At 39.8% G+C, this 112,588-nt stretch overlaps 2 protein-coding genes across 4 annotated transcripts; both read right to left on the bottom strand.

Annotated features, from left to right (window-relative positions):
- Window positions 1–33,184: 33,184 nt before the first annotated feature.
- On the bottom strand, window positions 33,185–84,426 carry HSD11B1 (hydroxysteroid 11-beta dehydrogenase 1). Of its 3 annotated transcripts, none has more exons than XM_021713339.1 (7): window positions 83,835–84,426; window positions 66,993–67,106; window positions 66,091–66,221; window positions 65,233–65,344; window positions 64,923–65,108; window positions 35,283–35,426; window positions 33,185–33,834 (listed from the first exon to the last, which is right to left on the bottom strand). In XM_021713339.1, exons 2-7 carry the CDS (start codon window positions 67,078–67,080, stop codon window positions 33,617–33,619), a joined length of 879 nt encoding a protein of 292 aa, XP_021569014.1. In that variant the 5' UTR covers window positions 67,081–67,106; window positions 83,835–84,426; the 3' UTR covers window positions 33,185–33,616. The 3 variants fall into 3 exon arrangements, with proteins under 3 accessions (XP_021569014.1, XP_021569013.1, XP_008058183.1); XM_021713338.1 differs by having other exon boundaries at window positions 66,993–67,147; window positions 83,850–84,426; XM_008059992.2 differs by lacking the exon at window positions 83,835–84,426 and having other exon boundaries at window positions 66,993–67,232.
- Window positions 84,427–94,441: 10,015 nt separating this feature from the next.
- G0S2 (G0/G1 switch 2) lies at window positions 94,442–95,503 on the bottom strand. The gene is made up of 2 exons (XM_008059991.2): window positions 95,302–95,503; window positions 94,442–95,120 (listed from the first exon to the last, which is right to left on the bottom strand). Exon 2 carries the CDS (start codon window positions 95,083–95,085, stop codon window positions 94,774–94,776), a length of 312 nt encoding a protein of 103 aa, XP_008058182.1. The 5' UTR covers window positions 95,086–95,120; window positions 95,302–95,503; the 3' UTR covers window positions 94,442–94,773.
- Window positions 95,504–112,588: the final 17,085 nt, after the last annotated feature.

The following is a 112,588-nucleotide window of genomic DNA, read 5'->3' as shown; positions in this document are numbered from 1 at the left end:
TGCCCAGGCGGGTCTCGAACCCGCGGGCTCAGGCAATCCACTCACCTCAGCCTCCCAAAGTGCTGGGATTACAGGCTGAGCCACCAAGCCTGGCTGCCACTTTCTTTACTTAAAAACTTGGGGAAGGCTCTGAGAGATCCATCTGTGTTAAGTTATAAATGACAGAATGATGGAGACGTGCGATCAGGTGCCATGTCTATGTCTAGAAGTCCATGTCTAGAACCTACACTGTGGCATCCCGAAGTCATAACCCTTGGCTATTCTGACATAGCTAGCAGAGGAGAGCCCTGGCTCTGGGGTCAGACTGTGTGGACTAATACCATGGCTCTGGGGTCAGCTCTGTGTGAACTCATACAATGGCATGTATTTTTGGATAAGGTAGTAAACATCTTTAAGCCCCAGTTTCCTCATTTATAAAATGGGGCCAGAACCTACAAAGTGCACACTATGCACCTGGCACATAGCACACAATAAATGTTAGCCTTTTATAATAAAAAAAACTTAGACTGGGATTGGTGGCTCAGCCTGTAAGCCCAGCACTTTGGGAGGCCGAGGCGAGTGGATTGCCTGAGCCCGAGTGTTCAAAACTAGCCCGGGCAACTTGGCAAGACCTTGTCTCTACAAAAAATAAAAATAAAAAATTAGCTGGGCATGGTAGTGCACGCCTGTAGTTCCGGTTACTTGGAAGGCTGAGGCGGAAGGATTGCCGGAGACCAGCAGGTTGACACTGGGGTGGCCGTGAGTGTGCCACTGCCCTTCAGCCTGGGAGATGGAGTGAGACTCCAATTCAAAAAAATAATAAAAATAAAATAAAAATAAAAAACATAAAATATTATTATTATCCTTGTCATACTGATGTTGGAAATTAAAGACTTGGTGCTGTAAGACAAAGGCCTTAAGCTAAACTAGTACTCCTAGAACCAAGAATGCCTTATCTCACCCTTTCAACCTTCTCTCTCTTTGAAGTATATTATGTACCAGATTAACAAGATACTGATCCCAGGTTGAAATCACATTTACTGCTCTCATTCATCTGACCTCTGGGTTTGGGCTATAAGGAGAAAAGACTTCTCCTTGGTCTAGACACAGTCACTGTTCCAATTTCTTCACCAAGCAGAAAGGCAACGAAGAGGCGGAGCCTTTGTGCACTGCACCATTAAAACGTAAGGTCTGAGGTTCCCTCCCTGTTTGGCTCCAGGTTACTTGCAGGCTCTGTAATAGAGGCAGATCCTTGATCATTTAGACACCTTCCTACCATCTTGCTGTGAAGAGGAAATGGCTATGGGGAAGAAGATGGGGCCTGATATGAGGTCTCTTTGGGCTCTCTCCCAGGCCATCCACCCTTAGTCCACGGAGACACATGGCTGCTGTGCTCTCTGCTTCCTCAGGTGCAGACACTGGGACTTCTTACTCAAGAGGGGAGCAGTAGCAATAGCTCCTTAGAGAGGGGAGTGTTCCCAGATCCTCAGGCTACCATACCCACTAGGATTTGGTACAGCACAGCTGGGTGGAACTGTACCTAGGTTTCTAGGATGTCATGACCGCACTGACCTGTTTAAAAACAAGAAGCCATGTGGAATGGCTGACTGACAGGGATGGGTTATGGAAGAAAAGGGAACTGGTCTCTGTAGGGTTCAAAGAAAGATCACTGGGCCACTGTTCAGGCTTTATGGAATTTCTGGGGTGCCCCTGGCAGCATGACAGGGCTCAGTTGGAGCTTGGAGGAAGAGGTGCTGCTGGTTGGGGAGACTTTCCTCATGGCCACAGAGGAAGATCAGGGCACTGCCTTTCACCTGACTGTGGCTTGTCACTGCCTATCCAAGTCTCGGCTCCTACTTCCTGACCATGTATGTGTAACAGAGATGATAAATGACTTCCTGCCTAGGCTGGTCTTCCTGCTCCATAGCTCTCAGTGTGAGCTGAGGGGAGAAGGGCCTACATCTAAGCTGCTGGAAAGGCAGTTTTGTGTTGTGGGGATCCCTGCTTTGAAGGGAACCGTAAAAGGTCATTTAATTCATGCCCCTATCACTAGGTAGCCTGAACCCTAAATCATTAGAATCACCACTAATCTAATCTACTGGATTGAGCCGAGGAGCCGTGGAAGCTATACCCTGTGCCGTGACTAGTGCCCCAGGAAACCAACACAAGACGTTTTCTGGTTACCAAACATTCAGCACGCTTAAACAGCACCACCCGCTCCCTGTGCCTCCCTGCTCTGCCCCACCCCAAAGTTGGAGGTCCCAAACCTGGACACAAAAGCATCCTCCTTCTCAGTTACCTCCGAGTCCCAGGCTCCAACCCAAGCCACTCAGGAAAGCATTCCAGCTCCTGGGCAGATCTTGGCTCTGGTCTCAGATGGAGCAAAACAGCAGCTGGGTAAAGCACAAGCTCTCAATCCGTGGCTCTGGGCCCCACTAGCATTTCCCTTCTTCGTGCTGTCTTTCTTTTTGCACAGTGGCCTTGCTGAAACAGGAAACAGACAAAGCCACAATGCTCGCAAGCTCCAGTTCCTCTCTCTTGCTCTCTGGCATGATCTGAGTGGGCCCCCTGAACCCTGTGGCCTCCAGGGCTGAGCTCAGGAGCTCCTCCCATCAGCGGGCACCAGTCACCCTCTCTTTACTACTAGATTGGTCTGAGCACTTAGACAGTTTCAAGTCAAGATAACGTTCCAGGATTAAACTAGGATGGGTCTCTGGGTCGGATTCAAACATTTGCAGTTTCTCTGAGTGGGGGAAACATGTCTTTTTGGTGGCAATACCCAGAAAAGATGTTCTCAGTGTAGGTTTTCAGGTAGTACTCTGTAAAGATTTTCTCTTTTCTTTAGTCACCTCTTTCCAATTGCAGTGTTGTAAACAGTTCTGTTCTTCTGGAGTGGCTGGCATTTTTTCCAAATTTCTAGAATGAGGACAGCTCTGGATTTGTTCCTTTCTGAAGCAATGAAGAAGGGTGAAAAGGTGGGTAGTTGGGGGATGAAGGGAATAGCATACAGAGTCTTGTAAAAAATAATTTCCCACTCAGTTGGCCTAAGGAATTTTGGCGGAAACTAAAGGGAACTGATGTGCATGCATTAAAAAGAATCTATAACAAATGATATATTCAGGAAATTCCCAAGAAATTCAGGATAAAATAGTAGGGTGGAAACTGGATTGGTACAAGTTAACCAAGAAACTTTGTAAACTTGTGTAATTCACCTTGTCTGGATGATCCACTCAATAAGGTGGTTGAACAATGTATGTGGCTCCTATTAATTCTAAATTTTGACACATAGGGCAGGTAATTAGACTTAAAAAGCTGTGATAAGATAACTTTTATTAACATCCGAGGAGCTTGTCACAATCTCTGTTGCTGCCACTTTCTCTATTCTCTGAGGAGAAAAAGAACAAGGAATAGGTATAATAAAGCACAGAGGATGAATTCTCAAGTGCTAGAATTGAAGACAAATGACATTCCTTCAGCATGAGAGACTCATAATGGCTTGAGGCCTTGTGTCTGGAACTTGGCATACGAATATGGGAATGAGTAGAAGACGAAGGGCTTGGGGAATCCAAGATGGTAGAATAAGATAATTTTATTGGCATAGAAGAGTGAGAAGATTCAGGGGGTTTAGGGCACTAGAGTATAGTAGAGGACCGAAAATTATAATAGGAATTCCTACAGACCAACTCTTTAGAGTCCATTAAAAATCAGAAGGAAATGTGTGCAAAGATCTAAATCCCTTTTACTGCTATGCATTCACTGGGTTATTATTACACTTGTGTTAACTGAGGTTTGGAGAGGTTAATAATGTCCTCAGGATCACACAACAAGTGTTGGACCCAGGTTTGCTTGACATCAGAGCCTGAGTTCAGCATTATGTTCTGAGAACAATGAATGTCATACCTATTTATCTATCTGTATCAAGAGAAAGAGAGAATAAGACACACACACGTACACATACACACATACAGAAATATAGAGGGAGAGGAAGAGGGAAAAGGGAGAGGGAGAGAGACAGGGAGAGGGAGAGGAAGAGGCAGGAAGAGAGATAGAGAGAAAGAGAGAGAGAGAGAGAACATTAAAAAATCGATCATATTGATCAAAAAGCAACCCTCCGTACATTTTTTGAAAATTTATCTATCACAATAGGATTTTCTGACCATAGTACAATAAAAGTTGAATAAATTACAAAAGTGAAGAAATAAACACTTCAACTTCTTAGAAAAACTTATCGCAGTTTATTCTTGAATAGAGAAAATCAAATCTGCTATTAAGAATGTCCTGAAGCCGGACTCAGTGGCTCAGCATGTAATCCCAGTGCTTTGGGAGGCCGAGGTAAGTGGATTGCCTGAGCCCGCGGGTTCAAGACCTGCCTGGGCAACTTGGCGAGACCTCATTTCTACAATAAATCAAAAATTAGCCAGGTGTGGTAGCACGTGCCTGTAGTTCCAGTTACTTGGAAGGCTGAGATGGAAGGATCGCTGGAGCCCAGCAGGTCGAGGCTGCGGTGGCCGGGAGCGTGCCACTGCACTCCAGTCTGGGCAACAGAGTGAGACTCCAACTCAAAAAAAAAAAAAAGGAGGTGAGAATTTAAAAAAGATAAAAGAAGAAAACAACATAATAAATTAGAATCCTGAGTAGAATTAATAAAGTCATGAGTTTTTTCATGCATGCATGCATGGGTGCATAGAAATATCAACAGGAAACAAAATAAAATATATTACCAACTAATCACATCAATTAAAATAAGAGAAAGACTATACAAATTTAGAAATGATACATGAAAAGTTACCACGTTCCAGTGGAAATTAAAATAATATCAGAGAGTCATTTGTATAACTCTGTTAATGATTTTGAAAATCTAAATAAAATAGATTTAAGAAAACTCATGTAGAGATATATAGTCTAATCATCAGCCAACCTCTTCCTCAAGTCCCCTTCCCCAGTATGGGTTAGTAAAGGGAGAGTTTAAATCAGGCTGCTCTTGAACTGGGTTCCTGGCATTGGCTGCCATCATTCTGTGCTTCTCCTCATCATTTTCAGATTAATTGGGAACCTCAGCTCCCTTTGTTGATGGCCATGTCCTGGAACTTCTGAACATAGTCTCCTTGATAGATGCTGGACCTTGTATGAGCTCCTATGAAGAGAGAAATGTAGAGTAAGCTAAACTTTGTTGTATAGCCGAGTTGCTTTACTCTCCACAGGGCCACACAACCATGTATGGGACTATTTTATTGTAGAGGTGGGGGTAACTAAAGGAAATATCAATTTTTGTAAAAGGCAAAAGGTTTATACAATCTGAAGAGAAACCAGAGTATGAAATATCAATTTTGGAAGAAAAAATTTTTAAATGGTATGCTAATATGACTTCTATCAAGAGGCAGCACTAAGAAGTTAAACCCTCAATGGGGGTGGGGCTCATGGATGCTACTAGTTCTAATGTTGCTCCTCTCTCTACTCTACTGGTTGACTCCCTAGTTACCTTTTAGGGAAATGACAACCTAACCCATAAGAGGTGTTCTTGCCTTAGAATCCACCCTTCCATTCCTGACAGTGTTTTTTCAGAGATATTCACTCTAGAATAATGCCACAGTCACTCTTAATAGGATAGTCCACAGTGGTCCTGGCACCCCAAGTTTTGCAGAGCAGCTCAGGTGGGCATACTTAAGTCTGTTCTCATTCAAGCTCTCCCCATTGGGTGACTTGCAGACTATCCTCCTTGGTCTTCCAAGTGTCTAGATGGTAACTGTTTAACCAGATGTCCACACAAACATCCCAAGGACAAATATTCATTCTCAGAGCTGATACAGTCTAAATTCACCAGGAGGAAGATAAATACTTTCTTAACTTCTACATTTGCAAGGTTGCCTCTCTACAGTGGGGTTATGACTTCACATTTGTGGCAGGACAGACTTCTCAGTTCTTTTCTTGTATTTGGTAACTTTGCATCATCATTGTTGATAGAGGGCATTTAGCATAATAAAATCTCAAAGTTATGATGTAAGAGATGTTCAATATTAGCATATATCTGTTGCTAAGATGCTAAGAGATATATCTGTTGCTAAGATGCTAAGTATCTGGAAGGGCTAACCATAAAGCACAAATCAGATGCTAAGAATCTGGAAAGATGCTAAGAATCTGGAAGGGCTAACCATAAAGCACAAATCAGTTGCTAAGAATCTGGAAGGGCTAACCATAAAGCACAAATAATAGTGAATCTATTCTTGTGGGTCCAGCATTGAGCAGGAAACAAGTTACTTTTTGTCCTAGGCTCCTGAAAAGGATGGTCCTGACAACATGTTTCTGTCTCTATGTATTTGCCTCTTCTGGATATTTCATATAAATTGAATCACACAGTATATGGCTTTTTGGGTCTGGCTTCTTTTACTTAGCATGATTTTTTAGGGTTCATCCACACTGTAGTATATATCAGTATTTAATTACCTTTTATGGCAATACCCATTTCTAAATTCGAAAAGTTATTACTTTTTGGGGCTCAGTTGAAACACCACCCTCCTCTTCCCAGTGTATGTGTGAGATGTCTAATAATTAGTATTTCGAGAACTCCTGGTTTGTGTTTAAAAAAAACACATTATTTATTTAAAGGTATACTTACATAAATTACTGAGTTACCAAAAATCATCATTCAACAGCAACAACAAAAAAATGAAGTTTTTGTTGATTGAAATATGCTTCTACTGACTTTCCTTCGTGTATGTTGAAGACTAAACTGACCTTTTCTCTCTCTCTCTCTCTCTCTCTCTCTCTCTCTCTCTCTCTCTCTCTCTCTGTGTGTGTGTGTGTGTCCAAATTCCTTGCTGAGAGGCCCAGGGAGTCATGCCCTACAAATACTCTTCAGATGGGTCTTTTATTAACCCTATATAATGAGGCTTGCTTTTTAACCTGACTCTGGCATAACATCACATAATGGATAAAACAAGAAATCAAAGTATTCTATGACCCTGTAAAGCTGTCTTTTGGGGACCCCAGACTCCAGGCACCTTTTAAGATACCACCTGTTCCCCCCAAAGTTTGCCAACTATGACACTTCACCTACATATCAAGAAACTTGATTCCCTCAACATTCCTCAAGCCTCCTATTTCCTTTACCGCTTTCCTTATGATTCTTGTTAGTAATTGCCAGTCAGGAAATCTTTGAATCTACCTACAACCTGCAAGCTCCACTTGGAGATGTTCTATCTTCCTGGACTGAACCAATGTAAATTCTACCCTGGGCACATGTTCTCAGGACCTCCTGGATGGCTGTCATGGACCTAGTGTCATTCACATTTGGCTCAGAATAAACCATCTTAAATATTTTACAGAGTTTGGCATCTTTCATCAAGAAATCAGCATCCAAAGGTGGGGCCTCAGAGAAGAACCAGGACACCCAAAGAAGCTGCCTGAACTCCAGAACTAAGGTACAAGTAGGGGTCTATTAAAGCCACTGACTTTAAGGTCCTCCTGGGGTGTGAACTTGGTAAGTCCTACTGAGCCCTGGATCTCCCCACCCCTGCATTTTAGTTGGTGGTGGTCCTTTTGGTTTATTCTGAGCTAGTCTTTTCCTAGGAAACTATTTGTGGATCCTAATTTTGATTTGTGAGGTGCATTCTAAAGGGGCTTCTCCATTGCTTTTTTTCTCCAAATTAATCTCAATTGGCTTATCTGTGCTATCCTATAAGAATGACAAAGGACAAGAAGAACAACCCCCTTTGTGCATCCCTGTTGGTTCTTTGGTATCGCTTTACTTGCAAGTATTTGTGTAAATGAAAAAATTCAAGGGCATGCCCTGCTTTCTAGTACTTCAGCTGGAGTACTATTATGGTCTATTCTAGTGCACATATTTAAACTACTGGGCCATGTGTGGTGGCTCATGGCTGTAATCCCAGGATTTGGGGAGGTGGAGACTAAAGGATTGCCTGAGCACAGGGTTCAAGACTAGCCTGGACAACTTGAGACTCCATCTCTAGAAAAAAAAAAATTAGCCAGGCATTGTGGTGTGCTCCTGTAGTTCTGTCTACTTGGAAGGCTAAGGCAGAAGGATCACTTGAGCCCAGCAGGTTGAGGCTGCGGTGGCCATGATTGTGCCACTGCACTCCAGCCTGGGCGACAGAGTAAGACTCTGATGAATACAATAAAATAAAATAGGCAAATTATACCAAGAACAGTCAGAGCTCAACAATTGAACTGTAACTATAGAGTTTAAATTTTGTCTCCCAAGTTCTCTATTTCTTTATTTTTGTTGCCTGTTGTAAAGCTACTGCTACTTTGCTATTGGTGTTGAGGTAAAACCCACTGTTTTAATCTGATCAGTTTTTCGTAGACTAATGAGTTTGTATTGCTAGCTAATGGCTAGAGTTCCAAAGTAAATCCATAGGCCTTTAATTTATGTATATGTATGTGACAAGAAGTCACACAAAAGAGAACCAGGAACCTGTTCTACCGGCAAAGGAATAAAAGTTTTTTTTTTTACCAGTCAGGCTCCCAGCTTCTCTCTCTGTGTACTCTGGTAAGAGGATGGTAAAAATCACTGCTTGTCTCATCTACAAAGTTTTGATTAATGGGGGAAAAAAAGATTTGTGTGACTGGTCTTGGTGTCTAACGACTCTGGTGTAATTTTGGTACTTTGTAATATGAATACTTATATTGTTTGATCCCTTTTTCTCAGAAATAACTTCTTGCTGCCTTTTTTTGGTCTTTGTCTTTCATTCTATCATAAGGTAGAACATGGACCTGGAACTACTATGAGCCCACCGTGTGAGCTGGCCCTACAGACTAGTCAGTTCTGCGGTTTTGTCTAGACTGGTGTCTGTTAAAACAAACTATGCTATGAGTCTCTGAGACAAAAAACAGATGAGGTTTCCTCTTGTCTCGTCCCTATGTCCATAAGAGCTTGACTTTATGAACATGAGAGGATGTTCTCTCTTGGTCTCCACCATCTAGAGAGTGTAAATTTCCAGGTTCATGTCAGGTGGTCGTCTAAAAAAACTGGGAGCGTGAGACACATAAGATTTTCAGCGGCACATGTTTCATTCCAAATGTGTCAAACTTTTAGGGGCGTTTTGTCTTAAAGAATCCCATCCCTATGGGGCTTTTGCTGTCTTTTGCTATCTTAAGTCTACTTCTGAGGGTGAATTTTTGGGAATCATGGGGATTGTTTTCTCTACACCCTCTCCAGGAACACCCTTTGCTTAAATGGTAAGAACTTGGACAATTACCATTTGGGCTTTAAAGAGCCTTTTTTGAATGGAATCATTATTAGAACTAAGTACACCATTGAAAATAAAAAAAGATTTTAGGCTCTCTCATTCTAAACAATTGATAGAAAGGTTAAGTTAAAGACATAATAGTGTCACAGCTAGCCTTAAGAATTCTCTCCTTTCAGGTTTGATATTGTGTTCACCCTGTGTGTCTGTGATTTTTGCCATTTAACCCTAGTTAAGGCAGTTGGAAGGAGACTTTGGTAAAAAAAGTTTAAAAACCAGAAATAAAGAAGCTGCTTATTCCAGCTAAAATCTAGTAATAAGAGATGTGAAAGAATTAAAAAAATATATCTCTATAGTTAACACACAGCTTAATTAAAAGCTAATATATACAAATGTATATGTCTATATACGTTCACAAATGTATATATAAAGGCCTTTATCCTTTTTTGATTCTTTTTCTAGAAATTTTTTTAGTTGACTAAATTTTGTCTATTTCTCCATTTGCTTCTGTCTGTCCTTTCTCCCTCTTGCCACCCTTATTGCCCACATGAGAGGACTGAAGGTAATTTCTGACAACCTGGGATCCCTTAAGGAAAACAGAAACGATGCCACAGACTCCTATTTTGGGCGAAACCTCTGTTTTTCCTTATAAAGCCCCAAGCAGACAGATTCTTCTTGAGTCTAAAGCTCTTCTCTCTTGTACATTGTTTTAAATTAATAAGTAATACCTTTGTTTAGAGTGCTTTTCCTGACTGTCTTAACTGAACATTTACTTACATTATTTTTCTAGTTTAAGCAAATGGGGATATAATAGTCAAGCCTGACGTCTTAACTCTGTGCCTTTAAAATATAAATTATCAGCCGGGCTCGGTGGCTCAGCCTGTAATCCCGCGCCTTTGGGAGGCTGAGGTGAGTGGATTGCCTGAGCCCGCGGGTTCGAGACCCGCCTGGGCAGCGAGACCTCATCTCTACAATAAATCAAAAAATCAGCCGGGTGTGGTAGCGCATGCCTGTAATTCCAGCTACTCGGAAGGCTGAGGTGGAAGGATCGCTGGAGTCCAGCAGGCGAGGCTGCGGTGGCCGGGAGCGGCCACTGCACTCCAGTCTGGGTGACCGAGTGAGACTCCAACTCAAAAAAAATAAAATAAATAAAATATAAATTATCTATCTTGTTTTACCTAAGAATTATCACTTTAGAAATGCAAACTTAAGCCATAAAACAGACAATTGAAAAAGATAGTCTAAATTCGGATAAAGGAGCTTTGAAATGGGCAAATGAAGAATCTTTTAAATCTATAACATTTACTTCTGTCTATGTGTCTGTATGTCTATGTCATATGTATATATAATTATTTCACTAACAAAGCTATGAAAGAGCTCTAAGTAATTGGCTTAAAGGAAAAGTAAGCACTTAAAATATTTTATCAGGAAAATAAAAATTTTAACTCGTTTTTTAGTCACATGACTTTAGTAATCTTTAGTAAATAAAGATAATCTTAAAATTATTAATAAAATAGAATGCCTTCAGAATTTGATTTGGACATTTTATCTAAGTCTATTGGTGTATTGGTCCCATACTATTTCTACTAGATGTTTTAAGATTTAAAACTTTACTTCTGAAATACTTTTTTGTATTTGCTTAGCTTGTCTATAAAATTATGTCTTTAGATTTAGGTTGTTAAAATATAATAGAGCCTAGACCTAGACATTGGCCTTTGTGCTAGACTCTGCATCTGGTACAAAACTAAAATTGCTTGCCTCTTAGGTTTTTCACTAAAAATAAGAGTCACTAAGAGTTAACATTATAATTGATGCATGCAATTAAAACTGCTAGATACAAGAAAAGCAATTTTACATGCAATATATATATGCATATATATGATATATTTTTGGTATAAAGTTATAAGAAAGCATGGGAATGTGTTTCTTGTTAAAGAGAAAGTTACTTTGTCTAGTTTAGAGGTTTTTAAGTTGATTTAAAATTGCAGGAATATGAATGATGGCTAAAACTAAAAAGATATAAAGAGCTGGGAAAGAAAATAAGTTTTTGTCCTAAAGTAAAAATTTTAAGATCAAAATGAAGATTTAAACAAGTTCTTAATGTTTATGGCAGATTAATCTTATAAAAAGAAGGAAGAATTTTATGTCTGATCAAATTGACTGAAAGGTATTAGTTTTTCTATAAATTAAACATCAGTATGATGGTGGACCTGAATCTAGGTCCCTGTGTCAGAATAACAGAGTTTTCTTGGAGCATTGATTTACTCTTTAATATAAAAAAATTGTAAAGGGTATAAAAGTTTTATGAAAATCTTACCTTATGGCCAAAGTGAATATAAGTAGATAGATTTATTTATAAGACTTTATTAAAATTAGCTTTAACATTAGTAATATACTAATGCAAAGATAAAATCTGATTCACTCTTTTGAATAAGATTTTCATGTCATTTCAAAAGATAATAAAATATTTTTGTTACCTTTTGAGTAAACTGCACAGAAATAAGGGAGAGAGACAGATTCTACTGGTTCCATGCTTTTGTCTTCAGTCTTATTTAAGAAAATGAGTCTCGCCGGGCTCGGTGGCTCAGCCTGTAATCCCGCGCCTTTGGGAGGCTGAGGTGAGTAGATTGCCTGAGCCCGCGGGTTCGAGACCCGCCTGGGCAGCGAGACCTCATCTCTACAATAAATCAAAAATCAGCCGGGCGTGGTAGCGCATGCCTGTAATCCCGGCTACTCGGAAGGCTGAGGCGGAAGGATCGCCGGAGCCCAGCAGGTCGAGGCTGCGGTGGCCGGAAGCGGCCACTGCACTCCAGTCTGGGCGACAGAGTGAGACTCCAACTCAAAAAAAAAAAAAAAAAAAAAAGAAAATGAGTCTCCTCTATCAAAGGATAAAGATTTTTGCTTTTTAAAATCTTTAAATTATCATTTTGGCTAAATAAATTACTTTACACTGATTTGTGATCCTGTGTTGTGATACAAAATATTTTGAAATCTAATATATTTGACAAACTTTCCAGAATCAAAATTTTCAGTTCTGAACTCGATCTTTTTGACATCATTAGCTTTTAGATAGAAGGTTTCCTTAAGAGACATATTTGGCTTATTTGGAATGTTAAACTCATACAAGAAGCATTGTCTAATATGAAAGGATGTTTATGTGTCCTTGGATTATATTTATGTGTTATTAGTATGTATTCCAAAATTTTATGACATCTAATATGTGTTAGTATATGTTATCAATAATAATAATTACTATGTTGTCAAATAACCACATTTTCTTGTTAACTGTGTCTTTGACCAAATTTAAGAACCTTGCCATCGACAATTATTGTTTTGAACTTTTTAAAAAAGCAGTTTATAATCAGCTATCACACTCCGAGAGGTGCTCTTTGATATAGGTTTCTGATTACTTTGGAAATTGTGCCATTGAACTAGAAAAAAAAATTCCAGGGCTCTTATTGGAGAGCTTATGTGTTCATGAGGATTACTGACCCAATATGGAACAGAATAAGAGTTAATTGCATAGACTGAAATAATAGAAGATGGAAATAATTTTTATGACCTTTTAGTCTGAAGCATTGCTGATTCTTTTTTTGTTTATTTTTTGAGTCTGGATCTTACTCTATCACCTAGGCTGGAGTGCAGTGGCAGATCATGGCTCATGTGGGTTCAAGAGATCCTCCCACTTCAGCCTCCCGAGTAGCTGGGACTACAGGCATGAGCCACCAGGTCCAGCTAATTTTTTAATTTTTTGTGGAGATGGGAGTCTTGATATGTTGCTTAGGCTGGTCTCAAACTCCTTGGTTCAATCAATCCTCCTACTTCAGCATCCCAAAGGTGCTGAGATTATAGAGTTGAGCCACCATGCCTGGCCCCATTGCTGATTCTTTTTGTTTTGTTTTTCAGAGTCAAGAAAACTTTTTCCTATTCACAGCTTTTAAAAATTGAGTAAAGTTTGTGCTTGTTAACAAAATTTAAAACATATTTCTTTCTCTCTACCTGATTTCTCCAGAATTTAGAAACTATTTGTGAGTATTGATTTATGACAATATAGTTATTTGCATAAAATCAGAAAGAATCTGATTTCTTTTGTAACTACATGATTGGAGAGACCAGTAACTTTGCCAAGGAATGACACTGGAATGACGTTTTCAGATATGAGCAGACAGCCTTGAGGAATTGAAATCTAGATCTATAAATAATTGATAAAAAGCCTCTTGGAAAGGCTAGTCTCATGCCTTGTCAGCTCCTTTGCAAGGCTCCTGATCAGTGGTGGGCAAAGAAGGTCACTCTGATAAGCCCAGGAACTCTAAGCCATTTTGGGACCCTGAAGAGAGGAATTCACCTGGTTCATACAGGTATTTTCAGGCTAAGATACATCCTTGGCTAGGCTTGAGAGGCTTTAAAAAATCTAATCTGAGATTCCTTATGAAAAAATGTTATATCAATGCCAATCTCAAATGTGCAAATAATTATTCTTGCTGTACTTTGTGCACATAATCAGGTCAAATTTAATAAGACTAAAACTTATTTTGCAAATAAATTGGCCTGGCTATGATTTGTCTTTAGTAGAAATGAAGGACTACAAATAAATAAATAAGTGAAGGACTGGAGAGAGAGAGAACTATATATCAGATGAGATGAGATCACACAAGTTCAGGGTGGTATGGCTGTAGACAAAAAATGTTTTAAAAGAAACTAAGAGTACACCTGTTATTAAATTCTCTTTTTCATTATTTTTAAGTTTTTATTATTTTCTACAATTTGGACTGAATCCTGAATTCTTTCCTGACTACAAGTCTCCAAACCAACATTTTCAAATTTTTCTGACTTGGATTCAATGAAGTTTTATCTTCTTTTTCTTCTTCTCCCCCCCCCCCCCCCTTTTTTTTTTTTTAAGAGACATAAGGTCTTGCTATGTTGCCTAGGCTGATCTTGAACTACTGGGCTCAAGCAACCCTCCCACCTTGGCCTCCCAAAGTGCTGGGATTACAGACTTGAGCCACCATGCTTGGCCAGAAATTGCTATTACCTTTTTCCTGGACCCTGCAAACTGAAGCTTACATTTTGTGATACAAGTGAGAAAAACCTGTCAGATTACCCCTGCGCTCTTTCCCTTGAACCAAACATGCCTTGAATCTTAACATCTGGACACCTCAAGTGACTGTCCCCTGTCCCCCAGACTCTTAAGGAAACCACTTTATAGATTACTTCAGATATTAACCTTTGTTTTACGTGTCATCACAGAAATATCTCTTATTAAGGAACTGTTTACCTACATCATCTATAGAGGCCTAGCCCATTCACAATGCCATCTTCTAAAATGAGACACAGTTGTATAATGGGACTAGCCCATATGGAATCCTTTACTACTCAGTTTTTGACTCAATATTTCTCTTCCACAGCCACCAATTCAGCTTTTAATATGCTAAACTCTCTAGGGATATTCCAGACAGGGGAAATAAAAGAATACAAGGAAATTCATCCCCAAATATGATAATACATACAGGAGATTTTTGACTGTTTCAATTATTTACTGCCTTCTGATTCTAACTGTAACATTTTTAGATGCTATGTTATCATTATATGACATTAGCTTCTAATTAAGATGACGTTTGACTATAGAGCTCTAAAAAAAACCCTTTCAGATCTCATTACCAGATTTTAGGCAGAACAAACAGCTGATATTTTCTCACTTTTAAACTTTTTCCCCCTTTCTTTCTTTCTCTAGAATTGTCCTCCCAAGTGCCTTCCAAGGTTATGTCTTAACCATGATGCACCTCCAAAGAGATAGCAAGCGGTTTTGCAAGATCAGAATCACCCCAAAGACAACTTATAGAAAGGAAAATTCTGCTAGCCATAAACAAGGTGCAACCTACATTCTTCTTTGGCCATATTCTGTAGAGTTCTCAGTGTCTTGACTGATTGCCTATGGACAATGACCAAACCCCCCTGTATCCTTATAGATGGGATACAGGAAATCAGAAGCTGTTCATGGAAAGGGAAACAACTGAAGACCAAAGTCACATAAGTATCAAACCAGAAAAGACTCGTTTCAAGGCCAGAATTTGAACCCAGGCCCCTGTGGAAAAGGGCAGAATGTTACCAACTAAACTACATGGTGGGAGAGCCTCTTGGGCTTATTCCAGAAGGAATCTAGAACAGGCAGTTTTGAGTTTGCAGAGGATTTTAACTTTAATTTTGCTCTTTAATTAAGTCAAGAGAATTTATAAGGTTAGCCAGGGAATTATTATAGAGATATTTTCTCTCACTGATCTTAAATTTGGCAAGGAAAAAAGATTTTTACCTTCTGCTCAGCTGGAGTCTACAGAGAGAAACTGGGAGACTGACTGGTAAGAAATTCTTACCCTTCAGTCAGCTTCCCAGACTGCTGTGTTCCCCTCCCTGCTGCTTTCAGAGTAGCAGAATGACTTTGGTGATCCCACTCACTATGCCATAGCTAGGGGGAGGATGCCAAGCAACGTTATAAAAGAAAATCATCCTTTCCCATTTCCCGGGATTATAGGCAAAAAGCCTCCTAATTTTACAAGATGCAGCCTCAAGATGCCTGCTTGGGGAACTGAATTAGGATGTCCATTATGCCCAGAGAAACAACATAGTTATTAGTCACTCTGCTCAGTACCTAAACCTGCATCCCATTTGTTCCTGTCATCTTTGATCCACTCAAGGTAGTGGGGAATGACCTCTAACAGAGGATTCATCAAGTGGTCTTCTGACAAGATGGAAGAGCAGTTGGTCACCCTGCATTAGATCTCCTGAGCTTCTATCAGTTGCTCCTTAGAGCTCACCAAGTGCGACTGACCAAACTATATTTATACATTTTATATAGGCAGTTTCAATATTACCTTCTAGTTTTTGTCCATATACATATTTTTAAAACATATTTTAAGCATAGTGAACTTACATTACATTTTTATAATATGTAATTATATGTGTTTGTAGTTTCACTTGGTACTATATTATACATATTTTTCCTGTTTTTAACTTTTTTTTTAACCTTTTAGTATTGACCTTGAGGTCTTTTATAATGTTAGCTTACCACAATCTGTTTAATAATTTCCTTATTATTAAACAGTAGCTGTGCGACCTAGCATTTCTCAGGATAATTATTAACTACTGGCAAATACATGGAAAATGCAATTTAATACACATAATAGAAATGAATATGTTATAATAATTTTTTGTAATTGCAATAATTTATTCAGAGGTGAGATAATCTTCAACTTTGTAACAAAGTCACTTCATCCGTCACATCTCGCTGCCTACTACCCAAGTCTGTTGCTCACCCTGAAGCTGCCCTGAGTGGCAGCCAGGGGCAGTAGATGAGCAGGGGCACCGGAAATCGAACTTTCTGGGTTTGACGCCTGGCTTTACCCCTGACTGCCTGTTTAAGCTTAGTAAACTGTTTATTCTCTTTTTATCTCAGTTTCCTCCTCTGTAAAATGGCTGTAGCAGATCATACCTACTCTGCAGGATTATTTTAGAACTGCATAACCTAAACCATTCATAAATGTTAGTTGTCACTATTATTATAACAACATCTGTAATTTGGAGCCTCTGCCTTGTGATTTATTAATGGATATGATGAAATCGACTCTCACTTGAAACTGCTATGAAAATGGAATAGTTTCAATGAATCAGTGCATTTTGTCTGATATAATTTTATGAGTTTTTAAAACTCACTCAATTAGCCAAGTTCTTTTGAGAATATGTGTTACACTACTCTATATGGAGAAAAACATTTGAAATGACTCATAATGTTCTCCATAGTAAGTGTCTTGTATTCATTTAACTTCTATTTTAAGTCAGACCAAAACAAATATGTTCTGGGATATTAATGGGAATCAGAATAGCACCTATTTGATTTGGTTTCTTTGAGAATTTTAATGAGTTAAGGTTCATACAGTAGAATAGTTCCTAAACATAGTAAGTACCATGGAAATATTTGCTAATAAAATTAAGTTGAAAAAAATTCCAATATAGTGATACTCTTTCTAGTTTGCATATGATTGGGAATTTTATTCATGCAGGGATTATTGAAGGAATTTAATTTTATTTATATGGAGATTTTTGTCATTTCTCTTTTAACTTTTACAGATAACGCTGCTAATGAGCATCTTCATGCATACATTTATTTGTTTTTCTTGTTTTAAGATATTTCACTTAGGATAAAACCCTAGAGTGGGTTTGCTGTAGCAGTTTAGTGAAGAAGCAGTTTAGTTCTGACAAGAATGTTTTGCAGGAAGTGGGTGGGAAGGAATCAATCTGGGTTTTGGGGCATTGTAGAAATGGAAAGGTCAGGAGAGCTGCCCAGAGCTGAGGGGCTCTCTCAATAGCTTGAGGGCTCAGTGCTGCCTGGTAAAACAGGGTGGTGTGGAGCAGAGGGCAATGGCTGGCCAGGGAGATGATTTTAGATTCATCTGCACCTTTCCCTTGAAATGCAAAATTGTTTTGTCCCTATGGGTCTCCATTTCCTCTAAAGCATTTCCCAGTGTTAGGGTCTATGAATTCTTTATTTCTCAAATATTAAATACCTTATATATGCTGAAAATTACATTCAGTACTAGAGATGCAGCACTAAGTAAAATACAGCAAATATTTTCCCTTTGTTACAGACACGTAAGACAATTTTAAGGAAAATTTAACATGTGATAAATTCAAATGATAGGCATATACAGAAAATTATCGAGGCATGAGATAGGGGTAGAGGATCACACACCCCAGCCTTGAGAGGTGGGTACTGGTGGAAGAGACGTTTTTCTGGAGGAGAGAATAGTTGAGCTGAGCCTCAGAAGATGCACAGGAAGTTAACCAGGCAATGGAGAGTGAAGAGTGCTCTGGGCAGAGGAGGTAGCATGGCCAATGCACAGTGGAAATGGCAGGGAGCTTCAGAGGATCAGCAATTCTGTGTCCTTGGGGAATCAACCGCAGGACAGGGGCCCGAGACGTTGCTGGAGAGGTAACCAGAGTTTGGATTTTGTACAGATCATTTTACCCCCAAATGGCTTTGGATATGTGTCAACTTCCACTCAAAACCAAGAATCTGTCCTAATTTCCCCTTATCTTGACACTTCTTTCCCATGAGGCTCAGAACACCTTGTTTTTGAGGGTGACCACTAGCTGTCGCTATTGAACAGGTCTGGCTGCCCACAGTACAATGCCAAGTGTATCCTCGGCTGCTGGGGCCGGGTGCAGTTACCTGATGCCTGAGACCAGCCTGCCTCCTCTAGATCTGCTCGTGGGCTGTAAGCGGTGACTCACTTGTAGGCACGCTGGTGAGGAGGTGGTGGCAGCCCCGAAGCAGAACCTGGTCATCAATTGGGCAAAACAATTGTATGAAGTGCGATACGCCATCACATTCAGCCACAGGGTGGCGCTGCTACTTCTGACGGCAAAAAAAGGGGTCAAAAAAAGGGGTTACTCTTTGTGTGTGTGTGTGTGTGTGTGTGTGTGTGTGTGTGTGTGTCTTTGTCGTCCAGACTGGAGTGCAGTGGCATGCTCAAGGCTCACTGCAGCCTTTAATTCCTGGACTCAAGCAATCCTCCCTCCTTGGCCCCCTGGCTAAGTTTTAAATTTTTTTGTAGAGATGTGGTCTTGCTATGTTGCCCAGACCAGTCTTGAACTCTTGGGCTCCCTTCCCAGAGTACTGGGATTACAGCCATGAGTTACCATGCCAAGTCCAGGCTTGCTCTTTAGATGTGGGTCAGGGTGACCTTTTTGACCCCTCTGTTATCTGAAGTTCAGAGTGCCACAGGACTCTTCAAGGACAGTGTGAGGGATCTTCCAAAACATACCATCCGAACAGTCCTGGGTCAGCCAATTGCTTGGCAGAGAGACAATTAAATGCCCTGCTGTTTCCCATCCAAGTATTAACCAGGCCCAACCCTGCTTAGCTTCTGAGATCAGATGAGATCAGGTGCATCCAGGGTAGTATGGCCATAGACTGCTCTGTTGTTTCTTGTTTCTCTTAGGCCTCAGCCCTCATGGTTATGGATCCTTTTGGCCTGTCCCCAGTTTCCACCCTCTGATTCCAGGTTATGCAACGTACCAATGTGTCCACCCCCATTCCTTCCTTCCCAGAATCTCTATCTTCAAAGTCTCCCCAACTCAGCCAGTGTTTATCTGGCACTTTTCTATTTTTTTAGTCCATTTTTTAATATGTAGTCATGTGCTGCATAATGACATTTCAGTCAATGAAAGACTGTAATCCCATAAGTATATATGTTTTTTGTATTTTTACTGTACCTTTTTATTTTTAGATGTACAAGTACTTGCCATTGTGTTACAATTGCCTACAGTATTCAGTACAATAACATGCTGTGCAAGTTTGTAGCCTAGGAACAATAGGCAGTACCATACAGTCTAGTTGAGCAGTAGGCTATACCACCTAGGTTTGTGTAAGTACACAGTATAAAGTTCACACAATGATGAAATTGCCTAATGACACATTTCCCAGAATGTATCCCTGTCATTAAGCGATGAATGGCTGTACATATATATTTAGTGAAATGATTGCAACAGTCAAACAAAACATTATCTCACATAGTTCCTTTTTTGTGTGGTAAAAGTACCTAAAATCTACTCTGTTGTCAAATTTTCAGTGTACAGTGCTGTACTATTAACTCATGCTGTTTAAGGAGTTAAAAATGTGCCATTCTGATATATTGATGACTTAAGTTAAAGATACTTAAAAAACAGAAGTGCAAGAAGATCACTCTGACCTTCATTCAAGCTGTTTCTTAAGAGCTCGTGATGAAATTCCTATGTGAACGATGTCTTTCCTGTATTAGATAAAAAAGTAACACTCTTGCCATCAAGGATAGGAAGTTGAGATCAAGAGAAATCTGTACAGAAAGTGTTGTTTAACTAACTCGTATCTTTCTGGTTGTTTCTCTACCCAGTTAAATACGCTAGTGAAGCCCCTTGCCTTGTCACATCCACAGTTACAATTCTTCGTTAAATTCAATATAAAATCAACTGACTCTACTTTTCTGGGTCTTTGTTTTCTTATGAGGGCACCTGTATCACATAACATTTCGAGTAAATAAATTTATTGCTTTTTTTCTGTTTTCTGTCAATTTAATTCCTGGGCCCAGCTGGGACCCTCAGAAGATGAAGGTGGAATTTTGCTGCCCCTATACTGTACATTAGATCTCTAGGCTTATTTATCCTCCATCACTGAAACTTTATGCTCTTTGACTTTTATCTCCCCATCCCTCTCAATCAACTTTCTACTTTCTGTTTTAAAAAACTGAAGATTCCACATGTGAGATCATACAATATTTTTCTTTCTGTGTCTGGCTTATTTCACTTAGCATAATGTTTTTTAGTTTTTCTCATGTTATTGCAAATGGCAAGATCTCCATTTGACTGAATGATATTCACATATATATTACAATTTTCTTCATCCATCAATGAACACTTTGGTTATTTCTGTATCTTGGCTATTGTAAATAATAAGATAAACATGGGTGTGTAGATATCCTGATGGGATAGTGATTTCATTTCCTCTTGGTATATACCCGAAAGTTGAACTGCTGGGTCCTATTATGGTTCTATTTTAAATTTCTTCAGGAATCTTCATATTTCTTGTTTTTCACAATGACTACACCAGGCTGCATTCCCACTAACAGTGTACAAGTGTTCCCTTTACTCCATACCCTGGTCCATGCTTCTTGTTGCTTGTCTTATGGATGATAGTAATTATAACCACTGTGAGATGATATGTCATTGTGGTTTTGATTTGCATTTCTCTGATAATTAGTGATGTTGAGCAACTTTTCATATCCCTGTTAGCCATTTTTTATGTCTTTTATGTCTGAAATGTCTATTCAGATTCTTTGTCCATATTTTCGATCTGATTATTTGCTTTTTTTTGCTACTGAGTTGTGGAGTTCCTTATACATTTTGGGTATTAACCTGATATATGGTTATTAAACTGATATTAATCTGATATATGGTTTCCAAATATTTTCTCCTCATCCGTTGGCAGACTGGTTATTTTATTGATTTCTTTGTTTCTTCTGACTGTGCTTTTCTTGACTTTTGGCATTTCTTGATATTTTTCTTTTTCTTGTCTATATTTGAGGCATACGACATGAGGAAACAATCAACAAAATAATAAGACACATATATTGGAGTTATCAGGCAGGAAATTTAACATAATTATGATTACTACGTTAAAGACTCTAAAAGAAAAACTAGAATGTACACAAGACCAGATAGATAATGTCAGCATAGAGACGGAAACTCAAAGAAGGAATCAAAATGAAATATTAGCTATCAAAAGCACAGTAACATAATGAATGCTTTTGATGAGATCATCGGTACGTCCAACAGTGCTGCAGAAAGAATCAGTGAAAAAGAAGATTAGTAAATTACCCAAAGTGAACACAAAGAGACAAGGAGGGGGAATGGAAAAACCACAGCAGAACATCCAAGTACTGTGGTAAAATAATCAAGCAATTTAGCATACACTTAATTGGAATACCAAGAGGAAATGAAAGAAAGAACAGGGCAGAAGGATTATTTGAAAAAATAACAAAGGAGAAAGGATCAGTGGTTGCCAGGGGTTAGGAGGGAGGGACGGATGAATAGGCAGAACATGGAGGATTTTAAGGGTAGTGAAACTCCTCTGCATGACTCTATAATAATGGATACATGTCACTATATATTTGTCCAAAGCTATAGAATGTGCAATACCAAGAGTGAACCCTAATGTAAACTATGGATTTTGAGTGTGTTAACTTAAAAAAAAAAATCACAAGATTTATATATTTAGAAACAGAAACTTTTTTTTTTTGGAATTTTTTTGGAATTTTTTTTTTGGAAATTTTGGAATTTCACTCCATCGCCCAGGCTGAAGTGCAGTGGCACACTCACAGCCACCCCAGCGTCAACCTGCTGGGCTCCAGCGATCCTTCCACCTCAGCTTTCCAAGTAGCTGGAACTACAGGCGCGTGCTACCATGCTTGGCTAATTTTTTAATTTATTGTAGAGATGAGGTCTCACCAAGTTGCCCAGGCTATTCTCGAACCCTTGGGTTCAGGCAATCCTCTTACTTTGGCCTCCCAAAGTACTGGGATTCAGTCTTGAGCCACTGTGCCTGGCTGAAAAAGAGACTTTATTTAATTATTTTTTAAAATTTTTGAGTCTGGGTCTCCCTCTGTCACCTAGGTTGGAGTGTGGAGGCATGATCACAGCTCAACACAACTTCAACCACCTGGGTTCAATTGATCCTCCCATCTCAACCTCCTGAGTAGCCGGGACTACAGGCATGTGCCACCATGTCTGGCTAGTTTTTTAAAAATAGAGACAGGGTGTTGCTATGTTGCCCAGGCTGGTCTTGAATTCCTGGGCCCAATCAGTTCTCTTGCCTTGGTCTCCCTAAGTGCTGTGATTACAGGCATGAATTACCATGCCTGGCCGACTTTATTTCTTGAAAAGGGTTACAACCTGCAAGGTACCCATTTTGCAGGATGGGAAACGTGCTTCTCACCCTGTTAACAGGCACTTTGAAGGAGGAGGGGTTAGGGTAGGAGCTTTATGCTGAACAGGCTGGCTAAACATACATATTCAACAGGTTACAGGAAGAGTTATGAGTATTCATGAAGACAGTCCTGATGCATGCATATTGAACAAATGTACACCTTGGGGTGGAGAATTAACATTTAAATGTATTACAATTAAGCGCTACATGTCAAAAGGTTTTTTTCAGGATGTGAAGTCACATAAGTGGACAACCTCTATAAACCAGCCAGAATCAGTTTATGATTGATGGTCTCATCTGGAGAAAGTTACAGAAATCAGTCTCTTGTCCAATCAACATTGTAGTTATGACTGGTGGAAGAGGAGGTAAAATTTTTAATTTTAAATATGTGGGGTACAATTCAAGTTTAGGAATACAAATGTTCATTAGACTTTATTTTATTTTTATTTTTTTAAATTTTTTTGAGTTGGAGTCTCACTCTGTCGCCCAGACTGGAGTGCAGTGGCCGCTCCCAGCCACCGCAGCCTCACCTGCTGGGCTCCGGCGATCCTTCCGCCTCAGCCTTCCGAGTAGCCGGAATTACAGGCATGCGCTACCACGCCCGGCTGATTTTTTGATTTATTGTAGAGATGAGGTCTCGCTGCCCAGGCGGGTCTCGAACCCGCGGGCTCAGGCAATCTACTCACCTCAGCCTCCCAAAGTGCTGGGATTACAGGCTGAGCCACCAAGCCCGGCTTAGACTTTATTTTTTTAGGTTTTATTTTTATTTCTCCTAATATGTACACATGGTTATATAATTTTACTTAGTAAAATTTTCATAGATGTTAGTTAGCATCTATGAGCTGGATGAGTTGTAATTGATTTAATTCCATATCTTGAGGCCAGTGCTTGTTTAGCTGCTAGAGAAAGAAAAACCGGTGACAGAACATAGTTTATTTTTTAAGTGCATGGGTGCGTGACTTAACCCTTGCCTGGCATGACCTTAGGTCCTGTGCATAATTTGGTATCTTATTGCCACAAAGCGTCAGTTCTGTCAGTCTTATGATCTCTATTTTAACATTAATGCTGGTCAGTTGTGTCTAAACCTTACAAGGGCGAGGGGGTATAATGAAGTGTGTCTGATCTTCCATCCTGTTATGGCCAGGGCCTCCGTTTTAAGGTTCTCTTGGGGTCCCCTTGGCTACAAGGGGTTAGTCAGTAGGGAGGAGGGTTAGGATTTTACTTTTAGTTTACAGATGATAGTCATGTGTCAATGTAAGTTCATCAGTTGTAACAAATATACAACGTTGATGGAGGATGTTGATAGTGTGGGAAGCTGCACATGTGTAGGGGCAGAGTTTATATGGGAACTCTGTACATTCTGCTCAATTTTGTTGTGAACTTAAAACTGCTCTAAAAAATGGTCTGTTAAAGATAAAGAATCCATTTTTACCCCTCTCCTTTCTACCTTGGTGTTATTTTTTGTTCTAGGTCCATTTCCTTATCCTGTGTGTTCTGGATCTGTGTAGATTTATTTCTGCTTCTCCTGGATTTTCGACCTATAACCATTGGGAGTCTAAGTCCTGTTTTGCCTTTTAAAAAATTCTCTCTTTTCTCATCTGCCTTTTCTTTCCACATTTGTCCTGATCCCATCTCTACCCCCTGCCCCAACCCCTTTTAAAAACTAGAGAACTTAGAAAGGTTAATAATTGCCAAGAAGGAATTGAATCTCGAATGTTAGGGATAACTTGAGGTTTGGGTTTTTTTGTTTTTTGAGGTTTTTTTTGGCATTCTTCATGAACCGGGGTAGGGTGGAGATATCCAGTCAGAGTTGCTGGAGACATTGTGAAACTTCACAAACACCACTTGGGGGTGGCCATGTGTTTTTCTTTTCCTTTAATATGCAGATTGGTTTGGTTTGCACACCTCTCTTGAGATATTGAGTGATGCTTCTTGGACTTGATTAGCGTATGTCTCTCTGAGCTTGGTATGAATGAAGAAAAATGTGGGTCCTTAGAAAATTCCCTCGACAACAGGCAATGCCAGAAGAGATGGTGGGCTCTACCTGACAGCACTGTGAGAGGGGGATGGGAGCTCATCATGAACCAAGGGAAGGTTTGTCCCATAACTCAGATCCCAAAGGACAGGTGAGAAGCTTAACATGTATGGACTTCTTTCGGTAACACAACTTTAGAGCCATGGGTTTCCAAAGGAAACCTGTAAGAGGAACTACTAGAGTATATGAAGAAAATACTAGACTTTAAAGAAAATTTTTAATTTTAAATATGTGAGGTACAATTCAAGGTTAGGTTTACAAATGTTCATTAGACTTTATTTTTAAGTTTTATTTTTATTTCACCTAATATACACACATAGTTATATAATTTTACTTAATACAATTTTCATGCTTTAGGTTCCAAGAACTTGGCCAAACTTGAACTTGGGAGAGAAGCAAAATTCACCACCTAGCTCTAGAAGGGGGAATTTGGTAGAGGAGAGATCCCATTTCCCCGCTTTCTTTTCCTAGGGTAGTTTTCTGTACACAGAATAGAATGGAGCTTAAAATTGTTATGTGATGATAATTCTACTTAAGAATTTATGAGACTATCATTTCCTTAAATTAATATGGCAGTTTCTCGATTGAAGAATTACACTTTTAATTTTTCTGACTGCCTATCTCGGAACAAATATACATTTTTAGTACAGTCAACTTTTATATTTCCATTGCCTCTAAGTTAAAAAATATTTGCATTATAATAGTTCACACTGTTTCACAGAAAAATAGTTTCAGTCATTTTCTACCATAAATGAAGCAGACTCTAAAACAAAGCAAAGCAAAACAGTCATGTGGAATTCATTCAAGCTGTTAGCGTCACACAGTAAGAATAGAACACAGCTGAATAGAACCATAAATATATGTGTCAACCATTGGAGGCTACTAATAACATGTAAATATTAGCTAGACATGTGGTAACTCCAGGGAAATGATCAAGAGTCAGCCCATGTGCTTGTGAGGTGTAGCTATCTTTTACAAGGAGAATCAGTCAGTCATGTCCTTTGTTCATTGTGAATTTGTTTTTCTCCTCAGTGAGACCAGAGTCTAGGTGTCATAGGCCCATACTGAGAGCAGATCTTGTCCCGACTTGCCCATTCTTGCTCTTGACATCAGTCTCGCAGAGAATACACCCATAGATGATTTTGTGAAAAGTATAGCAGAAGTCTTCATTCCGGTTGGCATAGTTAATGGGATTGACAACTACATTGGCATATGACAGGTGAATGGCCATATTTATTGCCCATTTGGGTTTATTTTTAGCCTGAACTGGCTGAAAAAGAGTGACACAGGTGATGGCATGTACTGGTAGCACAGAGCAAACGTTCCAGATCACTGCCAATGACTTGGCTATGTATATCTCCTGCTGGAGGATGATCCTTGAGTGGTCCATCAACTCCATACACTGAAGCTGCCTGCAGGCTGTCATGAAGATCTTGATGGGTAACAACAGCATTATGAGCAGTGGGGGAAGGGGACACCCAAGTAAATGGAAATATACCATGTAGCTCATGGAGATCATGTTCTCAAAGGGACACTTCACAAGGCAACAGCTTTCATTCCTGGTTCCATCCCAGGGCTCCGTGCACTTGGTGGCACTGTCTTTATTGCTCATGGAATTAATCTGGTGAAAGGCAAAGACCTGAGTACAGCAATGACTTCTCTTGCTTGGGCCCTAGTGACCAAACTTTTATGTGTTAGTGGGAGGCAGATAGTCATGTACCTGTTAGTGGGAGGCAGATAGTCATGTGTTAGTGGGAGGCAGATAGTCATGTACCATGGTCAGGAGGCTGAAGATAGAGCTCTGTGTGAGCAAGATCATGAAGCAGGTGAAGAAGAGGCAACTGTAGAAGTTAGTGCAGAACCCAGGTTTATAGTGATGGCAAAGGGAAAGGCGAACAATTCCACAGCCATGGCAGCAACACCAGGAAGTAGTTGGTGGACATCCGCAGTGTGCTTGACAAACCCACTACAGAGCGCACCAGAAAGTCATCTACCACAACAGCACAGTCATGGCCAATTTTAGAGCCAATACGGTGTGCTCTGTGCCTCCAGCATCCTGACTGAGCTGGCTCCAGGTCCTGCCTACTGGGACTGTGCTGCTGGGTCCAGAACACCTACACAATACCTCTACCACCTGAATTTTCTATTTTTAGCTTATCCTTTTAAGATTTTTATTTCTGCATATGTTTTATATTAGAAAACATTATATGCATACAATATATACATAGTAACTATATATTTATTAAAAGTATATATGCTTATCATTTTTTTTCCATTCTGGGGATCGTTTGAATTCCTTAAGCTTAGCTTTTTTTTTGAATCAGGGTCTCATTCTGTCATTCAGACTGAGTTCAGTGGCATAATCACGGCTCACTGCAGTCTTGAATTCCTGGGCTCAGGTGATCCTCCCGCCTCAGCCTCCCAAGTACTGGAACTATGGGCCCACACCATCTTGCCTTACTAATTTTTTTGATTTTTTTGTAGAGATGAGGTCTCACTATGTTGCCTAGACTAGGCTCAAGCACATGGGCTCAAGCAGTCCTCCAACCTTGGCCTCTTAGAATGTTGGGATTGCAGGCACAAGCCACCTCATCTGGCCTGATCATTTTTAAATAATGAAATATGTGATCAAAAGTTTTGGAGATGTCTGCTCTGGAGAATCTTTGGCCTAGTCCTTTGAAATTTGCCATGATCTGTCCTCTGGAGTAGGCTGACCCAAGGAGAAAGTTCTGGTCAGTATAGAAAGTGGTAGCACAGAAATTCTGGAGAGAGGCTTGGTGGTAAGGGGGGATTTAACTGTCCCTGAGAAGGAACTCTCTGGGAACAGCAGCTGAGATGTCTGTCCCCTGTGCCAATGTGAGTATCTCCTCATTGCTCCCTCCTACAGATATTCATTTTCATTTTCATTTCACATTCATTTCATTTCATGCTTTGCTGAGGAGAGGGAAGAAGTTTCTTAAAGGGAAATTTGTAGATGCGGGAAGTCTAGGAGTTCTTCCAGCATGGGTAGAGCCGAGACTAATTAGGACCCTGCAAATTGTCAGTGGGAATGGATGCTGTCAACATGATTAGGAGTCTGCCATCTAAGCACCTGTGCTCTTCAGCTCTGACTGTATGTCCTTGCTTCTGTGGTTATGTATACTTATGATAAACACTACTGGTTGCCTCACAGACTCCAATTTTGTTTGGACTGGCAATGTGCTCTGTTGAAAGTTCTATTTCTCAACCTCTCCTGAAGGAAAGTGTGGACACATGATGTATCTCTGCCATGAGATGTGAGATGAAATCTTCAGATGGGGCTTCCCAGTTCTTTTTTGGGGGGATGGATTCAGCTGGTGTGCATCCTTTGCCCTTTACCTTCCTCTTTTTCTTGCTGGAAACACAGAAAGATGCTGAGAGCAGAGCAGCTATCTTGTGACCACACAGCAACAAGGAGGAGGACGGATAGTTGAGTGGCAAGAAAGAAGAAACCTAGGTCCCTGAAGGCCTTGATCTGCCCCACTCAGACTTTTTGTTATGAGAAGAAAATAAATCTCTACTTGATCCAGTCACTGTCAGACAGCTGTATTTTCTGTTACTTTCAGGGGAAAGCAGTGTTAACAAACATGAAAGTCATGACTGCAGGGCTCTCTGACACTTTGGTTGAGGCTGTTGACTTTATGTAAGGTGCTGATACCTTTAGAATTGAAAAGTGAATATCCGGTGTTATGTCTTCAGCAGCTTGAGTTTCCATTCCTTCTTGGGTAATGGTAGAAAGAAGGTATCATGTCACTCTGCTAGTCAGATTGGCCATGCTTGCTGACAAAAAAAATTTGTTAATTGAATTCATGTTATTAGAGTTTGACTTTAGGAATGTGGAAAGTGAAAGTCAGGGTGATTTGCTGGAGCTGGTTACAAGGCTTGAGAGAGCAGATGGTGCCTATTTTTTTCTAATCCACATGCAGTGTTACCTGTTTTACCTTGAAAATTGACCATGGTAAGAATATTTGCATCATGAATATAGATGAATGCTACAAATCAGCAAATCAAGGTTTTTCCTTTTCTGGAGAGCTAGTTGTTAAACATTTATCACCACTTACCTGGAAAAGAAGGTTTTTAGTTTAATATTTACTAATAGATACTTGTTCATAGTTTTATTTACTTTTCTCTTCCTTTCTTTTTTTTTTGAATTGGGTCTTACTCTGTTGCCCAGGCTGGAGTGCAATGGCATGATCACAGCTCACCACAGCCTTGACTTCCTGGGCTCAGGTCATCCTCCCAAGTAGCTGGGGCTACAGGCATGTGCCACCATGCCTGACTTATTTTTTCATTTTTTGTAGTGCAGAGGACTCGGTATTTTTCCTAGGCAGGTCTTGAACTCCCGGACTCAAGCAATCCTTCTACCTCAGCCTCCCAACGTGTTGGGATTATAGGCATGAACCACCATGTCTGACCATGGTTCATAGTTTTTATATCTTCTCTTGCTCTCTCATGCCATTGAATAAGTACCAAGTGAGCAGAATCAGGGAAAGGCTGTTTTATAGTACTGAACACAGGCTGAAATTTTACTATGTCTTTGGGCCTAAGGAGAACTCTTAAACATTCAGACTGAAAGCAAAAACTAATTTTAACTTTGACTCTTGCTATAAATTTGTAATCTCATCATACTCCTGTCTTGACACTTATCTCTCTTTCTTCTTATCAGCCCTCCTGTCCCCATCCTGTTGACAATCTGCAGGACCTTCGCTCCTGCAAACCTGTCTTACTCTGTTTGTGTCACCTTTAGAAATCCTTGACTCTAGGTCTGGCCCAACAGTTTATAGTTTGCATCTAGATACCTCATGGTCTTCTCTGGATCACCTCTATGTGCCAAGTGCTTCTCTAGGTGCCGAATTTATATTGAACTTAACAGACAAAGCTCCTGCCCTCATGAAGCTAAAATTCTAGCAGGGAGACTGGCAGATATTTTCTAAAGATGGCTACACCAATGTGTAGTCCATCAATCCCCCATGCTCTTCTTATGATGTGACATTGACATTCTACCATCAAGGAGTGAGTCTGTATTGCCTTTCCTTGAAATGAGGTGGGTCCTCAGAATTACTTTAACCAAAAATGTATGGTCAGTTCTAAAAGGCAATATAACTTTTTTCCTCTTCGGAAACTTGTGTTTGGACCTCTGAGGCCCTCTAAGAAGTCCAGCAACCCTGAAGCTGCCATTCTAAGAGACCATGGGGAGAGACCATACAGAGATAGAGAGAGATGCCCATGGGGTCCTACCTGTTACAGGCACTCCAAGAGTCCTACCTGTTTCAGGTCCCAGCTGTTGAGATCCTTCTGGCACAAGCATAGTTGAGCTTTCAGATGATTCTATCTCCTAGCCTTTGAGCCACTCCAACCTCAGTGAGTGGAACAGAAATTAACTATCTCTACTGAGCCCTGCTCAGACTACAGATTTGTGAGTGAAGCAAATGTTGTCTTGTTTTAAGCTACAAAATTTTGAAATGGTTTGTTATGTAGCCATAGTAACTGGCACAGGGACAGACAATAAACAAAATAAATGAGCAACACTATAGATAATGATAAGTGCTAAGGAGAAAAAAAAACCAAGAAGAGAAAAATAACATTTCAGGGTGGATTTGAAATTTTATTTAGGAAGCTAAGGAAGGCTTCACTGAAAAGGCAACTTCTGAGTAAAGATCTAAAGGAAGTAAGGCAGCTGTCCATGTGGGCCGTTCCAGGCCTAGAGAAGAGGAAGCACGTCTGGTGTGCTCCAGGAATAGTAGGAGTCTAATGTAGCTAGAGAGAGAGCAGGAGAAGAATAGGAGATGAGGTCTGAGAGCTAATGAGGACCCATGTCATGTAGGATATGGAAGTCTCTGTAAGAACTTTGGCTTTTACTCTGAGTGAACGGGGATCATTATGGGTTTTGTTGGAGGCATGACATGATTGTTTTAATCAGATTACATTTGTGCATCAGGATTCCTAGAAGTGAAATTCTGAGTTAAAAGATTTGTGCCCCTTGACCTGTCTTTGTTGGTAGCCCAAGATTATGTTATTACTCCCTGTATCAGTTTTCTAGGGCTTCCATAACAAGTTGCCACAAATGCGGTAGCTTAAACAGTAGCAATTGGGCCGGGCACGGTGGCTCAAGCCTGTAATCCCAGCACTTTGGGAGGCTGGGGCAAGAGGATTGCCTGAGCCCAGGAGTTCAAGACTAGCCTGGGCAACCTGGTGAGACTTCGTCTCTACAATAAATCAAAAAATTAGCTGGTGATGGTGGTGCACATCTGTAGTTCCAGTTACTTGGAAGGCTGAGGTGGAAGGACTGCCTGACCCCAGCAGGTAGATGTTGTGGTGACCGTGAGCATACCACTGCACTCCAGCCTGGGCCAGAGAGTGAGACTCCCAATCAAAAAAAAAAAAAATGATCACAAGTCTGTTCCTCAGAAGAAAGTCTTTCCTAATTTTGTCAGGTCTTAGAAAAGTGCTTTATGCTAGTTAGCCTCCTCATTTCATACACATATATATCTCCGCATTCCTTATGTATAGATATAACTTATTAACATAAATGGAATTATATTATACATTTTTGTAAGCAATTTGCTTTATGCCTTGGACCACTGAAACAACCTGTTGATAAGATAAAGTTGGAGTCTTAATAGAGTCTTGATGGAGCTGTAGTAGCCTCTCAGAGTAGGGAGGGCAAAGTCAGGGTATTTATGAGGTATTGGAATCTAGTTTAAGGTGGGGCTTCAGTGTGGTGACTTGATTAGAATTGGGTAAGGATCACGATGCCATAGTTTGAGATTGCTGAGCACAGTGAAGCCCGGACTTGGAAGTGAGGGTTTCGAAGAGCCTTAAAGAGTAACAGTCATTTGATGCTATCTATTGAAAAGTTGAGCACTTTAAAATGGGTTTGCAATATTTATCTGCTCAGACAAGAGTTTCTCAGAATAGTTTCTCGGAATATTCATACTGATAGAGAGAATGGAATTTTAATGTCATGGTTAGTGAAGATAATAAACTATGTGGGTGTGGATGGTTTCAGTTCTCAGACCTACTTTTTGAGATCTTCTCCTATGGGTTCTGAGGAAAGCCTCATTTAGAAAGAGGTTTAACCTCTCCCCAAATGAATTCTAACTCAGTTTTAGTATTGCCTCCATTCTTCAGTAAAGGATTTACTGCCCTTCATCTCCTCACTGGGAAGGGGGAACTTCATTTCTACCGGAGACTGAGCGGTGTTCATTTCATTGATCAGAAACTAAGACATCTATTAGACCATATTTTACTAGTGTGAGTGCATGCCAGGTCAGAAAACAGACTTTATGTTTTTGACCTCTTTTCTCCCACACAGATGCAGTCATGTCTCTCCTGCTCCCTTGTACTGATTATAGCCAGGGAAAGACGTTTTTCTAAGAAAAGTCCAGCCATATTCACACTCTCAGATCTAGCCCCTTGTCTGTGTGGCTGGCAGGCTCAATAGACTTCAGTCTCTTTTACTGCCCAGCCATTTAGATTCAGTGGCAGGAAAAAGAAATTTCCCCTGCATTTCCAGGCTCACATGTAATGTCCAAGCATCACTTACCATGGAAGCCCCACATCTGGGAGTGTGGCGTGCCTGCTGGAGATCCTCCTTCCACAGCCCCAGAACTCTTTTCCGTATGTTCTGTGTATGAGGAAGTTGACCTGTGGTCTATGCCAATCTGCTCGCTTGACTCTGTTCAACTAGTGTGAAGCACTGGCTAGAAATCAGAGGAAGGGAAGAGAGTGAGGCTGGAGTCTCCTGCCATGTGGCATTCTCCAGACAGGTCTTTCTATCTCTGGGTTTTTGTAACAGGTCTCTCTTCTTGTCCCTGTGGGCCTCAGGGTAGAAATAACTGCAACTAGTCCTGAGATACTGCACTGTCTGTTGTGATTTTCCTCTGCCTTGCCCACACTTTGTAAATAGTCCTCTTTTTATTCAGTTCTACCAAAATTACTCAAGTTGAGGGTGCCATCGCTTACCTGATGGGCTCTGACCAACATAGGGCTTTGCTGAATTGTTAATCCAGCTGATGTTTTGTTTCCCATTTGATCATAGTCAATTGATGCCTAGTAAGTGTTTGCCAAATATTTGTTGAGTGAGCAAGTGTTTAAATGAGTGAGTGGTAGGATTTGAACTCCAACTCCTCCTCTCCAAACTTCCAATATACTGTTCAGTATTCATATGTGAAGTACAGATGCTTGATATACTCTGATATACTCTGAGAGCAATAAATGGTCATAGGTTCTGTGGTTCTAGTTTCCAGGGATCTCCATGTCCCTGAGTTGACCCTAGCGACTCATGCCCAGGTGTCTTCCTTCCCAGAGGAGCAAGGTACAGTAATATAAAGAATATCTGAAATATGCAGAAATGATAAAGACATGATGTCCCCCATCAAATGAAGAGTAGGTTGATTTCTTCAACTCAGGAACAGTCAATAGGTTAGGACCACCAAATAAGAAAGAAGTATTGAAAAATTTCATTTGTGTAGTTTATGGTTTTAAAGAAACCTTTTACTAAAGTTATAGCTACCAGTTATGAATTTACAAAGTGTATGTGATCTTTATTATAATTACTATTGTATTAAGCATCACATATTATTATATGTCAGAGATAAATTTGATATAACTACCTTGTAATTATACCTATGGTTACTATCAGTTTTATAACTGCAGGCTTCAGTGGTTCATGACATTCATTATAATTACATTTCCACTGTGCAAGTGTTAGAGGAACTTCTTCCAATTGTCAAGTGTGACCCATGACCTGCTTCTCTCTGGGGGCATTCTAGTTATCCCTCTGGAAAGAGGCTTTCATGGAGAGAGCTCAGATAAATATCAGACAGAACAGTCCCAAATCCCTCAGTGTGCTCAGCCCTACAGGGGTTCCTAGTAGCTTATCAATTTGTCCACAGTGTATCTTCTTGGGAAGATAAATTCCAGAATCTTCCTCCCTGGATTTTCTAGCAGGAGAGAGGTCCACAGTGAGCTGTCATAATATACTTCCTCTTGGCGCAGAACTCCCCCTTTGATGATCTCCAGTGCACATTCCTCCTTTGGAGCTGCATGAGAATCGAGTATCCCAGAAACTGCCTTTATAGCTGTGTCTGTAGAATAAGGAAAAATCAGAGTTATCCAACACTAATAGAAGCTACATGATGGAAATCTGTAGACACCATAGCTTAGCTGTCAGGGGTTGTTTGTCAGTGTTTGCAAGCCTTACAGACTCTAAGGAATACATAGAGGGAATGGGTATGTTTAGAATCTATTGGGCAAAGAGAGACTTTAGTGTTTAATAGGGACGCTGCCTTCCTGGATGGAGATTTGTGGGGTCAGTTAGAGGTGCTTAACTGGGACATCCGACTCATGCTTCTTGAATCATGCTTCTCTCTTGGGTGTTTTGGTTGGGGTGGGGAAGTAAAATGGGGGAGCAGAATGAGAACAGAACTCTCAGGATGACCCAGCAGCTAGTGGGAAGTGCCAGTGGGCAAAAACTGAGTGCTGTATGACTTACTGTCTTTGTGAAAGGAAGAGACAGTGAGAACCCAGGCTTTTGCTCCCTTGTCAACACTAACCATTTTCACTTCTCTTCCAAGTTTTCATGTCTTTCTTACACATCTCTCTCTCTCTCTCTCTCCAACCCTTTCTTGCTTCTCTCCGTGCCTCTCTTTTCTCCCTTGTTGTGTAACTACTACTCATTACTCTATAAAGAAAACCTTTTTATAATACCTGAAGCACGTTTTAGATAAACTTGTATTTGGACTTACAGAAAGTTGTAAAAATTGTACAAGGTGCCCCCTTATATTCTGCACCCTGGTTCCCCTAATATAACATCACACATAAATGTTATGCAATGATCCAGAACAGGTATAATAATAGAATTGGTATAATATTATTAATAAACTATATACCTTATTTTTTCAATGTCCTTTTTTTCTTCCTGGATTTTGTTAAGGCCTCTACTTAGTGGTAATTTCTTATTTTTCTTCTACTCTGTGACATTCTTCAGTCTTTTCTTATCTTTCATGGCCTTGAAACTTTTGAAGAGTACTGATCAATTGCTTTGTAAAATGTCACTTGATTTGGATTTTTCAATTGTTCTCTTATGATTGGAGTGGGATTATACATTTTTGGCACAATACTAAAAAATAATGTTGTGTTCTTCTTGGTGTGTCTCAGCAAAGACTTCATGAGATGAATATTTAGTACCAATATGTCATATTACTGGGGATGTAATGAAGAAAAACAAACTTGTATTTGATAAGTCTCATATAAAAAACTAAAGGCCATTGAGTGTCCATAAGGACATAAGGTGCTCATAAAAGGGTTATTAGGTGATGAATTCAGTGATGCCTCACAAACTTGGTGGTCAATATGGAAAGGAGGGCCAGAGGCTCCACTAGTGACAGAAATGATTATTAAATGAGAGGGTTATCTATTGCTTTTTGTCACTAGTTCTTAGGGCATTATGCATGAGTCAGGGAGTTCAGCACCCTTATTTATTCACAATGGTACATCCATCTGCAGGACATTTATTCCAATGTCTTGACCTTACCTGTGTTTATGAGACCCAGAACACAGAGAGTGATTGATACATTGACCTTGGCTAGTGAGTATTCCTTCCTGATGGAGGAGAAGAACCCATCCAGAGCAAACTTGCTTGCAGAATAGGGAGCGAGCAATGGGTGAGCTATTTTTCCTAAACGATAAAGAAATGGGTTAACAAGGTAGCCCATTTCCTCTTCTGACAAAGTCAATCTTTATCTATAGCAGTTTTTGTAATCCCTGTGGGGTTCTTTCACCCTCTTGAGTTTTAGTTTCTTTCTATTCCATGCAGGAAATTTCCTGCTGTACTGAATTCTGAAAATAAAAACATTAAGGTATGGAAGGTATAGGGTGGGGGTGGGCTGCAGGACAGCCTTCACTGAAAAGGAATTGGTTAGGTTTTTAGTAAGGGTGGTAAATAAGCTGGACAACAAAAGAGCTATATAATTCCACAGCTGCTAATTCTTCTACCTCTAACTCAAGAGTGGGGATCCAATAGTTTGACAAGAATGCTCTGTTAACTCAGTGACCTGTCATTGATAAGGATATGTTTTACTGTCTTCAAAAAGGGGATAAAAACACTCTTTGCTTTTTTACCCCAAACTACTTTTTAAAAAAAGCATATATGAATATATGCCTAACAGGATAACTTATTTTTTGTATACTCCTTCTGAGCGTTGTTATAACAACTACTTTAAAAATCTTGTCTGCTAATTCTAGAATCGATATTTTGTCAAAAGTCTATAGTTGTTATCTGGGAAAGGATGGTCTTTTAGGTTTCACTCTGCCATTCCTGGAGTTGGAACTTCTATATGTTTTTAAATGTAATGTAGTAGTGTGCCAAATCAACAAGAAAGAATAGTTTTTTCAATAACGATGCTAAGAAAGTTGGTTAACTAACTGGAAAAAATTAATTCCTTGTTTTATATTATATAGTGAAAAATACTCTACATGAAAATTATGGTAGATAGTGTTGTCTATCCAATATCATTTTCCTTTCTTAAATAATAATAGAATCTTATTTTGTTCCAGTGTACTCATATTAAAACACTCATCTCCCCCAAATTTTCCTGCTCTAATTGGCCATGTAATATAAATCTGACCAATGAGAAATCTAACAGATGAGATTTCTAGGAAACATAATAATTTCCAGAAAAAATAGGTGGATTTAGGTGGTATGCAGCTTTTTGTCCTTCCCCTTTTCTCCAACTTCAGATGTGATGGCTAGAAATGTGGCAGTCATGTTGTGAGTCATTTCAGATTTTGTCCTTCCCCTTTTCTCCAAACTTCAGATGTGATGGCTAGAAATGTGGCAGTCATTTTGTGAGCTTTAGGAAAAACTAAATGTTAATCATAGAGAAACAGAAATGTGGAATGAACTTGGATTCTTGAAGGCATCATAAGTCCACCAAACCATCCATGGAATTACCATTTGAGAAAAGGGACCTTTATCTGTTCAGCTGCTGTAAGTGAGGTTTTTTGTTACATATGTAGCAGAATGTAATTTCTGACTGACAAAAAAATAATTCCACGAGTAAAAGAAGATAATTAATATAAGTGAATATTTATTAGAGCCTTGGTTATAGAAGACCATTCGAACAGAAAAGTAAAAGAAAATACAGGCAAAGAATATTTGATTTTTAGGGCAAATTTTCTATATATCAAAACAATAACTATAATACCATCACTATAAAGATAGAGGGGAAATGGAAAACTAGAAAATCATTTGCAACATAGTAGATAGACAAAAACTTACTATTTTCAATCCTCAATAAGTAAAGAGCTCTTACAAATAAAAACAAAAAAAATATCTTTAGGGAACCAATCCAACTCTATCCTCAATCATGAATTTTGAGTTGGGATGACTCCACAGCCAAGGTCCAGAAATCACTGGACCTTGGACACCACAGAGTGTCCAATCAGAGTATCTGATACCACCAGGTTTACTGGCTGGTTCAATGACTGAAGTAAGGCCACAAGCCACACTGGTGGTTGCCTAACCATCATTTAGTTATTTTTTCTTACTCTCCAACAGAGTCCCAATTGAGTCCATGTTTCTACCTGTTGCAGAGACTACTAGTATTTTTTCAATATATCTTCTGCTCTTTTCCCTTAGTAGTGAAACCCCTGATTTGTAGCTGGGTTCATAGTTATCTAGAATAAAGTTCACATTTCACAGCTTCTCTCAGCCAGATGTTGCCAAATGACCAAATTCTTTCCAATGGTATGTAAGCAGAAGTGTGTCATGTAACTTCTGGGACATGTCTTTTTTTGTATTTTTTACTGATATATCATAGTTTTTATATATCTTGGGGAGGAACATGTGATATTTTGATACATGTATAAAATGGGTAATAATCAAGCCAGGGTAACTGGAGATGTCGATTACTTCAAATTGTTTTTTTCTTTTGGGGAATATTAGAATTCTTCTCTTCTAGCTATTTTGAAATATACAGTAAATTATTGTTAACTATGATTTTTCTACTGTACTACAGAATATTAGAACTTATTCCTTCTATCTATATTTTTGTACCCATGAACCAACTCAACACTCCCTCCTTCCACTGCTTCATGGCTCCTGGTAACCACTACTTTCTACCTCCATGAGATCCACTTTTTTAGCTCCCATATATGAGAATATGTGATATTCTGTGAATATCTGTGAATAGTCTGTGCCTGGCTTATTTGTCTCTACATAATGACCCCCCAGTTCCATTTATGGTGCTGAAAATGACAGAATTTCATTATTTTTGTGACTGACTAATATTCCAGTGTGTATAATTATACATCTTTTTTGTTCATTTATCTATTGATGAACATTTAGCCTGATTCCATTCCATTCTATTTGGCTATTATGAATAGTGCTGTGACAAACATAAAAGTGCAGATATCTCTTTGACATAATGTTTTCCTTTATTTTAGATATATAGCCAGCACTGGGATTGCTGGGTCATATAATACTATTGCATATTTAGTTTTTGGAGGATCCTCTGTACTGTTACTCCATAATTGCTGTACTACTTTACATTCCCACCAACAGTGTGCAAGCGTTCTTCTTCTTTTTTTCAATCCTCACTAACACTTACCTTTCATCTTTTTTATAATAGCCATTCTAACTGGGTAAGATTATATCTGATAATTAGTGATGTTGAACATTTTTTTCATATATCTTGGCCATTTGTATGTCTTCTTTTAAAAAATGCCTATTCAAGGTCTTTTGCCCACTTTAAAATCAGATTGCATGTGTGTGTGTGTGTGTGTGTGTGTGTGTGTGTGTGTGTGTGTGTGTGTTTGCTATTGAGTTGAGTTTCTTATATATTCTGGTTACTAATCCCTTGTTAAATGGCTAATCTGCAATATTTTTTTTCATTCTATAGGTTGCTTCTTCACTTTGTTAATGTTTCCTTTTTTAGTTTGATATAATCCCATTTGTCTGTTCTTGTTGTGTGTGTTTTTGAGATCTTACCCCCCAAAAAATCTTTGCTCAGATCAATGTCCTATAGCATTTCTACAATGTTTTCTTCCAGTAATTTTATAATTTTGGGTCTTATCTTTAAGTCTTTAATACATTTTGAGTTGATTTTTGTAAGTGGTGAAAAATGGGGATCAAGTTTCATTCTTCTGCATGTGGATATCCAGTTTTCTCAGGGCCATTTATTAAAGAGATTGTCCTTTTCCCAGTGTATGTTCTTGGTGTCTTTGGTGAAAATCAGTTGGCTATAACTATGTGGGTGTATTTCTGGATCCTTTATTCAATTTCATTGGTGATGTGTCTATTTTAATGGCAGCACTATGATGTTTTGGTTACTATAGCTTTGTTATATAATTTGAAATCAGATAGTGTGATACCTCCAGCTTTGTTCTTTTTGCTAAGAATTGCTTTAGCTATTTGGGTTTTTTTTTTTTTTTTTGGTTCCATGCAAATTTTAGGATTGTGTTTTCTATGAAGAATAAAGAATGTCATTGGTAATTTGATAGGGATTGAGTTTAAATCTATATATTGCTTGGGGTGGTATGATCAATTTGACAATATTAATTCTTTCAGTTCATAAGCATAGGCTATTTTTCTATTTTTTGTGTTTTATATTTTTCTTTGTAGAGATCTTTAACTTATTTGGTTAAATTTATTTCTGGGTGTTATTTTTTTGGTAGCTATTGTAAATGGGATTGGTTTCTTGATTTCTTTTTCAGACATTACTGTTAGCATATAGAAATGCTACTGATTTTTGCATGTCTTTGTCTGGTTTTCATATCAGGGTTGAGACACATTGTTAAAGGAAAACGTCAGTTTCTCCCTTCCCACTTCTTTTTCCTTCCTGGTGCCTGAAGGTGGATATGATGGTTGTGACTCCAGAGCTATCTTGGACCACGAGGCAGAAGTCACAGATTAAGGATGGCTGAGCACTGAGATAGAAGGAGGGAACCTGGGTGACCATGGAACTGTCATTCTAGCCTATACTGTCTACTTTCAGACTTAATTTATTTTCTAACTTGTTGAATTCATTGTTATTTTAGGTTTTCTGCATCTGGGAGCTCAACTTAGTCCTGGTTGATTGTCTGCTTCACTTCTATGTAGTCTATGTGCCAAAGGAAAGCTGACTTCATCTTTTACTCTAGGGGTGAGTTTGTGTAATTTATTTAATCTCATCCTTTTCACTCACGATTCAGAAATGTCCACGTGGCCCATTCTGGACCAATGAGACTTGAGGAGAATTTTGTTGGAGTATCTCAGAAAGTTCTTTGTTCTTCTAGCAGGGTTTCTGATAGTAACAATTCTCTTTTTCTTCTTGTGTGCATGGATATGAGGGCTGGAATTGCTGCAGCTATCTCACTGTCAGCCTGAGGATGAAGCCACACAGGGAAGAGAGCAGAGCCAAGAGAATCACGGGGACACTGAGCTTGAGCCAAGTCAACTGTGAAGCTCGCCCTACATCTGGACTTTCAGTTATGTCAATAATTTTCCTTATTGTTTACCACAAAAATATATCCAAATTACTTATAAGAATAGCATAGTAGTTAAAAGAATGAGTTCTAGAGTCAAATGACCTGGGTATGAATCCCAAGTATGCCATCTGTTAGCTAAAATATGTAGATAATAATACAACCAAGCTGGAATAAACCATGTAATATCCTTAGCACAAATTAAGCACATAGAAAGCATTTAGAAATTGTTATTATTGTTAGCAGTATTAGTATTCAAATTGGTGAGAAAAGTATGTGCTATTAAAAAAATCATATTGGGACAAATAACTAGTTACTTGAAGAAAAGAAAAATGCTGTCTTAATAAATAAATTCAAATTCGATCAGGCAGTATATATGAAATGCAAAATAATAAAATAAGCTAGGGGTGAATTTCTAATCTCAGAGTAAGACCTGCTTTTTAAAACATGAATTTGAAGACGTACATTACAAAAGAAGGGATAAATAGGTATGAATATATATAATTTGAAAAGCTACAGTGTACTAGAAATACTTGTTATGGCCATCCTGCACCCACACCCTCAAAGAGACATTGTCTCTCTAACCACAGACGGCTGACCCAGTGATAGCTAATGTGCACACTGGCTTGAACACACATCACAGTCTCTCTTTCAAGAAACTGAAATAAGTGACCTAAACATTCTGATCGCTGCTGTTGGATTTTGAACTAACAGGTCATGCAAGTTTAGGACTGGGATCACCATTTCCAGCCTTGGAAGGGGATAAACAAGCAGACACAAGTTTCTTGCAGAAAAAAGCAGGCATATGGAGCAGCCGAAATAACCACAAAATTTGGAACTAAATAAAAGCTAACATTTATTTAACTCTTATCTGCCAGTTTAAAGTCTAAATAACTGCCCAAAGTTGCAAGGATAAGAGGAAGAAAACCAGGATTCAAATGTGACTCTATCGGCCCATACCTTCAGCACAAGGCGGTCTTTCTTCTACAGAAGCTACTGTTCTTTATATGAGTGTTTTCTAGGAACCATGTGTCAAAGCCAGCTTTTCCTATGCTGGTAAGGATTCTCTCTGCTTTGACAATCAAAGGAAATAGAAAATATTTATGAATAGCAGTATTATTTTTACTTCTAAATTTATAAATGAAGGTAAGCAGAAATAGGAAAGACTAGGCACTCCAAGTCCCTTTGTATTCATTTCCTAAGGCTGCAGTAACAAATTACCACAAACTTTGGAGTTTAAGACAATGGAAATGTGTTCCCTCCCAGTTCTGAAAACCGAAAGTTCAAAACCAAAGTATCGGCATAGCCATGTTTTCTGCAGTTTCTTGAGAATTCTTCCTAGCCTCTTTCAGCTTCTCACGTCTGCTGGCAGTCCTTCATGTTCTTTGGCTTGTAGACACAAGCATCTCTTCAATCTCTGGCTCCATCTTCAAGTCACTTCCTCCTCTGTGTGTTCTCCTCTTCTGTCTGTGTCTTTTACGCTTCTTATAAAGTCTTTTGACATTGGATTTAAAGGCCCCCTTAGATTTTATCTTAAGATCTTAACTTGGTTACATCTTCAAAGACCTTATATTTGTCCATATAAGGTCACATTCACAGGTTCCAGGTGGACATATCTTTTGATAGGGCACAACCATTCAGCCCACTGCACACTTCTAGATGATGATACTGATGGTGGCATTTAGTGTATTTGTTCAGGTGGCAACAGAAGTGCAGAAGCAAGAGACCATGCAAAGCCATAGTTTGAGTTTCTGTAGCAATTATTTTTGTACCACTCATAGAGCTCAGTGCATCACATTTCCTATCTTTGCCTGAGCTTATGCTCAAGGTACAAAGAAGAATCCTAAATGGGTTTTCAGGAGAAAGGAGAGAAAGTAAGCGAAAAGAGAAAGGAAAAGCAGAAGGTGAGAGCTAGGGAAAGAACCAGGCATGGCAGAATACTATCTGAGAAATTCATGACATAGATGCATAGTTTAAAAAATGTTTTTAAATAGTGGAAACTGCCAGGGGAAGTGGGGGACACACCTCATCAACAAGGGTATATGCATAATGAACATTTTTATACCTATCCTTGAATTATACCCCACATCTTTAAAATAAAAAAAATTTAAAAAAAGAAACTGGAATGGGGTACAAAAAGAAAGAAAAAAAGAAAAAATGCTGAATTATTAGAAAAGGGTCAAGATTGGACAAAGACTATTGAAAATTATTAGTCTTTTTTTTTTTTGAGTTGGCGTCTCACTCTGTCGTCCAGACTGGAGCGCAGTGGCTGCTCCCAGCCACTGCAGCCTCGACCCCCTGGGCTCTGGCGATCCTTCCGGCTCAGCCTTCCGAGTAGTCAGAATTACAGGTACACGCTACCATGCCTGGCTGATTTTTTGATTTATTGTAGAGACGAGGTCTCACCAAGTTGACCAGGCGGGTCTTGAACCCGCGGGCTCAGGAAATTCACTCACCTCAGCCTCCCAAAGCACAGGATTACAGGCTGAGCCACCGAACCCGGCTAAAATTATTAGTCTTTATTATAAAGACTATGCATGCTGTTGCTGACATTCATTATAACCACATTTCATCTCTAAGTTTGTGACCTGCCATTGATATATTAACATAAACCTTTAAGCCAGTAGTTCTTGAATTCAGTGTACATATGGATCATGTGCTAACCTGCATATTTGAGCCCCCCTGCCTCTACCACTAATTCTTCTAGTCTGTGTTCTATATCAGATGACTGTGCTGAGGGGTTCAGTAGGAAACAATGTTTATGGTAGCTTTTCAGAGTGAGTGTGGGGGCAAGAAAGGTATGGAGCCATAAGCTTGTTGAACTTCATCTAGGAACTCCTGGGATAAATGAGGAGAGAAGGTCTTTGCAAGAGGCTGAAATGATAGCTGGGGGAGCAGCCACTGAATTATGAGTTATTAAGTCTCTTTAAAGTTCAAGCTGTTATGACATGGAAAAACATGTGTTCCAAATCTAAACTGGATATTCAGGTGAAGAAGGACATTGGAATATCAGAAAACTCCACATGGAAGAGGTAAGTTCTGAATTGTGCTTTGATGAAAGGAAGTTTGTGAAGGGGGAGGGGGTAGGGGAATGTCTTGTACAAAGACAAGAGGCAGTGAAAAGCTAGTAGGACAATGAAAAGTTAGTAGGACAAGAAAAATAATGTTAAAGTTTAGTATCTTTTCTCCTCTGGATAAGTACAGACTTAAAAGCATTTGTCAAAAACTCTTAGAGCCAGTTGTGTTATGGAATTCAAAATTATTTTTGGATTTTAGATGGTGGTATAGGGCACATAATGTATATTATATCACAATTCCAGTAGGGACTAGGGAGGCATTTTTATAAGAAATCTTGTTATTATATCTGCACTAAAACATTTGAAAGTTCACACTGAGATAAAGGAAGTCTTTAAGTAGCTCACTTTAGTTATGTTAAGTTCATCTTGTAGAACTATTTATGAAAAGAAAATTTTTAGTTTTTGAAGTTTTATTTTTTTTCTCCATTTTTTCTCCCATAGCTTTTTGGATTTTGGAATTGCACAGAAAGATTGTGAATCAGTCTAGGCTCACTGAAGGAAAGCTGGACTTACCAAAAAAACAGAAAAAAAAAAAAAGAAGAGAAAACAGAAAAATCTCCCAGGTCTTACCATTCCCAAACAACCTTGGTTCACTGAAGTGAAGTCTGTTTCCAAAAAACTGAATACTGCATGTTCTCACTGATAAGCGGGCCCTGATCACTGGACACATGAGCACAAAGGTGGGAACAACAGATGCTGGACACTGCTAAAGGCGGGAGAGAGGGAGAAAGGATAAGGGCCACACAACCACACACTGGGTCCCAGGTTCACTGCCATAGGGATAGAGAGCTCGCTGGAAGCCCAAACCTCACCTGCATGCAATTTACTTATGTAGCAAATTCTCACATGTACCCCACAACTCTAAAATAAAATAAAATAGTCTGTTTCCTGTTCACAGGTACTGTAGTTTTCCCACATAATGCTAATTAGTTTGTGTGAGGAAACCTCTGCATTTGTCCCATGTGAAATATATTTAGAAGTTTCACAAAGATAAAAAAGGCAAAGTCCTTCTAAAACTCTAGGTTTTTATTTTTATAAAAAGATTCTGTGGTTAAAAGATTTTTTTAAAAGGACAAAAAGAATAATAACAAAAAAGACACGAAAAAAAAAGGACCAGGTCAAAGTGGAATAAACAACATGGGACAGGATGCTAAAATCTAACTTTTCCTGCTTTAGTCTTAGCTGAGGTTCGAAGGCTGAGAACACCACAGTAGTTGGCAAATGCCTCCATATTGTGAAGGAAGGGTCCAGACTATCTGTGCATTTACATGGAATGTAATAACAAACAAAACAAAACAAAAAAGTAACACCTAGGGGCTGAAGTTGAGAAGACTAGAGAGCATGGAGTTAGGGAGAAGAAATTAGCAGTGTCTTATTGATCATCTGAGAGGAAGGGGCTCCTTCCAGTCAGTCCAAGAATAACTTCAAAGCGACCTCTCAGAGAGATTGTGTCCAGGTGTTTGGGAAGTACTGAGGTAGACTGGGGTCTGACCGAATCGGTAGACTGGGGTCTGACCAAATCTGAGAGTCTGTGGCTATGGGTAAGGCCATTGCATAGAAAATGCAAATACACAAGGGAACTCTCGCTTGTAGGTGAACCTGAAATCCAGTTCACACTCTGCTCACCACCTTATGGGCCTTGTCTAAGGGTTCAGTCCTTCTTCCCTGGAGCCATTTTAAATTCTGCCCAAAAGGATAGCCTGAAATGATAGTGTGCTCCCCTGTGTTCCTAGGGCCCCAAGAAAAATTACATAAGCAACTGCTGCCCACATCACAGGAGGAACTATTCATATTTCAGAAGGGGCTTCCAAAGAATCCACAAAAGCATCCAAGGAGAGAGTCAGATTTGATTATCTACCACATGATCAGAGAGGATGAGCATTGAATGTTTGCTGGGGCCAGAGGAGAACAAGGCTGGATGTTAGTCAAGGAAGACCTTCTTTCCTACTCCTAACTTATCTTCTTCCCTGAATTCTCTCCTTTTCTTTAATCCAAGAGAAGCTAGAAGGAATCCAGTAAGTGAGGAGGAGGTGGAGAGGGGAAGAATGGGAGAACACATTTCCTACCAACAACAGGTTCCGGCTTGATGAGGGAAGAAGCTTTAGTGATGGCTTCCTTCTCCTACATAAGCCAAACCTTAACCTTGGGCAAAAGCACTCAGACTTCTGATCCCCTCGCTTTCATGATTGCTTCATGTATATTAGGCATCTTAATGCTTCTGAAGTGAGCTCTTCTTGAGCCTGGAGACAGCCACAGGATTTTTTATAACTTGGAGTGACCAGAAAAGTGTTTCCATCTGCCCTAGCTCACATCCAGACTCAGGGAAGAACTGCCCATTGAACAGGTTTGAATGGGGAGTGGGAGAAAAACGTCAAGTTGTTTTCCATTTGCACCCTCTGAGATCTACTTGTTCAACTAAGAAACATGCTGGAGTAGGAGCATAATTAAGTAAAATTAATAAGTACGTAAATGTATTTTCTAATATACATGAAGCAATCATGAAAGCGAGGGGATCAGAAGTCTGAGTGCTTTTGCCCAAGGTTAAGGTTTGGCTTATGTAGGAGAAGGAAGCCATCACAGCAGGATAGATAGATGGCAGCTAGATTTCTCTTCTGGGAAGTTTTAGAACACAGAGAAGCAAAATATTTTTCTGAAGCCAAATATGGGACATGGAGTCTGACAAGGGTGAGTGCAGACATGGTGATAAATGGGACAGAATGTTTGCAATTAGTTCTGTCCCAGAAATGCTGGGACTTAGCCACTGTTGAAACAGCAAGAGCCAGAGAGCTAGCAGAGAAATTATGCATTGGGGCTTGTTAACTGAACAGAAGAGGTCAAAAGGAGGCCTCCGTGCTTTTGTTCATCTCCTCTCCACCAACTGCCTTGATGAGAATTTGAAATGATTACCATTTCAAAGGCAGATTTTAGACTGCTTTAATTGAGAGCTCAGAAGAAAGTGTACAGGATTGAAAAGCTTCATTCCTGCCTGCCTTCACATATTTAGAGCAACCCCAGGCAAATGAGCCACAGGCAAGCCCCAATGTGAAGTTCACCATGTCTAAATAACTCCAAGGCTAAAACTCATCCTGGATCCTGGTCCTTTTTTCTCCCTAGCTCTTTGTAAAAAATCTTTCCTCAGCTGGAACACTCATGGTCTAAATACTTTGTTTGGGTTGAGCAGGTTTCTAAAGATAAATCCACCTATTTTCTCTAGACCCTGGAAGACCTAAGGCGTCATCATAAGTGTCGAGACAATCTGCAATGCAGCCATAATAGAAGCAATGGAAATGGATGGGAATTGCCCAGGGAGAGTGTGTTGAGTGAAAAGACAAGAGGGTTTAGGATGGAAGAATCCTAAGGAAACCAACAATTAAGGTTGAGGAACAATGACAAAGAACCCAAGAAAAGCTAGAAGGAGTCCAGTGAGTGAGAAGGAGGTGGGGAAGGAGAAGAACCAGAGAACATGTTTCCTACCAACAGCAGGTTCCCTTGATGAGGGAAGAAGCTTTAGTGAAGTTACACATGACTAGACATCTTAATTCTTCTGAAGTGAGGCTGTTCTTGAGTCTGGAGACAGCCATAGGATTTTTTATAAGCTGGAGTGACCAGAAAAATGTTTCCATCTGCCTTAGCTTACATCCAGACTCAGGGAAGAACTGTCCATTGAACAGGTGAGCATTAATCTTTTAAGATTAACAACGGACAGTTAGAGCAGCCAGGGGAATGTTTTGGCTAATGACAAGGGAGGAGTGTATGATATTGAAACAGTACAAAATGGCGCAGAGATAAACAAGATAAAACTTGTTACTAAATTTCACTTTGGCAAGAATATTTCCATGCAGATATGGGGCCTGTTGACAGAATGTGAAATGTGGTTCCTCCTATTGTCTCAGAGTACCAGCATATCTGGTGCTGAATAAAAGAATAAAAGGCAAGAATAAAAGAACAGATTTGAAGAACCCTGTAGTTGAAGAGTGGGCCCAGACTAGTTCTGCCAGCATTGCCTAATCATCCACATCGAGCCTAAAGAGTTGTCAGTGTCCTGTATGTTTATCCACCAAGGCTCAGGGACTGCCGTTACAACCCCCTCACTTAAGCCATATGAGAGGCATCTCAAAAGCATTATTTGAAGAACTTTACAAGGGTGCCTTGGAGTTCAAGGACTGGTATTTGACTCACACCTAAAGTCTAAAGGAAAGAGGTAAGTCTCAAAGTGCACTTGCCTGGAAACAGAACCAAATGCATTGTGGCGATCACCCATGTCATCTAATGGCAGGCTTCTCAGAGGCCCAATGTGGATCCCGTGGAAGGGGGCTGACCCGGGGTCACCTGCCTAGGAATGGTGGAGTAGATTGAAGTCCTGGAGCTGAGGGGGAAGCTGAACTGAAAGTAGTGAGCTAGAGAAGACACGGCTCACACACAGGGAACTGCTGGGGAGGAGGGGATGGTGGTGGTGGTAGTGTCTCTTGCAGGAGATCTCCAAAGAATCCACAAAAAAAGTCCCACAAAATCCACTCTCCTGCCTCTTCCAAGTCACTAGACTTCTAAGATACAGATGTTTCTCTTTCGAAATAATTTTAAACTTATAGAAAAATTGCAAGAATAGCACATACAACTTATCTTTTCCCCCGGAGTCATTTTAGATAATAGCTGTAATTGAGATCATTGCTGACCTAATAATGCCCCATCACTTCCAAATACCTTAAGTTTTTTAGACACCCACCTATATAACTATAAGGCAACCAACAAAATGAGCAAAGTGATTCATTAGTTCCCTAGGGCTGCCATAACAAATTACCACAAACGGGGTGGCTTAAGACAACAGAAATGTATTTTCTCACAGTTCTGGAGTCAAGAAGTCTGAAATCAAAGTGTTGACTGGGCTGTGCACCCTCTTAAGGCTCTAGGGGAAAATTACTCCTTGCCTCTTCCAGATTCTGGTGGTTGCTGGCATTCCTTGTGGCTGTGTCACCTCAATCTCTGTGTTCTACCTTTACATGGCTTTCTCTTCTCTCCCTCTGTGTCTTCTCCTCCTTTGACTCTTATAAAGATATTTAACATTGGATTTAAAACCCACATGAATAATTCGGAATGATCTCATCATAAAATCCTTAACTTAATTACGTCTGCAAGGACCCTTTTCCCAAATAAGGTCACATTCACAGGCTCAGGCAGTTAGGATGTGGTTATATCTTTTTCAGGACCACCATTCAACCCACTACAGTAACACTGATGTACCCCTGTTGTCTAATCCATAGACCCTGTTCAAATCTTGACACTTGTCCTGATAATATTCTTTATAACAATAAGATCCAATTGAGGATCACATCTTGCATTTAGTTGTCATGACCCTTCACTCTCTTTTGGTCTAAAACAATCCCTGGTTTTCCCTTGATTTTTCATGAACTTGACACCATTGAAGAGTACAGCCAGTTATTCTGTAAAAGCTGTTACGCTGGAGCTTGCTCACTCTAGATTATGAGGGTTGATCATTAAATGTCCACGAATTTTGCAAGCAAATTGACGTCATGTGGATGTGATCATCATGAAAATATTTACACCATGGAAAGTTTACAAGTCAGGTTTTTAAATTTTCTCCTTCTGGAGAGCTAGTTGTTAAACACTTAACAGTTACTGTTGATGAATACCTCTTACTTTGGATTTGTCTAATGTTTCCCCATGATTTGATTCAGGCTATCCATTTTTGGAAGGCTCACAGAAGTAATTTTTGTTTGTCACATGGCATTCCACTAGGTGGTACAGGATTTCAATTTTTTTCCATTCCTGATCAAGGATTTTAATTAACCTTGATCATTTGATTCAGGTGGTATCTGTCAGATTGATAGATACCATTGCAGTCAATGAGTATTTTTATAGGTGGTACTTAAAGAAAAGTCTTAACCATTTTTAAGTGCACAGTTCAGTGGCATTAAGTACATTCATGCTGTGCAACTATCACCCCCCCCATCTCCAAAACTCTTTTTATGTTGCAAAACAACATAACTCCTTTTGCAAAACAAACTCCTTATTCTCTCAGCTCATAGTCCCTGGCAACCATCATTTTACTTTCTATGAATATGACTATTTTAAGTACTTCATATAAGTGGAATCACAGTCTTTGTCTTTTTGTGACTGACTTATTTCCCTTCGCATGATGTCTGGTCTCAAGTTTCATCCAGGTTGTGGCATGTGTCAGAATTTTTCTACTTTTAAAGATTGAAAAATATTCCATTTTATATATGTACTTCATTTTACTTATCCATTAGTCTGCTGATAGATTCTTGGGTTACTTCCATGTTTTAGCTATTGTGAATAATGCTCCTGTGAATGTGGTTATACAAATCTCTTTGAGACCCTTTTTCAATATTTTTTGAGTATATATCCAGAAATAGAGTTGCTGGATCATATGGTAATTCTATTTCTAATTTTTTGGACAACTGCCATACTGTTTTCACAGTTTCTGCACTATTTTACATTCTCATCAATAGTGCACAGGGTTCTGATGTCTCCACATTCTTGCCAACACTTGTTACTTCTGTTTTTTTTTTTTCCAGAGAGGATTCTAGTACCCACTCTAATGGGTGTGGGGTTTTAATCTCATTTTAGTTTTGATCTACATTTTTCTGATTGTTAGTGATGTTAAGCATCTTTTCGTGTGCTTATTGGCCACTGGTGTGTTCTCTGGTAAGATGTCTATTCAAGTCCTTTGTCCATTAATTAAAAAAATACTGATACATAAAATTTGTACATATTTATGGGGTATTTGTTACATGTGATATTTTGTCACATGCAGAAATGTGTGATTATTAAGGCAGGGTATTTAGCATATTCATCATCATACACATTTATTGTTTCTATGTGTTGAGAACATTTCAAGTCCTCATTTATAGCTATTTTTAAATATATAATACATTGTGGTTAACTATAGCCACCCTTTGTGACTATCAAAAATTAGAACTTGTTTCGTCTATCTAACTGTATGTTTGTATTCATTAACCAACAACATCTTTTCACCTCCCTTCCCCAAACCCACATCCTTCTCAGCCTCTGTAAATGATCATTTCACCCTCTGCCTCCATGAGATCAACTTTTTTGGTTCCCATATATGAGTGAGTACATGCACTATTTGTCTTTCCATGTCTGGCTTATTTTACTTAACATAATAACTTCAGTTCCATACATGTTACTAAAAATGACAGGATTTTTTCTATGGCCTAATAGTATTCCATTGTGTAAATATGCCACATTTTCTTTATCAATTCACTCATTGACAGATATTTAGGTTGATTCCGTATCTTGGCTATTGTGACTAGTGCTGCAATATACATGGAGTTACATGTATCTCTTTATATACTGATTTTCTTTCCTTTGGATAAATACCCAATATTGAGATTGCTGGATCATTTGATAGTTCTATTTTTAGTTTGTAAGAACTCTCCATACTGTTTTCCATAATGGTTGTACTAACTTATATTCCTGCCAACAGTGTACAAGAGTTCCTTTTTTTTTTTTTTTTTGTGTTGGAGTCTCACTCGGTTGCCCAGACTGGAGTGCAGTGGCCGCTCCCGGCCACCGCAGCCTTGCCTGCTGGGCTCCAGCGATCCTTCTGCCTCAGCCTTCCGAGTAGCCGGAATTACAGGCACGCGCTACCATGCCCGGCTGATTTTTTGATTTATTGTAGAGATGAGGTCTCGTTGCCCAGGCAGGTCTTGAACCCGAGGGCTCAGGCAATCCACTCACCTCAGCCTCCCAAAGGCGCGGGATTACAGGCTGAGCCACCGAGCCGGCAAGAGTTCCTTTTTTTTACATCCACACCAGCAGTTCTTATCTTTTGTCTTTTTGATAATAGCCATTCCAACAGGGGTAAGATGATATCTCACTGTGGTTTTGATTAGCATTTCCTTCATGAGTAGTGACATTTAGCATTTTTTCATATACATGTTGGCCATCTGTGTGACTTCTTTTGAGAAATGTGTATTTAGATCCTTTGCCCACTTTTTAATGGATTGTTTTTTTCTGTTGAGTTGTTTGAATTCCTTAGCTAGTCTGGATGTTAGTTCCTTCTTAGATAAATATTTTGCAAATATTTTCTCCCAATCAACAGATTGTCTTTTCATTCTGTTGATGATTTCTTTTGCTGTGCAGAAGCTTTTTAGTTTAATATAGTTTCATTTGTCTATTTTTGTTTTTGTTGCCTGTGCTTTTGGGGTTATAGTCATGAAATCTTTTTCCAGATCACTGTCATGAAGGGTTTCTCCTATGTTTTCTTCTAGTAGTTTTATAGTTTTGGGCCTTCCATTTAAGTCTTTAATCCATTTTGATTTGATTTTTGTATATAGTGAGAGATAGGGGTCTAGTTTCGTTTTTCTGCATATGGATATTCCATTTTCCTTGCACAATTCATTGAAGAGGTTATCCTTTTCCTAATGTATGTTCTTGGTGCCTTTGTTGAAAATCAGTTGGCTGTAAATATGTGGGCTTATTTTTGGGTTCTCTATTATGTTTCCTTGGTCATTGTGTCTGTTTTTATGCCAATACTATGCTGTTTTGATTGCTATAGCCTTGTAAAATATTTTGATGTCAGGTAATGTGATATCTCCACATTTGTTTTTTTACTTGGCATTGTTTTGGCTATTTGGGATCTTTTCTGGTTCTGTACAAATTTTAGGATTGTGTTTCCTATGTCTGTGAAAAATGTTATTGATATTTTGTTAGGAATTACACTGAATCTGTAGATTGCTTTTGGTATCATGGTCATTTTAATACTATTAATTCTTCTGATCCATGAGCATGGAGTCTACTTGTTTTGTGTCCTCTTCAATTTTTTCATCAGTGTATTGTATTTTCCTTATAGAAACTCGTCACCTCCTTTGTTAAATTTATTTCTAGGGTTTTTTTGGGGGGGTTAGCTATTGTAAATGGGATTTCTTTCTTCATTTCTTTTTCAGATTGATTACTGTTCATGTAGAAATGCCTCTAATTCTTGTATGTTGATTCTTTTTGTTTTAAAAATTTAGATTTTAAAATTTTAGATTCTATTTTAGATGTGCAGGTTTGTTACATAGTTATATTGCACGTTGGGAGGTTTGGGCTTGTCATTCAGGTGGTAGGCATGGTACACAGTGGATAGTTTTTTACCCCTTGCCCTTCTCTTTAGGAGTCCCCAGTGTCTTTTGTTTCCATCCCTATGTCCATGTATTCCCAGTGTTTCCATCCTTATGCCCATGTAAGTGAGAACATGTGGTATTCAGTTTTCTGTTTCTGTGATAACTCACTTAGAATGATGGGTTCCATCTGCATCTATGTTGCTGCAAAGATATGATTCCATTATTTTTAACATTTGTATAATGTTTTGTGGTGTATATGTGCCATATTTTCCTTATCCAGTTCACCATTGATGGGCATCTAGGTTGGTTCCATGTTCTTGCTATTGTGAATAGTGCTGCGATAAATATTTGAATGCAAGTGTCTTTTTGAGTTGGGGTCTCACTCTGTTGCCCAGGCTGGAATGCAGTGGCACACTCACAGCCACCACAGCATTGACCTCCTGGGCTCAGGTGATACTTCTACCTCAGTTTTTCAAGAAGCTGGAACTACAGGTGCATGCTACCATGTCCGGCTAATTTTTTTGATTTATTGTAGAGATGAGGTCTTTCCAAATTGCCCAGGCTGGTCTCGAGTCCTGGGCTCAGGCAATCTTCTTGCCTCTGCCTCCCAAAGTGCTGGGATTACAGGCATGAACTACCGTGCCTGCCGCGTCTTTTTGGAAGCATGATTTCTGTTCCTTTGGGTATATACCCAGTAGTGGAATTTTTGGATTGAATGGTAAGATCTGTTTTTAGTTTTCTGAGAAATCTCCAAACTGCTTTCCACAGGGGCTGAACTAGCTTACATTCCCACCAACAGTGTATGAGTGCCCCCTTTTCTCTGCAACTTCAACATTTTTTAAAAAACTTTTTGATAATAACCATTCTGACTGATGTGATAGGTATCTCTCTCTGGTTTTGATATGTATTTCTCTGATTAATAGTATTGCTAAGCATTTTTTCATGTTTTTTGATTGCTTGTCTATCTGTTCCCATCCTTTGACCACTTTTTAATGAGATTATTTGTTTTTTTCCTATTGATTCCTTTGAGTTCCTTATAGATTCTGGATATTAGGCTTTTGTCTGGTGCACAATTTGCAAATATTTTCTCCCATTCTGTAGGTTGTCTGTTTACTCTGTTGATGGTTTATTTTGCTGTCTAAAAGCTCTTTAGTTTAATTAGATTCCATTTGTCAATTTTGGTTTTTAATGCATTTGCTTTCGAGGACTTGGCCATGAATTCATTTCCTAAGTTGATGTCCAGAAAAGTGTGTCCTAGACTTTCTTGTAGAATTTTTATAGTTTGAGGCCTTATGTTTAAGTCATTAATCCATTTTGAGTTAATTTTTGTATGGTGAGAGGTAAGAGTCCAGGTTAATTCTTCTACATATGGTTAGCCAGTTTTCCCTGCACCATTTGTTAGTAAAGTATCTTTTCCCCAATGTTTGTTTTTGTTGACATTGTCAAAGATGAGTTGACATCTCATCAGTGGTTTTTATAGGTTTCAGTGGTCAGTGGTTTTATTTCTGGGTTCTCCATTTTGTTCCATTGGTCTATGTGTTTATTTTTGTACAAGGACCATGCTGTTTTAATTACTATAAGCATTGTAGTAATGTGAGTCTCCAGGTTTGTTCTTTTTACTGAGGATTACTTTGGCTATTCAGGCTCTTTTTTTGCCTCCACATGAATTTAAGTATTATTTTTTATAGATTTGTAAAAACTGCTGCTGGTAGTTTGATAGGGGTTGTACTGAATCTGTAGATTGTTTTGGGTAGCATGGGCATTTTAGCAATATTGATTCTTATAATCCATGAGCATGGAATGTTTTCCATTTGTTTGTGTCATCTTTGACTTCTTTCAGCAGTGTTTTGTAATTCTTGTAGAGATCTTTAACCTCTTTTGTTAGATGTATTGTGTATTTTATTTTTTTTTGGTGACTTTTTTTGGTGACTTCTTTTTTGGTGACTATTGTAAATGGGATTGTGTTCTTGATTTGGTTCTTATTTTGAACATTGTTGGTCTACGGGGGAATGCAACTAATTTTTGAGTGTTGGTTTTGTATCTCGAGATGTTACTGAAGACGTTTATCAGTGCTAGGAATTTTTTGATGGGATCTTTAGGGTTTTCTAGATACAGAATCCATAAAGAGAGATAACTTAACTTCTTCTTTTCATATTTGGATACCTTTTACTTCTTTCTGTTGCCTGATTTCTCTGAGTAGGACTTCCAGTACTATGTTAAATAGGAGTGGCTGTATGTTGATTTTGTGTCTGGCAACTTTACTGAGCTTGTTTATCAGATCTAAGAGTTATTTGGTGGAGTCTTTATATTTTTCTGATTATAAGATCATGCCATCTTCAGTGAGGTACAATTTGACTTTCTCTTTTCCAATTTAGGTGCCTTTTATTTCTTTCTTTTATCTAATTTCTCTGGCTAGGACTTCCAATACTAAGTTGAATAAGAATGATGAAAGTGACATCCTTGTTTAGCACCAGAGGAAAGGTTTTCAGCTTTTCCTCATTCAGCATATTATCTGTGGGTTTGTCATATATCATTTGCCCATTTTTAATTCAGGCTTGTTGTTGTTGTTGAATAGGGTAGTACTTTGAGACTATGTAAATATCCTCTTTCTCATTTAACTTTCACCCACTAGTTTGAGCAACAAAGGATGCTTCCTGGCTGAGTTATTACTACGATGGTTGCCAAATGGTGATTTTAACAATTTAATCGTTGTTTCTATATTTATCAGTTGTCTTTCCATTTCATAGAAAAGACCTCTCTCAATTTATTTATTCATGTTTTTATTTACATATTCCTGAACTTGTTTCCTAATGTTTGTTATGGGTTATAATCTGTTATTATCATTTATTCTTATAGTTTGGTGGTCCTAAATTTGGCTAGTGGGATTCTTTTAAAGTTGGCCTCTATGTCCTATTAATATGTAACTATTATTCTTTGAGCAGCTTTCTACTTACTGGCAAAACAAGACTTTCAGGTTCATCTTGTACCTTTCCTTTCACCACCCTAGAATCAATAATTTCTCCAAGAAGCCTTGGTTTCTTTTAGTAGAGAATGACATTTAAATAACAAGATCTGGGCGCTTAAGTGTGCTCCCAAGTCCTGTTAGTGGACAGAATAGGGGGATATATGCATGTATATATAGACACTCACATCTTTATTTCTATATCTACCATGTATATTAAAAACTATTAATTCATACCCATACCTCCAATTTCAACCAACACCAGAGGGATCATTCTAATTTTATTCCTTTTCATATTTGCAGCACTGACAGTGAGAATCTGGCTTTCACTATCCTCAATGTATATTACTTATGTAATTAATGCCCACGGTTTGTGATCATTCTTTATCTGTCTCTGCATCCTCATTCCACCTGTGCCAGGCTACATCAATGCCCTCTTTACCTCAAGTTGGGCTGTCCATGGAAGTCCCCCTTGCAGATGACCTCATCACCTTTCTTAGTTCTGACAACATGTGCTTAGTGCCATACGAACACCCTCCTCAGACCATTTGAGCTCTGAAACTTCACAGCAGGCCACCATTGCTGCCCCTTGTGAGGATGTCCTTCTCATCTCTCTGTCTCCAATATCCCATATCTACTCTGTGACACAAACCTGTCTCATCCTGCTCAAGTTTGTTAACTTCCTCCCCTACGACATTGCCTACCTTGCTCAGCCCTTCTGAATGGCTTTTAGACTGAATTGTTCAGAGCCAAGAATGCTGAATATTCTACCATGCATCAGACAGTCCCATGCAATGAATTGTTCCACCTCAAAGGCTAATAGGGTCCCATTAAGAAGCCTTGACATGAAAGCCTAGAAACAGAAAGGAAACAGGAAGGGGAAATATGGCCATGGGTCTTCAACATAGTCTAAGGAAAGACATGAAATCAGGAACCCAGGTACTAGTAAGCCATTTTACTATTTATTCATTCAAGAAGAATATGTTGATTATTTGCCAGATTTGTGCATGCTACCATTAAGGAGTGCACATCTAATCACTGTGGATGAAATGCTGTATTTCATCAGCTCTGAGAAGCAAGTGATTGTAAGACATAGTATTATTTTGTGTACCAAGAAACATAAAGCCTGCCAGTAGACCTATAACATGATTCTTATCCCTTGGAATTTGTATTTCATACTTGTTGATACTTAGTTGCTTCTAGGGTTTTTTTTTTTGTTTTTTGTTTTTTTTTTAGCAACGATAAACAATGCAGTAACGAATTGGCTTACACTAGAATGTAGCACCATGGCAGGTATCTTGTCTTGGCACACTTGCTCCCTGCCATAGTTCTGGTATCTGGCATAGTGCCTAGCTCAGAGTGGACTCTTAATACACATTTTTTAAAAAGTGAAATGAGTGAATATATTTAGGAAGCACTTGTTCATCTGTAGAATAAGTTTCACAGACGTGAAGTTATGTTTCCTCTCTCCAGTCATTTCTATTCTTGAAGTACTTTAGATGAACGTCTATTCATTGAAATCAACACAGCCCTCCGTAATTGTAAGTACTGCATCTATTTCTATGATATAAAAATTACATACACACACACACACACACACACACACACACACACACACACACACACACACAGAAAATTTGGAAAATGAAGAAAAGTATGAAGCTAAAAGTAAAAACAATTACTTATTGTTATTTAGTCTAGATATAATTCTACTACTATTTTGGAAAAGTTCCTTTTAGTAATCGTAAGTACTGCATCTGTGGATTCAACCAACCACGGATAGAAAATATTTGGGAAAAAATTGTGTCTAAACTTAACATGTACAGACTTTGTTCCTTGTTATTATTCCTTAAACAATATAGTATAACAACTATTTACATAGCATTTTCATTGTATTAGGTGTCATAAATAATCTAAAAATGATTTAAATTATCTGGGAGGATGTGCATAGGTTGTATGCAAATACTATGCTATTTTATATAAGGGACTTAAGCATCTGCAGATATTGGTATCTGTGGGAGATTCTGGAACCAACCCATTGAGGATCCTGAGAGACTATAAATAAGATTATATTCAAAGAAGGAAGCACAACAAGAAGCAGATAACTTCTGAAATAAATTTATCTAAAAGATTGTAATAGAAGGTACAAAGTAATGGAAAAAACAGTGACCCCAACAACTTTAAAAAATGCTTCATGGCCAAGTGCAATGACTCATGCCTGTAATCCCAGCACTTTGGGAGGCTGAGGTGGGAGTATTGCTTGAAACTGGGATTGCTTGAAGCTTAAGACCAGCCTAGACAATATAGTGAGACTTTGTCTTTACAAAATAAAATTTAAAAATTAACTGAGTGTGGTGGTGCACGTCTGTAGTCCCAGCTACTCGGGAGGCTGAGGCAGAAGGATTGCCTGAACCTAGGAGGTCAACTCTGTGGTGAGCTGTGATTGTGCCACTGCACTCCAGTCTGGGTGACAGAGTGAGACCCAGACTCAAACAAATGAATAAAATATTTCTTTTTTTCTTTTTTTTGAGTTGGAGTCTCACTCTGTCACGCAGACTGGAGTGTAGTGGCTGCTCCCGGCCACCACAGCCTCAACCTGCTAGGCTCCAGCGATCTTTCCGCCTCAGTCTTCCAAGTAGCTGGAACTATAGGCGCGCACTACCACGCCCAGCTAATTTTTGATTTATTGTAGAGATGAGGTCTTGTCAAGTTGCCCAGGCGGGTCTCGAACCCACAGGCTCAGGCAATCCACTGACCTCAGTCTCCCAAAGGCGCGGGATTACAGGCTGAGCCACCGAGCCTGGCTCAAAATATTTCTATGATATAAAAATTACACACACACACAGCAAAATTTGGAAAATGAAGAAAAGTATGAAGCTAAAAGTAAAAAAAATTACTTATTGTTATTTAGTCTAGATATAATTCTGCTACTATTTTGGAAAAGTTCCTTTTAGAGTCATAGGTACTGATACAAATATAGATATAAATACAGATATATATATAGTACAATTAATTATTTTCCTACTGCTAGACATTGAGGTTATTACCATTGTTTTGCTCTTTTAAAAATCCTACAGCAAATGTTCTTGTATCTAAATCTGTGACTAATTTGATGACTATTTTATTGGTAGATTTTTTTTTTTATCACTGAACTGGGTGAAATGAAGAAAACATTTTAAAGGCTATTGATATATATTTACAAATATATATGAATATATATAGACAAATAAAGAACTAGACTTTAAAAATATACAAAAATAAATCAACCAAAATTAATATAAGAATCATGTCCTTGTCCCACTGTGAGTATGGTTATCCCTCCGTATTTGAGGGGAATTGGTTGCAAGATTACTTGTGGATACCAGAATCTGGGGAGTCCCTTGTATAAAATGGTGGAGTATTTGCATGTAACTTATACACATCCTCTTGTATATTTTAAATCATCTCTGGATTACTTATAATACTTAATTTACTACATGCTACTTCATGTGAATTTAACATTGTACTCAGTGCATGGCAAATTCAAATTTTGCTCTTTGAAACTTTGTGGGTTTATTTTTCACCCCCATTTTTTTGGATCTGCAGTTGGTTGAATCCATTCATGTGGCAGTTATAGATATGGAGAGGCCATTGTATAGTGATTCCATTCTTTTTCTATTATTGTTTAAAAAATTCAAGAGCCATGACATGGGTGTAATGGCTTACATCTGTAATTCCAGCACTTTGGGAGGCCAAAGTGGGAGGATTGCATAAGGTCAGGAGTTTGAGATCAGTCTGGGCAACATAGTGAGACCTTTGTCTCTAAAAATTAAAAAAAAGAAAGAAAGAAAAAATTCAGGACCCAAATTGGAAACTTAAGCATAGCACATACACTGAGTCTAATTTTGGCAATTAATTCTTCTTTCTTTAAGACCTAGTTTTCTATTTGTACATTTCCAAATAGACTGTATTTGTTGTAAGCCTTCTCAAACTTTTTTTTTTTTTTGAGTTGGATTCTCACTCTGTCACCTAGGCTGAGTGCAGTGGCACGCTCACAGCCACCCCAGCGTTGACCAGCTGGGCTCCAGCAATCCTTCCGCCTCAACCTTCCAAGTAACTGGGACTACAGGTGCATGCTACCAAACCCAGCTAATTTTATGATTTATTGTAGAGATGCGGTCTCATCAAGTTGTTCTTGAAGCCGTGGGCTCAGGCAATCCCCTCACCTTTGCCTCCCAAAGTGCTGAGATTACAGGCCCTTCTCAAACTTTTTGGTAAGCAAACATAAAGACATGAATAATGGCAAAACATTGCTTTTCTCATCCTCAAGTGCACTTGAATAAAAGCCACAGTCTAGCAGGAATAAGTAGCCTTGACTACTTAAGCTTAGCCTAGTCTTTCAAGAAGAGATTATGGAGCAACAATGATCGTGGATAGATCGTGGATAGCATTATATTGCTCTCAACTGGCGCTAAATTGTTGCTGTCTCTGTCAGAAAGTCTTCCTCCCTTTCAAATCTTCCCTAACTCCTTCTTTTTAGGGCAGATGCAAAATTGAACCCCCAGAGAAATCCAGCAGGTTCTGTCTCAATCTTTCAGGTTTTGCCCAAACATAATCTCTTAAATTTAGGCAACAATGACTTCTGCAATTTTTATGCCTGTGTTATTAATTCTTACTCCGATTTCCTTCTTGGCATTCTTCTAGGCCCTATAGACCAGGGGTCTCTAACCCTGGGGTTGTGGACCATACCCATTCGTGGCCTGTTAGGAACTAGGGCATGCAGCAGGAGGTGAGCAGCAGGGTGAGCTGAGCTCTGCCTTCTGTCAGATCAGCAGTGGCATTAGATTCTCATAGAAGCACGAACCCTTTTGTGAACTGTGCATGCGAGGGATCTAGATTGCACTCTCCTGATGATGTCCTTCTCCTTCCAACCCTGCAGGTGGAAAAATTGTCTTCCACAAAACTAGTCCCCGATGCCAAAAATGTTGGGGACCGCTGCTATAGATGACACATCTACAAACACTCATATCTCACCTGTGCATATTTCTACCCATCTTCCACAAGCAGTTCAACCGGGCAGCCAGCCGTCCCCACTCTCTGCCCCTCACATACATACTTTTTTTCTTTTTAGAAACAGGGTCTTGCTATGTTTTCCAGGCTGTGGTACAGTGGTGCGATCATAGCTCACTATAGCCTTGAACTTCTGAGCATAAGCCATCATCCCACCTCAGCCTCTGGAGTAGATGGGACTGCAGGCATGTGCCACCATGCCCAGCTAATTTTTTAGAGATAGGAACTTGTGATGTTACCCAGGCTGGTCTTGAACTCCTGGTCTCAATCCTCCCACCTTGACCTAAAGCACTGGGATTTCAGGTCTGAGTCACTGCGCCAGGCCCACTCATGTAAATACTTATGCGTAAACACTTGCATAAACACATGCATAAATACTTCCGTTCACCTAGGAAATTATGGTTCCTGAAGATTATTCCTGAGTTAATTGGATTGAAGGGTAAAATGCATCTTTTCTTAGAAAATATAGAACAGTTATGGCAAAGGATAAATTGCCCCTATCCACTTAAGTTCTGAGGCCTGTTCACATACTAGACTTGGGATTCCCTGCTTCCAACACTCCAAGACATTTCTGTACACTGAGACATTGGCCCATCTTTTAGGAAGGAGTGGGTATGCTAGAACTGAAGGCAGGGATGAGATTAAAATCTGTGTTTTCTCATCTGTATGCAAAACATCATTATGGATATTCCAAATCCTGTTAGTTGATACATGTAGTTGAAAAATCTGGTTTTTTCCCCCCTCTCTTTCTCTTTATAATGTTGAATTTTTGAAATAGGTTTAGACCACACAGGCAGCCCTCAACTGACAAATGTGTTAAGGTTCAACAAGGGCCTTCATTTGAGTTTTCCCACAGAAATATTGTCTTATAAAATGTTTGTCCCTGGCTAGTCAATTCAATGTGCCTAAAATACTATACAATTACATTTAAAAAACAGTATGAAACAATGCTATGAATGAGCAAACCAGAAAAGGAATACATTTGAATAAGGCAAGTATATATGTATGTACACACACACACACACACACACACACACACACACACACACACACACACACACTACACAATACACATATACACACATATCTGTTAAAAGCTCATCTATTTAAAAGAAGATTTACTTGGAGAAGAGTGGATATTTAACTAAAGACACTTATGGAGCTTCCAAAGAGAGGTCTGTGCATTTAAAGATTATTGGCAAGGTTCTTTTATTCCTTCCAATGTATTTTCATTTTGAATATTTAAAGAAATCCAGTCTGTTATCTTGTCTAATGTCACTTCAAAATATGCCTTTCATTTTCCTTGATACAGTGTATTCCTACACTTATGCTTGCCCAGTGTAACTTGTAGCATTCATGTTATTAGTAGTATTATTTTAGTAGTAGTATTTGGATTACCAATGAAGCTAAAAAAGGGAAATGGAGAAGAAGTAGGATTTCTAAAGATAACTTACCAAAATGTAGTAGACGAACGCAAGAGACTTTTAAATGGTTCTGGTGAGTACCAAAAAAAGACTTCATATAAGGTGGGGGGCTAAATAGATATTGAAAGGAGAAAGGAGCAGAGGATGACAGGATTTGTCCATGATGACTCAGAGGGGCACAGAGGCAGGTGGAGAAGTGGTATCATATACTTGGTTCTAGTTGACATGTGTAACTGGCATGGCACACCACAGTGATGGGGTTCCCAAAGCCAAAGGGTTTATAAATGGAATCAACTTTACTTTTCTAAAACTGAACCTACCTACTTTGACTAATGGCAGATAAACTTTTTCCTGGTGCTTTCAAATGTTCTTTGCCCAATCCAGTGATTTTTTTCAGTTAAATTCAAATATCATTATATCTGTTTCAGTTTGTTTCATAAACACTATTTAGGCATTCTCTTTCCATTCTTTCTCCTGCCCCACTGTCCCCTGATGTACTGTCTAATGAAAAGGTTTTTAGTTTGGTGATGGACTTTGAATGGTGGTGGGGGGAATCTGGAGAGAGTGTGTGTGTGTGTGTGTGTGTGTGTGTGTGTGTGTGTGTGTGTGTGTGCATAAGCACGCATGTGCATGTGCTGTGGGTTCACACATGGGATGGCCTGGAGTGTATTCTTCCTTCTAGTCTTATATTTTCTTTTGGCATGGGTAATGTGGGAGAGAATTTTAGTTTATCAATATCAATGTCTTTTATAGAAACAGAACCCTTGATTTTTAGTTGGACACATGTCCACTTTCAATAAAGATAGTAATTTCAGTCAGCTGTGGCAGAAGAGAAGTATACAACTTTTAAGTAATACTTTTCTTTTTCATTTTCTTGAGTTAAAATTCAGACATAACAGTAAGTCATCTCAGACATACAGATATAGATAACACCCTTGGGATGGTGGTCTGAGATAGAAGGGTTATTGGATAACCAGATGGGGCAGAACTACCATGCCAGCCCTGGAATGCCTGCCCAAGTCTGTTCTGTGAAAGAGAAATAAATTTAGATTTGCTTAAGACATTGTAAATTTGGGTCTTTCTTATATCCAAACTAGTGCATGGTGGGAAAGGGAAAGGCTAATCAATGTAACTTGATGTTACATATACAAGAAACTTGATCTGTAGGTGCCAAAAAGATGTTGAATGGTGGATGGATATGTACTGTAAGGACGTTCCCAGAAGCAGGAATACTGTCTCTGCTAATGTTAACAAAGTAACTAAGCCTTCAAAGTACATATTAAAAATATAGGATTTCCATGTAATGCAGTGCTTGGAAATGCATTGGGATGAAAACTGTGTATTACTGTAGTTCAATAACCATCTTACTGCATTCCCTAGAAGAAATGATTAAAACTCCATCCCAGTACTCTTTGGCTGACCTTAGGATCAACTTGATGTTTAGCATCCCATGTTTGTGGGATTCAGATTTTAAGAAGGCAGGATTAATGAACATGTTTACTAACTGTTTAAAAGAATACATCATAGAACAGAGAATATTCTTCAGTTAAGGAGAAAAAGCAATGTGTCATACTTTACAAGTTCATAGACATGCTTTAAAGCAAAAAAAGCTGAACTCTTTTGGCTATACTAAATAATAGACACAAGGGATAGTTGTCCAACTAGATTTCTACCTCCCAGAGTTGTTAGAAATTATCAAGTGTCATTCAGTAGATGTAGGAGATATGTAAAAATAGAGGTTATAAGAATTTTATCATGTCCTTGGGCTTCAAAAGTAATTCTTATTCCTTCTGAGCACATTTAGATTGTGTGTACATTATAGAACACATCCTTTGCCTAGAGTGAATGTATTATTTAATCAACTGAAATCATTAAAGCCACCTACACCATGACTGATGTGAGGGTTTTGGTCAATGCCCTGGGATGGACTGGGGATGTGCCCAGCACCGTCTCACTCAGTATGCATCTGGAAGCTCTCCCCTCCTTTCAGCCCAGAGAGCGTCGTGTCTGGGGAGGGGTGGGGAGTCTGTGTTGTCTGGGAAGCACAAGGATGCATATCAATCACTGTTTGGTGGGTAGCACAGACACATTGCCCCTTTATCCAATCACTATGCAGGGCTTTCCTGAGCCAAAAGGAGAGATCTCTAAAATATAGATGGTGTTATTTGTTTCAATAAGTTTGTGAAGTACTTCACAGTGTAGAGCCCTCTAGGTTATTTGTTTTTACATTGCCAGGAACTATATTTAGTTGGCTGATTTTTATTCTGGTGTTAGGACTTTCCAGTCATATCCTTTTAACTGATTCATCAACAGACACATATGAAACTTCTTTGCTGGATCTATGATGAAATGGGCCTACAGAAATCCCCCAAGCTGGAAACGCTCTGGATTTTACTGGTGATGGCCACTGCCATCATCTAAAGCATCGGGGACCTCTCTCGATCCCACAGCGATCTCTTCATGAATATTTCTCTGCACACATTTCCTTCCTATCCAGCTTGTTGTTTAAGTTGACATTTCAATGTAACAAATTCATATTTTGAAAAGTACCCCCAATATAGGCAAGTTTGTAAATTTGTTTTTGTTGTTTATTTAGTCTTAGCTTAACCCATTCATCAGACAACTGTTATTTTACTTCTCAGTTCTTCCTTTGCATCAACTAACTTCACCAACCTACAGTTTTTGGTCTGGAGGAGGTAAAGTTCTATTCATTGTGGCCAGATCTCCCCCTGAGGGCCAGAACCTTCTACTTATACATCACAAACCAGGTTTCCAATGAACACTCTGCTTTTTCTCTGTCATTTTCCAGGATTTTGTAGCCCACCCACCTACCCTGACCCATCCTTCATTTTTTATTGTCCCACTAGTTCTTAATAGTCTTTTTTACTCAGCATGCATGCCTCTCATTGAGTTTAAATACTCCAAGTTCTTATTAATATATCTGCTTGTCCCACATACGGGCAAGCTGTTGGTCAGATTTCGCTTAAGATCATTGTGAGCATTTCAAGAAACTGATCAAAATTCATGTTTGCTACAGATCCTAACACCATCTCCGGCATTGTTTTCCACACTGGTCCCTGTCCCACTCACCAGCAAGCGAGGAGACGACAACAATGCTTCCGTTGCTCTGCTTCAGCATGGGCAAGGCGGCTACACTCAGGACCACATAACTGAGGAAGTTGACCTCCATGCTTTTGCGCACAAAGTGAATGTCATTATGAAAAAAACTCAAAGAAGTTTTGGTGATGTGGTTGAGAATGAGCATGTCTAGTCCTCCTGCAAGAGAGGACTGTGTTGAGAGAAACCATCTGGGGTTGATACCTTCCCCTGTCCCCTCCCAAAAGTTCTTTGGTGAACCCTAAGGCAAAGTTCAGAGGAGGAGTGGAAGGAGCAGCCTCACCCATGAGTTTTCCTGCTTTGGCAACAAATTGCTCTGCGAAGGTCATGTCTTCCATGGTGCCAGCAACATAGTGTGCTGAAGCTGCACCAAGCTCCAGACAGCGGGATACCACCTGCAGTGACAGAGCAGAAATGGCATCAGTCTTAGCTGCTGACTTTAAGTGGGTAGCCTCTGAAATAATGGGGGCTTAAATGAGAGGTTGCTCAGAGTCCTGTTTAGATACGAAATGGTGTGTATGTTTGTGTATTTATTGCTAAATACAACCTCATGATCATCATTTTCTCTCTGAAATATTTTCTGGAAGACGGTGGGGTTGAAAAGGATAAAACATCACTGTGCTGAGGTTTAAGTCCATGATTTATGCTCTTGGGTTTCTGTGAAAAGATGTTTGTGAATGCACTATGGGCATAGATGCTGGTTACTGTGTGGGTAGCTCTGGGTTTGTGAATGTTTGTATTTCCTCGGGTTTGTGAGTCTATGAGAGGGCATGTGTCTGGGAGTATGCATGAGTATGAGCACATAATGCATATGAAGATATGTATTCATGAGCAAGTATTGGGATTTTGGTATCTGGAAACATCCCTGTGTATCTGTGTTTCCATGTGCAAATGTGCATGACTAGGCATGTCTATAAGCATATATAGACCAAGGACTTTGTGGCTAAATATTTTATATATATATAAAACATTCCAGTGGGTATTTGAACCTGTATATGAGAGTATAAAATTAAGTGTGTGTATGTGTGTGCACATCTGTGTATGGATGTGCTAGCTTCTAGCTTTTGTGTATATGTGAGTATATATAAGAACACATCTGGGCATCTGAGGGTACATGTGTCTGTGGACACAGAACCCTCACCTTCTGTAGATTTTCTTTTGACCTCGCTGTTACCACCACATGGGCTCCCATCTTCGCCAGATGATAAGCCATCTCTTCTCCGATTCCTCTGCTGGCCCCTGTGACAATTACTTTCTTGCCTTGGAGCATCTCTGGGGAACCCCAAAAAGGAAGTGAGGATCATACATAACTTGACAGCAACATTCCTTCTCCCTCTCTGAATATGGGCAGGCCTTATCTCAATTTCGAACTTTAAAGGTTAGGGGTTCTGATCAATTTGCCTCAAACTGCGTCAGTTACTGAGGGAACAGTTCAAGTCTTTCTGAAACATGCTCTGAAGTTGGAGTTTGGCCTGGTTGCTCAAAACCAAGACTCCCTGTTGTCATTTTTAAAAACCTCCATGGACAGAGATCATACAACGAGGCCAGAAAAGGCATTGCTTAGCTAAAACGTTGGAGTTCCAGACATTTCTGGACTCATCCAATTTTGCTCAATTGAAAGAAAAATTTAAAAAGAATCAGAACACATGTGTTTGTAGTGATTCCAGGGATTTTCCCTCACTTCTATGTAGTCGTCAACTCCAGAGTTTCTTTTTGCCTCCCACCTATCAGTCTCTCCATCGAGCCCAATTAGCTGACTGAGCTGTGAATTTAGGTATTACCCTCCTTTTTGTGGTGAAGATTTGAAATTACTTTCCGATAAGAGTGCCAAATAAAGCATGGCCTATTTGGCAAGCTTTTGGCTGCACAGTTATCCCTCCCCACACCCCTGCCCACAGCCTGGAGGACACAAAAATACTGTCCCACCTCAGGATTCCCTTTTTTCCAGCAACTCTGGGGATCAAGAACACAATTTGATCCTCAGAAACACTCTAGCACCCCTGCTTTTTCCTTTTCTCCAAAATGAGATACACTGGGGCTTACCTGGTCTGAATTCTTCTTTGACAGAATAGTAGTAGTAGGCCAAGAAGAGCCCCAGAATGGGGAGGAGATACTTTTTCATAAAAGCCATCAGATGTGGACCTGGCCCGAAGATCCCTGTAGGACACACAGAGAAAACCTACAGAGCTTTCGACAACCTCCTAGGCAGGCAGCAGCCTCTGAATTGTGACATCAGGGACGGGGGAGGCTGGAGTAGTCTCAGGCAGTGCTAGCCAATTTCCCTGTCAGAGCAGCGATTGGCTTTGGGTGGGATCCCATTCGTCCCTGGCAGCCTGCATGGTGGATTTCATAATGGACAATGTTTACTCCATTTCATTGAGCAAGAGGAGACTTCCAGATGGCCAAGCTCATGACTGTACAGGACTGGATTCCTGAGCATCCCTGCCCCGAGTCCATCTTCCTCTTAACACCATTTACGCCAGGGATCAATGGTCTTTCAAAAGTGGTTTGTCAAAGACGCAGCGAGAGGAGTGTATATGGGACTTCTGGGAGAAATGTGAGTAATAGCAAAGAGAGCCAAATGCAAGCCAAATCTTATTCTCGGTCCCACCCCCTAGTCAGAAGCAATTAAAAAATAATAGCACAAACAGCAAAATAAGCTTAAGAAAAAAATGTGCACATCTTGAGGAAAAAAAAAAAAGCAAACAAGCCCCATAAGCCCCACACTCAAGTTCAATGAAAAAGTATTACAACATCAAAGGGGATATTGCAAGCCAGCCAGAACCCAGATGGCGGGAAACCCAAGACCAGTTCAAGCCTCTCAAGCAAGTGCAATGGAACGTACACTTATTACTTTAACAGAGAATAAAGAAGAAATAATGAGCTATTAAACTGGGTCTTGTAAAAACTACAGAGGAGCAAGAACTATGGAGAGGATGCTAGGAGGAGGCGACCTGATGTGAAAGAAAAAAGAACGAGCACTATGCAAGTGAAACTAGCTGGGCACGCCCACGTCTCAGTTAAAAATAGATATAATAACAATAAAAGGACCAGAGGGGAGGAACTCTGAGCAACTCAGAATTTATTATCAGGGAAATGGATAAACAATCACCTCAGTATGTCTTAGCAAGAATTCATTAAGAAGTAATCCTCAAAGAAAGAATTTAAGACGTTTCATTGTTAAGTTTTTCAACTAAAAGCCAACGAACCAAATCAAGAAAATCACCCAAACACAAAGTAATCCTGAGTTCTGCAAGTTACCAATAGGGCAAGGAAATAAATTGAAATTTGATAATGAGTATGAATGTTTTGGAGATGGGATAGGAGTTGGGGTCGGGGGACAGAACTTACACTAGGTTAAGGGAAATTTAGTAACGATTCCAAGTACAGTATCTGGAAATACTCAGTGAATTTTCACTTCAGAGTAAGAGAAAATAATTTAAGACCCAGAGGAGATGAAACAATTTGTCAACAAAGGTCCACAGCTGTGAAAGTCACTTACAGGAAACAATGGAGATTTGAAAACAGTTGAGGGCTAGAAAAAGCTCAAGGTCTATGGAGGACAAAAATAGAAAGAAGAGAAAATTCAAGTGAAAATTAGATTACATAACTTTAGAACTTCAAGATATATTTGTATAATCTTATAAAGGTCTTTATGTTACCAAAATATGTTACAGATTAAATTCAATTTTCATCCTTAGAGAAAAGGAAGTATAAAATTAATTTTCTTAATCCTATACAATCAATAGTAAAATTATAGGCAACAATGAAAGGTTGTTTTAAGATATGATGATGCTGAGAGGATAGAAAGATGGACAGACTAAGGATGTTTATTGTCTGACAAAAAAGAAATAAAGAATTTTAAAGTCCATTAAGAAAACATAAATTTAAAGAAAGCAAAAATAACAATGAGCAAGATAAACTGCAGGGTAATAGAACACAGAACAAATGCATCAACAATTGCTGATTGTTTGGCTCCATTAAAAAATGAAGTCCAACATTGTGTGGCCTCAAAAGACACATTTAAGCCCAGAGACACAAACAGATTTATAATTAGATGACCTAATAGCTATGATGCTAGAAAATAAGGATACGGAAAAAAGCATCCAATAAAGTAGTTTTCATGGAATTAGATAAAATAATTGCTAAATAAAATGTATTGATGAAAAATAAGAACACTGTGTAATGGTAGATGACACATTAAATCAGCATTTCTCAAATTTTTGGTCTTTTAATAATTATCAAGGACCTCAAAAAACTTTTGTCTATATAGGTTTTACTTATTGCTATTGCTATTGATACATTAGAAATGAAGGCTGGCAACCCCTTTGGGTCCCCTTCCACTATGGAAGCTTTTCTGTTCTCTCAATAAATCCTGCTTTCTAAAAAAAAAAGAAATGAAGATAGGATTAAAAAACCTCGAGCACATATAAGCATATATTTCATTAGCAGTCAGGGCAATGGCATTATCACATATCCTGTAGCCTCTGGAAAAGTCAATCAATGCCTTAGTGTGATTATAAAAATTGTTTTGCTATTTCAATCCCCCAAGAGGGTCTCAGGGACCTGTGAGGATTGTACTTTGACCATATTATGTAATAAACACTGAATCCACTTTGTGTTCATATGTACATGGCTGGTAAATACTCTCACTGACTTGTAAACTCCTGGAAGACATAGATTATATCTTTTTCATCTTTGCCTCTCTCCATTCTCCCCTAGCCTTGCTCCAAAATAGACATTCAATAAACTTGCTGGCTTAGTGTTTGTGAGATGCTGCAGCAATGAGAAAATTGCTGTCTTCCTGGAACCTGGTTTAATCTAGGGAAATCACTAGATTAAAATCTGGCCAGAATAGATCAATCCCACCCCCTTAAAATCTCTTCCTGGGGTTCTCATCAAATTAAAACAAAAAACAAACAAAAAAAGCATAGAGACAAAAGGCAATTCAACAGTTCCACCTAGCATTTGTTTCAAGTCAGATTTGCCCTGATCAGTGAAGTTACATTCCCTGCCATAGCAAGGAAGCGAGCTGTTCACTCCATTTCTCCTTGCCATCCGGCTTTGCAATGCACTGACCATCTACATTCTGGATCACGCTTTCTGTGCATATCTTTAACACAACCTGGCAGTTTTCAAATACCTGTACAGAATGGGCTCCTCACCGCTGGCGGTGCAAGCCCAGTTAGGAATTCTCTCTGATTTGATCATTCCCACCTGAATAAATGGGGTCAATAACAAGCAACAAGGTGAAAAGCACATAGAGGTTTAATGTATGAGAAAGGGACTATGAGGGATGGGCCAGATTTGGGAAGACTAATATGAGGTGGTCAAAATGTGAGGAGAAGCCAGAAGGGAAAGACTGTGCATTTGACATAAAATGGAGATCACAAGAGAAACACCTCTTATTTCTAAGGCAGCAGCTGTAGTGGTTTGTATGATTGTTTAGTAGCTTTGTTAAGAAAAGGCCCTCTTACTTTTGAAAATGAATCCTACTAGGGGGCTCCATGTGTCTCAGAGTCAAAAGTAGGTGGACACCCTGTGTTCAGAGGTTCTTCTGTTCCTGGGAGAATAACAACGTTGAGACAGGAGAGGATCTTAGCATTATGAGAGAAAGCATAGGCTGGGTGCCGTGGCTCACACCTGTAATCACAGCACTATGGGAGGCTGAGGTGGGGGGATTGCTTGAGCCTAGGAATTTGAGACCAGCCTGGGAAATATAGTGAGATCTCATCTCTACAAAAAATTAAAAAATTGGTCGGGCGTGGTGGTGCACGCCTGTAGTTGCAGTTACTTGGGATGTTGAGGAGGAAGGAGCACCTGAGTCCAGGAGGTCAAGGCTATTGTGAGCCATGGTCATGCCACTGCACTCCAGCTGGGGTGACACAGTGAGACCTCGACTGAAAAAAAAAAAAAGGAAAAAAGGATGCATAATATTTTCCCTTTCTTGCCACCCTGCCACCACTCCCACCCCAGTTCCTTATGTCTGATTTTAGGAACTCACAGCTACGGAGATTTTTCTCCTGCTACAGAAACAGCTATCATTTTATACAATTTTATTGACTAACAGACTCCTCCTCCCCCTTCTTTACATTTTCCCCCCTCCCCTGTATATCTAAGGAGTGGGGAGATTCTCATTTGTTAATCCTTCTTCCTGCATGAACTTCCTCCCAATGGACAGATTTACTCCTATTTTCTACCTAATGGAATCTCATCTGGGAAAATGAAGTGAACATGGGAGAAATTGCCTTCTGTATGCTGTTCTGTTCCCTCCTAGCACACGTAGTCTGTGGCAGAGGACTAATGGGGCAGACTACCTGGAATTTATTTGCCCAGGAGAGCCAAGGACCTCCTGGGAAAGAAGAGACCTTCTAGAGTCCACAAGCTTGGTTGGGGGATAAGGGTGGAGAAGACAGTTCTAAGCATGTTGTGGTTTCTGTTTTTTAGGTTTTCCTTCTGGCCTAGATCCCATAGACTCACATCTGAGCATAGAAGAAAGATGGATGTAGTAACTAAAAAAGTTACTCCGTGGAAGGTTTGGTGAAATGTTGGCAGTACAGGGAGCAGTAGGAGAGCCCCACACAGCCAAGAAGACTGACTCCAGCACAGTCACTGCATAACTTTGACCTATCTCATGTTTTGTTTTTTTTTTTTCGGTTGGTCAGTCCAACTTTCAGGAAGCACATCAAGGGTGCACCACAGCCTCAGCCAGGTAAGTTTCATAAAGTGCAAGGGACTTCAGTATTAGAAGGAAGTCACTTCCCTCTGGTGGGAAATAGGATTGCCAGATTTAGCAAACAGAAATACAGAATGCCCAGTTAAATTTGAATTTTAGACAAGCAACAGATACTTTAAAAATGATATCTATCTAGCTAAATAGGACAAACTATTGAAAGAAATACACTAAACTATTGAAGGGAATACCTACTGAAAGGAATATACTTACACTAAAACATTCAAGCTGGGCACAGTGGCTTGTGCCTGCAATTCCAGCTATGCTAGAGGCTGAGGCAGGATCATCATTTGAGCCCAGGAGTTTGAGACCAGCCTAGGCAACATAGCAAGGCTCTGTCTCAAAAAAAGAAGAAGCCATTATTCATTAATCTCTCAAATTCGGGTTTAACTGGGCTTCCTGTGTTTAATTTGGCAAACTTAGAAGTAACACAGGGCTTTGGAAACACTGAGAAACACACTTTGGTGTGGACAAAACATTCTGGACCATGGCTACGATAGCCACCTCGTCTGCTTTTACCACAGTGAAGCCCAGCAGCCTGGCCACAGACAGCCCCTAGAGAACCCTAAGTAAGAGAACAGGAAAATCCTTTACATGGTGACTGAGTAGAGGCTTCATCTACTAACATTTATTTAGCTAAGTATTTACTGTTGATTATGTACTATAAATAAAAACATGAATGAAATGCTCTCCAAGTCCTAGGAGAGGATGAAATGGAAATAAATGAAATGTATAAGGTAGCACCAGTGCACTGATGTATATCTACAATGGGGATATAAGGAAGGAAACTCCATTCCATGTGTGGGATGGATAAACCGGAGAGGTTTCCTAGAAGATGGTAACCTTGATCTGCGTGGAAATATGAGCAGGAATGCTCAAGGCAAATGAGGAAGGGTAAAAGAAAGCACTGAGTTGAGTTCCAGGAGTGTGTGGGGAGAGGGAAGGGCAGGTTTGTAGAATGTTCCATGCAGAGGAAGCTGTGTGAGAAAATAGAAGGAGGTGTGAAAGAGAATGGCATGTTTGGGAAGCTGCAAACAGTTCCATATGGCTGGATCACTGAATTTTACGAGGTGGGGTTCCATGGTGAGAAATAAGCCTGGAGAAGTAAGCGGATACTACATCGTTGAGGGCCTTGAATAGTCAGAGTCCTTAATTCTGGCCATTTAGGTTCTAAAGCCTCTGCACTCTGTGTTCTCTTCTCCCTGTCCCAGAACTCTGCCTATCCACTGGCTCTTTATAGTCTCTGATTGCTTTACACAAATAATTCCGTATTCTCTGCAATCTTCAGGTCATCAATTCAGCCCCACTCCCTCCATCGACACTTCACTCTCCTTCCATGCCCTGCTGGGTGTGGGCTTGTCCCCCAGGGTTTGCAGTCCCTCAGAGCTATGCCCAGTGATGCTATTGGGTTCCCTATACCCAGCTGGACTTGTCTGGCATGCTTTCCTCTCTTTAGTCCTATTTACACTTACCTGACTTCTCAATAAATGGCACTTGCCACTTTTACCTCTCCTCCCAGCCCCAAATATCCTCTGCCCTTAGCTTCTGTCAGCTTATAGTGACTTGATTTTCTTTCTACTTTTCTATTTTCTTTCCAGTTTTCTTTATAAGCTTATATTCCCTTCCAGATTCCTTGAATGTTTGAGTTGGCCTTGATTCTGTCTTCATTCTTTTCTTCTCTATATCTTCCCTGGGTAATTTCCCCAATTATTATGGCTTAAATATTCCCTTTATGTTGATGGGTCTTAAAAATCTTCATCTCCTGTTAAGCATTTTCTCCTAAGCTTCAGTAATATGACCACCTGCTAACTCAACCTCTCCTTCTGAATGCATCTTAAGCATCTCAAATTCAACATACTGAAACTGACATGATTATTTTTTAACAGATTTATTGAAGCACAATTTATACACAGGAAAATTATTGCATTTTAAGTGTACGATTCAATGATGTTGAATATATTTGCAGAGTTGGGGAACCATCACTACAATATAATTTTAGAAAATGTCTATCACCCCCCAAAAATCACTCATATCCATTTGTAGTCACTTCCTGTTGCCACCCCCAGTCCCAGGCAACTGATAATCCATTTTCTCTATGTAGACGTGCCTGTCCCAGAAATGCTATATTAGAGAAATCTTATATAATCTTTTGTGACTGACTTCTTTCACTTAGCATAATGTTTTTGAGGTTTTCCATATTTGTGGCAGGTGTCATTTATTGCCATATCATATTCCATTGTAGGGATGTACCACACATTATTGACCCTTTCATTAGTTCAAAGACACTTGGAGTTTCCTCTTTTTGATTATTATGAATAGCGAGGCAATAAACATTGGCTTGCAAGTCTTTGTGTAAACATAAGTTTTCATTTCTCTTGGGTATATACCTAGGAGTGACATTGCTGGATTTTATGGTAAAGTTATGTGCAACTTTTTCAGAAACTGTCAAACTGTTTGCCAATGACTCTGTTATTTTATTCACCATTTCCCAGTGATCTCCATTCAATTAAAGGCTTCACCATTCATCTAATTAATCTGGAGCCCAAGGCATTCTTGTCACTCCTGTCCATTTCCCCATATCACATCAATCACCAAGTCCAGCCAATTCTACCTCCTGTGTATCTCTAGAACCATCTCCAAATCTGTGATCATCCTAAGACCACTGCTATTTTCTGCTTTAGAAACCTCCTCACCCTTTATGTTCATCTCACCTTCCCCAATCCATTAATTAAAAAAAAAAAAGTTGAGAGAGAACCCAGAAATAAATTCACATATCTACAACCAGCCATCTTTGACAAAGTCGACAAAAATAATTAATGGAAAAAGGACACCCTATTCAATAAATGGTTCTGGGAAAACTGATTAGCCATATGCAGAAGAATGAAATCAGACACCCCACCTCTCACCATATACAAAAATTTAATTCAAGATGGGTTAAAGACTTAAATGTAAGACCTGAAACTATAAAAATCCTAGAAGAAAATCTAGAAACACTCTTCTGGACATTGGGCTAGGCAAATAATATATGACAAAGACCCCAAAAGCAATAATGACAAAAACAAAAATAGACAAATGAGACTTCATGAAACTAAAAGTTTCTGCTCAGCAAAATAAATAATCAACAGAGTAGACAGAAAACCTATGGAATGGGGGGAAATATTTGCAAATTAGGCCTCAGGCAAAGGACTAATATCCAGAATCTTCAAGGAATTCAAGCAACTCAACAAAAAACAAATCCAATCAAAAATAAGAAAAGGACAAATCCCATCAAAAAATAAGCCCAGGACTTCTCAAGAGGACACACAAGCAACCAACAAATATATGAAGAAATATATTTCTCACTAATCATCAGAGAAAAAGATTAAAACCACAATGAGATATCATCCTGTACCAGTCAGAATGGCTCTTATTAGAAAGTTAAAGAACAACTGATGTTGGGATGATTGCGGAGAAACGGAAACACTAATTCACTGTTGGATGCGCTAGTTCAGTCTCTATGGAAAACAGTATGGAGATTTCTCAAAGAACTAAAAATTGAACTACCACTTGACCCAGCAATCCCACTACTGGGGGTCTACTCAAAGGAAAAAAAATCTGTGTATAAAGATACCTGTACTCGTATATTCATTGTAGCACTATTCGCAATAGCAAAATCATGGAACCAACCTAAGTGTCTACCAACAATCAGTTGGATAAAGAAGAAATGTGGTCTATATACACTATGGAATACTACACAGCCATAAAGGGGAACAAAATTGTGTCCTTTACAGCAACATAGATGGAATAAGCGAACTAACTCAGAAACAGAAAACCAAACATCACATGTTCTCACCTACACGCAAGCGCTAAGTGCCCACAAAAATGGAAATAGTAAACATTGGGGGAAGACCAAAAAAGGGAAACGGGTTAGGTTTCAGAAATTACCGATTCGTGTATTACCTATCTGGAGTTTGGACCACCTGAGACCCGTTCTCCACCACTACACAATATGCACGTGCAACAAACATGCACTTGTACCCCCTGAATCTAGAATAAAATATTTTTTTAAAAAGTTTGTGAAAATATTTGGTATTCACAAAAGAATCTATGAAAACATGAAAAGCTTATAAAGCATAAGTATAAAATGAATCATGGGACCACCATCCAACTTAAAACATGAACATCACCAACGCTGTGAAGTTCCCTGTGGGCTCTAATCTATCCAATTCTTCACACTACAACTGATCAGTGCATCTGTCCACTTCAGAGGATTCAATGGCTCCCTATTGTCCTTAGGATAAAGTCCAAACTCCTGATTTTAGTTTTACAAGTTCTTCATAATTTTTGAAATCTTCTTTCCAGGAACCTCCTTTCCACCCCAACTCCTTATCCTTCAGGTACTACTACTTTTTAAAGTTACATGTTCGAAGAAGGCTGGGGACCAGGTAAAGTGCTTCCAAATACTGGGAATTTCTCTTATGCCACTCATCACTTTTTATTCCTATTTGCTTATTTGCCCATCTTTTTCATTAGACACAACTCTGGGAGAGCAGAGACTCAGTTCGTTTTACTTGACCATGTATTTCCAGCGCTGGCATAGATAGGGGTACAGGAAGCATTTTTTGAGTGTTTAATGGATAAAGTGATTCTAACACACCTAGATATAGATGTCTGGTAAGTGTTTGGAGCTCAGGAGAAAGGTTCAGTTTAAAGATCTAGATTTGGGAGAATTAAATCCTATAAGCTAATGAGTAGACGAGACTACCAGGAAGAGGGTGAAAGCTAAGAGGGGAATATTACAGTAATGCTTGAGGATGGAACAGAAGCAGAAGGGGAGGACTAGCAAAGGAGAACAAGGGAGAGCTGGGAGCAGGAGGACAGGAGATAACATGGAACCCCAGGAGGACAAATCTCAGTGAGATGGGAGAGGTCAAGAAGGGTGAAAAGAGACAAGAATACAGTGGGTCTGTCATGAAGGAATCATTGGAGATCTATGCTAGGGAGTTCTGGAGGAGCTAAGGTGGGGGATGCTATGAGCTGAAGACTGAAGGTACAGGAGGAAATACAATGTCTAGTGGAGCATATGGGGGCATACTTTTGAGGAGGCATGCAGATCTGAAGGAGGGTGTTGATTTGGGGGATAGCAATGAGTTCAACTTTCACTCAAATGTCTGTGCCACTGTGCTAGGCTGAGCACCTTTTCTGCTTGTGGGAAAGATCGAATAGAGTCTGAAGACAGAATCACTGGAGGGATGTGATTTTTGGGGCCTGATTCCAGATGATGTGGTGCATGGTTCTGGAAAAGGAAACTATTTCTCAGAATCGAGGAAATAAAGGAAGGATAGATATTGAACCCTGCTTTTTGCTTTTCAGTGAGCTGTATTGCCTAATCTGTTTTCTTCATTCCATTTTTGAAAGGAAGATAAAAGTGGCTTCCCTGTCGACCCATATCTCCTGGTGATGGCCCAGAAAGAACAGAGTGAGGACTTAAAATTCCTCAAGTGTCTCCTCTTCCTCGGTCTTGACCACAATATGTACCTCTCATTCTCATTTCTGCCTCCTCCTGCTCCCTCCTAATCTTTATATATTCACAATTTTAAAGAAGTAAAGTTTTCTCAGGTTTATTTTTTCATTTTGTGTCCAATAGGAGGGTTCATGAAGCTCGAGGGGTTGAAATAGCCTCCCTAAATGACCAAATTTTCATGAGGAAATTTCTAGGTGTAGGATGATAAGCGTTCTAACAGGCTTCTGCCAGCAGGGGGCGCCCCAGGGTTGGGAGAGAGCGAGAGAGTGAGAGAGCCAGAGAGCTGACTGCAGGGCTTTAAAACCAGAGATGGGGACTTCTGGCAATGTTTGTTAGCAGTGCAGAGGGGTATGACTGGTAAAACACTGACATATACACAAAAACAGTTACACTCACACAATACATATAACCTGATTTTCTCACCCCTCTCTGTACACACTTCCAATTTCAGTTCTAACTCAGTGGTCCCAAACCTCGTTGAATCACCTGGAGGAACTAAGGGCAGATCCTCAGACTCCACAAAGACCTGTTGAGTCAAGCTTATTAAGGATGGGACACAGGAATCTATTTCTTACAAAGATCCTGACTAAGATTCTTTGCTTGACCAACTTTAGTCAGGCTCCTGAACATTCTTCTAGGCCCATCTGTGCACTTCCTTTGCAAAATTCATTTATTACAAAAAGAATCTGCTAATTCAGTTTAGCAAGAAACCCCACTCCCACCGTGTTTAATATCTGATCACCCTTGATATCCAGTTGGTTTCTTCACCTGCCACCATGCCCCAGCTGACGTCTGATCACCCTGGCCTGTCTATAGCAAGAACCTCCCTCCCCCATTGCCCCTGATGTTTCCCCTCATAATTTTCCATCCACCAATCCCCATCCTGCTCTTTGGCTATAAATTCTCACTTGCCCAGAACTGAGCCCAGGGCTATACTGAGGTCTCTTTGCCCCATTGCAATAATCCTAAATACAATGGGTTTTTACCACTTTAACTGTTCCTCAGTTCTGATTTTGACACTTCCCAGGTGATTCTGAAGTAGCCTATGGACAGACTGGCAAATTTCTGCTTGAGGTAATTTGGTAAATACTTTTAACTGTGGCTTGTTGGAGACATGATTCAATGGCTCCAGGCATCAACCATGTTGACTGGTAGACAGAATGTAATCCCAGGGAGACCGCTATGGTATGACTTTTTCCTTTTTTCAAAAAAATTAAACTTTATATTTATCGGTGTGATACGCGAGGAAGATTTAAAAAGCCACCTGGTACAAAAGTCTTATAATGAATAACAGCAATCCATGCATTCACTTTTAAATCTTTAATTATTTTCCCCTGAAAGTCAACTCCATATCTGTAAACAATATACTTTTACTGCTATTTCTTGATTTTGCACTATTAGAATGTATTTATTAATTTCCTACTAAGGAATATTGGGACTCTGTTTTGTTGCAACATACAAACATGCAATCCCTTCTTTCTAGATTTCTAATATTATAATGTCACAGTTTAAATTAAATCAATAGGTTTCATATTATTGTGACTAATTGTTTACAGCTGAGTGATATCATGTACTGTGATTGCATTCCTTTTCTTCAATTCTTTGTTTAATTCTTGGGAGTTAACAATCATCTCGTTTTTATTTGTTTGCTTTCTTAGCTGTCCATGTTAAAACCCTCTGACAAGAACTATAAAATTCAAATAAACATGTCAGATCAGTTGGATAATCTATCAGTTTCTTAATGTTCTTTTCTTGGAGACATCTCTCTTGAAGCCTTCAGTTGTCCTGTTCCAACCTGGATGTGGGGTTTGGTAGGCAATTTACCTGGGGACATTCCTTTGCCATTACCTGGGAAGCCTATTTTTCTCTTTCTTGGTTTTCTTTCTCATGGAAGATTGGGAAATTTCTTGAGATCTTGTACACAGAAGTGATATTTCACATTTTTAACATCCTCATGAGAACATTCATCCATCAGATCCTGGCCAAATAAAAAACAGTGTGACAGTTCCGGTTTGCTTGTCCTTATGTTACCCTCTTCTTGATTGTTTTTTGGCTGGATAATTCTTTCTAGATTGGAGATTGTTTTCTCTCAGAATTGGAAGACAGTGTTGTATTTCCTTTCAGTTTCTAGTTTCCAGTGTTGACACTGAGAGCTTCAATTGCTGTTCAGATTTCTTTTTTCTTTTTTTAGTAGAGATCTCACTCTATTGTCCATACTAGTGTGTAGTGGCACAATCGTGGCTCATCAAAGACTCCAGCTTCTGGGTTCGAGCAATCCTCCCTCCTCAGCCTCCCAAGAAACTGGGATCACAGGTGCATGTCACCACGTCTGCTAATTTTTTGATTTTTTTGCAGAGATGGGGGTCTCACTATGTTGCCCAGGATGGTCTCAAGCTCCTGGACTCAAGCAATCCTACAGCCTCTGCCTCCTGAAGTGCTGGGATTATAGGCATGAATCACCATGCCCAGCCACTGCTGTTCAGATTCTGATCCTTGGTTTGTGATATATTTTTTCTTTCTAGATCCTTTAAGATTAAGATTTTTTTATTACTGGGGTTCTAAAATTTTAAATAATGTTCTTTGATGAGAGTTATTTTTGTTAATTGGGTTGGGTACTCACTGTGTCCATTTAACATGGAAATTCAAACCTTTCATTTTGGAAAATTTTGGAGAAATTATTTTTTAGTTATTTTATTCCCTTTCATGTTCTCTATACTCTCTTTTTGGGATTCTTGTTAGAAGATGTCAGAACTCCTGGGCTGATCTTTAAGTTTATCTTTTTATGTCCTATTTTTAAATCTCTTTTCCTTTTTGTCCCATTTTCTGAGAGATTTCCTCAATTTTATCTTCATTTTAATTTTAGAAGTCCAGTTGTATTTTTATTTTAAAAAGCCCTTTCTTCTTCTGTACTTTGTTTAAAAATTGGCTTCTTGATCTTAATTCATGGATGTGCTCTCTTCCCTTATTGAGGTTGCTGTGGTTGTTTCTGTTAATGATTTCTTCTGCTTTCTGGATTACTTCTGTTGAGGTCTTCAATACCAGAGGTGTTCTCTCCATGCCTGGTACCTTAGTTCATTTGTTTTGCTATAAAGGATTACCCGAGGCTGAGTAATTCGTAAGAAAAGAGTTTTATTTGGCCCATGGTTCTGCAGACTGTCTAAGGCGCTGGCATCTGCATCTGGTGAGGGTCTTAGACTACTTCCGCTCATGGCAGAAGGCAAAGGGGAATAGGCATCACATGGTAAGAGAGGAGGAAACAGAGAGGGGAGGGAGGTGCTAGGCTCTTTTTAATAATCAGTTCTCTTGAGAACTAATAAAGCAAAAACTTACTCATTACCAGGAGGACAGCACCAAGTCATTCATTAGGTATCCGCCCTTATGACCCAAACACCTACCATTAGGCCCTACCTCCAACATCGAGGATCAAATTTCAACATGTGGTTTGGAGAAGAACAAATATCCAAACTATATCATCTGGTGATCCTTTGAGTCCATTCCTTGGATGCTTTGTGTGTGAGGGCAAGGCTTGTCAATTTTGGGACTCCACAGAACAATAATCCAGAAGGTGCCAGGCAGTTCCATCGGGAGACTCCCACATGTCAGTGTCTGTAGTATTTATCTCTTTGGTTGGGTTCTTTCTATAGGGAAGATTCCGTAATTCTTCTGCCTACTGTAAACTGGGGTGGAGTGAGCAGAGTGGGGTATAATCAGGCTGTTCTCGTTCTGGGAGCTGAGCCAGGAAAATAGGCAGGGGAATCTGATCTTTCAGTTTGGAGTCTTTCTCTAATCCCGCTGTTTCTAGCTCCACACCTAACCCCACCCTCTGCTGTGTCTGGTACCCCTGATCCTGGTGTCTCTTTGGTCAATTTCCCCTGAAAGTAAGCTAACCTTCACCAGATGGAGTAGTTGTGGAGGGACAGTGTCTTCTCTTTTTACTCCCAACTTTCCCTCTGTTTTTTGAGGTTCATGATGCCCTGACCCCAGAGTCTCTCCCAGGCTCTGTGGCTTCTTGTCAGATTCCCATCAGGAGCACATGGGCTTCAGCAGTCTCAGGTTTGCTAAGTCACTTATCACTCATCCATCCACTTTCCACCTTCCAAGGCTGTTGACATTCCTCGACTGCCATTGTCTTGTTTCCAAGTTCCCGTTCTCTTTGTCCTTGTGACTTATATATAAGTCATAGAATTATATGACTTATAAGTTATAAGTTATAGAAACATATAAATGTTTCTACTGTGATCAGTGCATTTTAAAGTTTGTTCAGAGTGCTATGTTTAACCCTAGATAGCCTTTTTTTGAGTGACATCTTCTATTTTCCCCCAAGTTACTCAAGAGTCAAGAGCGTAGAAATGAGACTTTATGTTAAATGATTTTAATGGAAGAAAATAAGGGGACCTATTTCATTTGTTCCTTCATTTATTTTTTCCCAAATATTTACTGAGCACTAATATGTGACCAGAGCTGTGCTAGGTGCTGGGGATATAAAGGCTCAGTAAATATGTGGTATAAATAAAAACTCACAATAGCGTAACCTATATTATAAGAGGAGTATACACAGAGAGCGACGGAAGTATAGAGCAGAATGTCCAAGTCAGCCCAGGGTGGGGGGAAAGGCTTCTGACCCTAGAGCTTAGTTTTGAAGGCTACATTTAAGTTGAAGAAGTAGGGAAAAGGCATTCCAAGCAGAGGAAACTGCATGTGTTCAGGCAAGAAGTCTAGAAAGAGCCTGACATATCGGAGGAATCTCAAGTAGACTGAAATGGCTAGAGCAAAGGCCATGTTGGGGAGGGGCCGAAATAAAACTGTAACAGTCACTGAACTATCCATGTCGGCCAGAGCTTGACCTTGGGCCTGCCAATAAGAGATCCAGAAATCATAATATTTTACTCCCCTGTGAATTTGAGCAAACTTAGAAAAATATTATTTGTAAAATGAGGATAGCATGAAGATTATAGGAAGAGATGAAATATGTAAAATACTGAATCAGTGGTAGGAATGTAAAATATTCTAGTTCTTTCGTGACAAATCGTCTTAAATCTTTCTTCTACTCCCTTGTCTTCTAACAGTTATAAAACAGATTCTGGGATAGCTTAAGTATTAGGAAAATTTTTTTTCTTGTTTCTATTTCTGCCAGGCAAGGATTACTTGAGCATCTTTTAACTGAATATTGTATTTAATCAGCAGATGTAGTGTTTATGAATGCTCAAGCATCTGGGGCATTGTCCTGTAAAGTTTCAGTGATTTCTTGAAAGGCCCTGGGGTGGGACCAAGAGAACTGAATTCTAGTCTCCCCTCCACCACTGACATAGATGTGACCTTGGGCAAGGCCCTCCCCTTGTCTTGGCTTCACTTCCCTCACCTGGCAAACAAGAGGAATTAAATTAGATTACCTTTAAAATTTATTCCAACTCAGAAATTGGATGCAGGGAGCTTTTAGCTGTACTGAAATTAGTATTTTAAAAAAAAGCTAGGAGTTTTGGATTTTATTTTCATATCATACTAAAGAGGGGAAGGCAACTCCTTTCAAATCTTGGCAAACAAGCAGAAGTGAGACGGTTCCATCTCTTCTTACCTTTCCCATCTTCCTTTCAGCTTCCGACTCACACAAACCCCAAAGAAAAATACTGGCACTAAAAAAACACACATTTCAAGTGAATCCCTCTGATATTGTTAAGCTCTGTTGGACAAGTTGGAAGAGCAGGACTCTTAAAAGCCAACTGTTGCGAAAACACATCATCATCATCATCTATAAGATGCTTTCTGATGCATGACTTTAGCTATTTAAATTCCTCCAAGTGACTGGATCAGTAAACCACAACCTTCTGGATGATACTGTCTACTGGTGGCAAGAGAGGGTTTGAGTAAATGACTAGGGTGGGGAATGGCATTTCCCTTTCCTGTGAGGGTTTCTCTAACTCCCTGACCTGAAAGAAGTGTGTTGGAATTTTCTCTGAACAGGCTCTTTTAAAGGCGCAGGAGGTCAGTATCCTGAACAGCCAGACTGGACCGGGATCAAGGGATAAATGAATAGCCCATGAAGAATGTTGATCGACAAATTTAGGCCTCCCGTGGTCCATTGAACAAGACTTTCTTAAGATAAAACAAGCATTCCTCAAACCTCTAGATCTCAATATTAATAATATTAAACTAGCTGATGATTGGATGCAACATGCAAATATCAGTGCTTTTAGCAGTTTCCAAAAAACAGCATAGTGTTTGTGCTCTGTCATCGGTTTAAAGCTGATATTTAAAAATGCTTACGACCAGCAATTTGTATGTTTCCAAAAGAACATGCAGACATTTTTTTTTACACTATCTTTGTAACTTTTTTGTTCTAGCTTAACTTTCTGTCCCAAAATGATCAGAGAGCTCTCAGTGCCAAGAACAGACGTCTGGTTCCATCTGCGTCTTTATCATATCTTCCCTCCCACACGTTTGAAAACTCATCAGGCATTTCTTTCTTTCTTTCTTTCTTTTTTTTTTGTGACCAGAATTTGACATTGAAATTTCTATTTAGCCCAGTCCTCCAGTTCATTTTAACAGATTCATTATTTCAATCTTTTTTTTGTGTGTGAGGACCTACTATGTACTAGGTCCTGACATAAATGGAGATACTATTATATATAATGTGATTTTTAAAAAGTCTTACCTTGAGATTCTGGGCAAGTTTGACTTCTTTTTATTGATGTTCTTTTTTTCTTTCACTTCTCTTCTCTCTCTCCCTCCTCCTCTGCCTTTCCTTCTGTTTCATCTCTCTCTTCCTTTGCGGTTTCCCACTCTTTGGGGAGGGGCAGGATTTCCTGCTGAGAAGTTGGTTGGTTTCTGGGAGGAGTCAGAAGACCTGATTCGGGACTGAAACCAGCTGGTCTGCCACCTGATACAAGTAGGTGAAACCCAGGCCAAGGAAGAAGGCCCTTATGCTAGGACTAAGCTGGCAGCCAGGAGGCGCCTGCAGAAGGAGCCCCAAAAGGAAGCCAGAGTGGGCCTGTCCTGGGCATCAGGCATCAATCAGGACTGCCCAAAGCACAGAGGAGGCCCCGAGGCAGCCCAAGATGGGCATGCTTGGACATGGTCCTGGTTGCCCTGGAGATGTATCCATTACTATTGTTAGCTCTTAACATGGGAAAGGCATACCAGGCAGAGCCGGGGTCCCAATCTTAGCAGGTGTTCACTTTCAGGTTCCTGGCTTTGTCTCAAAGAAAGTTACTGAAGCAAGAACTGGATTTGGGCAGATTTACCTTTTCCACTAGGAAGTAGTGGTGATCCAGTGCCTTCTATGAGGCCTGCATGTCCACACAGTTCTCCATTATAAGTTCCTTAGGGAATAGTGTGTGACTTACAAATAATTATGATGATCTCATCAACAGGGAGTGGAGTGGATGGTAGGGGAAAGATAGGAATCTGCAGTGGGATTCATAAGGGGTAGGGGCAATGATAAATTCCACCTTGATTCTCATCAGTTAATAACAGAGAGCCACATCCTAATTCAGAGGTTTGCATTTTCTGGACTCAGGAATAGAATACAGTGTATCCAAACAAAATTCATTTTATCCCTCTTTCTTTATTCATTTATTCAACAAATATTTAATGAGTACCAACTCTGCCAGGCACCGGGCTAGAGGATGGGTATAGAGTGGTAGCCAAATTAGATGTAGCTGTGCCCCGACAAAGAGTACGACAACATGGTTGTACACTGGCACCTCTGAGATTTGGGGCTATGAGTTTAGAGGAATGACTGGAATTGTTGGGTGCTAATGTTTCCTTTGGAGAAGCACCATTGGACAGATTTTGTAGAGTCATTCCTCTGTTTCTTAGCCAATATGAAACATTGTTTTTTTAATGACTCTTTTGTTTGCAATATGTTCCCAATTCTTAGAGGATAGATGACTTTTGGGTCTTGTGTTTTATTTCAGGGGCCAGTTGTTTTATGTAGAGTTCTATTGATTTCTAGCTTATTTGCTTTCTAAAGTTCTCTGAAAATGTCTGAAAATATTGGATATTTTCAAAGCTGTCAGTTTCACATTTCAGTTACTTTTTTCCTCATTAAATTTTCTAATTCATATTTGAGTCCTTTAAAGGGAAAAAAATAAAGACAAGGTTTCTTTTATTTCAGCTATTGAATCTACTCCAGAATACTCTTTGGAAGTTTCCCGAAGTCTATTTTCACTTCTATTTAGTTTATAATTTTTAATCTTTGTTCAATGTACCTGTACAAGAAAGGTTTCTAAAATTGCTTTTTGTACTGTATTTTCTATTTTTTCTTGTCCTCTGAAGACATTTGTTTTTCATTTTACACATCTGAGTTATTTAAATATTTTCTTTCTTATCCTGCTGCTTTTAAATATTTTTTGTCTAGTAGAGGGACTAACAAGTAACTGAACCTTTATTATAATAAAGTATAAATCTTTAATACAGAACAATAAGTATCTAATAAAACCCTGAATTACATAGCTAATTTCTACCTGGCCTCCTGAGACTTAGGGATATCTTTAATGATAACTTTTAATTTTGCTAAAGGCCAGGGTTTAAATTCAACTTCATTAGAACTGCCTTCTGGATTAGAAATTTTATGATGTGATTGTCCTTTTCCAGAAAAAAACTCTGAAGAAAGGAGTGGCTCATATAGAAGGTCAGATAAAGCTGAGTGAAAAGAGGGAGAGATAAAAAGAGGGTGGGTTTCAGATAGTATGAATCTTTGAGTGAGACCATGCTCAAATTAGAATTTTGCTTTGAAGCTTTAGCATGCCAGTGAAAGAAGCTAACTATTGACTCTTTGGGGTTTTGTCTCCTGATTTTTCTGGGGTTCCTGTTAAATATACTAATTAATTGATTTTGACACGTTGAAAGCTCTAATGATGGCTGTTGTTATCGAACTTACAATTTTTGCTCTTCACCAAAGTAAGTGCAAGAGTTAGGATTGCAGTGCAACTTAATATAGGAAGACCAGAGAGGCCACTGAGTAAGAGTGTGTATCTGTGAGTGGCATCTTTGGTTCCCTTTCTAAGCAAAGGTTAGGGAAGATCACACAATCAATGACTTGACCATCCTTGACCTCGCAACACAGACTAAAGGTGACTTTTCACTTTTATGACAAGACTTATAAAAGTTTTGTAGGAAACCCAAAGATGAGTTTGACCAATTGCCTTTTCCTGAATTGATTTCCTGTCTACTGGACCTCCAACTATTATCACTGGGAAAGAGTTTGGCTGGATTTGTGACTTACTGAGTCGATATCTCCATTCATTCCCTATGAAATCTTCCTTTATTCTTATATCAGAAATAAGACAATTCAGAAAAAAACAAAAACACATAAAATGAAACTTTATAATATAGACAATCAAAAGCAAAAGCAAAGTGAGTAGGAGGGAGAATAAACAGTTTAAAGGTAAAAATATTTATGCCTCCAAAACAAAAGGTCTAATGAACTTATATAAAGACATATATCAAACTATCTAATGGCATACTTCCCACACAAAATGTCAAATGATCTTCTACAAAGACTTATGTCTAATTACTCAATGATACACCTCTCAAACAAAATGCCTAATGACTTTACACAAAGGTCTATAATTATTTACCAGAATGTGGCCCTGTAGACTCAAATTTCTATGTACTTTATACAAAGAGCTAGGTCAGATGATCCTATACAAAGACCTGCTTGGTTACAAATTATAGAAACAATGAGAACTAAATGAAACTAGTTAGAACTCAGCTTATTGTTTAGATTTACTCACCGGACAGCAGATGTGAGGGATAAATGGAATTTGTGCATAAAGAACCCAGTAAGTATATCTGTTGGTCCAGGACTCCTTGAAATACTGCCAAGAGAAGGTCTTTAAAACAGTCACAGTAGAGTCTCCAGAATTGTGAAAGAATGATAAGACCACCACTTAAAGAGTGCAATAAAATGAAAAAAGGTAAACTTATTGCTTATTATAGTAAGGAGGCAAACTTTGCTGCTCAATCTCTCTGAACAGCAGACTGCTGATCTTGTATAGCATTTTAGGGAAGTATGCAGGTCAGAGATTTTATGTACTTTCCAGATATGTAGATTGACAACATCTATAGAATCATGACTACTTGTTGATTGGTTGGCACTCTGAGGTGTATTAAATGGTGTAAGCTCATTCCTGACTGGATGACACAGAAGTGAAGGCTTATCACTAATTGGTTGACTTGTAAAAGTGGGTTACCAGATAAGTTGTCATTGACTGAGCCAATGGGTTTTCTACTAGTTCTGATTTCTGTGACAACAGAACAATCAAACTTTTCCTAAGAATGTGGAAACTTTTACATATTCTCACTTGATACCTACTATTTGTTTTCATTAGAATATAGTGCAAGATGGCAACTAATATAGCTCAAAATTGTATGTTTATTTGTATTAATAGACCAAAGTTTTGTGGTGTTTTGTGAACAGTAAGGTAACTGATAAGTATTTCATTCTGACCAATTTTGAGAACTACTAGGTTTGACCACTAGGTTAAGTTATTTTTTAAAGAGACAAAAGCATTAATTAGATAAACTTAATCAAGAAATAGTATATTTTCTGAATTAAATTGATTACTTTTAATAGTCATTGAGCACAAAGGAAACATTTTTGTCAATGTGCTGAGAAAAAGAACCAAGAGGCATTGGAAACATAAAAAATGGGAGTTCTAGTTAGATAGGCTGGGGTGGAAAATATATCCCCTGTTTGGTGGTTGTACTAGACAAAATCTTAGCATCTTATAATTGCATACAATTTCCAAATTCAGAAATTTTCTCTCCAGTTTATACCATCTGTGGCAGATAATTTCCAGTCTCTGCTTAGATGCTTTAGTAATGGGAATCTTACTATATATAGCAGAGCAATTCATTATGTTTTTAAATTACTTTTGTGTTTTAATGACCTAAGATCTGCCTCCTTGTAATTCTGCTTGCTAGTCCTAGTTCTGGATTTTTGAGTCACACAAAATAAGTCTGCTCTTCTCCAGTAGTATGGCAGTCCTTCAGATATTTGGAGGTAATTGTTATTTAAAGCAACTGAATCTTATATTCTCTGTTGTTCTTCAGTTGTTCTGTATGTGACAGGATTTCTGGACTTTTGTATGTCCTAGTCACTCTACTTGAAGCAGGTTTTTGTTTGACAAGGTTTCTTTTAAAACATTACAATAATAATACCATTTGCTGAAAGTTTACTATATGCAAGGTACTGCTCTAATAACTTTAAGTGTATTATCTCATTTAATTAGCAAAATTACACCCCTGATGAAGGTACCACTTGACAGACGAGGAAGGAATTTAAGTAACTTGATGCAGAAAGTGTAAGTAACTTGTTCCAGATTTTAGAACTACAAATAGGAAAGTCAGGGATGCAAACCCAAGCATATCCAGGCAGTCTGAGTTAACTGCTTTGTTTTCCACCCCAACAGAATGTGAAGAATCACGAAACCACCTACCCTTTTCTTTTTTGGACATTCTACTAATAAAGCATTAATTTGTTTTAGCAGCCCTGTTATAAGCCCTCGTTGGCTTTTATTGAGCTTGTAATCATTGAAAACCCTTAGCTCTGAGCAAAAAGAGCCAAGCTGGAGCCTTTACACTACTTGACTTCAAAATATACTACAAAGCTATATTAACAAAAATAGTATGGTATCAGCATGAAAATAGACACATGGATGGATGAAACAGAATAGAGATCCCATAAATAAATTTGCTCACCTATAGCCAACTAATTTTGACAAAAGTGTCAAGAGCACACATTGGGGAAAAGATAATCTCTTCAATAAATGGTGCTAGGAAAATTAGATATTTACATGAAGAAGAATGAGGCTAGACCCCTACCTCTCATCATATTGAGTTATGTGTTGCATAATGACATCTTCAGTAACAAGAGACTGCATATATGATGGCAGTCTCATAAGATTATAATAATGTATTTTTACTGTACCTTTTTATGTTTAAATATGTTTAGGTACACAAATACTATTGCAATTGCCTACAATTGTGTTACAATTGCATATAGTATTCAGTAAGTAACATACTATAAACATGTGTAGCCTAGGATAGTCTATTCCATATAGCCTAGGTGTGTAGTAGACTATAACTTCTAGGTTTGCATAAGTACACATTATGAGGTTTGCACAATGATGAAATCGTGTAGTTGACACATTTCTCAGATCATATCTCCATTGTTAAGTCACACACAACTGCGTAAAAACAACTCAAAATAGATTAAAGTCTTAAACATTAAACCTGGAACTACAAAACAACTAGAAGAAAACATAGACAAAACATTTCACAACATTGGGTTGGGCAAGAATTTTTTAAACAAGACCTCAAAAGCACAGGCAACAAAAGCAAAACTAGACAAATGGGATTACATCAAACTAAAAAACTTTCTCTCAGCAAAGGAAACAATGAACAGATTGAAGAGAAAACCTATAGAATGGGAGAAAATAGTCACAAACTATATATCAATTATCCAGAATATATAAATAACTCAATAACAAAAAAACGAAATAGCTTAATTAAAAAATGAGCTAAAGATCTTAATAGAAATTTCTCAAAAGAAGACATACAAATGGTCAACAGGTATATTCAAAAATGCTCAACATCACTAATCAGTAGAATGTGAAGCAAAACTACAGTGAGAGACTCACTTCAGCTAGAACAGCTATTATCAAAAAGACAAAAGAAAACAAATGTTGGCAAGGATGGGGGGAAAGGGAGACTTGCACACTATTGGTGGGAATGTAAATTATTACAGCCAATATTGAAAACAGTATGAAGGTTCCACAAAAAATTAAAAATAGAACTTGTGATTGACTTTCAGAAACCCAATGTGAATTTCAGTGGAGTGACTGAAAAACCCCAGTGCTGGGGTGGCCTAGGTGTACTCCATGCAGAACCCTATTGGGAGGGAAGTTCCTTGATTTACAGCCACTATTCTTGGGCTTGCAGTGTGTGAAACTGAAGGCCCTGGAAGAAGATTTGAAAGAAGCCTGGGAAAGGAGGGAAGGAGAGAGGAGAGAAGTATCTGCTGATGTCACTCCAAATTATTTCTTTTGTTGTTGTTGTTGTTGTTGTAGAGAAGAGGTCCCACCAAGTTGCCCTGCCTGGTTTCAAACCCCTGGGTTCAGTCTAAGTTATTTCTGTGTTTGTTTGTTTGTTTTGAGTTGGAGTCTCACTCTGTTGCTCAGGCTGGAGTGCAGTGGCACACTACGGTTACCGCAGCCTCGACCTGCTGGGTTCAAATAATCCTTCCATCTCAGCCTTGCAAGTAGCTGGAACTAGTCACGTGCCACCACGCCCAGCTAATTTTTTGATTCATTGTAGCGATGCGGTCTCGCCAATTTGCCCAGGCTGGCCTTTCCCCTGTGGGTTCAAGCAATCCTCTCACCTCAGCCTCCCAAAGTGCTGGGATTATAGGCGTGAGCTACCGTGCCCAGCCTATTCAGGTTATTTCTTAAAACTACCTTGTCACTATTGATAGAAATGTAAATTAGTACAACCACTATAGAAAACAGCGTGGAGCATCCTCAAAAAACTAAAATTAGACCTACCATCCAGCCATCTCACTTGTGGATATATATCTAAAAGAAAGGAAATCAATATGTCAAAGAGATACCTGCACTCCTGTGTTTACTGCAGGACTGTTCACAGCAGTGGAGACTTGGAATCAACCTAATGCCAATAATGGATAAATGGATAAAAAATGTGGTATATCTATGCAATGGAATACTCTTCGACCATAAAAAAGAATGATATTTTGACATTTGAGACAAAATGCATTAACCTGGACATTATGTTAAGTGAAATAAGCTAGACATGGAAAGACAAATACCACATGATCTCATATATGAAATCTAGAAAAAAGTTGATCTCATAAAAGTGGAGAATAGCTTAGGGGTTATAAGAGACTGGGGAGGGGATGGGGGAGAGGAGGGTGGGGAGAGGCTGGTCAAGGAGTACAAAGTTACAATTAGTTAAGAGGAGTAAATTCTGGCATTGTATCATACAGTAGGGTGACTATGGTTAACAGTAAGGTATTATATATTAAAAAATAATTTAAAAAGAAGGTTTTGAATATTCTCACCACAAAGAAATGATAAATGTATGAGGTAATGGATATACTAACCATTCTGATTTGGTCATTACAAATTGTATACATATATTGAAAAATCAAATTTCACTCCATAAATATTTATAATTAGAGTGCATCAATTAAAAAATTGAAAGAAAAAAAGAAAATTGCTAGATTCTTTTCATATGATCCATGCTAGATTAAAGTCTTCCTAATTCTGTGATTATGTAATTGATTTTTTGGACCTAAATTTTGTACTGTATCCTTTGCAGTTTCAACTGGTTTGCTTCAGTGCATGCATCCAACCCGTTGAGTTGTTCTGAATTCTGAGTCAGCCCCATGTTATTAACAGAACTACTAAGTCTACCTTCTGTCAACTCTCCTAGGTGCGGATAAAATTGCCAAACAAAATGGGCCTAAGAACAATTTTTGTTCCTGTGTTGGGAGAGGGGCTTATCATGTTTGATCATAACCAGACATAGTCTTTCGAGAGACCACCTCAAAACTGCTAGGCAAATCCTTTTTTCTTACATTCCTTGAACCCAGAGTTTCTCCTCAGACCTACTGACATTCTAGATTGGATAATTCTTTGTTGTGTGGGGCTGTCCTGTGCAATCAGATGTTTAACAGCACCCCTGGCTTCTACCTACTAGATATCAGGAGTGCTGTCCCTCTCCTCACCAGACATCCAGAAATATCTTCTGACATTGTCAAAATTTCTTCCACTTTCATTTGCAACCACTGCTTTAACCTCATAAATGGATTAAACAATCAAGTACTTACTTTTTAAAAATTAACAACTAAGTACTTACTAAGAACCTGCTATTTGCCTAACACTTGATGATTTCTGTGAATACTGAGGAAGACATGGTCCTTGCTCTCAAGAAGACTATACTATAAGAGACATGACCAAGCCCATAAAACCGCTGGGAGAAGAAAGTCCACTACTGAGTAGTCCAATATGCAAACCAGACTGTATGACCTGCAGTAATTCAGAGAAATGAGAAGATTAGTGAGAATAGAAATTTCAATAGCTCAGACTTGATTGGATCGGGTAGTTTGAACATAAATAGGCATGGAACGTTTCCTTCTAAACCAAAAATATATAGTCATCACCTATATTATTTAGGTATCTGTGTTTTTTATATATAGGCAAACTCCCAAAATATAGACATTATCTTCTAAATAAAAAAAATTGGAGCACATAATTTGATATATAGTTTGACAGTGGCAGAATATTTGTATCTGAAATCATACCTCTCTTAGAGAATTTGAGGTATGTGGTTTCAGAAGATGTGGAGGTGGTGGGCGGGAGGACATTCAGGTGGGAAGAGTGCTGTGAACAAAGGTGAAAAAGACCAAAAAGGAACAGGAGGGTACCAGGGTTCATGCTGGACTGCCTGAGAAGCAAGGAGAGAGGGCTGAGATGGAAACAGGTCACAGAAACACTGAAACCTGGCATGGGCATTTAGTCTCTGATGTTTTTGAGGGCAGGAGCAGCAGGACGAAGGGAAGACAATCTGGCAATGGATTGTTTGGGGGCAAATGTGCTAGAGGATACAGGAGGAGAGCCTGATAAGAGGTGGCTGAATGGGCAGAGGAGTCATGAGCAAAGTAGGAGAGGTTCTTTGGAAAACCAAGTGGGAATCAGTTCCTACGAAGTGTTTTGGACATTTAAGGGGAGACTCTCCCTAATTTCTCATTTTGGAAACTGGGAGAACAGTGGTGCCACTGACACTCTTCTTTTCTTTTAACGCTTGAAATAGGCTTATTTTCCTTGATCAATCTTACCACATTCTGATTGTTCTTTCCTTAGGGATGATAAAGATAGATTTTAGGGAGCAATAGCATTTGATCAGGGCCAGGAATGCTGGGTAGGATTTGAGCTGATACAAATGAAATGGAAATGTGTATGGGGGGTGGTTGGGGGAGAGTCTGATCAGAGGCAATGGCATGAGCCATCAGTATGTTTGGCAAAAATGTATAGCTGTGGATGACAAAAGTAGAATGTCAGTACCTGGTTAGGGTAGGTAACATGAAAAACTGAGGAGAATGACACCAAGCCCAAGCCAGCTACCTCTCAGCTACCTCTTTGAATAATGGTTTTAGCTAGGCGAGGTGGCTCGCACCTGTAATCCCAGCACTTTGGAAGGCTGAGGCGAGAGAATTGCCTGAGCTCAGGGGTTTGAGACCAACTTGGGCAACTTGGTAAGACCTCGTCTGTACAATAAATCATAAAAATTAGCCAGGCAGTGGTGGCGCATGGCTGTAGTTCCAGCTACTTGGAAGGCTGAGGTGGAAGGATTGCCTGAGCCCAGCAGGCCGAGGCTGTGGTGGCGGTGAGCATGCTACTGTACCCCAGCCTGGGTGACAGAGTGAGGCTCCAAATAAAAAAAAAAAAAAAAAAAACGAAAAAAACCATGGTTTAAAATTTCTTTTTCTGAGCTCCATAGAGCCACTACATTAGTTATTATTACAGAGCAAGCTTTGTCCTTGGAGGAAGAAGATTCAGGTCTGTAACAACCAGTCTTTTCTCTTTCTAGCCTAGAGATTCTTACTGTGATCTGGGATCCTGGAGAAAAAGGCTGGGTAGAGCTAGATTCCTCATCTGACAGGTGTTCTTGGGAGCTTGCCTCTTTTCCTACCAGGTAACTAGTCTTTCCTTCCTTCCCTTCCCTCTCCCTTCCTCCCTCCCTTTCTTCCTTTCTCTCTTACTCTGTGGGTCTCTCTTTCTCTAAAATACAATTAGGAAGAAAGAGGTATCTGCTATGAGACTCTCCGGTGCACAGGTGTGAGGGACAGCTTTTCTGCCTTAATCAGTTATCGCCCATTCACTTACTCTAGCTCAGAAGTTGATTTATCTTCTGATCTTCAAATGCTAACTCTCATGGAACTTGTAAGTGTCTGTCTTCCTACACCTAGCATGAAGAAAAAAAAAAAAAAAAAGAATCCTCAACAGACTTATAAGCACATAACAGCAATATCAGAATTCCTAGGTGTGAAGCAAGTGTTGTCTGGCCTTCAGGAAGCAGCTCCCTCCACAGTACTCAGGTAAGGCCCCATCACCAGCATGCACACCCTCCCTGCTTCCCATACCAGGTCACCACACCCCTAAGGAATTAGATAACAGGATATAGTATAAAATGTTTTTTATTTCAAAATGGAAAATGGTGGTCATTTTAATAATAATAATAATAATGATGATGATGATATAAAAAGCATTTCTCTTTTCTCCTTAGTGCAAAATGGTAGATGCATTTAGATAAATCAAAGAAACTTGGACACGTCATCACAATGCAGTGCTGCACAGCAGCAAAACTCCATCCCAAACTCCTTTTGGTGGATCTGTGTGGGAGGTCAGTTCTAGATGTCAGTGACTCCTCCAAAGGAGGTCCAAACAGCACACGCTTCTGCTGTCTCCCAGCTGAGTCGGGCTTGTGCGTGCTCTCCCTCCGGCTTCCTCCCGTCTCTCCGTCGGTTGCTTGTCTCTCCCACACCTCCGGTCGGTCTCCCACCGTTCCTAGGAGGCGTGTAGCCGGTTGGAGAGGGCCCGGACGCCCAGGAAGGCCTCCTGCTGCTTGTCTTTCTCCAACAGGGCTTGCTTCCGGAGAGCCTGCCGCTCTCTGGCGGCCCGCAACTCGGCCACGGCTGCCTCCTCGTCCCGCAGACGGCTGGCGGCCGTGAAGGGACTGCACACAGTCTCCACCAGGCCCAGCACCACGCCGAAGAGGGCCAGCACGCTGCCCAGCACGTACAGCTTCACTAGCTTCCCCTTGGGCTTCTGGGCCATCATCTCCTTGGCCAGAGGGATCAGCTCCTGCACCGTTTCCATCAGGGCTCTGGGCACTCACTGGGAGCTGGAATGACCTGCAGGAGGAGCGAAGCCGGACAGGAGGGCCTTTAGCCATCGGAGGTCGGCTCCACCCTCCGGGGCACCCCCCAGCCAGCACTCGTGGGAAGGGCCCGTAGAAGGGGGGACCGCCGCGGGACACAGCGGACCACCCTCCATCCCGGGACCCCGGAACCGCGCGCCCCGGCCGGGGCTCACCTTAGTGGCGCAGCGCGAGCCGGAGGCAGCGTGAGCTGGAGGAGGCGGCGGTCGACAAGTCGGTCGGTCCGGCTGGCCTTTGCGCTCTCCTCCTTCTCGGCAGCCGCAGCTCTTCCAGATGGAGACTCCGCAGCTGGCACCTGGTCTGCGTCCCGGGGCCGCTTATATCTTTTCTCCGAGACACGCCTCCTGCGCTCCCTGGCTTGGGCCGACACTGCACTAGCCAGAGCGTGAAGGACGGGGAGGAAGAGGGGGAGGGGAAGAGGAGGGGGTGGAACCGGGCTGGGACCTGAAGCCCGTGGCCACGAGCTGTGCACGCCCCGGCTGTGTGGACTGGGGGACCCGGCACGGGGCCACTGCGGCGGGAGTGCGCCGGAGGACAGTTCTGCAAGCAGAGGGCCCGCTCCAGGTGTGCCCAAAGGGAGGTCCCCGAGCCCAGCGAGCTGTCCCCGGACGTTTCTGGCATGAGTGGTGTCGGTGGGTGCACAGCTTCCCTTGTCCGGGGCAGCCTGAGTAGGACCCCTAATGAGGGAATCTGGGGGTTCTACCTAAACGAGAATTCCTTCACTTTTATTCAGAAAGGTTGTTACCTTGCCATAAGTGAGGAATCCATGGGAGAGGCGAGGGGGCGGAACCCGGGTAACAGTAGGACAGGTGACGTCTGGACAAAGCAGTATGTGCTAAAACTGTTTCTTTCAGTTTTATTCAGAGGCGTATGCATTACTAGAGCCACTCGATAGAAAACTATTAAATGAGGTGCCCTTTTATGCAAAGAGGGGTGTGTGTGAGCGATGCCAGCCTCTGTGTGCCTACAAGGCGTTTCTACAGGTATCAGTGTTATCAGGGAAGAACCATTACATCTAACTGTCCCCACTACCACTTGAGAACTGCAGTTGGAGGCTGCCAGAGGCAAGCTTAGAAGGGGTTGTTGGCTTAAGTTTGTCTGCTTGCCTAGAATGAACGTATACCATGCTCTCCTCAAGAAGTCTTTGACACTCTACTGGGTCTAAGGGCACAACTTCTCTGTGCCAGCTCAACTAGACCACAGAAAAAGCAGTTGAGGGGCAGGAGGATGTGAAGTAGGCAGTTTGAGCAAGAAGCCAGAGTAGTGAGTACGCTCAGAAGCATGAGCACATGGGATTAATTTAGACTAGGATTAAACATAATCACCTTGGAGGTAGGGGCTCTGGTTTAGCTTTGGTTATTAATATGCCAGAGTTAGCAAAGTGGGGGAAATGGGCCAAAGGACTTCCAGCAGGACAAGGGAGAGGACAGGGAGGGAGGGGAAATCAAAATGGCCAGAATATTGCAAAGGTCGGTGATGCAATCTTGCAACAGCCTTCCTAGTCAGTCAGACTGAGCACTGAGGAAGGGATGGGGAAAGGGTTGCTTCAGGGATCAAATATTTCAGTTTTTTGAAATGTTAACAGCAATCTTTCTTGGGGGTCTGAAGCAATTTCCCAGACAACTCAGTTTAAAAAAGAAGGCGATAATAATAACTACTCTTTGCCTTGGCTATGAGTAGTTCAGGTAAGGACTTGTGTGTGGAGGGCAGTCAAGGTTACCTAAATAGTTAATTTAAAATTCTACATTTTAGTGTGTTCACAAGCAGCCAAGGTGACCAGGAATCAAATAGGAATTATTTCTGGAGGATTGTGTTCCCTGTTTATTGTTCTTTGAACCTCGTCAGGCAGGAAAATTCTGTAGCAAGAGTCCAAGCCAAGTTTAATATTAGTCGTGGCATTTTCTTTACGTCTTCCTTATAATTTCAGAGTAGTCTCTAACAACTGGCAGAAATGACTTGTGAGCTTTCCCAATATCTGTGAGTGTTCCAAACCCAGTGGGTTCTGAAAAAGCATATGATGTGTGTCTTGACATGACGGCTGTCACTTAGCTTCCATTCTGAAGGTGAGTCAGCCCAAGTTGGGACCCAGAAGTCCAAAATTGACTGGCCAGTAAGCATTTCCTATATTTTCTGTAACTCAAAGACGTAAACCATATATCTTCCTACGTCAGTAAGCTGCAACTTACGTGGGGTTCCCCTTTCCTGTGATTTGCTGTGTTAGAACACATCACCAGCTCAGATGAGTTCCCTTTTTTCTCTTTGATCACCTAACTTTGACCCCCAGGTCCCACCAGCTTCCTGAACAAGGACTGGACAGAGAAGGCAGCAAGTGCCATGGATTGAAGTCACCAATGGATTTGATGTTCCTGGTTTAGGTGGTAGCTGTGGCTGAGTAGGAGGTAATGGGAGCAGAAGGTTAAGGAATCCAGTGTCACCTTACACCTGGGAATTTCTGAACAGAGCTCATCTGTCTGGGTAGGAAAACAGAACCCAGCTCCTAGGTAGAAGGGGGTTAGGTAGGACTTGGAAACTAAACATGTATTTTAATAGGACTGATGTCACTTTTAGAGAAGTAAAGCATTGTGCTGCAACATGCAGGTGAGATCAAGCCATAGGGTGCTCAGGGTTGAAGGGTTTTCTCAGAAGGACTTTTATTACTAAAACAGAGATGGCTCCAGGAAAACTGAAATACGAGAGGGACCCAAAAAAACCCTGGATATTATTTATAAAAACTTGTGTATTTATTTTTACATGTTTATTTTATTTTATTTTTTTTTAGTTGGAGTCTCACTCGGTCACCCAGACTGGAGTGCAGTGGCTGCTCCTGGCCACCGCAGCCTCGCCTGCTGGGCTCCGGTGGTCCTTCCGCCTCAGCCTTCCGAGTAGCCGGAATTACAGGCATGCACTACCACGCCCAGCTGATTTTTTGATTTACTGTAGAGATGAGGTCTTGCTGCCCAGGCGGGTCTTGAACCTGCCTGCAGGCTCAGGCAATCCACTCACCTCAGCCTCCCAAAGGTGTGGGATTACAGACTGAGCCACCGAGCCCGGCTTATTTTTACATGTTTAAACTTCAGTCACCTTCAAAGTACTCTCCATTTATTGCAATAAACCAATCGAGACACTTTTCCCACTGCTCAAAATAGTTTTTGAACTTGTCAGTTTTGAGTGCTTCTGCCTTTTTTTGTCTCACCTCCTCCACGTTGGCAAAACATTTCCCTTTAAGGACTTTTTTCACCTGAGGAAACCAAAAAAGTTGCTTGGGGTGAGATTCAGTGAATAGGTAAGGTGGAGTATGGGGATCATGCCATTGTGGGGCAAAAAATGCTGAACACTCAGGTGGTGTGGGAAGGTGTACTTGTAAATCACCCATCATGAAATGGGCAAACGCATTGAAAGAATCTCAAAAAAGAAAAAAATGCATTGAAGCTCTCATAGCCTGTCACAACAACGTTGACTGGTACACTGAGGCTGATGGGTTCCTGGAACACTAGCCTATTGGGGGAAGCCAGTACTATAAGGGGCCTGCCATTCAAAATATAATTTCCTATCATTGAGGATATCCAAATATTTAATTCTTGCCATTTGTAATTTAAAATCTATTTTGCTTTCCAAATCTCTTTCTCCCAAATATTAAAACATCCAGAGCCATCTGCAGAAGGAAAAATATCGCAAAAGGGCAACACGTGGTTCAAGGGCTAAGTACAGAAGAATAGAACTGTCTCTAAAACTCTCCCTTGGGGATTGAAGACACAGAGGTCAGAGGTCTCTTTGATGGTTAGCTGTGTATGAACTTTAATTATAATTACTTTGTTAGCAGCTGCTTGCTGCCTATACAAAGCCACTGCCCACCCCTGGGATTCCAGGAAGTCGAAGGGAGGGGAGTCATCATAAGAGATATGATAAAACTACATGTATATCTTAAGTTCCACTTAAAATGTTTAGTCCTTGAGTTACTTTCATATCGTGTAAATTGGTTTGGAAAAGAAGGCTTCTTACCAATCAAATATCAATGGATGATTTTTAAATTTATATGTCTAACCTTTATCTCTCCTGGTCTTGTAGACTAGAGTTCTAGAGTCTACATATTTCTGTGTGGATATCTTGGTGCTATTACAGCTTAACACATCTAAAACAAGACTCCTCACCTTCTTTATCTTATTACAAATGAAACCCCTTTCTCAAAATCCTTTTTCTAACAGTGATATTTCCGTTTTATTTTTTCTCTGGGCTTGAAATACTGTGCCAATTTCCTGGAGAGTCCTTCTCTGACTACTCTGTTTCCCCAATCTCCACCCAGTACTCTGTTTTTCCTCATAGCATTTGTTACTTGATTTTATACTGGTATAATTATTGGTTTGGTTTTATATTGTCTTCCACATGCATTGCAGGATAAGATTTTTGAGGACCAAGGCTTTGTTTTCCTTTTCACCATGTCCTCAGTGACCAGTATGATCTTTGGCACATAGTAGGTGCTTCATGGATAACTATGGGATTAGTGCATGGCTTCCTCATTGGACTATGAAGCTGGCAGAAGAGGGATGGTTTATTATGTTTGTATGCAGCCCAACTTTTAGTGGATGCTCAAAGAAGCACTCAGGTTTTTGAGAGGACAGTTTTTTGCATTTAGTCTTCTCTAATTTCTCTTAAACACTACCACCAAGTGGATCTTCCTACAATTTTATTTTTATTGGTAACTCCCTGTTTTTAAAGCCCAAGGTCATTTCTCACTGCCCACATGATAGACTCCTGTATTCTGCATGTTGAATTTGCTTGGTCTAATATTCTTGAAATTTAGGAACTCTATGATTGGACCTTCCATACCCACTAACTTTATCTCCCATTCTTCTCCTACAAGGACACTTTACTTCACTGAGAGATTTCTTCACAGGCCAAGACACAATTCATTCTCATTCCTGCCACTTCATTTTTGTTCATATTCTTCTTTCTACCTGGAATGCTATCATCTTTCTGCTTTGTCTTCATTTCTTCCTTGAAACCAAGTTCAAGTTCATGTACTCCAAGAAACTACTCCCAACATGCCAGCACGCCCTGATCTCTCCTTTCTGTGAATTTCAGCTGTCTTTGGGGCTCACACTGCACAGGTTGGCACTGGATTGTATACTGTTTTACACAACTCTCTCATTGTTTCCTGTGGGTTTGCTTCAGCTCTGTGGAAGACCAAAGCTTTTTTGCACCTTTTATAGTGTTAACATATAGTAGGGGCCCAATCCTTATTAGTCACATTGACCTAAAAGTTGGTGTTGGGATAGAAATTGCAAAATGACCAGTTAAGTTTCTCTTAAGAGGTTATTTTAGGCACAGTGGCCTGTCCTTGGCTCAGAGCCTTGGGGTTGAAATTGCCCAAGACCTAGCAACTTGGCTTAGTTTCCTCCACTCTGGCCTCCTCACCTTTCACTTTATTCCCAACTTAGTGTCTGGCATTGCAACCATTGGCTCACTGTGGGGCACCCTCCAACTTGCCCTTGGGACAAATCAATGCTGAGGAATAGACTTTTCACAGACATTTTGCTTTTGTCCCTCATGGCTTCTGGTTAAGCAGAGTCACCAACTGCTGGAGTATGCAGGCTGTGCTGGGAGCCTGGCACAGCCACGAGTGATGTGGTTAAGTTCACCAGCACCCTTCTCTACAGAGAGGTTTTACATACCACTTCCAAGTCTCAATAATATACTTTACAAGTTTTCGTCAGCACAAGGAACTTCTCCCAAGCTCAAATGCAATTTGGACTTAAAGGCTTTCAAATCTAGCAGACTTGAGTTCCTTCAAGCCCTGACTCTTCCCCTTGCGAGGGTCTGACCTTGGACAAGTGACTTAACTCCTCTAGCCTCTATTTTCTCATCTGTAAAGTGAGAGTGTTGATAGCTCCTATTAAATGGGGTGTGATGATGAAGATAAGCTCCTATTAAATGGAGTGTGATGACTGAATGAGATAGAGTACTGTAAGGGCTTGGCAGTGTCTAGCATAAGCAGAGCACTTAAGAAACGCTAGCTGTTGTTATTCAGCCGTCTTTGCCTCCGGTTCCATGTCAGCAACTCCCATGATCCTTTAACCCATCCCAGGACATTTGCATTCTCGAGGTGACATTTAGGCAGCTTCAAGGGAGATCCAAAAACATTTGTTGAATCCAGCTATGTATCTGATATTGCATTAAGCATAGGTACAGAAAGCAGAATATAAACTGCACTTGCTCTCAAGAAGCTTATAGTCAAGTAGACAACATAGACGTGTAAGCAAGTTATTATAGTATACATGCTACAATAAGCACCGAAATAAAAATATATACCAAGTAAACAAATAGGAAAGAATGAGAAATGTATTGATTCCATTTGGGGAGGAGGGAATCAAAGAAGGCCTAAGGAATGATTGATTCCTGAAAGGATTAGGATGGACAGTGTCCACTAGGTGTCTCTGGGAGGGAGTGGTGTTCAGGGTCTGGGGAGGCCTTGAATTAGAGGACTACATATGAAAAGTGAGGCGGCCTAAGAAGCATTTCATGGTCCACAAGAAGTTAGGCAAGATTATGAACAATTATATAAATGATCACCTACTCATGTCATGCCTAGCAACCGTTGACCACTCCCTTCTTCTAGAAACACATTCTCCCTGGTTTTCACGATACCATATTCTCCTAGTTTTCCTCTTACCTATTATGGACATACCTCAGTATCTTCACTTATCCTTTTTATCTAATCTATAAATATCAGCATTTCTCAGGACTTAATTCCAGAGTCTCTTTTTTTAAATTCTACATGCTCTCTTCAGGTGAATTAATTTACTCCTAGGGCTTCTATTAACTGCCTTTATGTATGAGACATATACATCTAAGCACTAGACCTGTGTATTTCCTCTGCCTGTCCTACATTTTCAGTTAGATGTCTTGCAGGTCCCAAACTTACCATGTTTAAAGCCAAATTCAATATTTCTATCTCATGAGCTTGCATCACCAATTTTCTTAATCTAAGCTTTACCATCCACCTAGTAGCTCAGGTCTAAAGCCACGGAGGAGCCATTTTTTCCTCCTCTCTCTCCACTACCTCTCCCATGTAAACAATCACCAAATTTATCATTCTACCTCTTATCTATTGATTTAATCTGAGTTCTATCTCTTCTGCCACCTTCCTAGTCTAAGCCCCCATCATCTCCCCTGGACCATTAGCATGTTCTCATAGCTGGTCTCTCTGCCTCGGGTCTTTTTTTATTTTTAATTTTAAAGATGTGGGGTACAATTCAGAGTTAGGTACATAAGTGTCATTGTATATGTGAAGTTTGGGCCTTCCAGTGGCCCTCGTTTTGCCTGATTTGAGATTAGGTACCCTTATTAGTGTTATGTGCATTGCCCCCACCCCCCCCACAGTGACCCCCTATTGCCAATCCCTTTCATGTGGTATTATGATAAATGTTCAGGGTTTACGTATGAGTGAGAACATGTGGTGCTCAATTATTTGTTTCTGTGATAGATCATTGAGTATGATGGACTCTAAATCCATCCAAGTTGCTGTAAAGTCCACAATTTTGTCTTTCTTTGTGGCTGTGTAATATCCCATCATGTATATGTACTAAATTTTTAAAAATTCAGTCAGGATTGGTTCCATGTTTTTGCTATTGTGTATAGTGCTGCAATAAACATGTGTGTGCAGGAATCTTTTCTGTAGAATTATTTGAGTTCATCTGGGTATATATCCAGAAGGGGGATTGCTGGGTCATATGGAAGGTCGGTTTTTAGATCTTTTAGAAATCGCCACACTGTTTTCCACACTGTTTTCCACAGAGGTTATACTAGTTAACACTCCCACTAACAAAAGAGAAGCGTTCTCTTTTCTCCACATCCTATCCAGCATCTGCAGTTTTTTGAGTTATTAATGATGGCCATCCTGACTGGAGGTAGGTGGTATCTCAGTGTGGTTTTGACTTGCATTTTTTGACTATTAGTGATCTGCCTCAGGTCTTGACCACTCCACTCTACTCCTCTTTACTCCAATCCAATGTAGTTTTTTAAAAAAATGCAAGCTTGATTTTGTCAACCTTCTCTTTAAAATTCTTCAGTGGTTAGAGAAAAGTTAATGGAATAAAAAAAAATTGTTCAGTGGTCCCCATACTGCCCTTTAGATAATGCCCCAGATCCTTTGTGTGGCCTTTAAGACCACCTATTATCTTGTCCTTGCCTATTTTTTCAGCTTCATTATGTGTCCCACAACCTTCACTCTCTGGGTACCAACCACACAGTTCTGTTCCACTTCAGGTCTTTTCCCATGTTGTTCTCTCCACTGGAACACGTTCATTATCTCCTCTCATCTGGTGAACTCTTATCCTTTAAATGTCACTGTCCTCCCACTCCCTTCCACCTATAGCTCTCCCTGCTGTATGTTCCCACAGCCACCTCATTTGTCCCATCATAACTCTATTGCCTCCATTGTAGGCCTGTAAGTTCTATGAGGTCAAGAGCTATCTGTTTTGTTCAGTACAGTGTTCTCAGAGCTAGCGCAGTGCCTAGGCCATTGAGGTGATTAATATATAGCTATCAATTTGACTTAGAGTGAATTGACTATCCTACAGGCAAAGAAAAGCATTCATGAATTTTAGGCAGCAAAATACTACAATAAGATTGACATCTTAAGTAGATCACTGTGGCAGAGAAAAGATAAGAAAGGGGCAAGACTAGCGAGAGAGATGTTACTTCTGGAAGGATACCATGGGGGAGTGGACTAGACAGAGGTAATGGGGTTCGAGGGAGACAGGTTAAGTGATAAGTCAGAGGAAAAACTGGCAGACGTGCTGTGGAAGAGGAGAGAGTCTGGGGTGACTCCCAGGTTTGGGGAAGAGAAGAGGAAGAACACATCTGGTGAGGAGAATGAGTTCCATTTTGGATTTTTGTCTAGGCTATTTATTGGACATGCAGGCAAAAAAGTTCATCAGATAGTGGTATGTGAATCACAATTGGGAGCTTTGAAGAAAGTTCAGTCTGAAGCTGGGGATTTGGGAGGCTTCAGTGAGTTGGGGGTGGCTGAGATTATGGGATTGGGAGAGACCACTCCATGAGGGGACCGAGATGAAAGGCAAAGGGTAGCAATCTGGGGACTTAGGAAACACCCATGTTTGCTTGAGGCTGGTGGTGAAGCAGAGCAATAGGTCTTCTTCCTAAGCCAGATTCCAGAGTAGTTCAGTTCTAGGGATATATATATATATATATATTACATCATTTAATTCCCACCCTATCCCCACGCACATATTCAGAATCTAGGCCAGTAGCTCTCTTGGTATGAGGGGATCATTTTTAACAGGGTAGGCAAAATTCTCAGATGGGTGCCAAGATTCTTAGCCCCTGGTATGAATCTTGTAAAATCTCTGGGACTTGTGCCAATAATGGGATAGTGTCTTTCACAATTAGGTTATGTTATATGACACAGTTGGTTTTAAGAAAGGGAGATTATTTAGATGGATCTAATCTATCAGGTGAGCCCTTCAAAGGAATTGAGCCTTTCCTGAAGAAGAGATTCAAAGAGTGAAAGGAATTCAAAGTAAGAGAGATTCTTCTCTGCTAACTTTGAAGATGGAGGGAAAATGTGATGAGGAATGTGAATGGATGGAAGGACAATGTGTCAAGGAATGTGGGTAGCCTCTGAGAACTGAGAATGGACCCCAGCTAATAGCTAGCAAGAAAAAGAAACTTCTGTCCTACAACTACAAGATACTGAATTATTCCTCAACCTCATGAGCCTGAAAGAAAAGCCTTAACCCCAAATGAGACTACAGCCCACCTGACACTTTAATAATAGCCCTGTGAGACCCTGAGCCACTGTATCCAGACTTCTCATCTACAGAAGTGTGAACTAATAAATTGATGTTGCTTTAAGATAGTAAATTTGTGGTAATTTGCTACATAGCAATAGAAAACTAATAGAAGCAGCAACTAGGAACTCTGGCTGTGGTGACAGGAGAAAGCCAACTCAAGCTTATTGAGGACTGGAGAAAACTAACCTGGGTGGGGAGAATCTGGTTTAGATTTGATGATCTATCATCACAAGCATTTCTTTGGAGATACCCTGTACTCCCTTGCTCTCCTCTGTTTCTTTTATATTTCCTAGAATGACTTAATCATGGTTAGATTTAGCTATCTGCTCTATATAAACCTCTACCCAAGCAGAAACTGCTGGAGAATATTATCCAACCAGGTTGATTGTTAATTTTCTGGAAATTTAAGATCACAAATCTCAAATGAGTATTCAGCCATAATTTATTAAATTAACCACATCAATTATTTTTATTCTCTAAAAATATTTTTTTTTACACTTTTTCACCTCTTTCCAGATTGACTTCATTCTCTTCTTCTCTATTATATCATGCCCTTGTAAAAAAGAAGGAATCAGACAGAAGCTATTTCATCTTCCAACTTTAAAGTCTGTTGCCTTAGAACCCATATGCTCTGTCTTCTCTTACACTGGCATGGAAGAAGTATTTCTGATTCTTTCTTTATAAAGCTAATTCTACATCTCATCCTTGGCTCATTTGTTTAAAGTTTTTAGAGTCTATGAATAAGTTAGGCTGTTTTGGGCTGCAAGTAAGAAAAACCTTATATCTAATTCAGAATGAGTTAAACAATAAGAAAACTATATTATTTTATAAGACAAGGACTCCAAGATTGGTTCATCCAGTAGCGTAGCACTATAAATAATTTAGCCTCTTTCCATCTTTCTACTATTTCTTCAGCATGGAGGCTTGCCACAGTCTAGCTCTCATCATGGTCCCAAGATAGCTGTCACAATTTCAGGCATCACATTCAATATGACAACACCCTATAAAAGAAAATAAGCTGTTCTTTCTCTTTTATCAGCAAGGAAATCTTTTCTAAAATTCACCCAAAGACTTCTTTCCATTGGCTAGAGTAGGTCATATGCCCATCACTAAGACTACTTATGAGAGAAATAATTAGCATCATAAACTTAGACCAGTGGTTCTCAGAGGTTCTCCCTAGGACTAGCAGCAGGAACACCATCCAAGACCTACTGAATCAGAAATTTTGGCTAGGGGACTGCCCATCTGTTTTGTTTTTTTTTTAAAGCAGGATTTATTGAGAGGACGGAAAAGCTCTCACAGTGGGAGGGCACCTGAGGGTATTGCTCCCTATCTGTGTTTTTAAAAGTCCTCTAGGTAATTCTGATGCATGATTAAGTTTGTGAACCACTGGTGCTAGGTTATGAGTGTTTATGTCCCTCCCCACCATTCATATGTTGAAATCTAATCACCAATGCAATGGTATTAATAGGTGGGATTTTGGGGAAGTGATGGGTAATGCAGGTGGAGCCTTAATGAATGGGATTAGTGCCTTTATATAAGAGACTGGAATGAGTTCATTTGTTCTTTCATCATATGAAAGAAGTCTCATATGATGAAGACTAGAAGTCTCCATTTGTGTAGCAGAGAATGAACCCTCATTAGATAAGAATCTGCTGGTGCCTTGATCTTGGATTTCACAGTCTCTAGACCTGTGAGAAATAAATTTCTATTATAAATGTTACTCAGTCTAATATATTTTGTTATAATAACCCAGGTAGACGAAGACAACTAGTTTAAGTTAATTAGGATTTTTCTCTGAACTAGAGGTAGGGTAACTGCCCTGAGGACATAGAAAACACTATGCATCTTCTAGCAAGGAGAAAACTGGGTATATTCATCTTGGCTCCCATAACAATGCTATAGACTGAGTGTCTGTTTTCTCACAGTTTTGAAGGCTAGAAATTTAAGATCAAGATGCTGACTGATTTGGTGCCTAATGAGGGCTCTCTTCCTGGCTTGCAGATGGCCACTTTCATGCTATATCCTCACATGGTGAAGGGAGGGAGGCAGGGAGGAAAATGAAAGGTGGTGGGGAAGGGGATGAGGAGAGGAGATGAAGAGGAGGGAGAAAGATGGCGGGGGGAGAGAGAGAGAGAGAGAGAATGAGAGTGAGTAAGCACATAAGCAAGCAAGCTTGAGTAAGATCTCTTGTGTGTGTGTGTCTCTTCTCATAAGGACACTAATCCTATTGGATCAGGGCCCCACCCTTATGGTCTCATTTAAACATAATTACTTCCTTAGAGATCCTGTCTCCAAATACAGTCACATTGGGGGTTAGCGTTGCTTCCAGAATTATCTGCTTCTCTTTACAACTAAAACTGTTGATTAATAGTTGTCTAGAGGCACTGTGTCCATTTCTTCACCAACCTACCACTGTTTTACCAACTCCCATCCACCTTTCATTGCTACTACTCCACCAACATTGAATGAGACTTTATTGATCTTTTAGCATTCAACAGATATAATCACTTCTTCCTTGTAGAAACTATGTCCTTTTCCTCTATTAATCAGTGGTTCTCAACCTTGGATGCCCATTAGAATTATTTGAGGAGTTTTAAAAATTCCTGGGGACTAGGTTAGGCTCTAGACCAATTAAATCCGCAATCTCTCCAAGCAGGTCTCAGGTCTCAGTAATGTTAAAGCTCTACAGGTGATTCCAATGTGCAGCCAGAGTTGAGAGTTGCCCTTAATGTTGGAACAATCTGGGCCTTCCCATGATTCTGTGTACATTATCTCCCTGGGTCAGTGGTCCTCCGCCTTGGCTCCACTTTAGAATCATCCTGGGAACTGTGAAAAACTACCAATGCTGGGAGTTTTCCAAGATAAATCAACTGTGAATTCCTGGGGTGATTTTAGTATGTAGCCAGAGTCATAAACCACTTTCTGGATGATTTCCCACAGTTCCATGATTTGAGAGTCCCTCACTACTCTCTATAGAACTTTCTGCAAAGATAGAAATGTTCCTTGCCTGCATTGTCCAATGTGACAGCCACTAGCTCTATGGAGCTTTTGGGTACTTGAAATGTGGCTAAAGTGACTAGTGACTGATTTTTAAATTTTGTTTAATTTTAATTAATCTAAATTTAAATTAAGTAACCCCCTGTGTGTGACCATTGGCTACTGTATTGGACAGCATAGCTCTATATGCTATTGATGCTGAGATGTGTTTCTTTCTACTAAGCTCCAGGCTCACATATTAAGTTGTCTAGTTGGTATCTCTTCTTGGATATCTAATAATGGTGTCTTTAACTTAAATCCATGCCAGATAAAATTTTTGATTCTTTTTGTTGTTGTTGTTGTTCAAAACTTGTTTCTTTCCTAGTTTTTCCCATCTTGGGAAATGAAATTGCTTTCCACCCAACTGCTAAAGCCCCAAACATGGACACCATCATTTATTCCCTTCTTTCCCTCATATCATCCAGTTTTTCAGCAAGTCCTGACAGTTGTATCAAATTGACTATGTGATTCCACTCACTTCTCTCCATCTCCACTGCCTCCAGCTAGACCAAGCTGCCATAACTGCTCCCATAGGGTAGTCAAAGCTATAATAAAAGTCATTGCATCCTTAGCATGTATTCCTGAGACCTTTTATGTATTAACTTATTAAGCCTACAAACTACACTATGGGGTAGGTAAACTATTGTCCCCATGTTTCTTTCTGAGGAACAGAAAGCTTAAGCAAGGTCCCTGGGATTACACAAATAGTCAGTAGCAGAGATGGGATTGAAAACCAGACAATCACCAATAATAAACAAACAGAAACCCAAATAAAAAGCACAATTTCATTCAAAATAGCCTCAAAAAAAAAAAAAAGAAAAAAGAAAAAGAAAAGAAATACCTTGGCATCTTCCTAACCAGAGATGTGAAGAACCTTTATTTATTTTTATTTTTTATTTTTTTTTAGTTGGAGTCTCACTCTGTCACCCAGACTAGAGTGCAGTGGCCACTCCCAGCCACTGCAACCTCGACCTGCTGGGCTCCGGTGATCCTTCCGCCTCAGCCTTCCAAGTAGCTGGAACTACAGGCGTGTGCCACCATGCCCGGGCTAATTTTTTGATTTACTGTAGAGAGGAGGTCTCGCAAAGTTGCCCAGGCAGGTCTTGAACCCGTGGGCTCAGGCAATCCACTCACCTCAGCCTCCCAAAGGCACGGGATTTCAGGCTGAGCCACCGAGCCAGGCTATGAAGAAGCTTTATAATGAAAACTACAAAACACTGCTCAAAGAAATCAAAGATGACACAAACAAGTGGAAAAATATTTCATGCTCATGGATTGAAAGACTCAACATTGTTAAGATGTCCATTCTATCTAAGGCAATCTACAGATTTAATGTAATACCCATCAAACTACCAGCAACATTCTTCTCAGACCTAGAAACAACAATACAGGAATTCATATGGAATCATAAACGACCAAGAATAGCAAAAACAATCCTCAGAAAAACAAACAAGCAAACAAAAAAAAACTAACAATAACAACAACAACAAAAACAAAACAAAGCAGGAGGTATACATTCCCAGACTTTAAACTTTATTTTAAAGCTACAATAATCAAAACAGCCTCGTATTGGTACAAGAACGGAATGGAATAGAATTGAGATTCCAGAAACAGAACCTCAATTTCTCAACCAACTCATCTTTGACAAAGCCTCCACCACCAACCACTGGGAAGACAAGAACCTGCTCAGTAAATGGTGCTGGGAAAACTGACTGACCATATGCAGAAGATTGAAACAGAACCCCTACCTATCCCCATATGCAAAAATTAACTCTAAATGGATCAGAGACCTAAATGTAAAACCTCAAACTATAAGAACCTTAGAAAATGCGGGAGACATTCTTATGGAAATTGGAACTGGCAACCAACTCCTGACCAAAACCCTAAGTGCCCATGCCATAAAACATAAGATAAACATGTGGGACCTCATCAAACTGACAAGCTTCTTCAAAGCCAAAGAAACCATCAAGAGAGCAGGGAGACAACCCACAGACTGGGAAAAAATATTTGTCAACTCCATGTCTGACAAAGGCCTAACATCTAGGATATACAAGGAACATGCTGAAAAGAAAAAAAAAAAAACAGCCCCATTACAAAGTGGGCAAAAGATATGAATAGATAGTTCTCAAAAGAAGACATATGAGCAGCCAACAGATACATGAAAAAATGTCCAGCTTCACTAGTCATCAAGGAGATGCAAATTAAAACTACACTGAGATACCACCTAACTCTAGTCAGAAAGGCCACCATCAGTCTCAAAAAATAACAGATACTGAAGAGGATGTGGTGAAAATGGAACGCTTTTACTCTGTTGGTGGGAGTGTAAAGTAGTACAGCCTCTGTGAAAAACAGTGTGGTGATTCCTAAAAGTTCTAAAAGTCGACCTTCCATATGACCCCACAATCCCCCTACTGGAAATATACCCCGAAGAACTCAAATCACTCTATAAAAAAGATACCTGCACATGTATGTTTATTGCAGCATTGTTCACAATAGCAAGAACATGGAACCAACCGTGCTGACCATCAAAAGAGGACTGGATAAAAAAAATGTGGTATATATACACAACAGAATATTGTGCAGTCATAAAGAAGAACAAAATCATGAACTTTGCAGCAACCTGATGGAATTAGAGTTAATAATACTGAGTGATCTTTCACAGAAACAAAGAATTGAGTATCACATGTTCATAAGTGGACCTTGAACAACTACTGTAATACTATAAGAAAAGGATTGACAGTAGCGGGAAACTGTGGGGTGGAGGTGGGTGCAGGGAGGTGGGATTGATCATAGTTGAAATCTACCTGGGGAAGGGGGGGCACACCTCATCAACAAGGGTACCTGCACAATGAATATTTGTATACCTAACACTGAATTGTATCCCACAATTTAAAAATTTAAAAAATTTAAAAGTTAAAAAAAAAAAGAAAGGAAAACCAGACAATCTGGTTCCTGGGTTCATGTTCTTCACCATTCAACACTCTGTCTCTTTGGCTGGTCACCAGGCCCCATGTCAATGGTTCTTTACCCTGGTTACATGTTAAATTCACTTGAGAAACTTTTAAAATTCCAATTTCTCAACCCCATCCCAGACCAGTTAAACCTCTTGGTGCAGAGCCTAGTCTTCAGAAATTTTAAAAATATTCCAAGGAATTTTCAGGCCTAACATCTAGGATATACAACTAGAGTTGAGAACTACTCCCTCTATGTGATCTGGCCTCTGCCTGCCCCGCCCACCCTAGTTTCAACCCCCACCTTGCTCATACTGTCCCCACCCCTTCTTCCTAGAAGAGACAAAACCCTTTCCTACCACAGGACATTATGCTAGTTCTTCCTCTACTTAGAAGACAACTTTCTGACATCTTCTGAGAACTGGGGATGATTTTAGAGGTTCTAATCCATGAAACAATTAAAGATCTTCCATGCTGCCCATCTAAGTACAAATAAAAACAATATTAAACTTTAAAATATGTACAAGGAGGGACTTACAGCATTCTAATTTTTACATGTCTTTTGAAATATTAAAAATAAATATTTTCAAAAGAAATTTTTGTGTCCCTACCTTACAGACACCTTGAATACATGTTTAGCCTATTTTGGGAAATTCAGATGTAAATATTTTGGACTCAGCCCAAGTGTTGCCTTCTCAGAGGGACTTATCTATCCTGTCTAAGGTGACACTCCTCCCCTTCCTTAGACCCGTCTATCATATCGTCCTGTTTTGTTTTGTTTTGAGACAGGGTATTGCTATATCACCCAGGCTGGGGCATAGTATCTCATTCATAGCTCACTGCAACCTTGAATTCCTGTGCTCAAGTGATCTTCGACTGCCTCAGCCTTCAGAGCATCACCACACCCAGCTAATTAAAAAAAAGATTGGTTTTTTTTTTTTTTTAGAGATGGGGTCTTATTGTTTTGCTCAAGCTGGTCTCAAACTACTGGGTTCAAATATTCAACCTGTCTCGGTCTACCAAAGTGCTGAGATTATAAGCATGAGCCACTGTGCCCAGCCTTTCATCCTGTTTTTAAAATATTTTATAGAAGGCATTAAAATCTGTAATTGTCAGATTTGGTTTTTAGTTTACTAGTTTGTTTTTGTCTCCTCTATGAAAGCAAGGGTCTTATCTGTCTTCTCTGCTGCTATATCCACCTCACCTAACACAATACTCGGTATAAAATAAATGCTCAAAAATATTTCCTGAATGAATGAATGAATTTAGGTTGTTGCATGGCAAGTAGCAGTAAGTAGATGAATACCAAGGCAGATAGGCTAGTTTGGGTCGTTACCCTTAAGATACTGTTTTCATGGAGTGGGAAGGGAGAGTGAGTTTACAAAAAGGAAGGAGGGAGAGTCCTGGTTTCAGCAACCTGGTGATCAGAGCTAAGGAGGGAGATGGCAGAAGGAACATGCTATGACACTGGATAGATTCTGGGAGGCAGGGAAAGCTAATATTTATTTTTAGGTTGTACTTTCCTTGTGTCATCTCCAATTTTCAGTAACGTTTCTTTCTCTTTTTTTTTGAGTTGGAGTCTCGCTCTGTCACCCAGACTGGAGTGCAGTGGCCACTCCCGGCCACCGCAGCCTCGACCT

This window comes from Carlito syrichta, unplaced genomic scaffold, assembly GCF_000164805.1.
Source record: "Carlito syrichta isolate Samal-C Ts95f unplaced genomic scaffold, Tarsius_syrichta-2.0.1 Scaffold304470, whole genome shotgun sequence".
NCBI lineage: Eukaryota > Metazoa > Chordata > Mammalia > Primates > Tarsiidae > Carlito > Carlito syrichta.
Note: the sequence above shows the minus strand (reverse complement) of the source record. Positions and strands in the feature narration are given on the sequence as shown.

Bases quoted from the DNA above. Each gene is read 5' to 3' on its own strand.
- HSD11B1 (XM_021713339.1), bottom strand. From the start codon at position 67,080: ATGGCTTTTATGAAAAAGTATCTCCTCCCCATTCTGGGGCTCTTCTTG. The intron at 66,222-66,992 runs GTAAGCCCCAGT...GGGGTTCCCCAG, and splicing joins CAAAGAAGAATTCAGACCAG to AGATGCTCCAAGGCAAGAAA. The intron at 35,427-64,922 runs GTGAGTGGGACA...TTTATCGTTTAG, and splicing joins TGTCGTCTCCTCGCTTGCTG to GAAAAATAGCTCACCCATTG.
- G0S2 (XM_008059991.2), bottom strand. From the start codon at position 95,085: ATGGAAACGGTGCAGGAGCTGATCCCTCTGGCCAAGGAGATGATGGCC.